The sequence below is a fragment of the Gavia stellata genome, unplaced genomic scaffold (genome assembly GCF_030936135.1).
Source record: "Gavia stellata isolate bGavSte3 unplaced genomic scaffold, bGavSte3.hap2 HAP2_SCAFFOLD_59, whole genome shotgun sequence".
Classification (NCBI taxonomy): domain Eukaryota; kingdom Metazoa; phylum Chordata; class Aves; order Gaviiformes; family Gaviidae; genus Gavia; species Gavia stellata.
Window position 1 is genome coordinate 423,555 of NW_026776859.1, and position 139,845 is coordinate 563,399.

Here is a 139,845-nt window from a genome sequence, read left to right on the forward strand (position 1 = left end):
CCTGGCTGTGCCAGGACACTGCTGTGTGTCCCCAACCTTCACACTCACACACTCTAGCTGCTCACGGTGTTTTCCTTTCCAGGACTCTTTCCTGGGCATGTTCTTGAGAACAACATTAGAAGAAGTCCTAAGCCTTCAGGCACTGCCTTGAGGAGATCCCCTTTCATGACAGAAATGCTGTGATGGGTGTCAGATCTGTCACCGAAGTGCCCATTGCCTGTCCCTGCCTGCAGCCACAGGACTGCCACGCAGCAGGACTCTGACCAAGCCCCAAGAGCACTCAGATGTTACACCAGTACAAGGGCTCAGAAGAAGAGAGTGGAAGTTGAAATCGAGCAGCTTGGGAAGGTGAAGCGCTGGTGCTGCCTGGCAGTGCTGCTGTGCTGGGACTCGTTTCCCCTCCACCTCTGCACACAGACACTGCCCTGCAGCTCCAGAGAAGCTCTTGGAGAAAGGATCTGGGACAAACAAGTCACGGCAGGGTCCTCTATTTTCTTTAAAAACACAGAGAGCACGGCTCCTCATTTACACATCTGTGGGTCACACAAAGCTGGAAAGATACATAATTAGAAATGGCACAAATAATGACATTCTTTCTGGATACTATTTGAAAAAGAAAAACAGAGGGAAAAATCCCAAACCCACAACCAAGACCAACCAAAACTACAGAGGATGGGCTGGGCCGGTAATGAGTGACATTACGAGTGATTGACAGTAGATGACAAGCAGTTTAATGCGTTTGAAAAGTATCCACTCATCAATTTCCACAGTGCATCCTTGAGCTCCTGGTTCCTCATGCTGTAGATGAGGGGGTTCATTGCTGGAGGCACCACTGAGTACAGCACTGCCACCACCAGATCCAGGGATGGGGAGGAAATGGAAGGGGGCTTCAGGTAGGCAAACATGGCAGTGCTGATAAACAGGGAGACCACAACCAGGTGAGGGAGGCACGTGGAAAAGGCTTTGTGCCGTCCCTGCTCAGAGGGGATCCTCAGCACAGCCCTGAAGATCTGCACATAGGACAGCACGATGGAAACAAAACACCCAAAAGCTAAACACGCACCAACCACAAGAAGCCCAACTTCCCTGAGGTAGGAGCGTGAGCAGGAGAGCTTGAGGATCTGGGGGATTTCACAGAAGAACTGGTCCACAGCATTGCCCTTGCAGAGTGGTAGTGAAAATGTGTTGGCCATGTGCAGGAGAGAATTGAGAAACCCACTGCCCCAGGCAGCTGCTGCCATGTGGACACAAGCTCTGCTGCCCAGGAGGGTCCCGTAGTGCAGGGGTTTGCAGATGGCAACGTAGCGGTCATAGGCCATGACAGACAGAAGGGCACACTCTGCTCCAAGTAAGAAGAAAAGGAGAAAGACCTGTGCAACACATTCTGGGTAGGAGATGGCCCTGGTGTCCCAGAGGGAATTGGCCATGGCTTTGGGGAGAGTGGTGGAGATGGAGCCCAGGTCGAGGAGGGAGAGGTTGAGGAGGAAGAAGTACATGGGGGTGTGGAGGTGGTGGTCACAGGCTACGGCGGTGATGATGAGGCCGTTGCCCAGGAGGGCAGCCAGGTAGATGCCCAGGAAGAGCCAGAAGTGCAAGAGCTGCAGCTCCCGCGTGTCTGCGAGTGCCAGGAGGAGGAACTGGGTGGTGGAGCTGCTGTTGGACATTTTCTTCCTCTGGGCAAGGGGCACTGTGCAATAAGGAATCGACAGTGACAAGTTAGGAGAAACTTCTCAGGACAATCCCATGCCATTCCTCATGGAAATCCCTGTCCCTGAGCTGAATGAGGGACAAGTCAGTTCATTCCCCAACCCTATCAACTGAATGACATACTGCCTCACAGTTTCAAATACAACTTGGCCACGTAGTTCCCTTGAAGACACCTCCATTGAAGGACCCCAGTCAGAGTTAGAAGAGAAGATGACTTGCACCATCATGCCAGCCCCGAGAGCAAGAGCACAACGAGCAGGTGCGGAAAAAAGGAAGGCTACTGCTGTGCTCCAAAAAAATGAAGCAGGGACAGAAAGGCAGACAGGCATGCAGGGCAGCCTTCTCCTTACCCGGCTGTGCTCTCCACCTCACAGACACATGCACACATGCATATTCATTGCAGGACCCACGTCTTTCTCTTCTGGAGGTCCAGCTGTGGAGGAGGTAACGCATGCCCTGGACTGGGGGCAGAGGCTCTTCTGGGCGGGAGAAGAGACCGGGGGTTGCTCTGGGGGAGGCACCTGCTCTGCAGGGGATGGCAGGGAGGTGCCCAAATCTTTCCTCCCATGGCGTTTCTGGTAGCAGCTCCCTCTCACTCCCTGCCCATGTCTCTGCTGCCTGGAGCTGTCCCTGCCACCCGAGCTGTTTCTCTGTGCCCTCTTCTCCTCCCAGTCGCTGCTCACAGAGCCCATCCCACCCGCTGTGAGCTCAGCTCTGCCCTGAGATACCTCCTGGCAGGGAGGCACTGCCCAAGGGCATCTCTGGGTGGGCAGGGGCTAAGAAGCAGCTCAGACAAGTGCTATCAAGAACTGGGGTCTCAGTCCCTTCTCCAGAGAAGAGAAATAAATTCCAATCTCCCACTGCCCACCCAGCCCACCAACAGTGGGAAACTGAAAGCACAGATACCTTCCCTTTCAAGTAAATGCTGCCTCAATGTTCTTCTTCAAAAGGACGCTCTGCAAATGCCCCGAGGCTTATCTGGAGCTGTGAGCAGCCCACGCAGCGCCCTATCTACAGCAGAAGCACCCTGCCCTGCCAGGGTTGCTCCTTCCACCCACAGCTTCTCCCCACAGCGCCGTGGGAGCTCCCCGGGCAGGCTGAGTGCTGACCCTGGCAGACAGCAGCGTCCCCGCCCCAGCACACAGCCCCCGGGACACAGGGACCCTGCTCTGAAGGAGAGCCCTGGGCACCCCTGGCTGCACACCCACCTTCACAGCCCTGCAGCCATCCCAGGGAGAAGGCAGCGAACGTGCCCTGTCCTTCTGATGGTGCAGCAGGGAAGCCCTGCTCTGGAGCACTCATCCAACTGCCTTTAAGCTCTCTCAGCCTCGCAGGTCTCCCCTCGGTGCCTGCAGGCAGTGCCCTCAGCCCTGCTCCTGGGCAGAGCTGTCTCTCTGCAGCGCTGCCCGCTTGCCATCAGCTCCCTCCCTCCATCCCAGGAGCCCAGCCCAGCTCAGCAGCAGAGGACCAGCCCAAGGCGGCACTTTCTCTGCCCCCTCTGGGCTCCCTCCAGGTGTCCCTGGGGCTCCAGGGGAACCTGCTGTGAAACAGGCTGAAGGGATCACTCATCTTCCCTCCCGCAGCTGGGAGAGAGACTTCTTTCCAGCTGTGACATTTCTCCCATCAGAGACAGAGTTAGGTCTAAAAGTGTCTCTCCTTCTCTTCCCCATCAGCTGTATTTCCTAGATCTCCACTGACTGTACTGGCAGTTGTCTCATGGACATCCCCCAGTGCTTAACCTGGTTCAGGGCAGCTGCTCAATGGCCACACACAGGCCTGGAGTGCTACACGAGATGCCAGGGCTCTCCAGCACAACGGCCTGTGGCTGGCAGGGACAGCACAGGACCTATGGGAAAGCCATTCCCGTTCAGAGGGGATGCGGGACAGACACCCCAGGCAGCGTTGCCGACAGGTTCGCTTCCTTTGTGCAAGCCCAGGTGGCATCTCCGGCAGATTCGGGCTCTGTTGGCCAGCGACTGAATCCCAGCCCTGCAGTGAGGCAAGGTCTGACCCAAGTTCATCCAGCCGATGCAGAGCAGTGCATGAACAGGAAGCCCATCGCACGGGCGGCTCCAATCATTTGGCTGCTCCCAAACTCTCTTGGTGCTTCTTTCAACAAGCCTTTGCTCAGCCCCTTGATGATACAGTCAAGGAAGAGGTGAATGATTGTCACCGTGTTCCTGGATCACAGCGTGTCCAAAGCCAAGGACATTTTCAGCAGCACCTTGTCTTCCTGGAGATCAGCTTCACCTCCACCACAGGCCCTCAGAACCTGCAATCAGGAGAAGGCAGAGGAGAAAGGCTTATTTAAGCAAGCCATGGAAGTCTCCAGATCCATGGCCCCAGGTCTTGTTGGGGACTGTAATGACCCCGACACTCACTGGGAGGGGAGCACAGCAGGATGCAGACTGTGCAGCTGGTGTCTGGGGTCTCTTGGGACCACTTCTTTGCACAGGTGCCAGGCCAACAAAGGTGATCTTTGCCTGAATCTGGTCCTTGCGAAAGAGGCAGTGCTGATGAGGGATGTGAAAACCAGTGTGAGCCTGGGCTGTAGTGACCGTGAAATAGTGGGGGAAGAGTTTAGCCTCTTCAAGGGATTTTTAGTTGTAAGCCCGTGGGCAGCAGAGCTCCGTACAGCTGGTCTTTCAGGAAAGCATCTTCAAAGCACAAGACATGTCCAGACAAATAAGCAGAAAAACAACCAGACATTTCAGGAGAGCAGCTTGGTTAAAGAAGGAACTCATTAAGAAGTTTCATAGAAAAACAGAAGCATTCCGGATGTGGATGCAAGGACTCAGGGACAAATTTAGAAATGGGGATGGCTTTAGGGAAGCCAAAGCTTCCCTGGTGTGGACCCTTGCAAGAGGTTCGAGGGCATCAAGTGGAGCTGTTAGCCCTTCCAGAAAGAGTTTTAGGAAAAAACAAAGACGATGTGTGGCCACTGCTGAAATTAGTAAGAGCAGGTGTAGACAGCTCTGAGATACTCTATATCCTCTTTGCCTTAGTCTTCCCCAGCAAGGTCTCCCAAGCCTTTGCGCCTTGAGGCAGGACTCTGGAGGAAAAGAACCAGCAGTGGATGTGGATCAAGTCAGGGGTCACTTGAGCAAGCGCAATCCTTTCTGGTCACTGGGGCTGGAGGGGCGGCATCCCAGGGAGCTGAGCGAGCTGGCCTTTGTCACAGGGAGAAAACTCTCCATCACCTCTGAAAGGTCATGGAGACTGGGGAACATCCTGATGACTGGCAGCACCTTTGTACATTGTACGCACCTTTCAAAAATGCCCAAGGGATGAGCAGGGGAACAGAAGGCTGTGCCCCCGAGGATGTCCACTCGCGTCCCCTTTCTGGGTGTCTGAAAGGAAGGTGACGGGATTTACCCAGGGGAGATTGTGCCTGGCCAGCCTCTTTGCTCTTTCTGAAGAAAGGAGAGGATTGCTGCACGGGGGAGAGCAGTGGTTGTCTTCTACCTGGAGGTCAGCAAAGCTTTCGCCATCATCCCTCACAATATTCAATGTTAGGATATTATGGTCTGCATGGGGGGATAGGTAGATGGGTAAAAACCAACTGGACAGGTGGGCTCAGAGGTACGTGGTCAATGCGTGGTTCTCTGCCTGCAGGCATCTAGCTAGCAGGGTCCTGCTGGGGTCTACCCGGCAACCTGCCCTGTTTAACGTCTTTTTGATGACCTGGAGGAGCTGAGAGAGGGATTATTCATAACATTTGTAGCAGAGACCACATTGAGGAGAACAGACACTACACTGGAGGGCAGGGTGGCCATCCCAAGGGGCATAGACAGGCTGGAGGGATGGACCAGTAGGAACCTCATGGGGCGACAGTGATGTGGGCAAGCAGGGGTGGTGGATAAAATCTTCAAAGGAAGAGTCTGTGTGCCGACTTTTACTTCTCCAGAGCCTTGTTCAACCTTCCTGCAGTATCTGCAGTTCAGGAACTTGGCACCAGAGGGCTCCTTAACATGCAAAACTCACTAACAAGCCAAGGCTCTGCGCAGAACTTTCCCTAATTCCTCAGTCCTTATGGGGTTCATTTGAGAGGTTTGCGGAGTGTAGTCAAAGTGAAAAGTTTTCGATACTCAATATCAGTAAGAAACAATTTCTTCTTTTTCCAATTATTCTTTTTCTGCTTATTCATTAAGTGATGTCAGCAAACTCCAATTCTTATTGACACAGAACACCTCCTGATAGAGTCCTAATACCTATGGAAGTCAAGACCCTGTACGTCAGACACCCTATGGGCAGCCTTTGTCCCTCCCTCCAACCCCACCAGTTCTCTCATCAGCCACCTGGGACTCGCAGCACCTTTCTTCAAATTGGAGCTTTCTCCACTGCAGTCAGTAGCTGCATGTTTCAGCCCATGGACACCAACTCCCACTTGCTTTATTTGGAGAATGAGCTGCACGCAGACACAGAACAATCGTTCTTTATTCCAAAACCCAAAACCAAAAGAAGGCTTGGTTTGATAAAAAATAAAACACACTCCTCTGCTGTACATTAAGTCCACCTGACCTCCTGTGGAGTCCACTTTCCACAGTGGATGCCCTTAGGCCAATAAAAACACATTGCTGTGTCAAGCACAGATCCCAGAAACCCCCAAAGCACTCCCTGCCCCACGCTCTGTTCGTCCATATTCACTCACAGCGAGTCTCACACTGAAGCCGTGAGCTCCCAGAAATCACAGAAGGAAGCAAAGGAACAAAGTGAATCAAATGCTCTCTTTTGAATAGACAAATCTGCACTGATGCCAACATATCGGGGTCACAGGAGTGTCTTCAAGTAGACTCTGCAGCATCTAGACCCACTCATTTCTCATTCTCCTCCAACGCTGGAGCCCTTGGGTGCACTTGTCCAGGCTTCCCTTTCTTCTCAAGGGAGAGAAATGAGCTGTCTCAGCTGAGATGCTTTGGCCTATCCTGCCTGTCCACCAGCTCCTGCTCCACAAAGGCTCCCATCAGCCCTGGGTCACATTTCCCAGTAGCATGTGGGGTCTTCAGTTACCCCCGGGAATCTTGGAGGCAGTGGCCACCTCTGTGTGGGCAACTGCATCAACCGCTGAAGGAAGGTGTTAGGCAGAAGTTGAAACATACGTGGGAAAGACCTTGGTGTAATAATTGGGTAAGAAGGCTTTGACACTTGTCTGTAAATTCTCATGATTTTTTTACAGGCCATGGCCATGGACCAGCAAGGTAATGACACTTTCTCTCCCTCTATGTAAACACAGATTTATACATCTTGTCCCTTTTGACTGGTAACATTTGGGTTTCCTCAAGTAGCTACTGATTTGGTTCCTATCCACTGATGGCTGTTTTCCTCTCGAGTCCTGCCTTGAGGCACCAAGGCCTGGGAGACCTTGCTGGTGATAAGAGCACATAAACTATCTCAGGTCTATTTAGACCGACTCTCACTAAATTTAGGGGTGATCCCATGTTATCTGTACTTCTTCCTTCACTGTCCCTGAAGTAGTAACAGCTCGTTATGGTGCCCTTGAATTCACTTTCCGGTTTCAACTGAGTTTTGCTATAGACCATTTCCGTGCTTGGAGGACGTTGTCCTTGAAGACCAGCTGTACGGAGCTCTGCTGCCCTTCAATGCTGCTGACCATGAGACCCCACTACAACTCCCCACAATAGGCCAAAGTCTGCCCCTCTAAGATCCGGCATCTGCAGTCTCTATTTTCCTTCCTCACTCTCCTCGGGAGCTGGGACCCCACTATTTCAGTGTCACGACAGAAAAGGCTTACGCTGACCTTCAGTTCACTGGCCAGCTCTTCCTTGCTGGCAAGTGTCAGATCCAGGTTGGCATTACCCTTGTTGGCCCATCTGGCAGCGGTGCTAAGACGTTCTCCCAAGACACTCCAGAAGCTGCCTGGACTGTCTGCATGCTGCTGCGTTCCTCTTCCAGAAAATGGCAGGGTCATTCAAGTCCCCAGTGAGGACCAGGCTTCTACATGCCGAGACGCTTCCTTGGGGTGCTTAGAAAAGACTATGCCAACTTCCCCACCGTGACTGTGGGTTCCTCGTCTCCCACCACGATGTCACCTTCACTGGCCCCTCCTCTGACCCTCACTCACAAGGGCTCACCCAACTTGTCCCTTGCCCCACAGAGGAGCTCCAGACATCCCAGCGACTTCTTCCCTCTGAGGGAACCCCACCCCAGGTCCTTCCAGCCTGTCTCTCCTGAACAGCCTCTGCCCATCCATTGCAGCACCCCAAGCTGTGTCACTTGTCCCCCCATGCCTTGGCCGTTACTCCACGGATGTCAAAAGCACAGGCTCCAGCTCGTCCTGGCTGTGCCCTGGCTGAGGGCATCAGTGCGCATTTGGGCTGTAGCCCCTCCGGTGTAGCCCCAGGCCAAGCTCTGACTTGTCTTAGGGAAAGCTGGTACCAAGTGTCCAAGACCCCGTCTGTGCAAAGGCTTTGCTTCAGAGCAGAGATGTGCGGGAGTGGACCCCAGATGGAAACATCGAGCTGAAATGGGATGCCAAGAGAGTGAGCAAACCCTGCTGTGCCAAGGCCAGAGAGAAACAGGGCTGGGCAGTGCAGCGCAGAAGGAAACGGGTTTTTTGTCAGTGGTGTCTGTGCTGCCCCTGAGGGCCTTTGCCAGAGGTGAAGCTGATCTCCAGGAATGCCAAGGTGCTGCTGACAGGCCCACTGGGAAAACTCTTCCTTGACTATATTATCCAGGGGGAGAGTAAGGGTTGGTGGAGAGAAAAAACAGCGGTTTGGAAGCGTAGGCACACGCGTGGCGACCCCGGGGTGATGAACTTCCTATTCCTGGACTGCCCTACATCGACTGGCTAGAGAAGGGACAGAGCTTGCCCCACGGCAGGGGTGGCAATCAGTCTCTTGCACAAAGGCACTGCATCTGTCTGCAATGCTGTCTGGGGAGTCTGACACACACTCGCTCTGAATGGGGATGGCTTTCCTGTGTGGGGCTATTCCTGTCACTGCCAACCGCACGCAGCTGTGTGTGAGAGCTGTGGCATGTCGCGTAACATTACAGGCTTGAAATTGGAATTAAATAGAGTAACTGCCCTGAATTATCCCTATGTGGGGATGTTCTTGAAATCACGCTCGTTATAGTCAACGGAGATCTAGTAAAGCTGGCTCAAAACCTGGCTGATGACAGGTGTGTCAAGGTCCCCTTGGATGGAAACTCCAACAGTGCAGCTTTTAAAGCATGTGTGCCAATGGTCGTCCTGAGTCATGCTGCTTCTAACAAGACCATAATTTCCCCAGTGGGGTCTGTTTTGCCCATGACAGCAATTGGTAAATTAATTGGTCAATAAATGGCCCTCCTCGGGGTCATGGATAGAGGTGTTACACTGCAGAGGGCCCAGGAGAGTCCCCTGTGCTGCCCCACCATGCCCCAGTACGTCCCACTGGCCTCCAGGTAGGGTATGACCCCTTCACCACTGTGCTCTCAGCCTCATTCTCCACCTGGTGCTTTGCCCATCTGTCTGATCGTCCAGACTGTAAAGGCCTCCCTTGGGTACAAGAATACCGAGGGAGACCATGGCAAAAGTCTTGCTGCAGCTGAGGTAAATGCCATCCACTGGTCTCCCCTCATGCACAAATGCAGTTACTTCATCAGGAAGGCAATCAGGTTGGCGAGGCATGATTTACCCTTGGCAAGTCCATGCTGACTGCTTTTGGACGCATTCCCTGCGTTGCACTTTTGGCCCCTTTCAAAGACAGGAGCAACGTTGCCTTTCCTCACTTACAAGAGACCTCTATTGATCCCATGACCCTTCCCAAGGGATATTCCAAAGAAATATTGATCTTCCCCTGTAACTTCATTACCGCTTTCCTGCCTGTGACATGGTGTCTTGAATTTCTCTAGTTTTTCATATATTTGCACCTGTCCAGGATACAGTGACCATTTCTAAAGTCAACTTTTCAGATGCAGACTGCCCAGACAAAGGCCTTTTCCATGATTCTCCAGTTTTCTCCTCCCCTTATTCTTTGTCCATTCAGATACCTCTCACCTATGCTGCTGCCTTGAGCTTCAGGGAGTTAAAAGCTTGCCTGTCTTTCAGTAGTCTAATTGTCTCTCTAGCCAACTCTTTAGTTACGTCCATCTCTGTCTTCTTGTACCTATCAAAAACATTTCTGATCAGATGATCCCTTGTAGAGAGGCAGCTTGTACTGAGCATATGGTTACAGAGTGTGTTTTACTGTTTATGAAAACTCGTCATGCTTTAATTTTCTTTCCTTACAAATAGGAAAGACTCTTCTGTGCCTGTGTGCAGCCAGTTCTCGAAGGAGAGCGGGTGGGAGATGGTGCCATGGAGCTGTAACCTCCAGCTGCAGACTTCAGCGGAGAAGTCTGATGCAAGGAACAGTGATGTAAGCCCCAGGAGGCCAAAGACAGAAATGGCGAGGTTGGGGAGGTGAGGAGCAAAGTTGTCCATGCAGTGTCAGACCCCAAGGGACTGCTTTTCCTGCCTGTCCAGACCTCCTGAGGAGACATCCTGGCTCAATAGCACTTGGAGAATGCTGCTATCACCCCTTCTCTAAACTGAAAAGCAATCAAAAATATCCTTGAAAATATTAGATGCACTTTGAAATCTCCCTCCTTAACTACACTATGGCACCTCTCTAATTAGCTGTACAAGTCTTGAAGACTTGAAGAAAATTACAAGAGACATGGCTCGTTAGGGCTTTCTGTGTTCTAATGAGCCCCACAGTGTATTTGGTGCTGAGTCCGTGAGCCTCAGATACTGAGAGAAGATTGAACAAAGTGCTCAAGAAGTCAGAAGCAAAACTCCAAGGGCCTTGAAGCATTAATGGGCCCCACTGAGGGCCATTCCTGACAAAGCCTCCCCAAGGACTTGTTAGAGCAGAGAATTGGAGGCCATGATTGCAGGTAGGCAAAGGCACTGGGCAGGTGGCTCTCATGCTGAGAAAACCCTTTGTTTCTTTCATGAAGCAGAAAGGCCAAACCCTGGGAAGGCAGATCTTGTCCCTCACGTGTGGCTCAGAGCTCTTCTTGGGGGCAGTGGGATGTGAGGGTGAGCAATGCCAAGTGTAAGAAAATTCTATGACACCTCCTGGCCTCCCCAGGCAGGGGAAACAAAGTCCAGAGCCTCAAAAGAAAGTTTCTGCTGGTAGGCCTTGGTGGAAGAGGCAACTGCCATGGCCAAGGGGACAAAGACCTCGGTCCTGTTGAGGCTTTTAGTCTCTCCAGAGCCCTTGGCCCGTGCCTGCACCTCTTTCCCTTCAGGCTGTAGACACCCATCTTGCTTTCCCACCTAGCTCTCACCCCAGCATTTCTAGACCTTCACGGATGTCTCTCCACCCTCAGTGGCTTTTCCTTGAAATACAAAGCCATGGGATGGTCCAGACTCCCTCTGGATGACCTCTTGCACCACAATGTAACCTTTGGATTAAGACTTCTTTTTCCTCACCTCCAGTATGAACGTTCCAAGCTGCACTTTGTGCAGGTTTCCTTCTCTTCCCACTACCAACAAAAGCTCCAGCCTCCAAGTTGCAGGCTACAACTGCAGTACCCTGAGCCTCTACTTCACCAGCCTAAAGAAGCCCAGGACCTTCAGCCTCTCCAAAAAACCCCCCACCCCATCCTGGCAGATTTCCTCCAGATCCTTTCCAGTTCCTCCCCATTCCTCCAGACGGGGGAACCCCACACCCAGGCACTCTAGTCCAGACGTGGTCACAGCAGTGCTGAGTCAAGGGGGATGAGGACTCTCTTGTCTGGGTGGCCACCCTCCTCCTAAGGCAGCCCCGTATGCAGTTGGCCTTATTAACTTTGAGCATGCACCATTGGCTCATATGGCACCCCTTGGAACACCCAGGCCCTTCACCTCAGGGTCACTCCTGAGCTGTTCAGGTCCCAGCCCGCCCTCATGGTTGGGGTTATTCTGGCCCCAACAAAGGACTCGCAACTTCTGCTTCTAAAACTTCATGAGTTTTCCACTGCCAAATCCGAGAGCTTCTCAAGGTCCCCCTGGAGTCAAGCTCTGTTTGGACAGCTGTCAATGTGTGCATACAGATGGCCCACCAGATTAGTGGTGCCTCCGACAAGATCTCAGCAGGAAGAATTGCAGGACACTAGAGACAATAGAAGACATACTAGTTTAATGGAATCGCTGGCAAAGGTCGAAACATCCCTGGTGACAAGCTCAGAAACACCAAAGGAAGGTACAAAGGAAGCCAAACTGGGGCCAGGGAGGAAAGGGTAAAGAGAGATGGTCTGTCTGCATGGGAGGGTACAAGGATGGTCAAGGGCAAGAGATTGTGAGGAGGAAAAGAGGGAAAAAGGAAAGAAAAAGTGAAGGAAATGAAATGGTCAGGGCTGTTTGGGGTACCTGCCAAGCAGCCCTGCACCTGAGTAATAATGCCTGGAGTGGGACAAGAACGTCACAGATCACCTGACCAAACTTCCTTCTGTCTGACTTCAGGGGTCACCAGGAACCCGAGTGCTTTGCCTCCCATCCTGAAGGCAAGATCTGTGGTGGATGGAAGCACAGAATCATTCATGCCGGAAGGGACCTCAGGAGGTCTCTAGGCCAACCTCCTGCTCTCAGCAGGGTCAGCTATGAGGTCAGAGCTGGTTTCTCAGGGGATGAGTCATTGTGGGCTTTAAAAGCTCCAGGGATGGAGATGACACAAGCTCTCTGCAAAATCTGCTCCGGTGCTTGACTGTCTTGATGGGGACAAAGTTTTTCCTGTCTGGTTTCAGCTGATGTCCATTGGCCCTCATCCTCCCATCATGCACAACAGTGAAGAACCTGGCTCCATTTTCTTGCTGGTATCCAAGAAGAAGTGGGAAGGCTGCTATTAGGTCTCGCCAATGCCTTCTCTTCTGCCATTGCATCTTGGCAGCAAAGGTGGACAACACCATCCTGGGCTTCATTAGGAAGAGCACTGCCAGAGGGCTGGTGGAGATCATCCTTCCTCTCCACTCAGCCCTGCCACAATTTGTCTTGCACTCTTCCCTCAGGGTTTTCCACCTTACCCCCTCACTCACACTGCAGCCAAAGCGACCATCCACATCTCCCACCAGTCCTGCCTTGTCTTCTTGTGAAAAACATATCCTGGAGAGCATTCTCAGCATGGTGGGCCAGGGATCACTTTCCACCTTCCCTGTAACTGAGGTCTTCTAGCAGAGGTCCATGGTCTTCAAAGGCCCCCGGTGATTACCAGGGCCTAAAATAGTGTCCCTTCCTCCAGCTGCCTGGAGGACACTCATCCTCTTCCCAGCCTTCCTCAGGCAGTGCAGTGATCCTGACCAAAAGACCACTGTACCTCAAGGAGTTGGGGATCCATCTAAGAGGAAGCCTGAGTAGACCCAGGCCTGGGCTGTGCTCCACGTACAGCTTGGCCTTCAGGCTCTCTTGTGCAGATCATACTCCCGGGTCGCAGAATAAACTGGATTGTGATGAGAAGTCTGCAGGAAGCTCCCACCTGATACCAGTGATTAGGCCAACTGCATGTCCTTACCTATATCTAGAACTGCCACAGCAAATTCACAGGTGAACTGCCTCTTTTGGGGGCAGTAGAAATGAGGACTTGACTTTTTTCCTTCTAAGGAAACACTGAAAGGGATCACAGGATGAAAATGGGATCACCTTTCTACAGATGGGATCTGCAAGACTTGCTGCACCAGCCGACGAGGCAGAAGCGACCTCACCATGACCTCCCAAGCCACATGCCTGCTGCTGGCCTTTCGGCTTCTCCCATAAACACAACCAAACCGTGTGCGTACTGCCGTCCCATCAGGTACTCAGGCGGAAAGGAGATGACAACCCATATCCAAGCCCTCCTCCTGTGTGGGCCTACCAGGTTCTTAGGGAAAGGGATTCCCACAATCAACTTGCCAGCCAGGTGCCTGCTGCTGGTCTGTCAGAGACTCTGGCAGATGTGAGCCTAGAAGCACATGTCCCAGCCACCAGTCAAGGGCTGACCTGTCAGCTACTTGAGAAAGAAGTGACCTCACAGGCCCTTTCCCAGACGTGTTCCTGCTGCTGGCCTGTCAACTCCAGAGACAGAAGTGACCTCACAGCCACCTTCACAGCCTCGTGCCTCCTGCTATCCCCTGAGATCCTGAGGCACAGCTGACCTCACCAGAGCATTCCCACCTAACTAACACTGCTGTGAGCAGAGGTGGGGCTGTCCCCAGTCGGGAAGTTGGCCAGCAGCCGGGACATGCTGGTGGAGCTGTAGCAAGTGTTGCAGTGTTCCACCCCCAGCAGAATGATGAGGGTGTTCCCAACCCCAATCCTAGGAGAGGTCATGAGAGAGAGGAGGAAGAGAGTTGTCTAAGAGTTGGGGACATTCCCCATTCCCAGTAAGGGAAATGCCATTGATGATGTCAGATTGTCCCACTGCCCTTTCTCCACAGAAGGTTTTAGGTCCTTCTGGTCCCCTCTCTCCTTGTAGCACACCTACAAGGAAGGACAGTTGTTTCTCTGCTGGTTGCTTGAAGATATTGTGAAGGAAGTTCAGAGAGATGAAACCTGGAGGTGTGTGTGCCTCTGAGGGCACTCAAACAGCCTAGATGTGCTCCGCCTTTTGGGAAAGGTGAGAAATGCCTTCTTCTAGAGGGCATTGTCACCCACGCTTGCAGAACCCCTTCTGAGTGCAGGTGTCCAGAGCTGAGCTGGCCTCATGCACTGCTCGCACACACAGAGGGGTGTTCGGAGACAGGAGTCCTTCCCTTGCACAGGCGCAGGCAGTGCATTGCAGCAGCCATGGTGTCTCCCTGGCCTCCTGCTGCCACTCCCAGAGCCTGGGAGACACCTCAGCCCTGCGGTGGGTCCCCTGGCTCTGCACTCGTGTGAGATGCCCCACGGCATGGGGAATGGACACGGGGACCTTGGTTCAAGGAAGCAGATCCCAGTGCTGCCTTCAGGTGGATTCCCAGGGGACGTTACTCTCAACGGGAAGTGACCTCGAGCTACTGGTTCTCCCACAGGCCTTCACGGCACCCCCAGGAATAGCTGATGGCACTTGTGCTCACTCGGGGTCATCTCACCACACGCACACCATGGGCACGCTTACATCTCACCTGTACAATGCAAACACGGACTTCTGACCTAGTCATTCAGTGTCCCTCCGTGGAGGGACCAAAAGCTTCTCTGAGCTGGGGTGAGAGGTCAGAGCTGGAAAATGTGGTTTTATTGGCTGGTCTGTGTCGATTGCCCAGGGGCAGCTTCCCCCGGGTCTCCAGCAAACACGGGCACAGAGCAGACCCTGCTCTGCTGGTCCTTCCGGGCTCTGCCAGGAGACCTGGCTGTGCCAGGACACTGCTGTGTGTCCCCAACCTTCACACTCACACACTCTAGCTGCTCACGGTGTTTTCCTTTCCAGGACTCTTTCCTGGGCATGTTCTTGAGAACAACATTAGAAGAAGTCCTAAGCCTTCAGGCACTGCCTTGAGGAGATCCCCTTTCATGACAGAAATGCTGTGATGGGTGTCAGATCTGTCACCGAAGTGCCCATTGCCTGTCCCTGCCTGCAGCCACAGGACTGCCACGCAGCAGGACTCTGACCAAGCCCCAAGAGCACTCAGATGTTACACCAGTACAAGGGCTCAGAAGAAGAGAGTGGAAGTTGAAATCGAGCAGCTTGGGAAGGTGAAGCGCTGGTGCTGCCTGGCAGTGCTGCTGTGCTGGGACTCGTTTCCCCTCCACCTCTGCACACAGACACTGCCCTGCAGCTCCAGAGAAGCTCTTGGAGAAAGGATCTGGGACAAACAAGTCACGGCAGGGTCCTCTATTTTCTTTAAAAACACAGAGAGCACGGCTCCTCATTTACACATCTGTGGGTCACACAAAGCTGGAAAGATACATAATTAGAAATGGCAGAAATAATGACATTCTTTCTGGACACTATTTGAAAAAGAAAAACAGAGGGAAAAAACCCAAACCCACAACCAAAACCAACCAAAACTACAGAGGATGGGCTGGGCCGGTAATGAGTGACATTACGAGTGATTGACAGAAGATGACAAGCAGTTTAATGCGTTTGAAAAGTATCCACTCATCAATTTCCACAGTGCATCCTTGAGCTCCTGGTTCCTCATGCTGTAGATGAGGGGGTTCATTGCTGGAGGTAACACTGAATACAGAACTGCAACCAACAGATCCAGGGATGGGGAGGAGATGGAGGGGGGCTTGAAGTAGGCAAACATGGCAGTGCTGAGAAACAGGGAGACCACGGCCAGGTGAGGGAGGCACGTGGAAAAGGCTTTGTGCCCTCCCTGCTCAGAGGGCATCCTCAGCACGGCCCTGAAGATCTGCACATAGGACAGCACGATGGAAACAAAACACACAAATGCTAAACAGGCACTAACCACAAGAAGCCCAACTTCCCTGAGGTAGGAGTGTGAGCAGGAGAGCTTGAGGATCTGGGGGATTTCACAGAAGAACTGGTCCACGGCATTGCCCTTGCAGAGTGGTAGTGAAAATGTGTTGGCCGTGTGCAGGAGAGAATTGAGAAACCCACTGCCCCAGGCAGCTGCTGCCATGTGGACACAAGCTCTGCTGCCCAGGAGGGTCCCGTAGTGCAGGGGTTTGCAGATGGCAACGTAGCGGTCATAGGCCATGACCGTGAGAAGAGAAAACTCTGCTGAGATCAAGAAGAAAAGGAAAAAAACTTGGGCAGCACATCCTGCATATGAGATGGCCCTGGTGTCCCAGAGGGAATTGGCCATGGCTTTGAGGACAGTGGTGGAGATGGAGCCCAGGTCGAGGAGGGAGAGGTTGAGGAGGAAGAAGTACATGGGGGTGTGGAGGCGGTGGTCACAGGCTACGGCGGTGATGATGAGGCCGTTGCCCAGGAGGGCAGCCAGGTAGATGCCCAGGAAGAGCCAGAAGTGCAAGAGCTGCAGCTCCCACGTGTCTGCGAGTGCCAGGAGGAGGAACTGGGTGATGGAGCTGCTGTTGGACATTTTCTTCCTCTGGGCAAGGGGCACTGTGCAATAAGGAATCGACAGTGACAAGTTAGGAGAAACTTCTCAGGACAATCCCATGCCATTCCTCATAGAAATCCCTGTCCCTGAGCTGAATGAGGGACAAGTCAGTTCATTCCCCAACCCTATCAACTGAATGACATACTGCCTCACAGTTTCAAATACAACTTGGCCACGTAGTTCCCTTGAAGACACCTCCATTGAAGGACCCCAGTCAGAGTTAGAACAGAAGCTGACTTGCACCATCATGCCAGCCCCGAGAGCAAGAGCACAACGAGCAGGTGCGGAAAAAAGGAAGGCTACTGCTGTGCTCCAAAAAAATGAAGCAGGGACAGAAAGGCAGACAGGCATGCAGGGCAGCCTTCTCCTTACCCGGCTGTGCTCTCCACCTCACAGACACATGCACACATGCATATTCATTGCAGGACCCACGTCTTTCTCTTCTGGAGGTCCAGCTGTGGAGGAGGTAACGCATGCCCTGGACTGGGGGCAGAGGCTCTTCTGGGTGGGAGAAGAGACCGGGGGTTGCTCTGGGGGAGGCACCTGCTCTGCAGGGGATGGCAGGGAGGTGCCCAAATCTTTCCTCCCATGGCGTTTCTGGTAGCAGCTCCCTCTCACTCCCTGCCCATGTCTCTGCTGCCTGGAGCTGTCCCTGCCACCCGAGCTGTTTCTCTGTGCCCTCTTCTCCTCCCAGTCGCTGCTCACAGAGCCCATCCCACCCGCTGTGAGCTCAGCTCTGCCCTGAGATACCTCCTGGCAGCGAGGCACTGCCCAAGGGCATCTCTGTGTGGGCAGGGGCTAAGAAGCAGCTCAGACAAGTGCTATCAGGAACTGGGGTCTCAGTCCCTTCTCCAGAGAAGAGAAATAAATTCCAATCTCCCACTGCCCACCCAGCCCACCAACAGTGGGAAACTGAAAGCACAGATACCTTCCCTTTCAAGTAAATGCTGCCTCAATGTTCTTCTTCAAAAGGACACTCTGCAAATGCCCCGAGGCTTATCTGGAGCTGTGAGCAGCCCATGCGGCGCCCTATCTACAGCAGAAGCACCCTGCCCTGCCAGGGTTGCTCCTTCCACCCACAGCTTCTCCCCACAGCGCCGTGGGGCGCTCCCCGGGCAGGCTGAGTGCTGACCATGGCAGACAGCAGCGTCCCTGCCCCAGCACACAGCCCCCAGGACACAGGGACCCTGCTCGGAAGGACAGCCCTGGGCACCCCTGGCTGCACACCCACCTTCACAGCCCTGCAGCCATCCCTGAGACAGTGGAGGTGTCATGCCCTGTCCCTCTGATGGTGCGGCACAGAACCACTGCTCTGGAGCCTGTCCCTCTCCACTGCACCAACCATGGGATATGCCAGCTCTAGGAGATCCCTCCGGAACACTCATGTGCGTTGTTCTGCACCCAGAGCCTTACCGTGTCAAGGGCTGTGAAGATTTCTACTCCAGTGAGCTCTGTAGGTCTTTCCACTCACATCTGCCTTTAACCTCTCTCTCACTTCCCTCCTCTCCCCTCGGTGCCTGCAGGCAGTGCCCCCAGCCCTGCTCCTGGGCAGAGCTGTCTCTCTGCAGCGCTGCCCGCTTGCCATCAGCTCCCTCCCTCCATCCCAGGAGCCCAGCCCAGCTCAGCAGCAGAGGACCAGCCCAAGGCGGCACTTTCTCTGCCCCCTCTGGGCTCCCTCCAGGTGTCCCTGGGGCTCCAGGGGAACCTGCCCTGAAACAGGCTGAAGGGATCACTCATCTTCCCTCCCGCAGCTGGGGAGAGGGACTTCTTTCCAGATGTGACATTTCTCCTATCAGAGATAGAGTTAGGTCTAAAAATAACCGTTTATATTTTATTGTCAGTCAGGACACCCAGACAATGACAGGCAGGGATCTTCTTTACTCCTGCTGAGGGATAGGATTCAGCTGAGTCAGTTGAGGCATCTCATCCTGTGTTTCTATTGCTAGCACTGCAAGGGGACTCAGCTCCCTCCCATGGCTGCCACAACCGCACAGGAGGTGGGATTCCTCTGCCTCAGTTCCGGTGTGCATTGAACAGGCACCTGCATGTGAGCTGCTTGTCTCAGCTCCTGTGCTAATTAATGAAGATGTAGGTCAGGAGTTGGCTCTTCCGATGAAATGCCTGGTGACATCTGAGGTGCCAGAGGTTGGCCAAGGCATGTGCAAGACGACTGCACTTGTCTCTATTTACTCTTTTCTTGGCAGCCTATGTTGCCATCTGTATCATAGGCAGAATTAAGTTTCTCTCTCTCTTTTCCAGCAGCTGGGTTGACTAGATCTCCATTCACTATAATGACGGTTTTCATCCCCACGTTGCCTAATCAAATTCCGGACAGTTACTGTATTTAACGTCCAAATAGAGGCCCGTAGTGTTATGTGAGATGCCAAGGCTCTCACACGTAACTGCATGTGGCTGGCAGGTACAGCACAGCAAAGCCATCCCCATTAAGAGTTCCTTTGTGCGAGAAACTGATTGCCACCCCTGCAGCGTGGCAAGGTCTGTTCCTTCTCCAGCCAGTAGCTGTAGGGCAGTCCAGGAACACAAGGCACATCACACCGGGTCTCCACTCATGTGCCTACACTCTCAAATTGCTCTTTTTTCTCTCCACCAACCTTTACTCACCCCCTGGATAACACAGCCAAGGAGCAGACCAACAGTTTTCCCAGTGGGCCTGTCAGCAGCACCTTGGCATTCCTGGAGATCAGCTTCACCTCTGGCAAAGGCCCTCAGGGGCAGCACAGACACCACTGACAAAAAACCCGTTTCCTTCTGCGCTGCACTGCCCAGCCCTGTTTCTCTCTGGCCTTGGCACAGCAGGGTTTGCTCACTCTCTTGGCATCCCATTTCAGCTCGATGTTTCCATCTGGGGTCCACTCCCGCACATCTCTGCTCTGAAGCAAAGCCTTTGCACAGACGGGGTCTTGGACACTTGGTACCAGCTTTCCCTAAGACAAGTCAGAGCTTGGCCTGGGGCTACACCGGAGGGGCTACAGCCCAAATGCGCACTGATGCCCTCAGCCAGGGCACAGCCAGGACGAGCTGGAGCCTGTGCTTTTGACATCCGTGGAGGAACGGCCAAGGCATGGGGGGACAAGTGACACAGCTTGGGGTGCTGCAATGGATGGGCAGAGGCTGTTCAGGAGAGACAGGCTGGAAGGACCTGGGGTGGGGTTCCCTCAGAGGGAAGAAGTCGCTGGGATGTCTGGAGCTCCTCTGTGGGGCAAGGGACAAGTTGGGTGAGCCCTTGTGAGTGAGGGTCAGAGGAGGGGCCAGTGAAGGTGACATCGTGGTGGGAGACGAGGAACCCACAGTCACGGTGGGGAAGTTGGCATAGTCTTTTCTAAGCACCCCAAGGAAGTCTCGGCATGTAGAAGCCTGGTCCTCACTGGGGACTTGAATGACCCTGCCATTTTCTGGAAGAGGAACGCAGCAGCATGCAGACAGTCCAGGCAGCTTCTGGAGTGTCTTGGGAGAACGTCTTAGCACCGCTGCCAGATGGGCCAACAAGGGTCATGCCAACCTGGATCTGACACTTGCCAGCAAGGAAGAGCTGGCCAGTGAACTGAAGGTCAGCGTAAGCCTTTTCTGTCGTGACACTGAAATAGTGGGGTCCCAGCTCCCGAGGAGAGTGAGGAAGGAAAATAGAGACTGCAGATGCCGGATCTTAGAGGAGCAGACTTTGGCCTATTGTGGGGAGTTGTAGTGGGGTCTCATGGTCAGCAGCATTGAAGGGCAGCAGAGCTCCGTACAGCTGGTCTTCAAGGACAACGTCCTCCAAGCACGGAAATGGTCTCTAGCAAAACTCAGTTGAAACCTGAAAGTGAATTCAAGGGCACCATAACGAGCTGTTACTACTTCAGGGACAGTGAAGGAAGGAGTAAAGATATGGCCATGGCCTGTAAAAAAATCATGAGAATTTACAGACAAGTGTCAAAGCCTTCTTACCCAATTATTACACCAAGGTCTTTCCCACATATGTTTCAACTTCTGCCTAAGACCTTCCTTCAGCGGTTGATGCAGTTGCCCACACAGAGGTGGCCACTACCTCCAAGATTCCCGGGGGTAGCTGAAGACCCCACATGCTACTGGGAAATGTGACCCAGGGCTGATGGGAGCCTTTGTGGAGCAGGAGCTGGTGGACAGGCAGGATAGGCCAAAGCATCTCAGCTGAGACAGCTCATTTCTCTCCCTTGAGAAGAAAGGGAAGCCTGGACAAGTGCACCCAAGGGCTCCAGCGTTGGAGGAGAATGAGAAATGAGTGGGTCTCGATGCTGCAGAGTCTACTTGAAGACACTCCTGTGACCCCGATATGTTGGCATCAGTGCAGATTCGGCTATTCCAAAGAGAGCATTTGATTCACTTTGTTCCTTTGCTTCCTCCTGTGATTTCTGGGAGCTCACGGCTTCAGTGTGAGACTCGCTGTGAGTGAATATGGACGAACAGAGCGTGGGGCAGGGAGTGCTTTGTGGGTTCTTGGGATCTGTGCTTGACACAGCAATGTGTTTTTATTGGCCTTGGGGCATCCACTGTGGAAAGTGGACTGCCTTGGCTTGTTAGTGAGTTTTGCATGTTAAGGAGCCCTCTGGTGCCAAGTTCACAGAATCACAGAATCACAGAATCACAGAATCACTAAGGTTGGAAAAGACCTGTAAGATCATCAAGTCCAAACTAAAAAAAAAAAAAAAAAACAAAACAAAACAAAAAAACCCCACACAAACAACCCACGCAAGCCAACCACCACACAACAACAACAGGGCACAACACACCAAAAACCAACCCACCCAACACCACACAGCACCATGCCCATCAAGCTACATCCCACAATGCCACATCCACACGCTCCTTGAACACCTCCAGAGAGGGTGACTCTACCACCTCCCTGGGCAGCCTGTTCCAATGTTTCACTACTCTCTCGGTAAAGAACTTTTTCCTAATATCCAGCCTGAACCTCCCCTGGCGCAACTTGAGGCCATTTCCTCTAGTCCTGTCACTAGTCACTTGGGAGAAGAGACCAACACCCACCTCTCTGCAACCCCCTTTCAGGAAACCATAGAGAGTGATAAGGTCTCCCCTCATCCTCCTCTTCTCCAGACTGAACAACCCCAGCTCCCTCAGCCGCTCCTCATAAGACTTGTGTTCCAGACCCCTCACCAGCTTCGTCACCCTTCTCTGGACACGCTCCAGCACCTCAATGTCCTTCTTGGAGTGAGGGGCCCAAAACTGAACACAGGATTCGAGGTGCGGCCTCACCAGCGCCGAGTACAGGGGCACGATCACCTCCCTGCTCCTGCTGGCCACACCATTTCTGATACAAGCGAGGATGCCGTTGGCCTTCTTGGCCACCTGGGCATACTGCTGGCTCCTCTTCAGCCGGCTGTCGATCAACACCCCCAGGTCCTTTTCTGCGGGGGAGCTTTCCAGCCACTCGTCCCCAAGCCTGTAGCGTTGCCTGGGGTTGTTGTGGCCAAAGTGTAGAACCCGGCACTTGGCCTTATTGAACCTCATACAATTGGCCACGGCCCATCGATCCAGCCTGTCCAGATCCCTCTGCAGAGCCTTCTGACCCTCGAGCAGATCAACACTCCCTCCCAACTTGGTGTCATCTGCAAACTTGCTGAGGGTGCACTCTATCCCCTCATCCACGTCATCGAGAAAGATATTAAACAAGACCGGTCCCAAAACTGAGCCCTGGGGGACTCCGCTTGTGACCGGCCGCCAGCTGGATTTCACCCCATTCACCACAACTCTCTGGGCTCAGCCATCCAGCCAGTTTTTAACCCAGCGAAGAGTGCACCTGTCTAAACCACGGGCCGCCAGCTTCTCCAGGAGAATACTGTGGGGAACAGTGTCAAAGGCTTGACACTGTTCCTGAACTGCAGATACTGCAGGAAGGTTGAACAAGGCTCTGGAGAAGTAAAAGTCAGCACACAGCCTCCAGGTTTCTGAGGGTGTTAGTGGGCCCCAGCGAGGGCCATCCCTGGAGAGGCCATGGAGGGAATGACCAGAAAAGGGACGATCCCTGGGGGCTGCTGAAGCAGGAACTCAGAGGAACTGGTTACAGGTGGAAAATCAAATGTGGAGGCAACTGTGAAAGGCCTTCATGCATTTCATCAAGGAACGAGTAGATGTGGCACTGCAGGACATAGTTTAGTGGGCATGTGGTGTTGGGTTGATGGTTGGACCTGCTGTTCTTACAGGTCTTTTCCAACCTTAGTGATTCTGTTATTCTGTGATCAAGCAGGATGTTCAAGCCCTGACCCCCTAGGAATGGGGATCTGTTCCATATGGAATGCTCAGGGCTGCTGCTGGGGGCAGTGAGATGTGGGGGCATGTGATGCCAAGTGCAGGACAGCAGGAGGACTCCTCTGAGGCTCTATGGAGTGAGTGGGTGGGTGAAGAGGCAAGAAAGCGCTGGAGCTGTAGGGACCTGGTGTTCTCTTGGGGACCTCGGTGGAAGAGACAGCAGCCATAGTCGAAAGGACAAGGATTTCAGTTCTGTTGGGAGGTGCCAGCCCCAGCAACGGGGCCATCCCCACCACAGGCTGTCCTACACTGCCCGATGCCTCTGCCTCTTCCTTTGAAGATTTTATCCACCACCCCTGCTTGCCCACATCACTGTCACCCCATGAGGTTCCTACTGGTCCATCCCTCCAGCCTGTCTATGTCCCTTGGGATGGCCACCCTGCCCTCCAGTGTAGTGTCTGTTCTCCTCAATGTGGTCTCTGCTACAAATGTTATGAATAATCCCTCTCTCAGCTCCTCCAGGTCATCAAAAAGATGTTAAACAGGGCAGGTTGCCGGGTAGACCCCAGCAGGACCCTGCTAGCTAGATGCCTGCAGGCAGAGAACCACGCATTGACCACGTACCTCTGAGCCCACCTGTCCAGCTCGTTTTTACCCATCTAGCTATCCTCCCATGCAGACCATAATATCCTAACATCAAATATTGTGGGGGATGATGGCGAAAGCCTTGCTGACCTCCAGGTAGAAGACAACCACTGCTCTCCCTCGTGCAGCAATCCTCTCCTTTCTTCAGAAAGAGCAAAGAGGCTGGCCAGGCACAATCTCCCTGGGTAAATCCCGTCACCTTCCTTTCAGACACCCAGAAAGGGGACGCGAGTGGACGTCCTCGGGGGCACAGCCTTCTGTTCCCCTGCTCATCCCTTGGGCATTTTTGAAAGGTGCGTACAATGTACAAAGGTGCTGCCAGTCATCAGGATGTTCCCCAGTCTCCATGACCTTTCAGAGGTGATGGAGAGTTTTCTCCCTGTGACAAAGGCCAGCTCGCTCAGCTCCCTGGGATGCCGCCCCTCCAGCCCCAGTGACCAGAAAGGATTGCGCTTGCTCAAGTGACCCCTGACTTGATCCACATCCACTGCTGGTTCTTTTCCTCCAGAGTCCTGCCTCAAGGCACAAAGGCTTGGGAGACCTTGCTGGGGAAGACTAAGGCAAAGAGGATATAGAGTATCTCAGATCTGTCTACACCTGCTCTTACGAAGTTCAGCAGTGGCCACACATCGTCTTTGGTTTTTTTTAAAACTCTTTCTGGAAGTACTAACAGCTCCACTTGATGCCCTCGAACCTCTTGCAAGGGTCCACACCAGGGAAGCTTTGGCTTCCCTAAAGCCATCCCCATTTCTAAATTTGTCCCTGAGTCCTTGCATCCACCTCCGGAATGCTTCTGTTTTTCTATGGAACTTCTTAATGAGTTCCTTCTTTAGCCAAGCTGCTCTCCTGAAATGGCTGGTTGTTTTCCTGCTTATTTGTCTGGACATGTCTTGTGCTTTGAAGATGCTTTCCTGAAAGACCAGCTGTACGGAGCTCTGCTGCCCATGGGCCTGGCACTAAAAGTCTCCTGAAGAGGCTAAACTCTTCCCCCACTATTTCATGGTCACTGCAGCCCAGGCTCACACTGGTTTTCACATCCCTCATCAGCACTGCCTCTTTCGCAAGGACCAGATTCAGGCAAAGATCACCTTTGTTGGCCTGGCACCTGTGCAAAGAAGTGGTCCCAAGAGACCCCAGACACCAGCTGCACAGTCTGCATCCTGCTGTGCTCCCCTCCCAGTGAGTGTCGGGGTCATTACAGTCCCCAACAAGACCTGGGGCCATGGATCTGGAGACTTCCATGGCTTGCTTAAATAAGCCTTTCTCCTCTGCCTTCTCCTGATTGCAGGTTCTGAGGGCCTGTGGTGGAGGTGAAGCTGATCTCCAGGAAGACGAGGTGCTGCTGAAAATGTCCTTGGCTTTGGACACGCTGTGATCCAGGAACACGGTGACAATCATTCACCTCTTCCTTGACTGTATCATCAAGGGGCTCAGCAAAGGCTTGTTGAAAGAAGCACCAAGAGAGTTTGGGAGCAGCCAAATGATTGGAGCCGCCCGTGCGATGGGCTTCCTGTTCATGCACTGCTCTGCATCGGCTGGATGAACTTGGGTCAGACCTTGCCTCACTGCAGGGCTGGGATTCAGTCGCTGGCCAACAGAGCCCGAATCTGCCGGAGATGCCACCTGGGCTTGCACAAAGGAAGCGAACCTGTCGGCAACGCTGCCTGGGGTGTCTGTCCCGCATCCCCTCTGAACGGGAATGGCTTTCCCATAGGTCCTGTACTGTCCCTGCCAGCCACAGGCCGTTGTGCTGGAGAGCCCTGGCATCTCGTGTAGCACTCCAGGCCTGTGTGTGGCCATTGAGCAGCTGCCCTGAACCAGGTTAAGCACTGGGGGATGTCCATGAGACAACTGCCATTGCAGTCAGTGGAGATCTAGGAAATACAGCTGATGGGGAAGAGAAGGAGAGGGACTTGGCTCCATCTGGGCAGCTGGCTACCTCTGTAGGTGCTGTGGACATAAGGGAAAGGGAAGGTTTTAGTTCTCCTAACTGTAAACATCTGCTGTCATTTCCCTCTACCAAAGGAATTCCCTCCAGGCTCCAAGACGATGCCCCCAGATGCTGCCTTGTCTCTCAGCATTGCTCCATTAGAGCTTGCACTCACCTGCACATAGCTTGGACAAGCTCTGGTATCATCTCAGATGTCACCAGATGTTCCCACCTGAACAACTCCCTCAATCTCCATTAATTAGTGTGAGAGCTGAGACAAACAGCTCACATGCAGGTGCCTATTCTATGTGCACAGGGGAACAGGGGCAAGAGAAATCCCATAACCTGGGGGATTGTGGCGTGCCTGGGAGCGAGCTAAGTCCTCTTCCAGCCTCAGGACATCAAACCCAGGATGGGATGTCTTGAATGACTCAGGTGAATCCCTTCCCTCAGCAGGGTTAGAGGAGATCCCTCCCTGTACGTTTCTGGGTGTCCTGTCTAATGATAGGACAAGGAAAGGGGATTCTCATGCCTAAGTGTGTCTCTGATGGGAGAAGTGACACTGCTGGAAAGAAGTCTCTCTCCCCAGCTGTGGGAGGGAAGATGAGTGATCCCTTCAGCCTGTTTCAGGGCAGGTTCCCCTGGAGCCCCAGGGACACCTGGAGGGAGCCCAGAGGGGGCAGAGAAAGTGCCGCCTTGGGCTGGTCCTCTGCTGCTGAGCTGGGCTGGGCTCCTGGGATGGAGGGAGGGAGCTGATGGCAAGCGGGCAGCGCTGCAGAGAGACAGCTCTGCCCAGGAGCAGCTCCTCTGCAAAGCGCAGCAGGGCTGAGGGCACTGCCTGAAGGCAGCGAGGGGAGAGGAGGGAGGCAGAGAGACTTTAAAGGCAGTGTGCAGTGGGAGGAGGATGAGGGCTCCTTCGAGCAGAAATCCTCACAGTCCTCTACATGGTAAGTCTCTGGCTGCAGGGCAATGAGCTTCGTGTTTCTGGAGGGATCTCCTTGAGCTGGTTCATCCCACGGTCTGTAGGCTCTGGCAGGAGGATTCTCACAGTTTCCCTAGTGTAGAGGAGGAGGACGTGCTCTTGAGCATGGCTTCCCAGCTGCACGCTCAGTGGGACAGGGAATGGTGGTTTCCTTGTCGTGGGGATGACTGTAGGGGTGCAAAGCTGCATGTGCAGCCAGGAGTGCCCAAGGCTGTCCTTCCGAGGAGGGTCCCTGCACCCCTGGGGATCACCCTGAGGCCATTTCCAAGGAGACTTTTCAAGAGGACGGTCAAAGTGGGGAATGACTTGAAAGGGAAGCAGTGTGCTTTGAGATCAGTCCTCTTGGTTGCCTGGCTGGGAAGTGGGCGGTGGGAATTTATTTTTCCACTCTTGAGGAGACCCAGAGATTCCCATTCTCTTTAGGACTTACCTGAGCTGCTCCTTAGCCCCTGTACAGACCGAGATGCCCCCGGAGCAGTTCCCTACTGCCAGGAGGTGCTTGCAGGGCAGAGCTGAGCACACAGTGAGTGGGATGGGGCTCTCTCTCTGTGAGCACTGAGAGGGAGGAGACTTGGGCACAGAGAAATAGTTCCTGCCAGAGACAGCTCCAGGCAGCAGAGACATTGTCAGAGAGGGAGAAGGTGGAGATCCTAGAAAGATAGTGGGAGGGGGATTCGGCACCTCCTTGCCATCCCCTGCAGTGCAAGCACCTTCCCTGGTCTCTTCTCCCACACAGCATTGCTCCCCACCCTCAGTGTCACAAGCACTTGGCCATCTGTTGCCTTCCCAGCAGCTTGAACAACAAAGAGGGGGGGTAAGAATGCAAGTTCAGCTGAGACACCAGCGCTGTGGGTCCTGTCATGCAGATTTTTCCATGCAGGAAAAGCAACCAAACCCTTCCCGATTTTTGCAGCTCTGAGTCACTACAGTGTGTGGGGCTGGAAAAGATCTGACCCTCCCTTCAGGACATCCCATATTTTGGACATTTGACTCTTTCCCTGGGGGTCCTGCAGGGCTGCAGGCTGCCCTCCAGAGGGTCACAACTCTCCCAGGGCATCACTGTGTTTTCCAAGTGCCCAACAGAGAAGACACTGCGAGGCTAAGGCCAAGGAAATGCTGCTGGAGGGCTGGATGTGGGCAGCTGCAATGAGCCCTCGGTGTCCCTGGCTGGGAGGGCAGAGCTGAGAGCCTCCTCTGCTACGATGAGATGGGATGCGGGGTTTGGAGATCCGCACTTGGAAACTGGACTCCTCAGCTCTCAGCATTGTCCTGGATCTTGTGGGGGGAACACCTGAGTGTTATTGTCCTCCAGCTCAAGGAGGTGCCAGCACAGGGCAGCTGAGAGCAGGGCTGATGGACACACCGTCAGTCCTCACTCTGCACTGAGGGACAGTCCCTTTGCCTGTCAGCACCCACAAAATTTCACCTGGAGTGCAGCAGGAATGCCAAGGACTCCAAAACTCCTCAGCAGTGGTGGGGCAGCTAGAACAAAATGCACAAACCAAAACCTCCTCAGCTCTGCTCTGCATTCGGGTGATTTGGGAGGGACAATGCTGAAAAGCTCTTTGATATCAAAAGTGGATTTAATCCGAAATCACCTTGTGTTCCTACTTACTTATTGGTGTAGGGCAGGACTGCATCCTGCAGAGCCCGCAGCAGAGCTCCCTTCTCCCAGGGGCACCCTCAGCCAGCACCAACCACAGCTCATGAAAGGAACCTGCAAAAGGTCTTCCTGAAAGGAGAGAGGAAATTTTGGAGGTTTCCACGAGAAACTGAATAGATTTTGTTCAGATGAATCTATCCTAACTTATGTATATTCCTTCTAGGACAGGATCCCATGCCCAGAGAAAGAAAATGTCCAACAGCAGTTCCATCATGGATTTCATTCTTCTGGCATTCGCAGACATGCGGGAGCTGCAGCTCTTGCACTTCTGGCTCTTCCTGGGCATCTACCTGGCTGCCCTCCTGGGCAACGGCCTCATCATCACCGCCGTAGCCTGTGACCACCACCTCCACACCCCCATGTACTTCTTCCTCCTCAACCTCTCCCTCCTTGACCTGGGCTCCATCTCCACCACTCTCCCCAAAGCCATGGCCAATTCCCTCTGGGACACCAGGGCCATCTCCTACCAAGGGTGTGTGGCCCAGCTCTTTTTCTTTTTCTTCTTTATTTCTGCTGAGTATTTTCTTCTCACCGTCATGGCCTATGACCGCTACGTTGCCATCTGCAAACCCCTGCACTACGGGACCCTCCTGGGCAGCAGAGCTTGTGTCCACATGGCAGCAGCTGTCTGGGGCAGTGGGTTTCTCTATGCTGTGCTGCACACGGCCAATACATTTTCACTACCCCTCTGCAAGGGCAATGCTGTGGACCAGTTCTTCTGTGAAATCCCCCAGATCCTCAAGCTCTCCTGCTCACACTCCTACCTCAGGGAAGTTGGGCTTCTTGTGGTTAGTGCCTGTTTAGCATTTGGGTGTTTTATTTCAATTGTGCTGTCGTATGTGCAGATCTTCATGGCCGTGCTGAGGATGCCCTCTGAGCAGGGACGACACAAAGCCTTTTCTACGTGCCTCCCTCACCTGGTTGTGATCTCCCTGTTTGTCAGCACTGGCATGTTTGCCTACCTGAAGCCCCCCAGAATTACTTTTCCCCTTCTAAATCTGGTGGTGGCATTGCTATATTCATTGGTGCCTCCAGCAGTGAACCCCCTCATCTACAGCATGAGGAACCAGGACCTCAAGGATGCCCTATGGAAACTGGTTGAATGGACGCTGTTTCATCAGCAATAACCAGCTTCCCCTTCTCTTCACGTTTCCCCGAGTTTATCTTAGGCCACAAAAGTGCATTTTTCTCTTCTAATAATCCTGCTTGTGGAATTTTCTCAGTTTATGCTACTTCACTAGAGGCTTGATGCTGTTGTGCCTGACCCTCGCACAACACTATGTCAAATGTCACCTGTCCAAGAGCAGCTCTTAATAAAAGGGCATCTCCCAGGTACAGAACGTGGAGGTTGGGCTCTTCCTCTAATGGTCCTGCCAATACAACATCTAAGGAACGGGTCTTTTAAAGAGTTTGTTCTTGTGTTCTCAAAGTTTTCTGGGTGAAGCTCACTGTGATATTGGGTTCCATTGGACCAAATGTTCTGGTTTTACAGGCTCTCTTCTTGGCGTCCAGTGGCAGTGGAGATGGTGCATGAGCTCCCCTTTATCTCCTCAGGCTGCTTCATGAATGTCAGGACTCATGGCATTTAGCAGACTCTCTGGAAATTAATTTGGAGGGGTCAGGAGAGGATGGGGACTCACCACATGCCATGGAGTGGGAGTGAATGGAGACACACAAGGGGCAACACCCTCAGAGGTGAAGTCCACTAAAAGCAAAATATTGAATTGAGGTATGCACTGGAGGGGTGATTAAGATGCCTTGGGCTGGTCCTCTGCTGCTGAGCTGGACTGGGCTCCTGGGATGGAGGGAGCTGATGGCAAGTGGTTAGTGCCTGTTTAGCATTTGGGTGTTTTGCTTCCATCGTGCTGTCCTATGTGCAGATCTTCAGGGCCGTGCTGAGGATCCCCTCTGAGCAGGGACGGCACAAAGCCTTTTCCACCTGCCTCCCTCACCTGGCTGTGGTCTCCCTGTTTATCAGCACCAGCATGTTTGCCTACCTCAAGCCCCCCTCCATCTCTTCCCTTTTCATGGATCTGGTGTTGGCAGTGCTGTACTCGGTGGTGCCTCCAGCAGTGAACCCCCTCATCTACAGCATGAGGAACCAGGAGCTCAAAGATGCGCTGAAGAAGCTGATTCAATCAGTAGTCTTTCAGCAGCAATAAGCTGCCCATCTCTCTTCACAAGTGATTTCCAATTCATGGCAGGAACCTCCTGTGTTTGGGCATTTTTTCTGCGACAATCGTATTTGCCCCGAAACGTCTGCATCCACTCCACTTCTTCAGAGGCACAAACCCAGCCTGTCTGACCCAGAGGCTTTTGCATGTGTCTGGCATGATGGCACAGCTGGCCTCCCGTGCTCCATCTCTGTAAGAAAAGGGGGGTTCCTCAGTGCCGGTGTCTGGAGGTTGGGTTCTTCTTCCAAAGCTGAGGTCAGGCAGAGGCTGAAGAAGTTGTCCCCATGAGGCCGTGCTGCTGTGCTGGGCTTCCCCACGGTCTCAGGGGTGGACAGCATGGGGTGATGTGTTAGGGAATGGGCCTGGAGAGAGCTGTCTCTGGTGGCCGCGCTAATCGGCCACTTCCAGCAGCGGCCACTCGCCACGGGTTTATGGGTGAGTTTTGCTGCACGGCCATTTCCCACCTCCTGCCGTGCTCAGTGCCTGCACTGGGGAATGGCCAGCCCTGCTCGACCTCTCTCCTTGTCCAGACCCCGTCAGACGCCGGAGCAGGGATGTCTGCAAAAGCCCACATGGGATGCAGACAGCACTGGGTAGGTTCCAGGGCCTGGAAGAGGCTGTCTCAGGTTGGAGGAAGAGAAGGGGGACAGGGCATAAAGGGATGGCAGGGGGATCATGCGCGAGAAACTGTTCCTCACACCAAATACAGCCTTTGCCATGCTGTGTCTGCACAGCGGGGCTGTGGGACCACGTATGGGGCAGAGGGGCTAGCCCGACACAGGGCAGGACGCTGCCGGGGGCCGTGAAGCAGCTGCCGGGGGGTCACCACTTGGAGTTGGTGGCTGCAAGGAAAGTCACGAGCAAAGGGCAGAGCTTCACTTGCTGTGTTAGAGACCAAGGCTGCAGAAGGAAAATGCAGGGCTGCTGCTGAACGAGGACAGTGCTCTCATAACCAGCAGACGCCGATGGGGCTGAGGAACTCAATGCCTTCTTTGCCCGAGTCTTTGCCGAAAAGGTGTCCCAGGCCCCTGTGCTCCATGAAGGGGTTCAAGGAGGAGGAGAGCACGTGTTGGCAGGAACCTCAGGAAATCCCAGAAGGACAAAGGCCAGTTTCTGCCCCTGCAGGAGACTCACCCTGGCAATGGCACAGGCTGGGGGCTGCCGGGCTGAGACCAGCCCTGTGGGAAAGGTCCTGGTGGGCAGGGAGCTGGACAGGAGGCAGCGTGTGCCCTGGCAGCGAGGGAGGCCACCAGCATCCTGGGCTGTACGACCAGGAGCGCGGCCAGGAGATCGAGGGAAGGGATTCTCTGGAATACTCCATCGGGATTTCAGACCCCCATTCAGGAAAGATATTGTCAAGCTGGAGCGGGTTTAGCAAAGGGCCCTCAGGACAGCCAGGGACTGGAGCACTTTGCCGGTGAGGAGAGGTGGAGGGAGCTGGGCTTGTCCAGCCTCGAGAAGGGAAGGCTGGAGGGAGCTCATCACAGCCTGCTGGTACCTGCGAGGAAGTCGTGGAGAAAACAGAGCCAGGCTCTCAGTGATGGTGCATGTGCATGTTGGGAGGGAAAAACCAATGAGCTTTCAGCCTGGATATAAGGAAAACCTTTTCACCATGAGGCTGAGCTCCTCACTCCCGGGCTCTTGCTTCCAAGCGAACACCCTCCAAGATGAAGTCCCAAGTGTGGATCTGAGGCTAATTTGGCCCGAGATACCCTCCTGACAGTGAGGTATAGATAAAGCCAAGCAAGATTCAATTACTTTGACCTCCAGTGCTGTCCAAAAAGGCCTTGTAGAGGCATGGAAGAGGCTGAAGATCTCATTGCCTCACTTCCCTACTCCTTTCCTCACTCTCAGCATGTTTGTGGATGACACATGACTGGGGGAGCCCTCCATTGAGTAGCCGGCGGGGAGGGGAACAAGACAATGCCCAGAAATAGCTCCCACATTTAATTACTCCATAAATCTTTACTTGGAGTTCTCTGGAAAGACAAAACAGGTAGAGGAAGGAGAAAGGGCAAGGAGGCTGAAGAAGAGATGGGAAATATGTCAATATAGACAGAGTAGGTTTTCAGAACAACATTGCTCCACTCAGAGCACTGGTAGGAAATGTCTTTTGATTAACAGCTCTGTATTAATATCTTGGCAGAGCGAGATTATTGTAGTGTACGCAGGTGGTCCTCCCAAATAAAAAAGTAAAAAGAAAAAAAAATTGCAAGAACTCAGCCCAAATATCTGACATTCTGAAAATGGAGATGGTTTTCAATTATTGACTAGAACAATTTTTAAGTAGGTTTCAACTCAAGACTAAGACCTACATTCAGGTCTGGATTCATTTGTCCACATACAGAGCTGTCCGAGCTGTCCTGGGGTTCCAGAAGTACCCAGAAGGTGATTGGAAATGTGATCCAGGGCTCCCTTCCGGCGCATGAGCTGGTCACCACGAAATCTCCAGGCCTCTCGCTTGAGACAACTTCTTTCTCTCCATTTTCTACAAAGGGAAGTCTGGACAAGGCGATTAGATGTAAACATCTGCATTGAGGTGCCTGGTGTTGGATAAGGGCAATCTTGTCCCTTTCCTCACCTAAAATAGAGTGACCATTCATGTACCCGGGAGGGAATGGGAAGGGAGTGTGTGTTGCTGATGTAGGGACTCCGAGCAGCATATGGGTACTTCGGTGACCCCAGGGCATCTGAGATAGCAACAACGGACAAATGTGGGCAAAGGAGTTAATCAAAGGAATTCGCTCCATCACCTTCCCAGGGACTGAAATGCAGCTGACCAGCCTGTAGTTCCCTGGATGATCCTTCTTGCCTTGCTTGAAAATGGGTGCAACCTTTGCCTTTTTCCCATCACCAGAGAACTCCCTGCTTGCCCTGGCATTTCAAAGATGATCAAGAGCAGCCTTGCAACGACAACGGCCAGCTCCCTCCGCACCCCTGGGCACGTCCCCTCTGGTCCCATGGACCTGTGTGTTCCCAACTGGCTTAAGTGCTCCCGGAGACACATCTTCCACTGCCATGGGTGCAACCTTGCTAGCACAGATGTTGGCAGGAGACTCGAGGACCGGGGAGGCCTTCGGGCAGATCTTATCAGACGAGGATGGGAAAAAAACAATGAGGTCCTCAGCCTTTTCCAGGTCTCGTCACTACATATCCTGCCCCACTGAGCCATGAGACTCTCTTTTCCTCAGCTGACTCCTTGGGCTGCCAGTGAACTTCCAGAAGGCCTTCTGGTTGCTATCCCTATTCCTTGCTAGTTCCAGCCCCAGCTGAGCTTTGGCTTTCCTGCCTCCATCCCTGTCCCCCAAGGCCATGGCTCTATCTGCCTCCCGGACAACCTGTTTCCTCTTCCAGCCCTGTGCAATGCCTTCTGGTGTTTGAATTCTTCAGCTAGAAGATTCCTGTTCATGCTCCTCAGCTGGAGCAGGGGGAAGAGAGTGAGGAGGAAGGAGCGGCAGAGACGATGTGTAATGAACTGACCGCAAGACCCTACGAAGCTCGGCGGGGAGGAGGTGGAGAAATCAGGAGTGAAGTTGAGCCTGGGGAGAAGGGAAGGGTGGGGGGAAGGTGTTTTAAAGCTTGGTTGTATTTCTCATTATCCTGCTCTGATTTGCCTGGTAATACATTAAATTAATTTCCCCAAGTCAAGTCTGTTTTGCCCATGACGGTAATTGGTGAGTGATCTCCCTGTGCCTATTTGACCCATGAGCCTTTTGTCCTATTTTTCTCCTCCTGTCCGGCTGAGGAGGGGGAGTTTTAGAGCGACTTGGTGGGCACCTGGCATCCAGCCATGGTCAACCCACCATATCCACCAGCCTCCAGCTAAGCCATGCACAACTCACAGAACATCAGACTGATATGTTTCTGGGCTTTCCTGTTGTTGTCCCTAAAGATCCAAGAGGGGTCCATGGACCTTGGATCTCGGATTTCCAAGATTCTTCCAAGCATGAGCTGAACAGCCTGAAATCTGCTCCCCTGTAGTCCAAGGCTGTGATTCTGCTGTTTGCCTTTTTTCTCTGCCATGGTCACTGCTGCCATGGCTGCCCGCAGCACTGACATCCTCACCCAGTCCTGTCTTGTTAGCGAGTATCAGAGTCCAGCCCTAGTCAGTCATCAACTGCCTGTGACAAAAAAGGGAGGGGTGAGGCAAGTGAAAGGGACCTGTCTGGGCGCTGGCTCTGAGGACACCTCTGTTAGGGCCACCCAACCTTCTGCAGCAGGCAGGAGGGCAGGCCACGCTCATGGACACCCTGCTCAGCCCTCTCTCCTCGGGAGCAGACGTGACACCAAGCAGCATGTCACCTCAGAACCACACCTGAGACTTCAACTTGGAGGGGGTTCACCTGGCAAGAGCAGCCCAGGAGTGAACTAATAGCCAGGCTGTGTGGGGGCTGATCAGGTGTCTGGAAGCCAAGACAATGAAGGAACCAAGTGACTTAAAAGTGCTGTGAGGATTAATTACAGTGAAGGAGGGTCAAGACTCCCTGTCAGCTGCAAGAGGAGCCTGTACGAGTGGGAGTGGAAAGACACCCAAACAGCAGTTGTCTAAAATAAGGGGAGACAAATTCCAGGTGGAGTCCATGGGACATGGGAATGCACCAGAAGGAGAAACTTCTTGCTGTCCGTGAGCACCAGGAATGTATTTAACAGTCAAAGCGGACATTCAGCTTCCCTGACGCCTGCCTTGCTGTGAGGTGTCCTTGAGCCTTCCCTTCTGCAGGCAGAACAAGCCCAGCTTCATCAGCCTTTCCTCACAGAGAAGGTGATCCAGACCCCTGACCATTTTCAGGGCCCTTCCCTAAATCTGCTTGTCATGGTTTAGTCCCAACCGGCAACTAATCACCACACAGCCGCTCGCTCACTCCCCTTCCTCAGCTGGACAGGAGAGAGAAAATATGATGAAAGGCTCGTAGGTCGAGACAAGGACATAGGGACATCACTCACCAATTACCATCACGGGCAAAACAGACAAATCAGAGTAGGATGATGAGAAATAAAACCAACTCTTAAAAACACCTTCCCCCCACCCCTCCCTTCTTCCCGGGCTCAACTTCACTCCCGATTTTCTCTACCTCTTCCCCCCGAGCGGCGCAGGGGGACGGGGAATGGGGGTTGCGGTCAGTTCATCACACGTCGTTTCTGCCGCTCCTTCCTCCTCACACTCTTCCCCTGCTCCAGCATGGAGTCCCTCCCACGGGAGACAGTTCTCCACGAACTTCTCCAACGTGGGTCCTTCCCACGGGCTGCAGTTCTTCACGAACTGCTCCAGCGTGGGTCCGTTCCACGGGGTGCAGTCCCTCAGGAACAGACTGCTCCAGCGTGGGTCCCCCGCGGGGTCACAAGTCCTGCCAGCAAACCTGCTCCAGCGTGGGCTCCTCTCTCCACGGGCCTACAGGTCCTGCCAGGAGCCTCCTCCAGCATGGGCTTCCCATGGGATCACAGCCTCCTTCGGGCATCCACCTGCTCCAGCGTGGGGTCCTCCATGGGCTGCAGGTGGATATCTGCTCCACCGTGGACCTCCATGGGCTGCAGGGGCACAGCCTGCCTCACCATGGTCTTCACCATGGACTTCAGGGGAATCTCCGCTCTGGTGCCTGGAGCACCTCCTCCCCCTCCTTCTTCACTGACCTTGGTGTCTGCAGAGTTGTTTCTCTCACATATTCTCACTCCTCTCTTCCCCAGCTGCCGTTTCCCAGTTTTCCCCCCTCTTCTTAAATATGTTATCACAGAGGCGCTACCACTATTGCTGATCAGCTCGGCCTTAGCCAGTGGCAGGTCCGTCTTGGAGCCGGCTGGCGTTGGCTCTATCAGACATAGGGGAAGCTTCTAGCAGCTTCTCACAGAAGCCACCCCTGTAGCGCCCCTTCCCCACCCCACTACCAAAACGTTACCGCGCAAACCCAATACACTGCTCCAGCTTGCCGGCACCTTTGCAGTACCGGGGCTCCCAAAACTGGACAAACACAGTGTTCTGGACGTGGTCTAACACGTGCTACATTGAGCGGGAGAGTCCCTTCACTCCATCTCCTGGCCATGGTCCCGGCCGTACAGCCCAGGATGGTGCTGGCCTCCCTCGCTGCCAGGGCACTCGCTGCCTCCTGTCCAGCTCCCTGCCCACCAAGACCTGTCCCACGGGGCTGCTCCCAGCCTGGCAGCCCCCAGCCTGTGCCATCACCACAGTGAGTCCCCTGCAGGGGCAGACACTGGCATCTGTCCTTGCGGGATTTTTTGAGGTTCTCCTCCACCTTGAACCCCTTCATGGAGCACAGAGGCCTGGGAGACCTTTTCAGCAAAGGCTCAGGCACTGAAGGCATTGAGTGCCCCAGCCTCATCTGCGTCTGCTGTTATGACCCCTCCCTCATCATTCAGCAGCATGTTCCTTGTTCAGCCTTTTACTGCAAACGCAGGGACTGAAGCCCTTCGTTTTGCTCTTGGTGTTGCCTGCAGCCCCCATCAGCTCCAGCTGAGCTTTGGCTTTCCTAAACACACAGCTGCATGCTCAGGTCACAGTTCTAAATTCCCCCTTCCTAGCCTGTCCTTGCTTCCACTTCCTGGTCGCTGTGTTGTGGCTCCCATCTGTGACTTGTCCCTGAGCCAGTGCAGCCCCATTGCCCAACACATGTCCCCACGTCCCCCCTCATCAGACACTGCAAGGGAAAGGGTGTGTTTGGGGTGGGGAAACGTCCCCCATCACAAATCCCCATGGCAGCCCTCATGTCCATCCCCACCAGTCCTCTTTCTTTTGCAGCTCGCCAGTGCCCAGCCCCAGCCAAGCCCCAGCCGTGTCTGACCCAGGGGTTCGCAGACAGCCCTGCTCTGGGGTCCGCCACGGTCTGGGCAATAAGAGAGCCTGGGGCAGGGCTGGCTCTTCCTTTGACACAGGCACCAAGACCAGCAGGAGGAAGGAGATGGTTGCAGAGCAAAAACACCGATAAATTGGGGGGAGTGGCCAGTTCTGGAAATGGCCGATGGGAGAGGCTGGGGAGCGACAAATGCTCTGGGGCACCTTCCTGCTCTGTCCATGCCACCAAGGGCACAGACTGACCTCCTTTCTCGGGCACCTGCGTGTCTCAGCTCCCCTCCAGGAGACCTAGGTCTGTACCTGACACGCTGGAGCGCGGCCTCGCCCTGCGTGGTCAAACATCTAAGCTAACATTGGTGCTGTCCTCTCCCAGGCACTTTGCAGCCCAGACCCTCCCCAGCTCTTTCCATCATCTCCCCTGCCTGCTCCCCAGCCCAGCCCTGCAGAGCAGCCCAGCCTGGGCTGGCCCCACAGCAGTACCTGCCGCAGGGTGCTGCAGAGCTCTGAGCATTAACCCCATGGCCCCAGCTCCTCTGAAGGGCACAGCAGCTCTGGGGGGCAGGGAGATGTCTCAGCCTCCCCATCAGCTCCAGGGCTGGAGGCTCACCGTGGCAGGAGAAAACGGAGGTCAGCGAAACTGCAGGTCTAGGGTCAAGGAGACCCCCACCACAGACTGACTGTGCCCTTTCCATGTCAGCCCCTATCCCCAGGCCAGCACAAGAGTCCTGGCGAGGCGACAGAGCAGCCTGCCCTGATCGGGTGCCTGCAGAAAGAGGTTGCTTTTTCATTGATTCCTCCCTGCAGGCACAGAAATGCTGCCTTGCTCTCCTCTGCAGTGACCCCTGCTCCCCAGAGAGCCTTTCCCCGGGTAAGCATGTCCGTGCTGGCCTGGCCTGGTTCCCTCCCCACGCTCCCTGCAGGGCCCCAAGCTGGCAATGCTGCCCTGCAGAGGGAGGGGGCTGTGGTGCCCTGGGGCCATGGAGTGCCCCTGAACTGGCCATGCTGGTCAGGGTGCTGAGCAGAGCCAGCTGGATGCAGATCACTGCTGCTGAGACCCTTTTCCATCTTCCCTTGATGGCTCAATAGTCAAAGTTGGGGCTCAGCGGGACCATGGGGCGTCTCCGGTGGCACAGAAGACAGGGAAGGGCTGCACTAGATCCAGCCCATGGCTTTCCATGGGGGTGTCCTGAAACACTCTCCACTCTTAAGTCCCTTCTGGCTCCTCACAGCCTCTCCTGGCATGGCAGGGGCCGTGTTAGCCCCTGGTCTCCCCAGGCTCACCCCTGAGCTCTCCTGGCAACTCCCGATTCCTCTCCAGGATGGCATCTGCCATCAGCCTCACTGCAGGCAGGACAGTTCCAGGTAGAGAAATCAAAGAACCATTGCTGTCTGCTTGGACAAGTGCCACCAGGAAGAGAACTCTTGGTCCAGCCGTCAGGCCCTAACAGATTCCCCTGGGACTCTGAGCTTGTCCCTCCAAAGCCATCAAGAACCCGAGAAGAGCAAAAGTCCTTTTGAGGGAGCAGCTCCTTGGGTGTATTCCAGCTTTGGAAGAGGTGTCCGGCCTTCCGGCCCTGCCCTGAGGAGCCCTTTTGGTGATGGTGGTGCTAGCAGGGAGGCCAGCTCTGACACAGAGGTTCATGTGGCCTGTTCCTGCCTGCAGCCACAGGGATGCCACTGTTGAGAAAATAGGACTGTCTCAAGTTGAAGGAGACCTTAGGGCTTACCCAAAGCTAAGGACACAGCAGGAGAGTGTGAGGAGAGACCAGCACTGAAAAGACCACATCCTGACGCGGTCCAAGGCCATGGCTCCAGAGCAGTGGCAGCCCTGACTCGAAGACGGCAGCGAGGGAGTGCCCGGCAAGGCAGCGAGAGGCAGCTCTGAGGGCCACAGAGCTGCTCCATGAAGCATCTGGACTTTGGGCTCCTTAACCCCTTCTGTAGGTTGGGGCTGGTCCCCGACCTCTGGAGAAGATTGGAAGAGATGGGAGCTCAGACAAACGATTTTCTGCTGGCTTCATTATTTATGCAAGGAGACTGGTTCCTTAGGGACATTAGGATACTTCCTCAGATAAACCATGCTGAATGTCAAGAACTGGGATGAATAATACTATTTACATGCAATTCATATTATCACAGATGTAAAAAGCAAATATAAAATAAAGAAAAGAACAAAAAATAGTCCTGACTTTTCCTGACATAGCCTGAGTGTCATGAGAAGATGATGGATTCCTTAATGATGTTGAAATGATAGTTTCTTCAGACCATGCTTGATCTCCTGGTTCCTCATGCTGTAGATGAGGGGGTTCACTGCTGGAGGCACCAACGAGTACAGGACCGACACGACCAGATCCAGGGATGGGGAGGAGATGGAAGGGGGCTTCAGGTAGGCAAATATGCCAGTGCTGACATATAGGGAGACCACGGCCAGGTGAGGGAGGCACGTGGAAAAGGCTTTGTGCTGTCCCTGCTCAGAGGGGATCCTCAGCACGGCCCTGAAGATCTGCACATAGGACAGCACGATGGAAACAAAACATCCAAGGACTAAACAGAGACTAACCACAAGAAGCCCAACTTCCCTGAGGTAGGAGTGTGAGCAGGAGAGCTTGAGGATCTGGGGGATTTCACAGAAGAACTGGTCCACAGCATTGCCCTTGCATAGTGGTAGTGAAAATGTATTGGCCGTGCGCAGCACAGCATAGAGAAACCCACTGCCCCAGACAGCTGCTGCCATGTGGACACAAGCTCTGCTGCCCAGGAGGGTCCCGTAGTGCAGGGGTTTGCAGATGGCAACGTAGCGGTCATAGGCCATGACGGTGAGAAGAAAATACTCAGCAGAAGCACAGAAAAAGAAAAAAAAGACCTGTGAAGCACATCCAGAGTAGGAGATGGCCCTGGTGTCCCAGAGGGAATTGGCCATGGCTTTGGGGAGAGTGGTGGAGATGGAGCCCAGGTCGAGGAGGGAGAGGTTGAGGAGGAAGAAGTACATGGGGGTGTGGAGGCGGTGGTCACAGGCTACGGCGGTGATGATGAGGCCGTTGCCCAGGAGGGCAGCCAGGTAGATGCCCAGGAAGAGCCAGAAGTGCAAGAGCTGCAGCTCCCGCGTGTCTGCGAGTGCCAGGAGGAGGAACTGGGTGATGGAGCTGCTGTTGGACATTTTCTTCCTCTGGGCAAGGGGCACTGTGCAATAAGGAATCGACAGTGACAAGTTAGGAGAAACTTCTCAGGACAATCCCATGCCATTCCTCATAGAAATCCCTGTCCCTGAGCTGAATGAGGGACAAGTCAGTTCATTCCCCAACCCTATCAACTGAATGACATACTGCCTCACAGTTTCAAATACAACTTGGCCACGTAGTTCCCTTGAAGACACCTCCATTGAAGGACCGCAGTCAGAGTTAGAACAGAAGCTGACTTGCACCATCATGCCAGCCCCGAGAGCAAGAGCACAACGAGCAGGTGCGGAAAAAAGGAAGGCTACTGCTGTGCTCCAAAAAAATGAAGCAGGGACAGAAAGGCAGAGAGGCATGCAGGGCAGCCTTCTCCTTACCCGGCTGTGCTCTCCACCTCACAGACACATGCACACATGCATATTCATTGCAGGACCCACGTCTTTCTCTTCTGGAGGTCCAGCTGTGGAGGAGGTAACGCATGCCCTGGACTGGGGGCAGAGGCTCTTCTGGGCGGGAGAAGAGACCGGGGGTTGCTCTGGGGGAGGCACCTGCTCTGCAGGGGATGGCAGGGAGGTGCCCAAATCTTTCCTCCCATGGCGTTTCTGGTAGCAGCTCCCTCTCACTCCCTGCCCATGTCTCTGCTGCCTGGAGCTGTCCCTGCCACCCGAGCTGTTTCTCTGTCCCCTCTTCTCCTCCCAGTCGCTGCTCACAGAGCCCATCCCACCCGCTGTGAGCTCAGCTCTGCCCTGAGATACCTCCTGGCAGGGAGGCACTGCCCAAGGGCATCTCTGGGTGGGCAGGGGCTAAGAAGCAGCTCAGACAAGTGCTATCAGGAACTGGGGTCTCAGTCCCTTCTCCAGAGAAGAGAAATAAATTCCAATCTCCCACTGCCCACCCAGCCCACCAACAGTGGGAAACTGAAAGCACAGATACCTTCCCTTTCAAGTAAATGCTGCCTCAATGTTCTTCTTCAAAAGGACGCTCTGCAAATGCCCCGAGGCTTATCTGGAGCTGTGAGCAGCCCACGCAGCGCCCTATCTACAGCAGAAGCACCCTGCCCTGCCAGGGTTGCTCCTTCCACCCACAGCTTCTCCCCACAGCGCTGTGGGGAGCTCCCCGGGCAGGCTGAGTGCTGACCCTGGCAGACAGCAGCGTCCCTGCCCCAGCACACAGCCCCCGGGACACAGGGACCCTGCTCTGAAGGACAGCCCTGGGCACCCCTGGCTGCACACCCACCTTCACAGCCCTGCAGCCATCCCTGGGAGAAGGCAGCGAACGTGCCCTGTCCTTCTGACGGTGCAGCAGGGAAGCCCTGCTCTGGAGCACTCATCCAACTGCCTTTAAGCTCTCTCAGCCTCGCAGGTCTCCCCTCGGTGCCTGCAGGCAGTACCCCCAGCCCCGCTCCTGGGCAGAGCTGTCTCTCTGCAGCGCTGCTCGCTTGCCATCAGCTCCCTCCCTCCATCCCAGGAGCCCAGCCCAGCTCAGCAGCAGAGGACCAGCCCAAGGCGGCACTTTCTCTGCCCCCTCTGGGCTCCCTCCAGGTGTCCCTGGGGCTCTGGGGGAACCTGCCCTGAAACAGGCTGAAGGGATCACTCATTTTCCCTCCCGCAGCTGGGGAGAGGGAATTCTTTCCAGCAGTGTCACTTCTCCCATCAGAGGTAGAGTTAGGTCTAAAAATAACCGTTTATATTTTATTGTCAGTCAGGACACCCAGACAATGACAGGCAGGGATCTTCTTTACTCCTGCTGAGGGATAGGATTCAGCTGAGTCAGTTGAGGCATCTCATCCTGTGTTTCTATTGCTAGCACTGCAAGGGGACTCAGCTCCCTCCCATGGCTGCCACAACCGCACAGGAGGTGGGATTCCTCCGCTTCAGTTCTGGTGTGCATTGAACAGGCACCTGCATGTGAGCTGCTTGTCTCAGCTCCTGTGCTAATTAATGAAGATGTAGGTCAGGAGTTGGCTCTTCAGATGAAATGCCTGGTGACATCTGAGGTGCCAGAGGTTGGCCAAGGCATGTGCAAGACGACTGCACTTGTCTCTATTTACTCTTTTCTTGGCAGCCTATGTTGCCATCTGTATCATAGGCAGAATTAAGTTTCTCTCTCTCTTTTCCAGCAGCTGGGTTGACTAGATCTCCATTCACTATAATGACGGTTTTCATCCCCACATTGCCTAATCAAATTCCGGACAGTTACTGTATTTAATGTCCAAATAGAGGCCCGTAGTGTGATGTGAGATGCCAAGGCTCTCACACGTAACTACATGTGGCTGGCAGGTACAGCACAGCAAAGCCATCCCCATTAAGAGTTCCTTTGTGCGAGAAACTGATTGCCACCCCTGCAGCGTGGCAAGGTCTGTTCCTTCTCCAGCCAGTAGCTGTAGGGCAGTCCAGGAACACAAGGCACATCACACCGGGTCTCCACTCATGTGCCTACACTCTCAAATTGCTCTTTTTTCTCTCCACCAACCTTTACTCACCCCCTGGATAACACAGCCAAGGAGCAGACCAACAGTTTTCCCAGTGGGCCTGTCAGCAGCACCTTGGCATTCCTGGAGATCAGCTTCACCTCTGGCAAAGGCCCTCAGGGGCAGCACAGACACCACTGACAAAAAACCCGTTTCCTTCTGCGCTGCACTGCCCAGCCCTGTTTCTCTCTGGCCTTGGCACAGCAGGGTTTGCTCACTCTCTTGGCATCCCATTTCAGCTTGATGTTTCCATCTGGGGTCCACTCCCGCACATCTCTGCTCTGAAGCAAAGCCTTTGCACAGACGGGCTCTTGGACACTTGGTACCAGCTTTCCCTAAGACAAGTCAGAGCTTGGCCTGGGGCTACACCGGAGGGGCTACAGCCCAAATGCGCACTGATGCCCTCAGCCAGGGCACAGCCAGGACGAGCTGGAGCCTGTGCTTTTGACATCCGTGGAGTAACGGCCAAGGCATGGGGGGACAAGTGACACAGCTTGGGGTGCTGCAATGGATGGGCAGAGGCTGTTCAGGAGAGACAGGCTGGAAGGACCTGGGGTGGGGTTCCCTCAGAGGGAAGAAGTCGCTGGGATGTCTGGAGCTCCTCTGTGGGGCAAGGGACAAGTTGGGTGAGCCCTTGTGAGTGAGGGTCAGAGGAGGGGCCAGTGAAGGTGACATCGTGGTGGGAGACGAGGAACCCACAGTCACGGTGGGGAAGTTGGCATAGACTTTTCTAAGCACCCCAAGGAAGTCTCGGCATGTAGAAGCCTGGTCCTCACTGGGGACTTGAATGACCCTGCCATTTTCTGGAAGAGGAACGCAGCAGCATGCAGACAGTCCAGGCAGCTTCTGGAGTGTCTTGGGAGAACGTCTTAGCAGCGCTGGCAGATGGGCCAACAAGGGTCATGCCAACCTGGATCTGACACTTGCCAGCAAGGAAGAGCTGGCCAGTGAACTGAAGGTCAGCGTAAGCCTTTTCTGTCGTGACACTGAAATAGTGGGGTCCCAGCTCCCGAGGAGAGTGAGGAAGGAAAATAGGGACTGCAGATGCCGGATCTTAGAGGGGCAGAATTGGCCTATTGTGGGGAGTTGTAGTGGGGTCTCATGGTCAGCAGCATTGAAGGGCAGCAGAGCTCCGTACAGCTGGTCTTCAAGGACAACGTCCTCCAAGCACAGAAATGGTCTATAGCAAAACTCAGTTGAAACATGAAAGTGAATTCAAGGGCACCATAACGAGCTGTTACTACTTCAGGGACAGTGAAGGAAGAAGCAAAGATAACATGGGATCCCCCCTAAATTTAGTGAGAGTCGGTCTAAATAGACCTGAGATAGTTTATGTGCTCTTATCACCAGCAAGGTCTCCCAGGCCTTGGTGCCTCAAGGCAGGACTCGAGAGGAAAACAGCCATCAGTGGATAGGAACCAAATCAGTAGCTACTTGAGGAAACCCAAATGTTACCAGTCAAAAGGGACAAGATGTATAAATCTGTGTTTACATAGAGGGAGAGAAAGTGTCATTACCTTGCTGGTCCATGGCCATGGCCTGTAAAAAAATCATGAGAATTTACAGACAAGTGTCAAAGCCTTCTTACCCAATTATTACACCAAGGTCTTTCCCACATATGTTTCAACTTCTGCCTAACACCTTCCTTCAGCAGTTGATGCAGTTGCCCACACAGAGGTGGCCACTGCCTCCAAGATTCCCGGGGGTAGCTGAAGACTCCACATGCTACTGGGAAATGTGACCCAGGGCTGATGGGAGCCTTTGTGGAGCAGGAGCTGGTGGACAGGCAGGATAGGCCAAAGCATCTCAGCTGAGACAGCTCATTTCTCTCCCTTGAGAAGAAAGGGAAGCCTGGACAAGTGCACCCAAGGGGTCCAGCGTTGGAGGAGAATGAGAAATGAGTGGGTCTCGATGCTGCAGAGTCTACTTGAAGACACTCCTGTGACCCCGATATGTTGGCATCAGTGCAGATTCGGCTATTCCAAAGAGAGCATTTGATTCACTTTGTTCCTTTGCTTCCTTCTGTGATTTCCGGGAGCTCACGGCTTCAGTGTGAGACTCGCTGTGAGTGAATATGGACGAACAGAGCATGGGGCAGGGAGTGCTTTGTGGGTTCTTGGGATCTGTGCTTGACACAGCAATGTGTTTTTATTGGCCTAAGGGCATCCACTGTGGAAAGTGGACTGCAGAGGAGGTCAGGTGGACTTAATGTACAGCAGAGGAGTGTGTTTTGTTTTTTATTGAACCAAGCCTTCTTTTGGTTTTGGGTTTTGGAATAAAGAACGATTGTTCTGTGTCTGCGTGCAGCTCATTCTCCAAATAAAGCAAGTGGGAGTTGGTGTCCATGGGCTGAAACATGCAGCTACTGACTGCAGTGGAGAAAGCTCCAATTTGAAGAAAGGTGCTGCGAGTCCCAGGTGGCTGATGAGAGAACTGGTGGGGTTGGAGGGAGGGACAAAGGCTGCCCATAGGGTGTCTGACGTACAGGGTCTTGACTTCCATAGGTATTAGGACTCTATCAGGAGGTGTTCTGTGTCAGTAAGAATTGGAGTTTGCTGACATCACTTAATGAATAAGCAGAAAAAGAATAATTGGAAAAAGAAGAAATTGTTTCTTACTGATATTGAGTATCGAAAACTTTTCACTTTGACTACACTCCGCAAACCTCTCAAATGAACCCCACAAGGACTGAGGAATTAGGGAAAGTTATGCGCAGAGCCTTGGCTTGTTAGTGAGTTTTGCATGTTAAGGAGCCCTCTGGTGCCAAGTTCCTGAACTGCAGATACTGCAGGAAGGTTGAACAAGGCTCTGGAGAAGTAAAAGTCAGCACACAGCCTCCAGGTTTCTGAGGGTGTTAGTGGGCCCCAGCGAGGGCCATCCCTGAAGAGGCCATGGAGGGAATGACCAGAAAAGGGACGATCCCTGGGGACTGCTGAAGCAGGAACTCAGAGGCACTGGTTACAGGTGGAAAATCAAATGTGGAGGCAACTGTGAAAGGCCTTCATGCATTTCATCAAGGAACGAGTAGATGTGGCACTGCGGGACATGGTTTAGTGGGCATGTGGTGTTGGGTTGATGGTTGGACCTGCTGTTCTTACAGGTCTTTTCCAACCTTAGTGATTCTGTTATTCTGCGATCAAGCAGGATGTTCAAGCCCTGACCCCCTAGGAATGGGGATCTGTTCCCTCCTGGCATGCTCAGGGCTGCTGCTGGGGGCAGTGAGATGTGGCGGCATACGGTGCCAAGTGCAGGACAGCAGGAGGACTCCTCTGAGGCTCTATGGAGTGAGTGGGTGGGTGCAGAGGCAAGAAAGCGCTGGAGCTGTAGGGACCTGGTGTCCTCTTGGGGACCTCGGTGGAAGAGACAGCGGCCATAGTCGAAAGGACAAGGATTTCAGTTCTGTTGGGAGGTGCCAGCCCCAGCAACGGGGCCATCCCCACCACAGGCTGTCCTACACTGCCCGATGCCTCTGCCTCTTCCTTTGAAGATTTTATCCACCACCCCTGCTTGCCCACATCACTGTCACCCCATGAGGTTCCTACTGGTCCATCCCTCCAGCCTGTCTGTGTCCCTTGGGATGGCCACCCTGCCCTCCAGTGTAGTGTCTGGTCTCCTCAATGTGGTCTCTGCTACAAATGTTATGAATAATCCCTCTCTCAGCTCCTCCAGGTCATCAAAAAGATGTTAAACAGGGCAGGTTGCCGGGTAGACCCCAGCAGGACCCTGCTAGCTAGATGCCTGCAGGCAGAGAACCACGCGATGACCACATACCTCTGAGCCCACCTGTCCAGTTGGTTTTTACGCATCTATCTATCCCCCCATGCAGACCATAATATCCTAACATTGAATATTGTGGGGGATGATGGCGAAAGCCTTGCTGACCTCCAGGTAGAAGACAACCACTGCTCTCCCCCGTGCAGCAATCCTCTCCTTTCTTCAGAAAGAGCAAAGAGGCTGGCCAGGCACAATCTCTCCTGGGTAAATCCCGTCACCTTCCTTTCAGACACCCAGAAAGGGGACGCGAGTGGACGTCCTCGGGGGCACAGCCTTCTGTTCCCCTGCTCATCCCTTGGGCATTTTTGAAAGGTGCGTACAATGTACAAAGGTGCTGCCAGTCATCAGGATGTTCCCCAGTCTCCATGACCTTTCAGAGGTGATGGAGAGTTTTCTCCCTGTGACAAAGGCCAGCTCGCTCAGCTCCCTGGGATGCCGCCCCTCCAGCCCCAGTGACCAGAAAGGATTGCACTTGCTCAGGTGACCCCTGACTTGATCCACATCCACTGCTGGTTCTTTTCCTCCAGAGTCCTGCCTCAAGGCGCAAAGGCTTGGGAGACCTTGCTGGGGAAGACTAAGACAAAGAGGATATAGAGTATCTCAGATCTGTCTACACCTGCTCTTTCTAAGTTCAGCAGTGGCCACACGTTCTCTTTGTTTTTTTCTAAAACTCTTTCTGGAAGTACTAACAGCTCCACGTGATGCCCTCGAACCTCTTGCAAGGGTCCACACCAGGGAAGCTTTGGCTTCCCTAAAGCCATCCCCATTTCTAAATTTGTCCCTGAGTCCTTGCATCCACCTCCGGAATGCTTCTGTTTTTCTATGGAACTTCTTAATGAGTTCCTTCTTTAGCCAAGCTGCTCTCCTGAAATGTCTGGTTGTTTTCCTGCTTATTTGTCTGGACATGTCTTGTGCTTTGAAGATGCTTTCCAGAAAGACCCGCTGTACGGAGCTCTGCTGCCCATGGGCTTACAACTAAAAATCCCTTGAAGAGGCTAAACTCTTCCCCCACTATTTCATGGTCACTACAGCCCAGGCTCACACTGGTTTTCACATCCCTCATCAGCACTGCCTCTTTCGCAAGGACCAGATTCAGGCAAAGATCACCTTTGTTGGCCTGGCACCTGTGCAAAGAAGTGGTCCCAAGAGACCCCAGACACCAGCTGCACAGTCTGCATCCTGCTGTGCTCCCCTCCCAGTGAGTGTCGGGGTCATTACAGTCCCCAACAAGACCTGGGGCCATGGATCTGGAGACTTCCATGGCTTGCTTAAATAAGCCTTTCTCCTCTGCCTTCTCCTGATTGCAGGTTCTGAGGGCCTGTGGTGGAGGTGAAGCTGATCTCCAGGAAGACAAGGTGCTGCTGAAAATGTCCTTGGCTTTGGACATGCGGTGATCCAGGAACACGGTGACAATCATTCACCTCTTCCTTGACTGTATCATCAAGGGGCTGAGCAAAGGCTTGTTGAAAGAAGCACCAAGAGAGTTTGGGAGCAGCCAAATGATTGGAGCCGCCCGTGCGATGGGCTTCCTGTTCATGCACTGCTCTGCATCGGCTGGATGAACTTGGGTCAGACCTTGCCTCACTGCAGGGCTGGGATTCAGTCGCTGGCCAACAGAGCCCGAATCTGCCGGAGATGCCACCTGGGCTTGCACAAAGGAAGCGAACCTGTCGGCAACGCTGCCTGGGGTGTCTGTCCCGCATCCCCTCTGAACGGGAATGGCTTTCCCATAGGTCCTGTGCTGTCCCTGCCAGCCACAGGCCGTTGTGCTGGAGAGCCCTGGCATCTCGTGTAGCACTCCAGGCCTGTGTGTGGCCATTGAGCAGCTGCCCTGAACCAGGTTAAGCACTGGGGGATGTCCATGAGACAACTGCCAGTACAGTCAGTGGAGATCTAGGAAATACAGCTGATGGGGAAGAGGAGAGGGACTTGGCTCCATCTGGGCAGCTGGCTACCTCTGTAGGTGCTGTGGACATAAGGGAAAGGGAAGGTTTTAGTTGTCCTAACTGTAAACATCTGCTGTCATTTCCCTCTACCAAAGGAATTCCCTCCAGGCTCCAAGAGGATGCCCCCAGATGCTGCCTTGTCTCTCAGCATTGCTCCATTAGAGCTTGCACTCACCTGCACATAGCTTGGACAAGCTCTGGTGTCACCTCGAATGCCACCAGGTGTTCCCACCTGAACAACTCCCTCAATCTCCATTAACTGACATGAGAGCTGAGACAAACAGCTCACATGCAGGTGCCTTCTATGTGCACATGTGAACAGAAGCAAGAGGAATCCCACCTCCTGGGGGTTTGTGGTGTGCCTGGAGGGAGCTGAGTCCTCTTCTAGGCCCAAAACTTCAAACCCAGGATGGGATGTCTTGAATGACCCAAGTGAATCCCTTCCCTCAGCAGGGTTAGAGGAGATCCCTCCCTGTAAGTTTCTGTGTGTCCTGTCTAGTCATGGGGCAAGGAAAAGGTATTCTGGTTCCTAACTGTGTCTCTGAATGTCGCATCTGGAAAGAAGTGTCTCTCCCCAGCTGCGGGAGGGAAGATGAGTGATCCCTTCAGCCTGTTTCAGGGCAGGTTCCCCCAGAGCCCCAGGGACACCTGGAGGGAGCCCAGAGGGGGCAGAGAAAGTGCCGCCTTGGGCTGGTCCTCTGCTGCTGAGCTGGGCTGGGCTCCTGGGATGGAGGGAGGGAGCTGATGGCAAGCGGGCAGCGCTGCAGAGAGACAGCTCTGCCCAGGAGTGGGGCTGGGGGCACTGCCTGCAGGCACCGAGGGGAGAGGAGGGAGGCAGAGAGAGATTAAAGGCAGTGTGCAGTGGGAGAGTGCTGAGACCTCACCGGCAGCAAATTCTTCACAGTCCTCTATATGGTAAGTCTCTGGGTGCGGGGCATTGAACCTGGTGTTCCTGGAGGGATCTCCTAGAGCTGGCACATCCCACGGCCTGTACGATCTGTCAGAAGGTATCTACAGTTTCCATAGCGTAGAGGAGAAGGACTTGCTCCAGAGCAGAAATTCCCAGCTGCACTGTCAGAGGCATAAGACATGACGGCTGCCTTCTCCCAGGGATGGCTGCAGGGCTGTGAAGGTGGGTGTGCAGCCAGGGGTGCCCAGGGCTGTCCTTCAGAGCAGGGTCCCTGTGTCCCGGGGGCTGTGTGCTGGGGCAGGGACGCTGCTGTCTGCCAGGGTCAGCACTCAGCCTGCCCGGGGAGCTCCCCACAGCGCTGTGGGGAGAAGCTGTGGGTGGAAGGAACAATCCCTGTCAGGGCAGGGTCCTTCTGCTGTCAAGAGGGTGTTGCGTGGGTCAGGGCTTCTCACAACTCCAGATCACCCCCAGGACATTTCCCAGGGGACTTTCAAAAGGAAGGTCAAGGCTGGAGTTACATTAAAGATAGAGCTTTCCACAGTCTGTGTACCTCAGTTACTCAGGAACATGAGCCCAGCCAGTGCCCTGCAAATAGGCAGGTTTCTGTAGGGCCAAGGTCAGTGCACAGCGGTTGGGATGGAGTCTGTGAGTGCTGACAGGGAAAAGACATGGGACAGGATAATCCTCCCAGGAGGAAAATGTCCAGGCAGCAGGGATATGATCAGGCAATGAGAGCAAACTAAAACCTGACATGTTGCAGGAGCGAGAATTCAGAAAACTCACATCTCCAGATGACCCCCAAGGCATTGCCCAGGAGACTTTTCAAGGGGACGTTCAAGGCTGGGGCTGCCCACATTGGTCTGTGCATTCCTGAGTTAATGCTTTCAGTTTTATGGTGTTTGGACAGGTGGGAATGGAGATGGATCTGTCAGGTGTGGACAAAGCTCTAAGATTCATACATTTCTGCTCTGCAAGATTCCTGCTCCAGCTCACCCAGCCGATGTTTCCAGAAAAGACTCTCCAAAGGGAAGTTCAAGGAAGTTGCTGCTTGAGACAAAAGCTGCCTTTCTGAACGCCTGGTTTCAGTTTTCTGCTATTTCAGAGGGAACGTGAAAATGAAGCAGGCAGAGGTTCCTAAGCCATCTCTGTAAGAGATGTATAGGTTGCAGGGAACCTCAGCATGTCCCTCCCTCCTCCCTCCTCCCTCATGTGTGGACAGACCATCACCTTTCCAGCCTTACTAGGTTTGTTCCCACGTGCCCTGTAGCTTTGTCAAATGCAGAGGTGCCCCTGGGCAGTGCCCTGCAGCTGTGTGGTTTCTGCAGGGCAGAGATGAGTGCACAGGGGCTGCGATGGGGTTTGTCAGCACTGGCGTGGAGGAGATGTGGGGACAGAGAAACAGCTACTGGCAGGGACAACTCCAGGCAGCAAAGACATGGGCAGGGAGGGAGGGAACCGCTGAGGGAAACCCTGTTGCAGGGGAGATATGGGCACCTCCTGGCCATCCCCTGCAGTGCAGATGCAGATACCTTCCCTGAGCAACAGCCCTCATCTCTCCTCTCCCACCCAGCACAGCCATCAGCTCTCATGGCCGTGGGGTAACAGTCATGAGCTGCCTCCTGGACATCCAGACCCCCAGAGGCAATGTGTATCGCTCCTGCCACGTGCCCATTTCCCACTGCCCATCAAAGGGCCAAGAGCGGCTGCTCTGCGATGTCTCTGCCTGGGAGACAGCTAGTCAAGGTGAAATCTTTTCTGCTTGCCTGTCGGTCTCTGCTCTGCCTTCACCTACCAATATGGTAATGGTATTTATCCTTTTCACTCCACCTAACCGTATGGCTCTTCTCCTTACTCTGGGGCTCTTGGGTATGTCAGTGTGGGGGGAGCGGGTAGGGTTCAGCTGAGGGTCCTGCAGAGGAGGCGCCTGCATGGGAAAAGGTGCCCAAGACCCCTTCAAACTTGTGGGGCTCTGGTCAGTGCAATCACTGGGGCTGAGAAATGATCTGGCTCTCCCTTCAGGACTCCTGATCTTTACAGCACTTCAGCATCTCCCCAAGCTGTCCTTATAGGCATGGTGCTTCTGTCCAGAAGGGCACAGCTCTCTCACAGGAACCATGAGAGATCCAAGAGCCATTTTGAGAAGCTGCAGAGATGCTAACATCATGAACAGCCTGCTGGGCACCTTCATATGAGTGCAGCTGGCATGGAACCCTGCTTGTCCTTGGCTAGCAGGAAGGGGTGAGGTGTTCCTCAGGTGTTGGCACCCGCATCATGAAGTCCTGGGTCTGATCATTGGAGTCAGGAGCCAGTTCCTGCCCCGCTAGGGCAGGTTCATTCTCCTGTTGACAAGATGCTGCATGGGCTGCTCTCAGCTCCAGCTCACCCTTGTCCTGAGGAGATCTTTCAAGATGACGGAGAAGGCAAGGGCTACACTAGCAGGAGGGAGCCTTCCAGAGGCTGTGATTTCAGGTTCCTAATTGCTGCAAAAAAGAGAAATACTTTTTTTTATTTGTAAAGGGGACAGAGACCGCAGGCAGCTCCAACTTTACCTTTTCAGCCTCATCAGGGTGGGTCTGACCAGCTCCTGAGCAGCTGCAACCACGGAGATGGCCTGGGACAGTGCCATTCCACCAGGAGGTGTCTGCAGGGCAGGGATGAGTGCTCGGCTTGTGGGATGGGGTCTGTGAGCACTGACAGGGAAGAGAGGTGAGGGCACAGGAACAGCTCCCAGGAACAGCTAAAGGCAGCAGAGATGTGGTCGGAGTGAGAGGAAACTGCTAAGAGCGGTGGTATGCCACTCTGTCCTCTCCAACGCAGATGCCTCCCGCTGTGCAAGCCCCCCTTGTCTCTCCTCTCCAGCCCTGCAAAGTTCTCTACCCTCACGGTGTGGGATCTAGTCCACGAGTCACTTGTTGGCAGCTAGACCCCGGCTATTGGAGAGGTGCTCTTCTCCTGCCACGAACCCATCTCCTGCCGCCTGACGAAGGGACGGAGAGCAGCCACCCTGTGTTGTCGCTGCCTGGGAGGTGGCGTGCACCGCTGGGGAAGGTAAATGCTTTCCTGAGGGCCTGGCTGTCTCTCTTTCCTTGCCTCCCTTAAGGAAAAGGATCATGGTATTGCCCCACGTTTCTCCATCCAACCATCCATCCATCCTCGTCCTTGTGTTATAGTTGTTCTTCAAAGGGCTTTCAGACACCAGTCCTGAGGCTCCTGCCATGGAGGTGTCTGTGTGGGAGCATGGTGTCCAAGCCCCCTTCTAGCCTATGAGGCTCCAAGCATGCACTGTGAGAGGGTGGGGATTAGGTGATTCTCCTTTCAGGACACTCCACATTTAGGACCCTTGACTTTCTCCCTGGGGTATTCTGCTGAGAGGCCAGCTATCCTCCAGAAGGTCCTCCAGAAGGACACAGCACTGCTACGTGATATTTCTTTGTATCTGAAAGTTACCTGGAAAAGCTGCAGAGGTGCAAAGGCCGTGGAGATGCTGCCAGGCAGCTGTACGTGGGGAGCCTGAAGAAGAGCCGTGGGTTCTTGCAAGAATGGCAGTGCTGAGACCACCCTCAGCTATCAGCACCCACATCATAGAGCCTCCTCAGTCTGGTCATTGGAGCCAGGAGGTGTGTCAGCCTCTCTCCATCACCCTCTGCAGGTGAGGGCTGAGAAAGAGGAAGGACCTTGGAGACCTGCATTGGAAACTTCACCCTTCCACCCCCTCAAAAGTCTGGTTTCCTTTTCAGGTGACTTGAGAGTCTGATCATCCCTCAGCTGAGAGGGATGTGCAAAGCAGCTGGGAACAAGCCAGAAGGACAGGTCAGGCTTCCAGACTCTGCAGTGAGGCACAGACAGTCCTTCAGTCTCTCAGGACTCACTGGTGTATTCACCAGTGTTTATTCTGAGAGCCATGGACTTTTACCCCTTCCAAAAACATGCTCCTGGTGTGATGGGAACATCTAAAAACATACGTAATTCCATCAGTATGACCCTTTGTTGCAGCCCATCTTCTGGAAAATGGGGCATGAAGCAACTGAGGAGCCTTTCTGCATGATGGGTGCACTTCACCTAGGGGAGGAGGTGTTCACAGTGATGGTGCTGTTTCCTCACCCTCCACCCCCCTTGCTCATATTACTATGCCTGGAGATGCAGTGCAGGTGACAGACTGAAGTGAGAACAGTCTCTTTTTCAGGGGTGGCCGACTCAGACATTTGGCTGTGCAAGAAGTTAAAGGTGAAGAACTTTTATCCCTTGCAGGGATCTTGTCTCTCAGGAGCAGATGGACACGGGTGCCAATGTAAAGACTCACTACAGGGCTTGGAGAGTATTCCCGTATGGTCACTGCTACAAATCCTCCTCTCTCAGCTCAGGGCATCCATCCCCAGGGACCATCCCAAAAACGTGTGGCTGCTTACAGCCTCCATGTACCCACTGCTGTAGAAGAGGGCCGACTCCTCAGAGCCCTGGGGTGAGAAGCACCAGCACCGGGCACTCACCCAGCACAGAGCAGAGCTCAAGCCAGGGAGCTTAAGGTGCATCACCCTGATCAGGACAGACTGAATGTGTGTGTGCAGGGGTCCATGAGAAATGGAGCGTGTGTTGCTCAAGCTCAAGTTATACTGACTTCTATGTATCTTTTCATATTCAGACAGTGCCCAATGCTGAGAGACAGCAAATGTCCAACGGCAGTTCCAACACCCAGTTCCTCCTCCTGAAATTTGCAGACACGCGGGAGCTGCAGCTCTTGCACTTCTGGCTCTTCCTGGGCATCTACCTGGCTGCCCTCCTAAGCAATGGCCTCATCGTAACAGCCATAGTCTGCGACCACCGCCTCCACATGCCCATGTACTTCTTCCTCCTCAACCTCTCCCTCCTTGATCTTGGCTTCATCTCCACCACTGTCCCCAAAGCCATGGCCAATTCCCTCTGGGACAACAATGCCATTTCATACCCAGGATGTGCTACCCAGATCTTTTTCTTTCTCTTCTTGATTGTAGGGGACTATTGTCTTCTCACCGTCATGGCCTATGACCGCTACGTTGCCATCTGCAAACCCCTGCACTACGGGACCCTCCTGGGCAGCAGAGCTTGTGTCCACATGGCAGCAGCTGTCTGGGGCAGTGGGTTTCTCAATGCTGTGCTGCACACGGCCAACACATTTTCACTACCACTCTGCAAGGGCAATGCTGTGGACCAGTTCTTCTGTGAAATCCCCCAGATCCTCAAGCTCTCCTGCTCACACTCCTACCTCAGGGAAGTTGGGCTAATTGGGATCACTGCTTTCTTTGCATTTGTCTGTTTTGTTTCCATTGTGCTGTCCTATGTGTAGATCTTCAGGGCTGTGCTGAGGATCCCCTCTGAGCAGGGACGGCACAAAGCCTTTTCCACGTGCCTCCCTCACCTGGCCGTGGTCTCCCTGTATGTCAGCACTGCCATGTTTGCCTACCTGAAGCCCCCCTCCATCTCCTCCCCATCCCTGGACCTGGTGGTGGCAGTGCTGTACTCAGTGGTGCCTCCAGCAGTGAACCCCCTCATCTACAGCATGAGGAACCAGGAGCTCAAAGATGCCCTGAAGAAAGTGATTTCATGGAAATTTTTCAATACTGATAAACTTCCAGTCGTTCTCCGCAAATGACTCCCATACAGGCCTATGCTTTGTTTTATTACCTTTATTGTTATTGCTATTTGGGGTTGTTTGTTCATAGACCAATATTTGGGTTTCCTGTACTTCCTGTGCTGCATGAACCTACTCTGTCTCACCTGGAGCCCGTATAAAAATGTGTCTGTGTAACACTGGGTCCAGGCTGCCTCCCTCATAGCATCTCTGTAATAAAAAGGGGTCTTGCCCATGCACTGCCTGGTGGTTGGGCTGTTTTTCCAAACCTTGTGTCAGGAAGAGGCCCGAGATGTTGCACCTCAAGAGGGCCCATTGCTCCATGGTTTCAAGACAAAAAAGCTCATTGCCATGTTGTGACCTGGTAGAGGATTGGATTTAGGACTCACCTCTTGGTGCCTAGTGACAGTGGAGATGGTGAATGGTCACTGAAGTACATACCCAGTTCTTTCCCACATGCGAAAGGGCAGAAGACATCTTCCAGGAGGGGACTCTCCAGCTTCCTGGATATCCCAGTGCTTCCCCATGGAAAGAGTGTGCCTGGGGTGTGACTGGAGCTCCACAAAGTGAGAGATTTTCCAGGTAGAATCATGCAAAAGTAAAGAGTGAATTCCAGGTATTCACAGGGAAAGGAGGACTCTGCAATTTCAGGAGAGGCAGTGGGAACCCAGCTGGCACAGGGAAGGGAGCCTGGAGAGATGCAGGAGCTGGCTGAGGAGCTGTCATGCTGTCCTGGAGCATGGGGCTGGTGGGGGCAGAGGAGGGGGAAAATGTATTCAGGGTTGGGCATCACCTACAATAGGAACACAGGAGAGCCAGAGAGTGAGTGGCCTCTGTTTCCTTGTGCCTTTAGGACCAGGTCAAGCCCTGGGACTGATGGGGATCCTGAACCCCCCTCTCTGCCCCCCAAGAGCTGCTGTGCCCTTCAGAAGGTCTGGGGCTGTGGGGTGAATGCCCAGAGCTCTGCAGCACCCTGCTACAGGCAGTGCCATGGGGCCAGCCCAGACTGTGCCATAGTACTGGGAAGAGGGGAGGAGATTTAGGGAATGCTGGGGTGGGGTTGGGGTGGGTTGGAATGTGGCCGGGAGAGAGAAAACGCCAGTGTAGAGCTCAGCTGTGTGAGTGTGCAGGGTGGGGGCACACAGCAGGGTGTTCACGGTGCAGAGCCAAGTGACATGGTGAAGGAAGCAAGGCACCAAAGGTGCAGAAGAGAGGGGCCCAGTCTGTGCCTTTTTCCCTGGACACCCCAGGGAATCTATCCCAGGGTAATTTTCCCTGGCTGTCCCACACACTGGCCATTTCCAACACTGGCCATACACCTCAGCCGTGAGAAAGGGACCTTTGCTGCATGGTCACCCTCATCCTCCTTCACAGCTCTGTGATACCAAACACCACTGCCATTATTAAGAAAAAAAAAAAACCAAACCCAGTGTCCTTCCCATACTCATTACACACAAGTCCCATAGCTCTTGCCACAGCTGGTCTCTCAGCCAAGCCCGTTCTCAGACAGCCCCAGCTAGATCAGGTGCTCATGGCCTTGTCCTGACAAGTACTGAACATCTCCATGGATTGACATCCCACCAACTAGCCTGGGTCCTTGCTCCAGTGTTTTGCTCTGAAGTATTTCTCTAAACCCAGCTCTCTCGGCCTCTCCTTGTCCAAAATGTGCTCCAGGCCCCAACCATCCTTCTGGCCTCTGCAGGACTCGCTCCAGTCTGTCACGGCCTTTCTTGTGCTGGGGAGCCCCAAACTGGAAGCAGCAGCCCTGATGTGGTGGTCCTGCAGTGGGCTAGCCATGGCCAGCAGCCAGACACCCACCCAGCTGTTCACTCACATGCCCAACTCAGAAGGACAACAGGAGAATATAAGATGGAATAGCTCATGGATCAAGATAACGAGAGGGAGATCAATTGCTAATTGCTGTCACGGGCAAAGAAGAGCTGACTTGGGGAAGATCAATTTAATTTATTGCCAATTAAAATAGATATTGATAGTGAGAAACTACAAAAAAATATTAAAGACCATTCTGCCACCCCACTCCTTTTTCCCAGCCTCAGCTTATTCCACCATTCCCAATTTTCTACCCACCCTGACTCTGAGAGGTATAGGGGAGGTGCTGAATGGGGGATTACAGTCAGTACAGAATGTCTCTGCCACCCCTTCTTCCTCACACTTTTTCCCTTCTCCTGCATAGGTCCTCTACTCAGCATCCCACCATATTTCTGGTCGAGGCTAGGTACTGTTACTTTCTTTCAGTCTCACTTTTCTCCTTCGTACTCACAGAATCACAGAAACGTTGAGGTTGGGAAGGACATCTGGAGGTCGTCGAGCCCAGCCCCCCAGCTGGGGCAGGGTCAGCTAGAGCAGGTTGCTCAGCAGCTGTCTAGGTGGGTTTGGAATATCTCCATGGGTGGAGACTCCCTCACCTCTCTGGGTAACATGTTCTCCTGTTTGACCACTCTCACAGACAAAAAGTGTTTTCTTGCTTTCAGATGAACATTTAGGTGTGCTTAGCAGTGTCCATCACCCCTTGTCTTGTCACTGGGAACTGCTGAGAAGAATTAGACTCCTTTGTCTTCATTCCCTCCCATCAGGTATTTATCCATATTGATAAGGTCCCCCTGAGCCTTTTCTTCTCCAGACTGAACAGTCCCACATCTCGCAGCCTTTCCTTCTATGAAAGACGCTCCAGTCCCTTAAACCAGCTTAACGGCCCTTTGCTGGACTTGCTTTAGTAGGTCCAGTTTCCTGTAATGGGGAGCCCAGCACTGGACACCGCACTCCAGATGTGGCCTCACCAGTGCTGACAGGAGGGGAAGGGTCACCTCCCTCCATCTGCCAGCAATGCTTTCCGTAATGCAGCCCAGGAGGCTCTTGGCCTTTGCCGCAGGGGTGCACTGATGGCTCGTGATCAGCTGCTTCTCCTCTGGCACCCCAAGGTGCTTCTCTGCAGAGCTGCTCTCCAGCCGGTCGGCCCCCAGCATGATGTCCACAGCGTGGCTGGATCACAGGCTGTCCTCCCCCTCGGACTTTCTCAGCAGCAGCAGCAGCAGCAGCTTCTCCTTCTTGGAGATGAGCTTCTCCTGTGCCACAGGGCCCGCGGTGCTGCAGAGTCACCTGGAGAGCAAAGCCCTCTCCTGCCGGGGCTGCACAGCCCAGGCCCGTTTCTCTCTGGCCTTGGGGACTGCAGCTTTTGCTCTCCTTGTGGGAACCTCCTTCATGAGTATGTTGCCACCTGCCCCCCACGCCAGCATGATCTGCTGGGAAGCAAAGGGGTCCAACCTCTGGGTACCAGGTTTCCATGTGACACGTCTTTCCTTGGCCCTCGTGCCCCATCTGAGGTTCTGCAGTCCAAACGGGCACCAAAGCCCACAGGCTGCGGCACAGACAGCAGGAGCCCCGTGTGCCATCCCAGAGCTGTGACGTGAGGGGAATAAGAGCTGAGGTGGGGAAGGACAGCTCCCGTGTTTTTTGTGGTGGATGGAGATAGAGCGTCTTGATGAGACACCAACAGGGAAGATGAGAAGTGGGGGATGCCCTGTGCGACGTCAGGGCAGTTCAGATATGTGGAGGTCCTCTATGGGACAGGCAACTGCTTAGGTGAGAGCTTGTGTGTGGGTCAGAGGAGAGGAGAGAAAGGATGACACTGGGGTAAGAGTTTGTTGTGGTTTGTGTCTGGCCAGCAACTAAACACCCAGAATCACTTGCTCACTCCCCCGCTAAAACCCCAAGGCAACAGGGGAGAGAATCAGAAGTGCATAAACAAGTAAGCTGATGGGTCAAGACAAAGACAGTTTAATCAGTGAAGCAAAAGCTGTGTGTGAAAGCAAAGCAATATGAGGAATTCATTCACTACTTCCCATTGGCAGGCAGATGTTTAGCCATTGCCAGAAAAGCATAATGTGTATCATTTATTTGGGAAGACAAATACCATGACCATGAATGTCTCCCCTTCCTCCATCTTTCCTTGAGGATTTTTTTCTGAGCATGACTTCATATGGAATGGAATATCCCTTTGGCCATCTGAGGTCAGCTGTCCCAGCTGTGCCCCTGCCAACTTCTTGCGTACCCCCAGCGTACTTGCTGTGGGGGCAGAGTGTGAGAACGAGAAAGCCTTCGTGCTCTGCAAGGACTGTTCAGCAACAGCCAAACACTGGTGTGTTATCAGTGCTGGTTGAGTAACAGATCCAAAGCACAGCACCCTACGTGCTGCTGTGAGGAGAATTAACTCCATCCCAGCCAGACCCAGGGCAGAGTTACAGGTCACCCAGTCAGGGTGAGCAACGAACAATGTCTTTGTTAACTGACCTGAGGAAACCCGTGGGTCACAGACCCTGGCTTTGATGGGGGAATCAGACTCCCCACTATGCAAAGGTTGGGTAATACAGCAAGATGCAAACAGCCCAGGAAGTTTCTCTCAGGTTTTGTGGACAAGCACAGCTGCCGTATCGGTCACCCAGTCTGAGTCTCACCTGGACCTGCTATTCCCAAAAGAGGAAAAGCTGGTCAGGGATGTGAAAACCAGTGTCAGCCTTTGCCATAGCGACCATGAAATTGTGGTCTCCCAGGTGCTGCTGGGAAGAGCTAATCTGAAGGCAGGTTTCCCACAGGTCTCGAGGCCAGTCCAGGGGTTCTCCCTGCCCCCAGCTCGGCCACAGGTCCCCCATCTGGCTCCTTCCAGCAGGATTTTGGAAAGCCGGTTACCAGCTGTGAGCAGCAGGCCTAGGGCAAAGGGGAGGAGGAGGGAGAGGAGGAGGAGGAGGAAGCAGCAGGAGACAACAGATGACGAGGAGGACTAGGCAGCATGACACAAAACCATGACAAGGAGTAAGATGAGGATAAGGAGGAAGAGGAGGAGGAGAATGAGGAAGAGGAGGAGGAGAATGAGGAAGAGGAGGAGCAGACAGCGAGAGACAAAAGCATGACACCCTGCAGATGGAGGGTGACACCTCTGCTGTGCTGCACAGATCCCTTGGCCACAGGACAACCTGAGCAGCTCGTTGTCACAGAGGAGCTGCAGGCAGGTCCCACTCGGTACTGGCCATTATGCCTCCTGTGTGGCCTTGCCTGTACCAAACAGTGCAGCAAAACGTTCTCATGAGAACACCGTTTCTGTCTGCCTGTAGAGATGATGAATAAAGTGGTTTCCTTGTAGGAAAATACAATAAGAGGTTGAAGGACCAAAATGGGAGAATCTCCTCTACGGACGGTCTCTGCATGGCGTGCTGCGTCTGAGTGGGAGGCCCATTCGATGCTACAGCACCCAGACATCCCACCACCTAAAGGGACATAACATCATCTAAAGTATTCTCTCCTATAGTCTTAGCCCTAATAGCATTTTAAAAGATACCTTACAGAGTCTGAGGGCCTTTCTTCCTGGGCTTATAAGGAATCAGCACCTCCTGCTGAAAAATGCTCTCTCAGCACACCTGGGTGCCGCCCCTCCGGTCCCATGGACTGGTAAGGGTGTAGTTTGCACAAGTAGCCCCCGGCTTGATCCCCAACCGCCGTCGGTTGTACTCCTGCAGAGTCCCGCCTCCAGACACCAAGGCCTGGGAGACCTTGCTGGTGGTCACTGATGCCATGTGGGGGAGGCCATGAGACAACTGCCATTACAGTCAACAGAGATCTGACAAATACTGCTGATGGAGAAGCGAAAGAGAAACTTAGCTCTCTCTATGGCACATGATTCCATTTGTTCAGATGAAGACCTCTGCAGCCTTCCCTGAACACAGTTAGTAGAGAAGAGTTTCCTTGGCCTAAAAGTGGGCATCTGCTGTAGGCCACAGGAATTCCCCACCAGCCTCCACGAAGATGCCCCCAGATGCTTTTCTGTCTCTATGAACGGTTCCATTTGAGCTTGCAGTTACCTGCATGTATCTGTGACCACCTCTGGCACATTAAAAGTCACCAGGTGTTTGTGTCTGAACAGCTCACTGCTGCCCTCCGTGCCCAGTAATTACCAAGGGAGCTGAGACAAGCAGCTCACCTGCAGGATCCTATTTTGTGCACACCCGAAGTGAGGCCAGAGGAATCCCACCTCCTGTGGGTTGTGGCAGGCAGGGGAGGGCGCTGAGTGCCCTTCCAGCCCCAGGACTACAGACCCAGGATGAGGTGCCTCGATTGACTCGGCTGAGTCCCTTCCCTCAGCAGGGATGCAGGAGATCCCTGCCTGTCCCTGTCTGGCTGTCCTGCCTAATGATACGCCAAGATAATGTAATTTTTAGACCTCACTCCGCCTCTGACAGGAGAAATGGCACTGCTGGAGGGAAGGAACATCAGTGATTGTTTGAACAACCTATGGAAATCAGCGGCTCACAGACCCTGGCTCTTGTGGCAGACTCTATCTCCCTGGTATTCACTGGTCAGGTAAGACAGCAGGACGCAAACAGCCCAGGAGGTTTCTCTCAGGGTTGGTGCACAACTCCTGAGCACAGCTGCCAAGTGAGCCACCCAGTCTTGTGCTCACCTGGACCCGGTACTCCCAAAAGAGGAAGGGCTGGTCAGGGGTGTGAAGCAGCCTTGGCTGTAGTGCAGTTGTGGTCTCCCAGATGCCCAGGGATGCGGGGAAGGAGAGTAGCGGAGCACAGACCCTGGACGTCAGGGAATGAGAACTTGCCCTGTTGAGGGCACTGGCAGGTGGGATCCCGTGGGGCAATGTCAGGGCCCTGAGAGCATCCATAGGTCTTCATGGCCCTGAGCAGACTCACCTGGGGCCTCCACCCACCCCTCTGTCCATGGGCCCAGGAGGCCATGGAAGCAAGGCCGGAGTTTCAGCCACGGCTTGATCTGAGCTGTAGGCGGAATTGTCTCCAAAGAGCGATAGGCACCGTCTTGCCTGTCAATAGACCTTGTTGATTAAGAATTGCAGGCTCACTTCCCAGCTTGATTCTTCATGGGGTGTACAATGGAATGACTCTGTGGCCCTCCAGGTGCCAGACCCCGGGTGATTCCCAGAGGCCTAGGGCCTTTCTGCTGCCTTTCTTCCCATCACTTGGTCAGGTTTTGGGAGGAGAGGAAGCAGAAGTAGGTGAGCTTTCTGGGTACCAATGATTGAAAAGGGGGAGCAGAGCCGTCACATGTGAAATGATCTAAAGGCAATGCTAGCTCAAAGCTGGCATCTTCAGCTCCTTCCTTTCAGGCCTTAAATCTTCCGCAGGAACCTGGAAGTCCTGAGATCCCTCCATCTCCCTCTCTTTTAGCAATTAAGTTGACAGTACCCACTTCAGAGGCTTTGTTTCAATTCTGCTTCCAGCCTAAAACACCCCATGGTCCTGAGATATGCCAGGAAACTTGCAGAAGAGTCACAGTCCTCTGGACAAGAAGGGGGATGTTCCCAGGAATCTCAGGAGGCATAGCGTACTGCTAGCTGTGTTCAGGGAGCTGGTCAAACGCCTCTTCTCCATTTCCGTAATGGTGGGCTAGACGCCTGGTTCATGTGTAAACCCTCTCTGTGGATGCTGCCGTTTCCTGAGCAACCTGGTCTGACCTCAGAGATTGCCCTGCTTTGTGCTCGGCATTGGACTTGAGACACCCGGAGCTCCCTTCCACCCTGAATTGTCCTATGAGCATATGATGTAGAGACCCTCACCTCCAGCTTCATCTCTTCCTCTAGGGCACGTGGGCAAGGCAGAGGCTCCTGGAAGGGCTGGTGGGAAAGAGATTGCTGGGGGTCTCTAGTCCAGCCTCCAGGCTGGCTGCGACTTTGTGGAGCAAAGAAGAGCTCCAAAGGTGGAGATCACAGCAACACTCCTCCTAGTGCATTTTATTTTTCCTGAGGCTCAGCCTCAAGCTCCCGAGAGGCAGTTTGTGGCTGTTGCCTCCGTCATATCATTGGCCACTGCAGAAGAGAGCTTGGCTCCATCATCTCTCAGGTAGCTGTAGGCTCCTACTAGGTTGCCCCATGCCTCCTTTAGCAGGCTAGAGAGCCCCAGCTCCCTCAGACTGCCCTCACAGCTCATGCTTTAGGCCCCTCACTCCTTCTTGGCAGACCTCCTCTGGACCCTCTCCAATTTCTCCTCTTTCCTTTTCAAACGTGAGGCCCTCTGGCTCCTACGGCATCTTCATGGAGCCCAGGCCCTTCTCCTCAGGGCACTCCTTAGCCAGGCAGCTCTCTTCCCATGCTGCTGCATGAAGTTGTTGTGCAGCTTGTGGGCTGAGAGAAAAACAGGTAACAGGCGAAACAAAAAAGAATAAACACACACGAAAACCAACAGACAACGCAGAGGCAATCGCTTACGACTTCCCGCAAGCAAACTGACGCCTAGCCAGTGTCCCAGCAACAGGCACCTTGAATGAGAATAAAATCCACCTCCTTCTTCCTCCGCCCCACCTTTTATTGCTGAGCATGACATCATCCGGTATGGAATATCCCTTTGGTCAGTCAGGGTCAGCTGTCCTGGCTGTGTCCCCCCGCCAATTTCTTGCCCTCCCCCAGCCTGCTCCCTGCGAGGGAGCAGAGTGAGAAACAGAGAAGCCCTTGATGCCGTGCAAACAATGCCCAGCAATAGCCAGAGCACTGCTGTGTTACAAACCCCGTTTGAGGCACCAATGCAGAACAGAGCACCACAGGGGCTGCTGCGAGGGAAGTTAGCCCCATCCCAGCCAGACCCAGCACACTGGAACTGGGGGCCGACAGACGGACACCGTAGTGTACCGATGGTCTAAGAAGTGATGAGCAGGGAGAGACAATCACTTCCCTCACGCTTTTGGCAAGGCTCCTCTTTATACACTCCAGGACACTGCTGCCTGCCTTTGCTACTAGGTCGCACTGGATCGTGTGGACCACTGATGGATGCTGTTTTCCCTTCTGTCCCCCAGCACCCCCAGGGTAGTTTCCGCAGAGCTGCTCTCTGGCCAGGCAGTCTCCTTCCCCTGCCACTGCAGAGTATTAGCCTGTCCCAGACACAAGACCAGGCCTTTGTCCTTCTTCTATTTCATTAACTTCCTGACAGGACGGTCCTTCTGCCTGTCACGTTTCCCCTGAATGGAATCCCAAGGCACAGGAATGGCTTTCCAGTATAGCGTCATCGACAAACGTGGCGATGCCTCCTCTGGGTCATGGGTACAGGTGCTAAACTGCACAGGGCTCAGGAGAGTCCCCTGTGCTGCCCCACAATGCCCCAGCATGTCCCAGTGGCCTCCAGGTAGGGTATGACCCCTTCACCACTGCGCGCTCTCAGCCTCATCAGCCAACTGGTGTTTTGCCCATCTGTTGGTCTCCCCGTCCAGAATGTCATGGCCTAACTTGGGTAGAAGAACGTTGAGGGAGACCATGCCAAGAGTTTTGCTGAAGCTGAGGGAAACGACATCCGCTTTTTATCTCCTCACGCACAACTGCAGGCTATCAGGTCGATGAGGCATAATTTACCCTTGGGAAGTCCGTGTTGACAGTTACCCTCTTTTAGGTGCCCAGAATTGTCACCCACGAGGACTCTAGTCGATGGCACACTCCTCACCAAAGTGAGCTTGTACAGCCCGTGGTTCCCGGGGTTGCCCTTTTGGATTCCTTCAAAGCTGGGTGCAACATTGGCTTGTTCTCTCTCACAAGAGACCTCTGCCAATCCCATGACCTTTCAAAAGTGTATTTCCAAAGAAATAGCAATCTTCCCCTCTAACGTCACTACCACTATTCTGCCTGTGATACCACATACTTAATTTCTCTACTCTTTCATGTATCTGCATCGGTCCAGGATACAATGACCATTTCTAAAGTCATCTCTTCAGATGCAGACTGGCTGGGCAAAGTCCAGTTCCATTATTCTCCAGTTTTCTCCTTCCTTTATTCTTTGTTCATTCAGATACCTCTCACCTCAGCTGCTGCTTTGAGCTTCAGGGAGTAAAAGCTTACGTGTCTTTCAACAGTCTAATTGTCTCCTTAGGCAACTCTTTAATTGTCTTTATATCTACCTTTTTGCACCTACCTACCTGAAATATTTCTCATAAGATTATCCCCTGAAGAAAGGCAACCTCATTAGGGACAGCTTGTACTCCGCATATGGTGGAGGAGTGTGTTTTATTGTTTATGAAACTTTACCGCGCTTTGCTTGTCTTTGCTTGCAAATAGGAAAAATTCTCCTGTGCCTGTGTGCCGCCAGTTCTCTAAGGAAAGCAGGCGGGAGATGGTGCAAAGGAGCTGTAGCTTCCAGCTGCAGACTTTGGTGCAGAAGTCTGATGTAAGGAAAGGTGATGCAAGTCCCAGGGGGAGAATGAGAGAAATGGTGGGGTTGGGGAGGTGAGGAGCAAGGTTGTCCATACTGTGACAGACCTCAGGGAACCACTTGTCCAGACCTCCTGAGGAGACACCCTAGATCACTACCACTTGGAGAATGCTGTTATAAACTCTTCTCTAAACTAAAAAGTAATGAAATATTGCCTTTAAAATAAAAAATAACCCTTTATTCATTTCATGAAGCAGAAAGGCCAAACCCTGACCCCCAGGCCCTGGGAAGGCTGATCCTGCTACCCTCAGAGTTTCATCTCACTGGTCTTGGTGGCACAGGCAACTGCTATAGCCAAGAGGACAAAGACCTCTGTCCTGTTGGACCTTTCAGCCTTGATAGAGCCCTTGGCCATCTCTACTGCAGGCTGTCCTACACTGTCCCATGCCCGCACCTCTTTCCCTTCAGGCTGTTGACACCCTTCTTGTTTTCCCACCTGGCTCTCACCCCAGCATTCGTATACCTTCACTGATGTCTCTCTACTCTTGCTGGCTGTTCCTTGAAACACAAAGCCATGGGCTGATCCAGACTCCCTCTGGGTGACCTTCTGAACCTCAAGGCTACCCTTTGAGTGAGACTTCTTTTTCCTCACCTCCAGTCTGAACGTTCCAAGCTGCACCTTGTGGAGGTTTCCTTCTCTTCTCACTACCAAGAAAAGTTCTATCATTTCTGAAACCACCCTTCAAGCTCTTGCAGGCTACTACTGTAGCACCCTGAGTCCCCACTTCAGCAGGCTAAAGAAGCCCAGCACCTTCAGGCTCTCTACACAGGCTCCAAACTCCATCCTGGCAGATCACCTCTGGAGCCTCTCCAGTTCCTCTTTGGCATCAGCAAACATACCCTATATGCTGGCACAACAGGGCTCCAGCCCAGAGGGACCCGGACACACTTGGGGATTTGGTCAAAAAAACCCCAAAACCCTCCCGAAGATCGACAAGGAGAAGCGACAAGCTCTGCACCAGGGACAGAATAACCCTGTGCAGCAGTGTGGGCTGCGACCTGACTGGGTGAGGAGTGGTCTGAGCAAAAGGGCCTGGGCATGACAATGGATGCCATACTGTTGCAAATACTCTGATGTCTAAATGAACAAGATTTGATGATATAGAAAGGTTAAGTTTGATTAATAAATAAAACAGTAAAATACAAATGCCTAAGTTAGGATTGTTAAGTTTGAACCAATAACCATAGGAACCTCCCCAGGGAGTCACTGTTCCCTATTAAGGAACTAATCGTAACGAGATGGAACAATGAAGAATCAAATAGAGAAGTTTTGTTTGAGTCCCGTGACAATGTGACCTGATATGCACCGGTGATGCTGCCTGGAAAATTCCTTACCTTTCGCATCTTGATTCGGATATCAAGAATGCCAATCAATAGATATTAATAGAAATAACCATGGATTATTTTAAGTATGGATATTGATAGAATGGTATAATCAAGAGAGCAATTAATGAGAAATTAAATTATGTATTTTGTGTGATGGTAACTAGGTATGATTTATCTGTGATTTAATTATAAACTAACTGTTGAACAATGTAGCATTGTGAATAGGTAGGATTTGGTGTCAAGAGAATGATAAGTTGTAGGCCTGGTCAGTAAACCGAGGAAAACTTAGGAAGATTCCAAGAATGGAATTTTGCAACTAAGCTGAGCCTGCGCAAAGATTGGGTTCAACTAGAGGACACCATGAGGAAGACTACGGACGACCACCAGAGGACCTTAGACCACCACCTCTGTACCTGGAGGCGCATGCGTCAGAAGCATTTGCATATATTAATGAGTTCTTGGAAATTGTATGACTCTGTTAATTGTTTCTTGGAAATACGATGAATATGTATACTTTGATTGAATGTAGCTTTTGTAGTGGAGAAACTAAGCACCCACACGTGGTGGAGTGATCCCCTGTGCGTCCAGCGCTGCAGTAAAGAAGTGCCTGCTCACCTACATACATTGTGTAGATGAGTTTTTGTATTACAGAATTGTAACATCGAGATCCTTTCCAAACCCAACTATTTTGGGATTCTGTGCTTCTGCACTGCCTGGCAGTGTTTCTGAGATATTTTCTGTAGTATCCCTGCACCACCTGGACTCCTGGTGTCCCTTGGAGCAGAGCCTCCTTCTGAGGAGGATCTCCCTCACGTTGCAACCCTGAGGACAGGGTGGACCAGTGATGATAAGTGGCAGCAATGCCTCAACATACAGCAGTGTCCCCTACCCCCGAGTCCATGTCCAGGCCCTTCTTCCTTGAGGCTTTGCATCAGAAGGGACATCTGGAGGTCTGCTCTGGGCAGGGAGAAGTTTACAGTTCGATCAGGCAGGTCAGTGCTTTCTCCAGCTGAGTTTTGAAAATCTCTATCGTGGTGATGTATGTGTATATATATGCTGAAATAAGTGTGTATATCTCTATATGTGTATGAGTATATAGATGTACATGGGGTTTTTTCTTTCTTAACCTGATAAGAAATCCCCCTTACTGCTTCTTGTCTTTATGGTTTCTTGTCTTTTCCTTCTCGTCATGATCCCCAGCCAGATCATCACCCTTACATCACAACCTACTGTCCAAGCACAGCCTTGCTGGCACCCTCTGGAACCATGCAGGCAGGCTGTGGTGGCCAGATCCGAGCAAAGACGTGCCTTTCAGAAGGATTGCGGTAGTGAATGTGAGCTGATGCTGGGACAGAGCCAGTGGCCATGGGGGACAGCAGACAAGACCTCCAGCAGCTTCCCTTCAACCAAGGCAGGGAGCAATGCACCCAGCGGTGCTCCCGAGAGAGGATGGTGACACAGGAAAGGACGCACCATGGGCTGCGGCAGAGGGAGCCGATACTGGCCCTCGTGTCATGGGCCTCCTGGCAAGTGGTGCCAGGGGCTGCAACCCCAAGGCACCCCCAAGCCTGCGAGCACTAGTGAGTCCGATCCTGACTGTGGGGAGCTGCTCTGGCTTCAGAGAGTCTGCTGGCAGAGCTGGAGCGGGTAGTGCTCACCCTGCACCGCCAGTGCGGTGAGTAGGGTGACAGCCCTGCCTGTCTGAGCCTATTTTGAGGGTAATTTTGGTGTCCTGGCAGTGTGGGAGCTTCCTGGAGCATCATGGCGCTTGTTCTCATCCCTGCACCAGCGCAGCTCTGCTGCCCCGCAGCCCAGCTGTGCAGGCATCAACAGGGCAGGGTGGGAAACCGTCCCCCTGGTATGGTCTGCCCAGTAGACCTCGGTGCCACATCCCTCTGCAGCCCTCCTGCTTTGGCAGCCCTCCCCAGCACTGGTCCCTCCCCAGACTTGGCCATATCCCATGCAGGGGTCCGTAGATGGCCCTGCTGTGGGGTCTGCCAGGGTCTGGGCCTGTGTGAGCCAGGCAAGGGCTGGATGTTCCCCCAGTGCAGGCGGAGCCGGTCACATTGAAATGATCAGCCCACAGCTGGACCACGGTGAATGGCCAGGGCTGGAAATGGACGGTACAAAGGGTCAGGCTTGGGGGTGACTTTTGGGCCAGCGTAGGGGGTGGAGGGAGACTGTCTCAAGGGCAGGTGCTGGCCACAGGGACCGAGGGACAACAGGAAACTCCCATGGTTGCGCTTCCTTCAGTGCAAGCCCTGACAAAGGGTCCCAGCCTCCCTTTCAATGCCACGCTTCAGGAGGGACGATGGCACGAAGGGGTGGGGCGTGAGGGACACCAATTCTTCCTCATCCACTTCCCAGGCCTCGTGGAGCACCAGGACAGAAAGGACTTCTGGCTCTGCACTGTGAACATGTTTTAGGCTAACCAGAGACTGGACGCTACCGCTGATGAGCGGAATGCCAGAATTTTTCTCCCCCAGGCAATTTCCAGGCCACAACAGCTGCCACCTCAACTTCCCCCACCTCTCCTCTGATGTGGCTGGACGGTTCCTGGCCCCCTCCCCATGTTTCCCGCAGGGTCCTGGGCTGGATGGGGATCACTACTGCTAATCCACCTCCCTGGGGGTCTCTGGATGTGGCAGGTGCTTGAAGGGACTATGGTGCTTTTTGGAGGACAGGAGATGTGTTCATTTGTGCCTGAAGGACACATGAAGCACTTTCCAGTCTTCCTTTTTCATACCTGCTTGGTGCCCACTGCCTCTCCGGGGATCGCAGAGCCCTCGTTTCCTCTAGAACCCTGGGTTCAGCACCTTCCCTTTGGGTGACTCCATTTTGGGCGATCTCTCACTTCGTGGGGCTAAAGTCACTGCCCACCCCAAGCACACGCTGCCCATGGAGATGCCCCAGGCAACTCCAGACTCCCGTCCGTAAGGACATCGCCTGCCATAGCTGGAAGCCCTGGGATAAGTCCCCCATGTGGGACAGCCCCACGTATGTACCTCAGTGACCATTCACCATCTCCACTGTAACTAGAAACGTAAATCCAAACCTTGGTCTCTAACAGGTCACCACATGACATTGAGCTCTTTGCTCCTGAATCCATGGAGCAACAGGCCCTTTTTGGGGTGAGGTTGCTCATGTCCATTCTTGGCAACAGCTTTGGAAGACAAGGCGAGGCTTCAGGAACTGCACTGGGGAGAACCCATTTATGAAAGAGCTGCTGTGAGTGAGTCAGCACTGACCCATCATTAGACATACCTGTATACATGCAACAGGCAAGGCAGAGAAGATTCATTCCACAGGAGAAGTGACCCGAATCTAAAACGTTGTGTAGGAACGTAGTAACCACAAATAAAAACAGCAATAATGATAGTGATAATTATAAGGATAAAGATGATGAAAATTATAAATATAATTATAAAGATGTTAATGATAATAAAACCCTTCACAAAGTATAGGCTTAGAATGCGTTCCCATGGGAGTCATTTGTGGATAGATGGGAAGTTTATGACTACTGAAAAAAGTCCTTGAAATCACTGTCCTCACAACACCCTTGAGCTCCTGGTTCCTCATGCTGTAGATGAGGGGGTTCACTGCTGGAGGCACCACCGAATACAGCACTGCCACCACCAGATCCAGAGACTGGGAGGAGATGGAGGGGGGCTTGAGGTAGGCAAACATGGCAGTGCTGAGAAACAGGGAGACCACAACCAGGTGAGGGAGGCACGTGGAAAAGGCTTTGTGCCGTCCCTGCTCAGAGGGGATCCTCAGCACGGCCCTGAAGATCTGCACATAGGAGAGCACGATGGAAGCAAAACACCCAAATGATAAACAGGCACTAACCACAAGAAGCCCAACTTCCCTGAGGTAGGAGCGTGAGCAGGAGAGCTTGAGGATATGGGGAATTTCACAGAAGAACTGGTCCACAGCATTGCCCTTGCAGAGGGGTAGTGAAAATGTGTTGGCCGTGTGCAGCACAGCATAGAGAAACCCACCGCCCCAGACAGCTGCTGCCATGTGGACACAAGCTCTGCTGCCCAGGAGGGTCCCGTAGTGCAGGGGTTTGCAGATGGCAACGTAGCGGTCATAGGCCATGACAGTGAGAAGAGAAAACTCTGCTGAGATCAAGAAGAAAAGGAAAAAAACTTGGACAGCACACCCTTGGTAGGAGATGGCCCTGGTGTCCCAGAGGGAATTGGCCATGGCTTTGGGGAGAGTGGTGGAGATGGAGCCCAGGTCGAGGAGGGAGAGGTTGAGGAGGAAGAAGTACATGGGGGTGTGGAGGTGGTGGTCACAGGCTACGGCGGTGATGATGAGGCCGTTGCCCAGGAGGGCAGCCAGGTAGATGCCCAGGAAGAGCCAGAAGTGCAAGAGCTGCAGCTCCCGCGTGTCTGCGAGTGCCAGGAGGAGGAACTGGGTGATGGAGCTGCTGTTGGACATTTTCTTCCTCTGGGCAAGGGGCACTGTGCAATAAGGAATCGACAGTGACAAGTTAGGAGAAACTTCTCAGGACAATCCCATGCCATTTCTCATAGAAATCCCTGTCCCTGAGCTGAATGAGGAACAAGCCAGTTCATTCCCCAACCCTATCAACTGAATGACATACGGCCTCACAGTTTCAAATACAACTTGGTCACGTAGTTCCCTTGAAGACACCTCCATTGAAGGACCCCAGTCAGAGTTAGAAGAGAAGCTGACTTGCACCATCATGCCAGCCCCGAGAGCAAGAGCACCACGAGCAGGTGCGGAAAAAAGGAAGGCTACTGCTGTGCTCCAAAAAAATGAAGCAGGGACAGAAAGGCAGAGAGGCATGCAGGGCAGCCTTCTCCTTACCCGGCTGTGCTCTCCACCTCACAGACACATGCACACATGCATATTCACTGCAGGACCCACGTCTTTCTCTTCTGGAGGTCCAGCTGTGGAGGAGGTAACGCATGCCCTGGACTGGGGGCAGAGGCTCTTCTGGGCGGGAGAAGAGACCGGGGGTTGCTCTGGGGGAGGCACCTGCTCTGCAGGGGATGGCAGGGAGGTGCCCAAATCTTTCCTCCCATGGCGTTTCTGGTAGCAGCTCCCTCTCACTCCCTGCCCATGTCTCTGCTGCCTGGAGCTGTCCCTGCCACCCGAGCTGTTTCTCTGTGCCCTCTTCTCCTCCCAGTCGCTGCTCACACAGCCCATCCCACCCGCTGTGAGCTCAGCTCTGCCCTGAGATACCTCCTGGCAGGGAGGCACTGCCCAAGGGCATCTCTGGGTGGGCAGGGGCTAAGAAGCAGCTCAGACAAGTGCTATCAGGAACTGGGGTCTCAGTCCCTTCTCCAGAGAAGAGAAATAAATTCCAATCTCCCACTGCCCACCCAGCCCACCAACAGTGGGAAAGTGAAAGCACAGATACCTTCCCTGTCAAGTAAATGCTGCCTCAATGTTCTTCTTCAAAAGGACGCTCTGCAAATGCCCCGAGGCTTATCTGGAGCTGTGAGCAGCCCATGCAGCGCCCTATCTACAGCAGAAGCACCCTGCCCTGCCAGGGTTGCTCCTTCCACCCACAGCTTCTCCCCACAGCGCTGTGGGGAGCTCCCCGGGCAGGCTGAGTGCTGACCATGGCAGACAGCAGAGTCCCTGCCCCAGCACACAGCCCCAGGACACAGGGACCCTGCTCTGAAGGAGAGCCCTGGGCACCCCTGGCTGCACACCCACCTTCACAGCCCTGCAGCCATCCCTGGGAGAAGGCAGCGAACGCGTCCTGTCCTTCTGACGGTGCAGCAGGGAAGCCCTGCTCTGGAGCACTCATCCAACTGCCTTTAAGCTCTCTCAGCCTCGCAGGTCTCCCCTCGGTGCCTGCAGGCAGTGCCCTCAGCCCCGCTCCTGGGCAGAGCTGTCTCTCTGCAGCGCTGCCCGCTTGCCATCAGCTCCCTCCCTCCATCCCAGGAGCCCAGCCCAGCTCAGCAGCAGAGGACCAGCCCAAGGCAGCACTTTCTCTGCCCCCTCTGGGCTCCCTCCAGGTGTCCCTGGGGCTCTGGGGGAACCTGCCCTGAAACAGGCTGAAGGGATCACTCATCTTCCCTCCCATAGCTGGGGAGAGAGACTTCTTTCCAGATGTGACATTTCTCCTATCAGAGATAGAGTTAGGTCTAAAAATAACCGTTTATATTTTATTGTCAGTCAGGACACCCAGACAATGACAGGCAGGGATCTTCTTTACTCCTGCTGAGGGATAGGATTCAGCTGAGTCAGTTGAGGCATCTCATCCTGTGTTTCTATTGCTAGCACTGCAAGGGGACTCAGCTCCCTCCCATGGCTGCCACAACCGCACAGGAGGTGGGATTCCTCCGCCTCAGTTCCGGTGTGCATTGAACAGGCACCTGCATGTGAGCTGCTTGTCTCAGCTCCTGTGCTAATTAATGAAGATGTAGGTCAGGAGTTGGCTCTTCCGATGAAATACCTGGTGACATCTGAGGTGCCAGAGGTTGGCCAAGGCATGTGCAAGACGACTGCACTTGTCTCTATTTACTCTTTTCTTGGCAGCCTATGTTGCCATCTGTATCATAGGCAGAATTAAGTTTCTCTCTCTCGTTTCCAGCAGCTGGGTTGACTAGATCTCCATTCACTATAATGACGGTTTTCATCCCCACGTTGCCTAATCAAATTCCGGACAGTTACTGTATTTAATGTCCAAATAGAGGCCCATAGTGTGATGTGAGATGCCAAGGCTCTCACACGTAACTACATGTGGCTGGCAGGTACAGCACAGCAAAGCCATCCCCATTAAGAGTTCCTTTGTGCGAGAAACTGATTGCCACCCCTGCAGCGTGGCAAGGTCTGTTCCTTCTCCAGCCAGTCGATGTAGGGCAGTCCAGGAACACAAGGCACATCACACCGGGTCTCCACTCATGTGCCTACACTCTCAAATTGCTCTTTTTTCTCTCCACCAACCTTTACTCACCCCCTGGATAACACAGCCAAGGAGCAGACCAACAGTTTTCCCAGTGGGCCTGTCAGCAGCACCTTGGCATTCCTGGAGATCAGCTTCACCTCTGGCAAAGGCCCTCAGGGGCAGCACAGACACCACTGACAAAAAACCCGTTTCCTTCTGTGCTGCACTCCCCAGCCCTGTTTCTCTCTGGCCTTGGCACAGCAGGGTTTGCTCACTCTCTTGGCATCCCATTTCAGCTCGATGTTTCCATCTGGGGTCCACTCCCGCACATCTCTGCTCTGAAGCAAAGCCTTTGCACAGACGGGGTCTTGGACACTTGGTACCAGCTTTCCCTAAGACAAGTCAGAGCTTGGCCTGGGGCTACACCGGAGGGGCTACAGCCCAAATGCGCACTGATGCCCTCAGCCAGGGCACAGCCAGGACGAGCTGGAGCCTGTGCTTTTGACATCCATGGAGTAACGGCCAAGGCATGGGGGGACAAGTGACACAGCTTGGGGTGCTGCAATGGATGGGCAGAGGCTGTTCAGGAGAGACAGGCTGGAAGGACCTGGGGTGGGGTTCCCTCAGAGGGAAGAAGTCGCTGGGATGTCTGGAGCGCCTCTGTGGGGCAAGGGACAAGTTGGGTGAGCCCTTGTGAGTGAGGGTCAGAGGAGGGGCCAGTGAAGGTGACATCGTGGTGGGAGACGAGGAACCCACAGTCACGGTGGGGAAGTTGGCATAGACTTTTCTAAGCACCCCAAGGAAGCGTCTCGGCATGTAGAAGCCTGGTCCTCACTGGGGACTTGAATGACCCTGCCATTTTCTGGAAGAGGAACGCAGCAGCATGCAGACAGTCCAGGCAGCTTCTGGAGTGTCTTGGGAGAACGTCTTAGCAGCGCTGCCAGATGGGCCAACAAGGGTCATGCCAACCTGGATCTGACACTTGCCAGCAAGGAAGAGCTGGCCAGTGAACTGAAGGTCAGCGTAAGCCTTTTCTGTCGTGACACTGAAATAGTGGGGTCCCAGCTCCCGAGGAGAGTGAGGAAGGAAAATAGGGACTGCAGATGCCGGATCTTAGAGGGGCAGACTTTGGCCTATTGTGGGGAGTTGTAGTGGGGTCTCATGGTCAGCAGCATTGAAGGGCAGCAGAGCTCCGTACAGCTGGTCTTCAAGGACAACGTCCTCCAAGCACGGAAATGGTCTATAGCAAAACTCAGTTGAAACCTGAAAGTGAATTCAAGGGCACCATAACGAGCTGTTACTACTTCAGGGACAGTGAAGGAAGAAGTACAGATAACATGGGATCACCCCTAAATTTAGTGAGAGTCGGTCTAAATAGACCTGAGATAGTTTATGTGCTCTTATCACCAGCAAGGTCTCCCAGGCCTTGGTGCCTCAAGGCAGGACTCGAGAGGAAAACAGCCATCAGTGGATAGGAACCAAATCAGTAGCTACTTGAGGAAACCCAAATGTTACCAGTCAAAAGGGACAAGATGTATAAATCTGTGTTTACATAGAGGGAGAGAAAGTGTCATTACCTTGCTGGTCCATGGCCATGGCCTGTAAAAAAATCATGAGAATTTACAGACAAGTGTCAAAGCCTTCTTACCCAATTATTACACCAAGGTCTTTCCCACATATGTTTTTATTGGCCTAAGGGCATCCACTGTGGAAAGTGGACTCCACAGGAGGTCAGGTGGACTTAATGTACAGCAGAGGCGTGTGTTTTATTTTTTATTGAACCAAGCCTTCTTTTGGTTTTGGGTTTTGGAATAAAGAACGATTGTTCTGTGTCTGCGTGCAGCTCATTCTCCAAATAAAGCAAGTGGGAGTTGGTGTCCATGGGCTGAAACATGCAGCTACTGACTGCAGTGGAGAAAGCTCCAATTTGAAGAAAGGTGCTGCGAGTCCCAGGTGGCTGATGAGAGAACTGGTGGGGTTGGAGGGAGGGACAAAGGCTGCCCATAGGGTGTCTGACGTACAGGGTCTTGACTTCCATAGGTATTAGGACTCTATCAGGAGGTGTTCTGTGTCAGTAAGAATTGGAGTTTGCTGACATCACTTAATGAATAAGCAGAAAAAGAAAAATTGGAAAGAGAAGAAATTGTTTCTTACTGATATTGAGTATCGAAATCTTTTCACTTTGACTACACTCCGCAAACCTCTCAAATGAACCCCATAAGGACTGAGGAATTAGGGAAAGTTATGCGCAGAGCCTTGGCTTGTTAGTGAGTTTTGCATGTTAAGGAGCCCTCTGGTGCCAAGTTCCTGAACTGCAGATACTGCAGGAAGGTTGAACAAGGCTCTGGAGAAGTAAAAGTCAGCACACAGCCTCCAGGTTTCTGAGGGTGTTAGTGGGCCCCAGCGAGGGCCATCGCTGAAGAGGCCATGGAGGGAATGACCAGAAAAGGGACGATCCCTGGGGGCTGCTGAAGCAGGAACTCAGAGGCACTGGTTACAGGTGGAAAATCAAATGTGGAGGCAACTGTGAAAGGCCTTCATGCATTTCATCAAGGAAGGAGTAGATGTGGCACTGCGGGACATGGTTTAGTGGGCATGTGGTGTTGGGTTGATGGTTGGACCTGCTGTTCTTACAGGTCTTTTCCAACCTTAGTGATTCTGTTATTCTGTGATCAAGCAGGATGTTCAAGCCCTGACCCCCTAGGAATGGGGATCTGTTCCATATGGAATGCTCAGGGCTGCTGCTGGGGGCAGTGAGATGTGGGGGCATGCGATGCCAAGTGCAGGACAGCAGGAGGACTCCTCTGAGGCTCTATGGAGTGAGTGGGTGGGTGAAGAGACAGGAAAGCACTGGAGCTGTAGGGACCTGGTGTCCTCTTGGGGACCTCGGTGGAAGAGACAGCAGCCATAGTCGAAAGTACAAGGATTTCAGTTCTGTTGGGAGGTGCCAGCCCCAGCAACGGGGCCATCCCCACCACAGGCTGTCCTACACTGCCCGATGCCTCTGCCTCTTCCTTAGAAGATTTTATCCACCACCCCTGCTTGCCCACATCACTGTCACCCCATGAGGTTCCTACTGGTCCATCCCTCCAGCCTGTCTATGCCCCTTGGGATGGCCACCCTGCCCTCCAGTGTAGTGTCTGTTCTCCTCAATGTGGTCTCTGCTACAAATGTTATGAATAATCCCTCTCTCAGCTCCTCCAGGTCATCAAAAAGACGTTAAACAGGGCAGGTTGCCGGGTAGACCCCAGCAGGACCCTGCTAGCTAGATGCCTGCAGGCAGAGAACCACGCATTGACCACGTAACCTTGAGCCCACCTGTCCAGCTCGTTTTTACCCATCTATCTATCCCCCCATGCAGACCATAATATCCTAACATCAAATATTGTGGGGGATGATGGCGAAAGCTTTGCTGACCTCCAGGTAGAAGACAACCACTGCTCTCCCCCGTGCAGCAATCCTCTCCTTTCTTCAGAAAGAGCAAAGAGGCTGGCCAGGCACAATCTCCCTGGGTAAATCCCGTCACCTTCCTTTCAGACACCCAGAAAGGGGACGCGAGTGGACGTCCTCGGGGGCACAGCCTTCTGTTCCCCTGCTCATCCCTTGGGCATTTTTGAAAGGTGCGTACAATGTTTGGGTGCTGCCAGTCATCAGGATGTTCCCCAGTCTCCATGACCTTTCAGAGGTGATGGAGAGTTTTCTCCCTGTGACAAAGGCCAGCTCGCTCAGCTCCCTGGGATGCCGCCCCTCCAGCCCCAGTGACCAGAAAGGATTGCGCTTGCTCAAGTGACCCCTGACTTGATCCACATCCACTGCTGGTTCTTTTCCTCCAGAGTCCTGCCTCAAGGCACAAAGGCTTGGGAGACCTTGCTGGGGAAGACTAAGACAAAGAGGATATAGAGTATCTCAGAGCTGTCTACACCTCCTCTTACTAAGTTCAGCAGTGGCCACACATTCTCTTTGTTTTTTTCTAAAACTCTTTCGTGAAGAATTATCAGCTGCTCCTGATGCCCTCGAACCTCTTCAAAGGTCCACACTACCCATCCCCATTTCTAAATTAATCCCTGACTCCTTGCATCCACCTTTGGAATGCTTCCTTTTTTCTCTGGAACTTCTTAATGAGTTCCTTCTTTAGCCAAGCTGCTCTCCTGAAATGGCTGGTTGTTTTCCTGCTTAGCGGTCTGGACATGCTTTGAAGATGCTTTCCTGAAAGACCAGCTGTACGGAGCTCTGCTTCCCATGGGCCTGGCACTAAAAGTCTCCTGAAGAGGCTAAAATGTTCCCCCACTATTTCATGGTCACTGCAGCCCAGGCTCACACTGGTTTTCACATCCCTCATCAGCACTGCCTCTTTCGCAAGGACCAGATTCAGGCAAAGATCACCTTTGTTGGCCTGGCACCTGTGCAAAGAAGTGGTCCCAAGAGACCCCAGACACCAGCTGCACAGTCTGCATCCTGCTGTGCTCCCCTCCCAGTGAGTGTCGGGGTCATTACAGTCCCCAACAAGACCTGGGGCCATGGATCTGGAGACTTCCATGGCTTGCTTAAATAAGCCTTTCTCCTCTGCCTTCTCCTGATTGCAGGTTCTGAGGGCCTGTGGTGGAGGTGAAGCTGATCTCCAGGAAGACAAGGTGCTGCTGAAAATGTCCTTGGCTTTGGACACGCTGTGATCCAGGAACACGGTGACAATCATTCCCCTCTTCCTTGACTGTATCATCAAGGGGCTGAGCAAAGGCTTGTTGAAAGAAGCACCAAGAGAGTTTGGGAGCAGCCAAATGATTGGAGCCGCCCGTGCGATGGGCTTCCTGTTCATGCATTGCTCTGCATCGGCTGGATGAACTTGGGTCAGACCTTGCCTCACTGCAGGGCTGGGATTCAGTCGCTGGCCAACAGAGCCCGAATCTGCCGGAGATGCCACCTGGGCTTGCACAAAGGAAGCGAACCTGTCGGCAACGCTGCCTGGGGTGTCTGTCCCGCATCCCCTCTGAACGGGAATGGCTTTCCCATAGGTCCTGTGCTGTCCCTGCCAGCCACAGGCCGTTGTGCTGGAGAGCCCTGGCATCTCGTGTAGCACTCCAGGCCTGTGTGTGGCCATTGAGCAGCTGCCCTGAACCAGGTTAAGCACTGGGGGATGTCCATGAGACAACTGCCATTACAGTCAGTGGAGATCTAGGAAATACAGCTGATGGAGAAAAGAAGGAGAGGGACTTGGCTCCATCTGGGCAGCTGACTACCTCTGTAGGTGCTGTGGACATAAGGGAAAGGGAAGGTTTTAGTTGTCCTAACTGTAAACATCTGCTGTCATTTCCCTCTACCAAAGGAATTCCCTCCAGGCTCCAAGAGGATGCCCCCAGATGCTGCCTTGTCTCTCAGCATTGCTCCATTAGAGCTTGCACTCACCTGCACATAGCTTGGAGAAGCTCTGGTGTCACCTCAAATGTCACCAGGTGTTCCCACCTGAACAACTCCCTTCATCTCCATTAACTGACATGAGACCTGAGACAAACAGCTCACATGCAGGTGCCTTCTATGTGCACATGTGAACAGAAGCAAGAGGAATCCCACCTCCTGGGGGTTTGTGGTGTGCCTGGAGGGAGCTGAGTCCTCTTCTAGGCCCAAAACTTCAAACCCAGGATGGGATGTCTTGAATGACCCAAGTGAATCCCTTCCCTCAGCAGGGTTAGAGGAGATCCCTCCCTGTAAGTTTCTGGGTGTCCTGTCTAACGATGGGACAAGGAACGGGGATTCTCATGCCTAAGTGTGTCTCTGATAGGAGAAATGTCACAGCTGCAAAGAAGTCCCTCTGCCCAGCTGCGGGAGGGAAGATGAGTGATCCCTTCAGCCTGTTTCACAGCAGGTTCCCCTGGAGCCCCAGGGACACCTGGAGGGAGCCCAGAGGGGGCAGAGAAAGTGCCGCCTTGGGCTGGTCCTCTGCTGCTGAGCTGGGCTGGGCTCCTGGGATGGAGGGAGGGAGCTGATGGCAAGCGGGCAGCGCTGCAGAGAGACAGCTCTGCCCAGGAGCAGCTCCTCTGCAAAGCGCAGCAGGGCTGAGGGCACTGCCTGCAGGCACCGAGGGGAGAGGAGGGAGGCAGAGAGACTTTAAAGGCAGTGTGCAGTGGGAGGAGGATGAGGGCTCCTTCGAGCAGAAATCCTCACAGTCCTCTACATGGTAAGTCTCTGGCTGCAGGGCAATGAGCTTCGTGTTTCTGGAGGGATCTCCTTGAGCTGGTTCATCCCACGGTCTGTAGGCTCTGGCAGGAGGATTCTCACAGTTTCCCTAGTGTAGAGGAGGAGGACGTGCTCTTGAGCAGGGCTTCCCAGCTGCACGCTCAGTGGGACAGGGAATGGTGGTTTCCTTGTCGTGGGGATGACTGTAGGGGTGCAAAGCTGCGTGTGCAGCCAGGAGTGCCCAAGGCTGTCCTTCCGAGGAGGGTCCCTGCACCCCTGGGGATCACCCTGAGGCCATTTCCAAGGAGACTTTTCAAGAGGACGGTCAAAGTGGGGAATGACTTGAAAGGGAAGCAGTGTGCTTTGAGATCAGTCCTCTTGGTTGCCTGGCTGGGAAGTGGGAGATGAAAATTTATTTTTCCACTCTTGAGGAGACTCAGAGATTCCCATTCTCTTTAGGACTTACCTGAGCTGCTCCTTAGCCCCTGTACAGACCGAGATGCCCCCGGAGCAGTTCCCTACTGCCAGGAGGTGTTTGCAGGGCAGAGCTGAGCACACAGTGAGTGGGATGGGGCTCTCTCTCTGTGAGCACTGAGAGGGAGGAGACTTGGGCACAGAGAAATAGTTCCTGCCAGAGACAGCTCCAGGCAGCAGAGACATTGTCAGAGAGGGAGAAGGTGGAGATCCTAGAAAGGTAGTGGGAGGGGGGATTCAGGTACCTCCTTGCCATCCCCTGCAGTGCAAGCACCTTCCCTGGTCTCTTCTCCCACACAACATTGCTCCCCACCCTCAGTGTCACAAGCACTTGGCCTTCTGTTGCCTTCCCAGCAGCTTGAACAACAAAGAGGGGGGGTAAGAATGCAAGTTCAGCTGAGACACCAGCGCTGTGGGTCCTGTCATGCAGATTTTTCCATGCAGGAAAAGCAACCAAACCCCCTCCCGATTTTTGCAGCTCTGAGTCACTACAGTGTGTGGGGCTGGAAAAGATCTGACCCTCCCTTCAGGACATCCCATATTTAGGACATTTGACTCTTTCCCTGGGGGTCCTGCAGGGCTGCAGGCTGCCCTCCAGAGGGTCACAACTCTCCCACAGCATCACTGTGTTTTCCAAGTGCCCAACAGAGAAGACACTGCGAGGCTAAGGCCAAGGAAATGCTGCTGGAGGGCTGGATGTGGGCAGCTGCAATGAGCCCTCGGTGTCCCTGGCTGGGAGGGCAGAGCTGAGAGCCTCCTCTGCTACGATGAGATGGGATGCGGGGTTTGGAGATCCGCACTTGGAAACTGGACTCCTCAGCTCTCAGCATTGTCCTGGATCTTGTGGGGGGAACACCTGAGTGTTATTGTCCTCCAGCTCAAGGAGGTGCCAGCACAGGGCAGCTGAGAGCAGGGCTGATGGACACACCGTCAGTCCTCACTCTGCACTGAGGGACAGTCCCTTTGCCTGTCAGCACCCACAAGATTTCACCTGGAGTGCAGCAGGAATGCCAAGGACTCCAAAACTCCTCAGCAGTGGTGGGGCAGCTAGAACAAAATGCACAAACCCAAACCTCCTCAGCTCTGCTCTGCATTCGGGTGATTTGGGAGGGACAATGCTGAAAAGCTCTTTGATATCAAAAGTGGATTTAATCCGAAATCACCTTGTGTTCCTACTTACTTATTGGTGTAGGGCAGGACTGCATCCTGCAGAGCCCGCAGCAGAGCTCCCTTCTCCCAGGGGCACCCTCAGCCAGCACCAACCACAGCTCATGAAAGGAACCTGCAAAAGGTCTTCCTGAAAGGAGAGAGGAAATTTTGGAGGTTTCCACGAGAAACTGAATAGATTTTGTTCAGATGAATCTATCCTAACTTATGTATATTCCTTCTAGGACAGGATCCCATGCCCAGAGAAAGAAAATGTCCAACAGCAGTTCCATCATGGATTTCATTCTTCTGGCATTCGCAGACATGCGGGAGCTGCAGCTCTTGCACTTCTGGCTCTTCCTGGGCATCTACCTGGCTGCCCTCCTGGGCAACGGCCTCATCATCACCGCCGTAGCCTGTGACCACCGCCTCCACACCCCCATGTACTTCTTCCTCCTCAACCTCTCCCTCCTCGACCTGGGCTCCATCTCCACCACTCTCCCCAAAGCCATGGCCAATTCCCTCTGGGACACCAGGGCCATCTCCTACCAAGGGTGTGTGGCCCAGCTCTTTTTCTTTTTCTTCTTTATTTCTGCTGAGTATTTTCTTCTCACCGTCATGGCCTACGACCGCTACGTTGCCATCTGCAAACCCCTGCACTACAGGACCCTCCTGGGCAGCAGAGCTTGTGTCCACATGGCAGCAGCTGTCTGGGGCGGTGGGTTTCTCAATTCTCTCCTGCACACGGCCAATACATTTTCATTACCACTCTGCAAGGGCAATGCTGTGGACCAGTTCTTCTGTGAAATCCCCCAGATCCTCAAGCTCTCCTGCTCACACTCCTACCTCAGGGAAGTTGGGCTTCTTGTGGTTGGTGCGTGTTTAGCTTTTGGGTGTTTTGCTTCCATCGTGCTGTCCTATGTGCAGATCTTCAGGGCCGTGATGAGGATCCCCTCTGAGCAGGGACGGCACAAAGCCTTTTCCACGTGCCTCCCTCACCTGGTTGTGGTCTCCCTGTTTCTCAGCACTGCCATGTTTGCCTACTTCAAGCCCCCCTCCATCTCCTCCCAGTCTCTGGATCTGGTGGTGGCAGTGCTGTACTCGGTGGTGCCTCCAGCAGTGAACCCCCTCATCTACAGCATGAGGAACCAGGAGCTCAAGGGTGTTGTGAGGACAGTGATTTCAAGGACTTTTTTCAGTAGTCATAAACTTCCCATCTATCCACAAATGACTCCCATGGGAACGCATTCTAAGCCTATACTTTGTGAAGGGTTTTATTATCATTAACATCATTATAATTATATTCATAATTTTCATCATCTTTATCCTTATAATTATCACTATCATTATTGCTGTTTTTATTTGTGGTTATTACGTTCCTACACAACGTTTTAGATTCGGGTCACTTCTCCTGTGGAATGAATCTTCTCTGCCTTGCCTGTTGCATGTATACAGGTATGTCTAATGCTGGGTCAGTGCTGACTCACTCACAGCAGCTCTTTCATAAATGGGTTTTCCCCAGTGCAGTTCCTGAAGCCTCGCCTTGTCTTCCAAAGCTGTTGCCAAGGATGGACATGAGCAACCTCACCCCAAAAAGGGCCTGTTGCTCCATGGATTCAGGAGCAAAGAGCTCAATGTCATGTGGTGACCTGTTAGAGACCAAGGTTTGGATTTACGTTTCTAGTTACAGTGGAGATGGTGAATGGTCACTGAGGTACATACGTGGGGCTGTCCCACATGGGGGACTTATCCCAGGGCTTCCAGCTATGGCAGGCGATGTCCTTAAGGACGGGAGTCTGGAGTTGCCTGGGGCATCTCCATGGGCAGCGTGTGCTTGGGGTGGGCAGTGACTTTAGCCCCACGAAGTGAGAGATCGCCCAAAATGGAGTCACCCAAAGGAAAGTGCTGAACCCAGGGTTCTAGAGGAATCGAGGGCTCTGCAATCCCCAGAGAGGCAGTGGGCACCAAGCAGGTATGAAAAAGGAAGACTGGAAAGTGCTTCATGTGTCCTTCAGGCACAAATGAACACATCTCCTGTCCTCCAAAAAGCACCATAGTCCCTTCAAGCACCTGCCACATCCAGAGACCCCCAGGGAGGCGGATTAGCAGTAGTGATCCCCATCCAGCCCAGGACCCTGCAGGAAACATGGGGAGGGGGCCAGGAACCGTCCAGCCACATCAGAGGAGAGGTGGGGGAAGTTGAGGTGGCAGCTGTTGTGGCCTGGAAATTGCCTGGGGGAGAAAAATTCTGGCATTCCGCTCATCAGCGGTAGCGTCCAGACTCTGGTTAGCCTAAAACATGTTCACAGTGCAGAGCCAGAAGTCCTTTCTGTCCTGGTGCTCCACGAGGCCTGGGAAGTGGATGAGGAAGAATTGGTGTCCCTCACGCCCCACCCCTTCGTGCCATCGTCCCTCCTGAAGCGTGGCATTGAAAGGGAGGCTGGGAACCTTTGTCAGGGCTTGCACTGAAGGAAGCGCAACCATGGGAGTTCCTGTTGTCCCTCGGTCCCTGTGGCCAGCACCTGCCCTTGAGACAGTCTCCCTCCACCCCCTACGCTGGCCCAAAAGTCACCCCCAAGCCTGACCCTTTGTACCGTCCATTTCCAGCCCTGGCCATTCACCGTGGTCCAGCTGTGGGCTGATCATTTCAATGTGACCGGCTCCGCCTGCACTGGGGGAACATCCAGCCCTTGCCTGGCTCACACAGGCCCAGACCCTGGCAGAGCCCACAGCAGGGCCGTCTACGGACCCCTGCATGGGATATGGCCAAGTCTGGGGAGGGACCAGTGCTGGGGAGGGCTGCCAAAGCAGGAGGGCTGCAGAGGGATGTGGCACCGAGGTCTACTGGGCAGACCATACCAGGGGGACGGTTTCCCACCCTGCCCTGTTGATGCCTGCACAGCTGGGCTGCGGGGCAGCAGAGCTGCGCTGGTGCAGGGATGAGAACAAGCGCCATGATGCTCCAGGAAGCTCCCACACTGCCAGGACACCAAAATTACCCTCAAAATAGGCTCAGACAGGCAGGGCTGTCACCCTACTCACCGCACTGGCGGTGCAGGGTGAGCACCACCCGCTCCAGCTCTGCCAGCAGACTCTCTGAAGCCAGAGCAGCTCCCCACAGTCAGGATCGGACTCACTAGTGCTCGCAGGCTTGGGGGTGCCTTGGGGTTGCAGCCCCTGGCACCACTTGCCAGGAGGCCCAAGACATGAGGGCCAGCATCGGCTCCCTCTGCCGCAGCCCATGGTGCCTCCTTTCCTGTGTCACCATCCTCTCTCGGGAGCACCGCTGGGTGCATTGCTCCCTGCCTTGGTTGAAGGGAAGCTGCTGGAGGTCTTGTCTGCTGTCCCCCATGGCCACTGGCTCTGTCCCAGCATCAGCTCACATTCACTACCGCAATCCTTCTGAAAGGCACGTCTTTGCTCGGATCTGGCCACCACAGCCTGCCTGCATGGTTCCAGAGGGTGCCAGCAAGGCTGTGCTTGGACAGTAGGTTGTGATGTAAGGGTGATGATCTGGCTGGGGATCATGAGGAGAAGGAAAAGACAAGAAACCATAAAGACAAGAAGCAGTAAGGGGGATTTCTTATCAGGTTAAGAAAGAAAAAACCCCATGTACATCTATATACTCATACACATATAGATATACACTTATTTCAGCATATATATACACATACATCACCATGATAGAGATTTTCAAAACTCAGCTGGAGAAAGCACTGACCTGCCTGATCGAACTGTAAACTTCTCCCTGCCCAGAGCAGACCTCCAGATGTCCCTTCTGATGCAAAGCCTCAAGGAAGAAGGGCCTGGACATGGACTTGGGGGTAGGGGACACTGCTGTATGTTGAGGCATTGCTGCCATTTATCATCACTGGTCCACCCTGTCCTCAGGGTTGCAACGTGAGGGAGATCCTCCTCAGAAGGAGGCTCTGCTCCAAGGGACACCAGGAGTCCAGCTGGTGCGGGGATACTACAGAAAAGATCTCAGAAACACTGCCAGGCAGTGCAGAAGCACAGAATCCCAAAATAGTTGGGTTTGGAAAGGATCTCGATGTTACAATTCTGTAATACAAAAACTCATCTACACAATGTATGTAGGTGAGCAGGCACTTCTTTACTGCAGCGCTGGACGCACAGGGGATCACTCCACCTAGTGTGGGTGCTTAGTTTCTCCACTACAAAAGCTACATTCAATCAAAGTATACATATTCATTGTATTTCCAAGAAACAATTAACAGAGTCATACAATTTCCAAGAACTCATTAATATATGCAAATGCTTCTGACGCATGCGCCTCCAGGTACAGAGGTGGTGGTCTAAGGTCCTCTGGTGGTCGTCCGTAGTCTTCCTCATGGTGTCCTCTAGTTGAACCCAATCTTTGCGCAGGCTCAGCTTAGTTGCAAAATTCCATTCTTGGAATCTTCCTAAGTTTTCCTCGGTTTACTGACCAGGCCTACAACTTATCATTCTCTTGACAAGCATATCCTGCCTATTCACAATGCTAGATTGTTCAACAGTTCGTTTATAATTAAATCACAGATAAATCATACCTAGTTACCATCACACAAAATACATAATTTAATTTCTCATTAATTGCTCTCTTGATTATACCATTCTATCAATATCCATACTTAAAATAATCCATGGTTATTTCTATTAATATCTATTGATTGGCATTCTTGATATCCGAATCAAGATGGGAAAGGTAAGGAATTTTCCAGGCAGCATCACCGGTGCATATCAGGTCACATTGTCACGGGACTCAAACAAAACTTCTCTGTTTGATTCTTCATTGTTCCATTTCGTTACGATTAGTTCCTTAATAGGGAACAGTGACTCCCTGGGGAGGTTCCTATGGTTATTGGTTCAAACTTAACAATCCTAACTTAGGCATTTGTATTTTACTGTTTTATTTATTAATCAAACTTAACCTTTCTATATCATCAAATCTTGTTTATTTAGACATCAGAGTATTTGCAACAGTATGGCATTCATTGTCATGCCCAGGCCCTTTTGCTCAGACCACTCCTCACCCAGTCAGGTCGCAGCCCACACTGCTGCACAGGGTTATTCTGTCCCTGGTGCAGAGCTTCTCCCTTCTCCTTGTCGATCTTCGGGAGGGTTTTGGGGTTTTTTTGACCAAATCCCCAAGTGTGTCCGGGTCCCTTTGGGCTGGAGCCCTGTTGTGCCAGCATATAGGGTATGTTTGCTGATGCCAAAGAGGAACTGGAGAGGCTCCAGAGGCGATCTGCCAGGACAGAGTTTGGAGCCTGTGTAGAGAGCCTGAAGGTGCTGGGCTTCTTTAGCCTGCTGAAGTGGGGACTCAGGGTGCTACAGTAGTAGCCTGCAAGAGCTTGAAGGGTGGTTTCAGAAATGATAGAACTTTTCTTGGTAGTGAGAAGAGAAGGAAACCTCCACAAGGTGCAGCTTGGAACGTTCAGACTGGAGGTGAGGAAAAAGAAGTCTCACTCAAAGGGTAGCCTTGTGGTTCAGAAGGTCACCCAGAGGGAGTCTGGATCAGCCCATGGCTTTGTGTTTCAAGGAACAGCCAGCAAGAGTAGAGAGACATCAGTGAAGGTATACAAATGCTGGGGTGAGAGCCAGGTGGGAAAACAAGAAGGGTGTCAACAGCCTGAAGGGAAAGAGGTGCGGGCATGGGACAGTGTAGGACAGCCTGCAGTAGAGATGGCCAAGGGCTCTATCAAGGCTGAAAGGTCCAACAGGACAGAGGTCTTTGTCCTCTTGGCTATAGCAGTTGCCTGTGCCACCAAGACCAGTGAGATGAAACTTTGAGGGTAGCAGGATCAGCCTTCCCAGGGCCTGGGGGTCAGGGTTTGGCCTTTCTGCTTCATGAAATGAATAAAGGGTTATTTTTTATTTTAAAGGCAATATTTCATTACTTTTTAGTTTAGAGAAGAGTTTATAACAGCATTCTCCAAGTGATAGTGATCTAGGGTGTCTCCTCAGGAGGTCTGGACAAGCAGTTCCTTGAGGTCTGTCACAGTATGGACAACCTTGCTCCTCACCTCCCCAACCCCACCATTTCTCTCATTCTCCCCCTGGGACTTGCATCACCTTTCCTTACATCAGACTTCTGCACCAAAGTCTGCAGCTGGAAGCTACAGCTCCTTTGCACCATCTCCCGCCTGCTTTCCTTAGAGAACTGGCGGCACACAGGCACAGGAGAATTTTTCCTATTTGCAAGCAAAGACAAGCAAAGCGCGGTAAAGTTTCATAAACAATAAAACACACTCCTCCACCATATGCGGAGTACAAGCTGTCCCGAATGAGGTTGCCTTTCTTCAGGGGATAATCTTATGAGAAATATTTCAGGTAGGTAGGTGCAAAAAGGTAGATATAAAGACAATTAAAGAGTTGCCTAAGGAGACAATTAGACTGTTGAAAGACACGTAAGCTTTTACTCCCTGAAGCTCAAAGCAGCAGCTGAGGTGAGAGGTATCTGAATGAACAAAGAATAAAGGAAGGAGAAAACTGGAGAATAATGGAACTGGACTTTGCCCAGCCAGTCTGCATCTGAAGAGATGACTTTAGAAATGGTCATTGTATCCTGGACCGATGCAGATACATGAAAGAGTAGAGAAATTAAGTATGTGGTATCACAGGCAGAATAGTGGTAGTGACGTTAGAGGGGAAGATTGCTATTTCTTTGGAAATACACTTTTGAAAGGTCATGGGATTGGCAGAGGTCTCTTGTGAGAGAGAACAAGCCAATGTTGCACCCAGCTTTGAAGGAATCCAAAAGGGCAACCCCGGGAACCACGGGCTGTACAAGCTCACTTTGGTGAGGAGTGTGCCATCGACTAGAGTCCTCGTGGGTGACAATTCTGGGCACCTAAAAGAGGGTAACTGTCAACACGGACTTCCCAAGGGTAAATTATGCCTCATCGACCTGATAGCCTGCAGTTGTGCGTGAGGAGATAAAAAGCGGATGTCGTTTCCCTCAGCTTCAGCAAAACTCTTGGCATGGTCTCCCTCAACGTTCTTCTACCCAAGTTAGGCCATGACATTCTGGACGGGGAGACCAACAGATGGGCAAAACACCAGTTGGCCGATGAGGCTGAGAGCGCGCAGTGGTGAAGGGGTCATACCCTACCTGGAGGCCACTGGGACATGCTGGGGCATTGTGGGGCAGCACAGGGGACTCTCCTGACCCTGTGCAGTTTAACATCCATGACCCGGAGGAGGCAACTCTCACCACATTTGTCGATGGCACTGAATGGGAGGACCATTCCTGTGGTCTAGGGATGCCATTCAGGGGAAACGTGACAGGCAGAAGGACTGTCCTGTCAGGAACTTCATGAGCTACAAGAAGGACAAAGGCCAGATCCTGCATCTTGGATAGACTAATGCCCTGCAGTTGCAGGGCCTTGCGGATTGCCTTCCTGGGGGGTAGCTCTGCAGAAAAGGCCCTGGTGGTGCTGGGAGACAGAAGGCAAAACACGATCCCACCATGCGACCTGGCAGCCAAGGCAGCCAGCAGTGTCCGGGAGCGTATAAAGAGGAGCCTTGCCAAAAGAGTGAGGGAAGTGATTGTCTCCCCATGCTCATCGCTCGCTAGACCACCTGTACACCACTGTGGTAATTTTTGGGCCTCCACTGGCGAAGGGAAGGAGGGAGTAAGCATCTGGGTGGCTGCTGGGCAATCGGCCAGAGACAACCCACCACAGCAAGCCAGAAGATGTGTATAACTGGGAGGGAGTTCAGTGGAGAGTCACCGAGATGCTCAGGGGCTGGCGCACTTGCCTGGGAGGAGAAACTGAGGGAAAGGGCCTTGTTCAACCTGCCGAAGGGAAGGGCTTGGGAACCTCATAGTGACCTGCCAGTCCCTATGGGGAGGTTTACTGATGAAGGAGGTTCCCACAAGGAGAGCAAAAGCTGCAGTCCCCAAGGCCAGAGAGAAACGGGCCTGGGCTGTGCAGCCCCGGCAGGAGAGGGCTTTGCTCTCCAGGTGACTCTGCAGCACCGCGGGCCCTGTGGCACAGGAGAAGCTCATCTCCAAGAAGGAGAAGCTGCTGCTGCTGCTGCTGCTGAGAAAGTCCGAGGGGGAGGACAGCCTGTGATCCAGCCACGCTGTGGACATCATGCTGGGGGCCGACCGGCTGGAGAGCAGCTCTGCAGAGAAGCACCTTGGGGTGCCAGAGGAGAAGCAGCCGATCACGAGCCATCAGTGCACCCCTGCGGCAAAGGCCAAGAGCCTCCTGGGCTGCATTACGGAAAGCATTGCTGGCAGATGGAGGGAGGTGACCCTCCCCCTCCTGTCAGCACTGGTGAGGCCACATCTGGAGTGCGGTGTCCAGTGCTGGGCTCCCCATTACAGGAAACTGGACCTACTAAAGCAATTCCAGCAAAGGGCCGTTAAGCTGGTTTAAGGGACTGGAGCGTCTTTCATAGAAGGAAAGGCTGTGAGATGTGGGACTGTTCAGTCTGGAGAAGAAAAGGCTTGGAGGGATCTTCTTAATGTATTAATTCCATCTGAGCCCAAGAAAACACTTTTTGGCTCTGAGGGCTGTCAATCACTAGAACAGGTTGCCCGGAGAAGTTGTGGAGTTTCCATCCATGGAGATATTCCAAACCCACCTAGATAAGGTGCTGAGCAACCTGCTCTAGCTGACCCTGCCTCAGCTGGGGGTTTGGACTAGATGATCTCCAGATGTCCCTTCTAATCTTAACATTTCTGTGATTCTGTGAGTATAAAGGAGAAAAGTAAGAGAGAAAGAAATGAACACCACATAGCCTTGACTGCAAATATGGTGGGATGCGATGGAGAAGACCCATGCTGGAGGAGGGGATAAGTGTGAGGTGGAAGGAGGGGCAGAGATGTTCTGTTCTGACTGTTAACCCCCTCTTCACCATCCCCCCTGTGCCTCTTGGGCTTGGGCCGGGTAGATGAATTAAGAACAATGGAGGAGTTTGAGCCTGGGAGGAATTGTGAGCATTTCTGGTTTATTTTCTTTCTTCCATTGTCCTTTTGAGTCAGGAGAATGACTGAGCCGCTGGGTACTGTTGTGGCTGCTGCTAGCAACAACCCACCACCGCAGGAGTGCATCAGGACTGCTGCATCCAGATTGAGGCTTCCCTGCACAAGAAAGACCCTGACAGACTGGAGCGAGTCCTGCAGAGGCCAGAAGGATGGCTGGGGCCTTGAGCACATTTTGGACAAGGAGAGGCCAAGAGAGCTGGCTTTTGAGAAATACTTCAGAGCAAAACACTGAAGGAAGGACCCAGGCTAGTTGGTGGGATCTCAATCCATGGAGATGTTCAGTATTTGTCAGGACAAGGCCATGAGCACCTGGCCTAGCTGGGGCTGTCTGAGAATGGGCTTGGCTGAGAGACCAGCTGTGGCAAGAGCTCTGAGACTTGTGTGTAACGAGTGTCAGTAGGAAACTGGTTCCCTTTTTATTAAGAATGGCAGTGGAGTTGGGTATCACTGAGCCCCAGAGGAGGACAGAGATGACCATGCAGATAAGGTCCCTCGACAGGGCTGGGGTGTATGACCAGACAAGGAAATGGCCAGTGTGTGGGATCGATCTGGTACAATTTTGCTGGGGCAGCTTCCCCAGGGTGTCCAGGGAACGTGGCACAGATGAGGCCCCTCTCTTCCGCACCTTTGGTGCCTTGCTTCCTTCACCATGACACCTGGCTCTGCACGGTGAGCACACTGCTGTGTGCCCCCACCCTGCACACTCACTCAGCTGAGCTCTACACTAGCGTTTTCCTCTCCCAGGCTCTTCCCAGCCCACCTCAGTCCCACCCCAACTCTCCCCACAACCCCTGCCCGCTCCCCAGTCATACCAAGCACAGCAGACCAGTCTGGGCTGACCCCACGGCAGTGCCCACCACAGTCGCTGCAGAGCTCTGGGCACTGACCCCACAGCCCCAAGACCCTCTGAAGGGCACAGCAGGTCCTGGGGGGCAGAGAGGGGTCTCAGCCTCCCCATCAGCCCCAGGGCTTGTGCTGCCCTCAAGAGAATGTGGAAACAGAGGCTAGGCACTCTCTGGCTCTCCTGAATTCATATTGTCGGTGATCCCCAACCCTGACCGAATTTGCCCCCTCCTCTGCTCCCACCAGCCCCACTCCCCAGGGCAGCACAACAGTCCTGGCCCTGGGGGTGCTCAGGCAGCTCCTGCACCTCTCCAGTCTTCCCTCCCTGTGCCTGCTGGCTCCCCACTGACTGCCATGGCACTGCAGAGTTCTTGTTCGTGGATACCTCAATTTAGTGCTCTGCTTTTAGGGGACTTCACCTCTGAGGGTGTTTCACCTTCTGTGTCTCCATTGACTCCTGACCCCAGGGCACATGGCTGGTGCCCGTCCTCTCCTGACCCCTCCAAATTAATTTCCAGAGAGTCTGCTAAATGCCATGAGTCCTGACATTCATGAAGCAGCCTGAGGAGATAAAGGGGAGCTCAGGCACCAACTCCACTGCCACTGGACACCAAGAAGAGCCTTTAAAACCAGAACATTTGGTCCAATGGAACCCAAATGTACGATGAGCTTTACCCCAAAAACATTGAGAACAGAAGGAGAAGAGACTCTCTAAAAGACCAATTCTTTGGACATTTTATTGGCAGTGACTTTGGAGGACAGCCCAGGCTCCAAGCACTGCTCTTGGGAGATGACCTTTTATTGAAGAGCTGCTCTTGGACAGGTCATATTTGACACAGTGTAGTGTGAGGGTGAGCCACAACAGGATCAAGCCTCAAAAGAACTAGCATAAACCGAGAAAATTCTACAGAAGTAGGGTTATCACAAAAGAAAAAAAGCAGACTCATGGCCTAAGATAAACACGGAAAAATGTGAAGAGAAGGGGAGGCAGGTTATTGTTGGTAAGCATCCATGTGGCCAGTTTCCATAGGGCATCCTTGAGCTCCTGGTTCCTCATGCTGTAGATGAGGGGGTTCACTGCTGGAGGCACCACCGAGTACAGCACTGCCACCACCAGGTTCAGACCAGGGAAGGAGATGGAGTGGCACTTCAGGTAGGCAAACATGCCAGTGCTGATATACATGGAGACCACGGCCAGGTGAGGGAGGCACGTGGAAAAGGCTTTGTGCCGTCGCTGCTCAGAGGGGATCCTCAGCACAGCCCTGAAGATCTGCACATAGGACAGCACGATGGAAGCAAAACACCCAATTGCTAAACAGGCACTAAACACAAGAAATCCAACTTCCCTGAATTCGGAGTGTGAGCAGGAGAGCTTGAGGATCTGGGGGATTTCGCAGAAGAACTGGTCCACAGCATTGCCCTTGCAGAGTGGTAATGAAAATGTATTGGCCGTGTGCAGGAGAGAATTGATAAACCCACTGCCCCAGGCAGCTGCTGCCATGTGGACACAAGCTCTGCTGCCCAGGAGGGTCCCGTAGTGCAGGGGTTTGCAGATGGCAACGTAGCGGTCATAGGCCATGACAGTGAGAAGAAAATACTCAGCAGAAATAAAGAAGAAAAAGAAAAAGAGCTGGGCCACACACCCTTGGTAGGAGATGGCCCTGGTGTCCCAGAGGGAATTGGCCATGGCTTTGGGGAGAGTGGTGGAGATGGAGCCCAGGTCGAGGAGGGAGAGGTTGAGGAGGAAGAAGTACATGGGGGTGTGGAGGCGGTGGTCACAGGCTACGGCGGTGATGATGAGGCCGTTGCCCAGGAGGGCAGCCAGGTAGATGCCCAGGAAGAGCCAGAAGTGCAAGAGCTGCAGCTCCCGCATGTCTGCGAATGCCAGAAGAATGAAATCCATGATGGAACTGCTGTTGGACATTTTCTTTCTCTGGGCATGGGATCCTGTCCTAGAAGGAATATACATAAGTTAGGATAGATTCATCTGAACAAAATCTATTCAGTTTCTCGTGGAAACCTCCAAAATTTCCTCTCTCCTTTCAGGAAGACCTTTTGCAGGTTCCTTTCATGAGCTGTGGTTGGTGCTGGCTGAGGGTGCCCCTGGGAGAAGGGAGCTCTGCTGCGGGCTCTGCAGGATGCAGTCCTGCCCTACACCAATAAGTAAGTAGGAACACAAGGTGATTTCCGATTAAATCCACTTTTGATATCAAAGAGCTTTTCAGCATTGTCCCTCCCAAATCACCCGAATGCAGAGCAGAGCTGAGGGGGTTTTGGTTTGTGCATTTTGTTCTAGCTGCCCCACCACTGCTGAGGAGTTTTGGAGTCCTTGGCATTCCTGCTGCACTCCAGGTGAAATCTTGTGGGTGCTGACAGGCAAAGGGACTGTCCCTCAGTGCAGAGTGAGGACTGACGGTGTGTCCATCAGCCCTGCTCTCAGCTGCCCTGTGCTGGCACCTCCTTGAGCTGGAGGACAATAACACTCAGGTGTTCCCCCCACAAGATCCAGGACAATGCTGAGAGCTGAGGAGTCCAGTTTCCAAGTGCGGATCTCCAAACCCCGCATCCCATCTCATCGTAGCAGAGGAGGCTCTCAGTTCTGCCCTCCCAGCCAGGGACACCGAGGGCTCATTGCAGCTGCCCACATCCAGCCCTCCAGCAGCATTTCCTTGGCCTTAGCCTCGCAGTGTCTTCTCTGTTGGGCACTTGGAAAACACAGTGATGCCCTGGGAGAGTTGTGACCCTCTGGAGGGCAGCCTGCAGCCCTGCAGGACCCCCAGGGAAAGAGTCAAATGTCCTAAATATGGGATGTCCTGAAGGGAGGGTCAGATCTTTTCCAGCCCCACACACTGTAGTGACTCAGAGCTGCAAAAATCGGGAGGGGGTTTGGTTGCTTTTCCTGCATGGAAAACTCTGCATGACAGGACCCACAGCGCTGGTGTCTCAGCTGAACTTGCATTCTTAACCCCCCTCTTTGTTGTTCAAGCTGCTGGGAAGGCAACAGAAGGCCAAGTGCTTGTGACACTGAGGGTGGGGAGCAATGCTGTGTGGGAGAAGAGACCAGGGAAGGTGCTTGCACTGCAGGGGATGGCAAGGAGGTACCTGAATCCCCCCTCCCACTACCTTTCTAGGATCTCCACCTTCTCCCTCTCTGACAATGTCTCTGCTGCCTGGAGCTGTCTCTGGCAGGAACTATTTCTCTGTGCCCAAGTCTCCTCCCTCTCAGTGCTCACAGAGAGAGAGCCCCGTCCCACTCACTGTGTGCTCAGCTCTGCCCTGCAAACACCTCCTGGCAGTAGGGAACTGCTCCGGGGGCATCTCGGTCTGTACAGGGGCTAAGGAGCAGCTCAGGTAAGTCCTAAAGAGAATGGGAATCTCTGGGTCTCCTCAAGAGTGGAAAAATAAATTCCCACCGCCCACTTCCCAGCCAGGCAACCAAGAGGACTGATCTCAAAGCACACTGCTTCCCTTTCAAGTCATTCCCCACTTTGACCGTCCTCTTGAAAAGTCTCCTTGGAAATGGCCTCAGGGTGATCCCCAGGGGTGCAGGGACCCTCCTCGGAAGGACAGCCTTAGGCACTCCTGGCTGCACACGCAGCTTTGCACCCCTACAGTCATCCCCACGACAAGGAAACCATCATTCCCTGTCCCACTGAGCGTGCAGCTGGGAAGCCATGCTCAAGAGCACGTCCTCCTCCTCTACACTAGGGAAACTGTGAGAATCCTCCTGCCAGAGCCTACAGACCGTGGGATGAACCAGCTCAAGGAGATCCCTCCAGAAACACGAAGCTCATTGCCCTGCAGCCAGAGACTTACCATATAGAGGACTGTGAGGATTTCTGCTCGAAGGAGCCATCATCCTCCTCCCACTGCACACTGCCTTTAAAGTCTCTCTGCCTCCCTCCTCTCCCCTCGGTGCCTGCAGGCAGTGCCCTCAGCCCTGCTGCGCTTTGCAGAGGAGCTGCTCCTGGGCAGAGCTGTCTCTCTGCAGCGCTGCCCGCTTGCCATCAGCTCCCTCCCTCCATCCCAGGAGCCCAGCCCAGCTCAGCAGCAGAGGACCAGCCCAAGGCGGCACTTTCTCTGCCCCCTCTGGGCTCCCTCCAGGTGTCCCTGGGGCTCCAGGGGAACCTGCTGTGAAACAGGCTGAAGGGATCACTCATCTTCCCTCCCGCAGCTGGGAGAGAGACTTCTTTCCAGCTGTGACATTTCTCCTATCAGAGACACACTTAGGCATGAGAATCCCCTTTCCTTGTCCCATCGTTAGACAGGACACCCAGAAACTTACAGGGAGGGATCTCCTCTAACCCTGCTGAGGGAAGGGATTCACTTGGGTCATTCAAGACATCCTATCCTGGGTTTGAAGTTATGGGCCTAGAAGAGGACTCAGCTCCCTCCAGGCACACCACAAACCCCCAGGAGGTGGGATTCCTCTTGCTTCTGTTCACATGTGCACATAGAAGGCACCTGCATGTGAGCTGTTTGTCTCAGCTCTCATGTCAGTTAATGGAGATTAAGGGAGTTGTTCAGGTGGGAACATCTGGTGACATCTGAGGTGACACCAGAGCTTCTCCAAGCTATGTGCAGGTGAGTGCAAGCTCTAATGGAGCAATGCTGAGAGACAAGGCAGCATCTGGGGGCATCGTCTTGGAGCCTGGAGGGAATTCCTTTGGTAGAGGGAAATGACAGCAGATGTTTACAGTTAGGAGAACTAAAACCTTCCCTTTTCCTTATGTCCACAGCACCTACAGAGGTAGTCAGCTGCCCAGATGGAGCCAAGTCCCTCTCCTCTTCTCCATCAGCTGTATTTCCTAGATCTCCACTGACTGTAATGGCAGTTGTCTCAAGGACATCCCCCAGTGCTTAACCGGGTTCAGGGCAGCTGCTCAATGGCCACACACAGGCCTGGAGTGCTACACGAGATGCCAGGGCTCTCCAGCACAACGGCCTGTGGCTGGCAGGGACAGCAATTCTTTGCACAGGTGCCAGGCCAACAAAGGTGATCTTTGCCTGAAACTGGTCCTTGCGAAAGAGGCAGTGCTGATGAGGGATGTGAAAACCAGTGTGAGCCTGGGCTGCAGTGACCGTGAAATAGTGGGGGAAGAGTTTAGCCTCTTCAAGGGATTTTGAGTTGTAAGCCCGTGGGCAGCAGAGCTCCGTACAGCTGGTCTTTCTGGAAAGCATCTTCAAAGCACAAGGCATTTCCAGACCACTAAGCAGGAAAACAACCAGCCATTTCAGGAGAGCAGCTTCGTTAAAGAAGGAACTCATTAAGAAGTTTCATAGAAAAACAGAAGCATTCCGGAGGTGGATGCAAGGACTCAGGGACAAATTTAGAAATGGGGATGGGTAGCGTGGACCTTTGAAGAGGTTCGAGGGCATCAGGAGCAGCTGATAATTCTTCAAGAAAGAGTTTTAGAAAAAAACAAAGAGAACGTGTGGCCACTGCTGAACTTAGTAAGAGCAGGTGTAGACAGATCTGAGATACTCTATATCCTCTTTGCCTTAGTCTTCCCCAGCAAGGTCTCCCAAGCCTTTGCGCCTTGAGGCAGGACTCTGGAGGAAAAGAACCAGCAGTGGATGTGGATCAAGTCAGGGGTCACTCGAGCAAGCGCAATCCTTTCTGGTCACTGGGGCTGGAGGGGCGGCATCCCAGGGAGCTGAGCGAGCTGGCCTTTGTCACAGGGAGAAAACTCTCCATCACCTCTGAAAGGTCATGGAGACTGGGGAACATCCTGATGACTGGCAGCACCTTTGTACATTGTACGCACCTTTCAAAAATGCCCAAGGGATGAGCAGGGGAACAGAAGGCTGTGCCCCCGAGGACGTCCACTCGCGTCCCCTTTCTGGGTGTCTGAAAGGAAGGTGACGGGATTTACCCAGGGAGATTGTGCCTGGCCAGCCTCTTTGCTCTTTCTGAAGAAAGGAGAGGATTGCTGCACGGGGGAGAGTAGTGGTTGTCTTCTACCTGGAGGTCAGCAAGGCTTTCGCCATCATCCCCCACAATATTTGATGTTAGGATATTATGGTCTGCATGGGGGGATAGCTAGATGGGTATAAACCGTCTGGACAGGTGGGCTCAGAGGTACGTGGTCAATGCGTGGTTCTCTGCCTGCAGGCATCTAGCTAGCAGGGTCCTGCTGGGGTCTACCCGGCAACCTGCCCTGTTTAACGTCTTTTTGATGACCTGGAGGAGCTGAGAGAGGGATTATTCATAACATTTGTAGCAGAGACCACATTGAGGAGAACAGACACTACACTGGAGGGCAGGGTGGCCATCCCAAGGGACACAGACAGGCTGGAGGGATGGACCAGTAGGAACCTCATGGGGTCACAGTGATGTGGGCAAGCAGGGGCGGTGGATAAAATCTTCAAAGGAAGAGGCAGAGGCATCGGGCAGTGTAGGACAGCCCGTGGTGGGGATGGCCCCGTTGCTGGGGCTGGCACCTCCCAACAGAACTGAAATCCTTGTCCTTTTGACTATGGCCGCTGTCTCTTCCACCGAGGTCCCCAAGAGAACACCAGGTCCCTACAGCTCCAGCGCTTTCCTGTCTCTTCACCCACCCACTCACTCCATAGAGCCTCAGAGGAGTCCTCCTGCTGTCCCGCATTTGGCATCACATGCCCCCACATCTCACTGCCCCCAGCAGCAGCCCTGAGCATGCCAGGAGGGAACAGATCCCCGTTCCTAGGGGGTCAGGGCTTGAACATCCTGCTTGATCACAGAATAACAGAATCACTAAGGTTGGAAAAGACCTGTAAGAACAGCAGGTCCAACCATCAACCCAACACCACATGCCCACTAAACCATGTCCCGCAGTGCCACATCTACTCCTTCCTTGATGAAATGCATGAAGGCCTTTCACAGTTGCCTCCACAATTGATTTTCCACCTGTAACCAGTGCCTCTGAGTTCCTGCTTCAGCAGCCCCCAGGGATCGTCCCTTTTCTGGTCATTCCCTCCATGGCCTCTCCAGGGATGGCCCTCGCTGGGGCCCACTAACACCCTCAGAAACCTGGAGGCTCTGTGCTGACTTTTACTTCTCCAGAGCCTTGTTCAACCTTCCTGCAGTATCTGCAGTTCAGGAACTTGGCACCAGAGGGCTCCTTAACATGCAAAACTCACTAACAAGCCAAGGCTCTGCGCATAACTTTCCCTAATTCCTCAGTCCTTGTGGGGTTCATTTGAGAGGTTTGCGGAGTGTAGTCAAAGTGAAAAGTTTTCGATACTCAATATCAGTAAGAAACAATTTCTTCTCTTTCCAATTTTTCTTTTTCTGCTTATTCATTAAGTGATGTCAGCAAATTCCAATTCTTATTGACACAGAACACCTCCTGATAGAGTCCTAATACCTATGGAAGTCAAGACCCTGTACGTCAGACACCCTATGGGCAGCCTTTGTCCCTCCCTCCAACCCCACCAGTTCTCTCATCAGCCACCTGGGACTCGCAGCACCTTTCTTCAAATTGGAGCTTTCTCCACTGCAGTCAGTAGCTGCATGTTTCAGCCCATGGACACCAATTCCCACTTGCTTTATTTGGAGAATGAGCTGCATGCAGACACAGAACAATCGTTCTTTATTCCAAAACCCAAAACCAAAAGAAGGCTTGGTTCAATAAAAAATAAAACACACTCCTCTGCTGTACATTAAGTCCACCTGACCTCCTCTGCAGTCCACTTTAGGCCAATAAAAACATATGTGGGCAAGACCTTGGTGTAATAATTGGGTAAGAAGGCTTTGACACTTGTCTGTAAATTCTCATGATTCTTTTACAGGCCATGGCCATGGACCAGCAAGGTAATGACACTTTCTCTCCCTCTATGTAAACACAGATTTATACATCTTGTCCCTTTTGACTGGTAACATTTGGGTTTCCTCAAGTAGCTACTGATTTGGTTCCTATCCACTGATGGCTGTTTTCCTCTCGAGTCCTGCCTTGAGGCACCAAGGCCTGGGAGACCTTGCTGGTGATAAGAGCACATAAACTATCTCAGGTCTATTTAGACCGACTCTCACTAAATTTAGGGGTGATCCCATGTTATCTGTACTTCTTCCTTCACTGTCCCTGAAGTAGTAACAGCTCGTTATGGTGCCCTTGAATTCACTTTCAGGTTTCAACTGAGTTTTGCTAGAGACCATTTCCGCGCTTGGAGGACGTTGTCCTTGAAGACCAGCTGTACGGAGCTCTGCTGCCCTTCAATGCTGCTGACCATGAGACCCCACTACAACTCCCCACAATAGGCCAAAGTCTGCTCCTCTAAGATCCGGCATCTGCAGTCTCTATTTTCCTTCCTCACTCTCCTCGGGAGCTGGGACCCCACTATTTCAGCGTCACGACAGAAAAGGCTTACGCTGACCTTCAGTTCACTGGCCAGCTCTTCCTTGCTGGCAAGTGTCAGATCCAGGTTGGCATGACCCTTGTTGGCCCATCTGCCAGCGGTGCTAAGACGTTCTCCCAAGACACTCCAGAAGCTGCCTGGACTGTCTGCATGCTGCTGCGTTCCTCTTCCAGAAAATGGCAGGGTCATTCAAGTCCCCAGTGAGGACCAGGCTTCTACATGCCGAGACGCTTCCTTGGGGTGCTTAGAAAAGTCTATGCCAACTTCCCCACCGTGACTGTGAGTTCCTCGTCTCCCACCACGATGTCACCTTCACTGGCCCCTCCTCTGACCCTCACTCACAAGGGCTCACCCAACTTCTCCCTTGCCCCACAGAGGCGCTCCAGACATCCCAGCGACTTCTTCCCTCTGAGGGAACCCCACCCCAGGTCCTTCCAGCCTGTCTCTCCTGAACAGCCTCTGCCCATCCATTGCAGCACCCCAAGCTGTGTCACTTGTCCCCCCATGCCTTGGCCGTTACTCCACGGATGTCAAAAGCACAGGCTCCAGCTCGTCCTGGCTGTGCCCTGGCTGAGGGCATCAGTGCGCATTTGGGCTGTAGCCCCTCCGGTGTAGCCCCAGGCCAAGCTCTGACTTGTCTTAGGGAAAGCTGGTACCAAGTGTCCAAGACCCCGTCTGTGCAAAGGCTTTGCTTCAGAGCAGAGATGTGCGGGAGTGGACCCCAGATGGGAACATCAAGCTGAAATGGGATGCCAAGAGAGTGAGCAAACCCTGCTGTGCCAAGGCCAGAGAGAAACAGGGCTGGGCAGTGCAACCCTGGCAAGAAACGGGTTTTTTGTCAGTGGTGTCTGTGCTGCCCCTGAGGGCCTTTGCCAGAGGTGAAGCTGATCTCCAGGAATGCCAAGGTGCTGCTGACAGGCCCACTGTGAAAACTCTTCCTTGACTATATTATCCAGGGGGAGAGTAAGGGTTGGTGGAGAGAAAAACCAGCAGTTTGGAAGTGTAGGCACACGCGTGGCGACCCCGGTGTGATGAACTTCCTATTCCTGGACTGCCCTACATCGACTGGCTAGAGAAGGGACAGAGCTTGCCACGCTGCAGGGGTGGCAATCAGTCTCTTGCACAAAGGCACTGCATCTGTCTGCAATGCTGTCTGGGGAGTCTGACACACACTCGCTCTGAATGGGGATGGCTTTCCTGTGTGGGGCTATTCCTGTCACTGCCAACCGCACGCAGCTGTGTGTGAGAGCTGTGGTATGTCGCGTAACATTACAGGCTTGAAATTGGAATTAAATAGAGTAACTGCCCTGAATTATCCCTATGTGGGGATGTTCTTGAAATCACGCTCGTTATAGTCAACGGAGATCTAGTAAAGCTGGCTCAAAACCTGGCTGATGACAGGTGTGTCAAGGTCCCCTTGGATGGAACCTCCATCATTGCAACTCTTAAAGCATGTGTGCCAATGGTCGTCCTGAGTCATGCTGCTTCTAACAAGACCATAATTTCCCCAGTGGGGTCTGTTTTGCCCATGACAGCAATTGGTAAATTAATTGGTCAATAAATGGCCCTCCTCGCGGTCATGGATAGAGGTGTTACACTGCAGAGGGCCCAGGAGAGTCCCCTGTGCTGCCCCACCATGCCCCAGTACGTCCCACTGGCCTCCAGGTAGGGTATGACCCCTTCACCCCTGTGCTCTCAGCCTCATTCTCCACCTGGTGTTTTGCCCATCTGTTTGTCTAATCGTCCAGACTGTAAAGGCCTCCCTTGGGTACAAGAATACCGAGGGAGACCATGGCAAAAGTCTTGCTGCAGCTGAGGTAAATGCCATCCACTGGTCTCCCCTCATGCACAAATGCAGTTACTTCATCAGGAAGGCAATCAGGTTGGCGAGGCATGATTTACCCTTGGCAAGTCCATGCTGACTGCTTTTGGACGCATTCCCTGCGTTGCACTTTTGGCCCCTTTCAAAGGTGGGGGCAACGTTGCCTTTCCTCACTCACAAGAGACCTCTACCAATACCATGACCCTTCCCAAGGGATATTCCAAAGAAATATTGATCTTCCCCTGTAACTTCATTACCGCTTTCCTGCCTGTGACATGGTGTCTTGAATTTCTCTAGTTTTTCATATATTTCCACCTGTCCAGGATACAGTGACCATTTCTAAAGTCAACTTTTCAGATGCAGACTGCCCAGACAAAGGCCTTTTCCATGATTCTCCAGTTTTCTCCTCCCCTTATTCTTTGTCCATTCAGATACCTCTCACCTATGCTGCTGCCTTGAGCTTCAGGGAGTTAAAAGCTTGCCTGTCTTTCAGTAGTCTAATTGTCTCTTTAGCCAACTCTTTAGTTACGTCCATCTCTGTCTTCTTGTACCTATCAAAAACATTTCTGATCAGATGATCCCTTGTAGAGAGGCAACTTGTACTGAGCATATGGTTACAGAGTGTGTTTTACTGTTTATGAAAACTCGTCATGCTTTAATTTTCTTTCCTTACAAATAGGAAAGACTCTTCTGTGCCTGTGTGCAGCCAGTTCTCGAAGGAGAGCGGGTGGGAGATGGTGCCATGGAGCTGTAACCTCCAGCTGCAGACTTCAGCGGAGAAGTCTGATGCAAGGAACAGTGATGTAAGCCCCAGGAGGCCAAAGACAGAAATGGCGAGGTTGGGGAGGTGAGGAGCAAAGTTGTCCATGCAGTGTCAGACCCCAAGGGACTGCTTTTCCTGCCTGTCCAGACCTCCTGAGGAGACATCCTGGCTCAATAGCACTTGGAGAATGCTGCTATCACCCCTTCTCTAAACTGAAAAGCAATCAAAAAGATCCTTGAAAATATTAGATGCACTTTGAAATCTCCCTCCTTAACTACACTATGACACCTCTCTAATTAGCTGTACAAGTCCTGAAGACTTGAAGAAAATTACAAGAAGAGACATGGCTCGTTAGGGCTTTCTGTATTCTAATGAGCCCCACGGTGTATTTGGTGCTGAGTCCGTGAACCTCAGATACTGAGAGAAGATTGAACAAAGTGCTCAAGAAGTCAGAAGCAAAACTCCAAGGGCCTTGAAGCATTAATGGGCCCCACTGAGGGCCATTCCTGACAAAGCCTCCCCAAGGACTTGTTAGAGCAGAGAATTGGAGGCCATGATTGCAGGTAGGCAAAGGCACTGGGCAGGTGGCTCTCATGCTGAGAAAACCCTTTGTTTCTTTCATGAAGCAGAAAGGCCAAACCCTGGGAAGGCAGATCTTGTCCCTCACGTGTGGCTCAGAGCTCTTCTTGGGGGCAGTGGGATGTGAGAGTGAGCAATGCCAAGTGTAAGAAAATTCTATGACACCTCCTGGCCTCCCCAGGCAGGGGAAACAAAGTCCAGAGCCTCAAAAGAAAGTTTCTGCTGGTAGGCCTCGGTGGAAGAGGCAACTGCCATGGCCAAGGGGACAAAGACCTCGGTCCTGTTGAGCCTTTTAGTCTCTCCAGAGCCCTTGGCCCGTGCCTGCACCTCTTTCCCTTCAGGCTGTAGACACCCATCTTGCTTTCCCACCTAGCTCTCACCCCAGCATTTCTATACCTTCATGGATGTCTCTCCACCCTCAGTGGCTTTTCCTTGAAATACAATGTCATGGGATGGTCCACACTCCCTCTGGATGACCTCTTGCACCACAATGTAACCCTTTGGTTAAGACTTCTTTTTCCTCACCTCCAGTATGAACCTTCCAAGCTGCACTTTGTGCAGGTTTCCTTCTCTTCCCACTACCAACAAAAGCTCCAGCCTCCAAGTTGCAGGCTACAACTGCAGAGCCCTGAGCCTCCACTTCACCACCCTAAAGAAGCCCAGGACCTTCAGCCTCTCCAAAAAACCCCCCACCCCATCCTGGCAGATTTCCTCTAGAACCTTTCCAGTTCCTCCCCATTCCTCCAGACAGGGGAACCCCACACCCAGGCACTCTAGTCCAGACGTGGCCACAGCAGTGCTGAGTCAAGGGGGATGAGGACTCTCTTGTCTGGGTGGCCACACTCCTCCTAAGGCAGCCCCGTATGCAGTTGGCCTTATTAACTTTGAGCATGCACCACTGGCTCATATGGCACCCCTTGGAACACCCAGGCCCTTCACCTCAGGGTCACTCCTGAGCTGTTCAGGTCCCAGCCCGCCCTCATGGTTGGGGTTATTCTGGCCCCAACAAAGGACTCGCAACTTCTGCTTCTAAAACTTCATGAGTTTTCTACTGCCAAATCCGAGAGCTTCTCAAGGTCCCCCTGGAGTCAAGCTCTGTTTGGACAGCTGTCAATGTGTGCATACAGATGGCCCACCAGATTAGTGGTGCCTCAGACAAGATCTCAGCAGGAAGAATTGCAGGACACTACAGACAATAGAAGACATACTAGTTTAATGGAATCGCTGGCAAAGGTCGAAATATCCCTGGTGACAAGCTCAGAAACACCAAAGGAAGGTACAAAGGAAGCCAAACTGGGGCCAGGGAGGAAAGGGTAAAGAGAGATGGGCTGTCTGCATGGGAGGGTACAAGGATGGTCAAGGGCAAGAGCTTGTGAGGAGGAAAAGAGGGAAAAAGGAAAGAAAAAGTGAAGGAAATGAAATGGTCAGGGCTGTTTGGGGTACCTGCCAAGCAGCCCTGCACCTGAATAATAATGCCTGGAGCGGGACAAGAAAGTCACAGATCACCTGACCAAACTTCCTTCTGTCTGACTTCAGCGGTCACCAGGAACCCGAGTGCTTTGCCTCCCATCCTGAAGGCAAGATCTGTGGTGGATGGAAGCACAGAATCATTCATGCCGGAAGGGACCTCAGGAGGTCTCTAGGCCAACCTCCTGCTCTCAGCAGGGTCAGCTATGAGGTCAGAGCTGGTTTCTCAGGGGATGAGTCATTGTGGGCTTTAAAAGCTCCAGGGATGGAGATGACACAAGCTCTCTGCGAAATCTGCTCCAGTGCTTGGCTGTCTTGATGGGGACAAAGTTTTTCCTGTCTGGTTTCAGCTGATGTCCATTGGCCCTCATCCTCCCATCATGCACAACAGTGAAGAACCTGGCTCCATTTTCTTGCTGGTATCCAAGAAGAAGTGGGAAGGCTGTTATTAGGTCTCCCCAATGCCTTAATACCTCCTGGCTTTGCACCTTGGGTGGACAAGGGCATCCTGGGCTTCATTAGGAAGAGCACTGCCAGAGGGTTGGTGGAGATCATCCTTCCTCTCCACTCAGCCCTGCCACAATTTGTCTTGCACTCTTCCCTCAGGGTTTTCCACCCTACCACCTCACTCACACTGCAGCCAAAGCTACCATCCACATCTCCCACCAGTCCTGCCTTGTCTTCTCGTGAAAAACATATCCTGGAGAGCGTTCTCAGCATGGTGGGCCAGGGATCACTTTCCACCTTCCCTGTAACTGAGGTCTTCTAGCAGAGGTCCATGGTCTTCAAAGGCCCCCGGTGATTACCAGGGCCTAAAATAGTGTCCCTTCCTCCAGCTGCCTGGAGGACACTCATCCTCTTCCCAGCCTTCCTCAGGCAGTGCAGTGATCCTGACCAAAAGACCATTGTTACCTGAAGGAGTTGGGGATCCATCTAAGAGGAAACCTGAGTAGACCCAGGCCTGGGCTGTGCTCCACGTACAGCTTGGCCTTCAGGCTCTCTTGTGCAGATCATACTCCTGGGTCGCAGAATAAATTGGATTGTGATGAGAAGTCTGCAGGAAGCTCCCACCTGATACCAGTGATTAGGCCAACTGCATGTCCTTACCTATATCTAGAACTGCCACAGCAAATTCACAGGTGAACTGCCTCTTTTGGGGGCAGTAGAAATGAGGACTTGACTTTTTTCCTTCTAAGGAAACACTGAAAGGGATCACAGGATGAAAATGGCATCACCCTCTCCAGACGGCATCTGCAAGACTTGCTGCACCAGCCGACGAGGCAGAAGCGACCTCACCATGACCTCCCAAGCCACATGCCTGCTGCTGGCCTTTCGGCTTCTCCCATAAACACAACCAAACCGTGTGCGTACTGCCGTCCCATCAGGTACTCAGGCGGAAAGGAGATGACAACCCATATCCAAGCCCTCCTCCTGTGTGGGCCTACCAGGTTCTTAGGGAAAGGGATTCCCACAATCAACTTGCCAGCCAGGTGCCTGCTGCTGGTCTGTCAGAGACTCTGGCAGATGTGAGCCTAGAAGCACATGTCCCAGCCACCAGTCAAGGGCTGACCTGTCAGCTACTTGAGAAAGAAGTGACCTCACAGGCCCTTTCCCAGACGTGTTCCTGCTGCTGGCCTGTCAACTCCAGAGACAGAAGTGACCTCACAGCCACCTTCACAGCCTCGTGCCTCCTGCTATCCCGTGAGATCCTGAGGCACAGCTGACCTCACCAGAGCATTCCCACCTAACTAACACTGCTGTGAGCAGAGATGGGGCTGTCCCCAGTCGGGAAGTTGGCCAGCAGCCGGGACATGCTGGTGGAGCTGTAGCAAGTGTTGCAGAGTTCCACCCCCAGCAGAATGATGAGGGTGTTCCCAACCCCAATCCTAGGACAGGTCATGAGAGAGAGGAGGAAGAGAGTTGTCTAAGAGTTGGGGACATTCCCCATTTGCAGTAAGGGAAATGCCATTGATGATGTCAGATTGTCCCACTGCCCTTTCTCCACAGAAGGTTTTAGGTCCTTCTGGTCCCCTCTCTCCTTGTAGCACACCTACAAGGAAGGACAGTTGTTTCTCTGCTGGTTGCTTGAAGATATTGTGAAGGAAGTTCAGAGAGATGAAACCTGGAGGTGTGTGTGCCTCTGAGTGCACTCAAACAGCCTAGATGTGCTCTGCCTTTTGGGAAAGGTGAGAAATGCCTTCTTCTAGAGGGCATTGTCACCCACGCTTGCAGAACCCCTTCTGAGTGCAGGTGTCCAGAGCTGAGCTGGCCTCATGCACTGCTCGCACACACAGAGGGGTGTTCGGAGACAGGAGTCCTTCCCTTGCACAGGCGCAGGCAGTGCATTGCAGCAGCCATGGTGTCTCCCTGGCCTCCTGCTGCCACTCCCAGAGCCTGGGAGACACCTCAGCCCTGCGGTGGGTCCCCTGGCTCTGCACTCGTGTGAGATGCCCCACGGCATGGGGAATGGACACGGGGACCTTGGTTCAAGGAAGCAGATCCCAGTGCTGCCTTCAGGTGGATTCCCAGGGGACGTTACTCTCAACGGGAAGTGACCTCGAGCTACTGGTTCTCCCACAGGCCTTCACGGCACCCCCAGGAATAGCTGATGGCACTTGTGCTCACTCGGGGTCATCTCACCACACGCACACCATGGGCACGCTTACATCTCACCTGTACAATGCAAACACGGACTTCTGACCTAGTCATTCAGCGTCCCTCCGTGGAGGGACCAAAAGCTGCTCTGAGCTGGGGTGAGAGGTCAGAGCTGGAAAATGTGGTTTTATTGGCTGGTCTGTGTCGATTGCCCAGGGGCAGCTTCCCCCGGGTCTCCAGCAAACACGGGCACAGAGCAGACCCTGCTCTGCTGGTCCTTCCGGGCTCTGCCAGGAGACCTGGCTGTGCCAGGACACTGCTGTGTGTCCCCAACCTTCACACTCACACACTGTAGCTGTTCACGGTGTTTTCCTTTCCAGGACTCTTTCCTGGGCATGTTCTTGAGAACAACATTAGAAGAAGTCCTAAGCCTTCAGGCACTGCCTTGAGGAGATCCCCTTTCATGACAGAAATGCTGTGATGGGTGTCAGATCTGTCACCAAAGTGCCCATTGCCTGTCCCTGCCTGCAGCCACAGGACTGCCACGCAGCAGGACTCTGACCAAGCCCCAAGAGCACTCAGATGTTACACCAGTACAAGGGCTCAGAAGAAGAGAGTGGAAGTTGAAATCGAGCAGCTTGGGAAGGTGAAGCGCTGGTGCTGCCTGGCAGTGCTGCTGTGCTGGGACTCGTTTCCCCTCCACCTCTGCACACAGACACTGCCCTGCAGCTCCAGAGAAGCTCTTGGAGAAAGGATCTGGGACAAACAAGTCACGGCAGGGTCCTCTATTTTCTTTAAAAACACAGAGAGCACGGCTCCTCATTTACACATCTGTGGGTCACACAAAGCTGGAAAGATACATAATTAGAAATGGCAGAAATAATGACATTCTTTCTGGACACTATTTGAAAAAGAAAAACAGAGGGAAAAAACCCAAACCCACAACCAAAACCAACCAAAACTACAGAGGATGGGCTGGGCCGGTAATGAGTGACATTACGAGTGATTGACAGAAGATGACAAGCAGTTTAATGCGTTTGAAAAGTATCCACTCATCAATTTCCACAGTGCATCCTTGAGCTCCTGGTTCCTCATGCTGTAGATGAGGGGGTTCATTGCTGGAGGTAACACTGAATACAGAACTGCAACCAACAGATCCAGGGATGGGGAGGAGATGGAGGGGGGCTTGAAGTAGGCAAACATGGCAGTGCTGAGAAACAGGGAGACCACGGCCAGGTGAGGGAGGCACGTGGAAAAGGCTTTGTGCCCTCCCTGCTCAGAGGGCATCCTCAGCACGGCCCTGAAGATCTGCACATAGGACAGCACGATGGAAACAAAACACACAAATGCTAAACAGGCACTAACCACAAGAAGCCCAACTTCCCTGAGGTAGGAGTGTGAGCAGGAGAGTTTGAGGATCTGGGGGATTTCACAGAAGAACTGGTCCACAGCATTGCCCTTGCAGAGTGGTAGTGAAAATGTGTTGGCCGTGTGCAGCACAGCATTGAGAAACCCACTGCCCCAGACAGCTGCTGCCATGTGGACACAAGCTCTGCTGCCCAGGAGGGTCCCGTAGTGCAGGGGTTTGCAGATGGCAACGTAGCGGTCATAGGCCATGACCGTGAGAAGAGAAAACTCTGCTGAGATCAAGAAGAAAAGGAAAAAAACTTGGGCAGCACATCCTGCATATGAGATGGCCCTGGTGTCCCAGAGGGAATTGGCCATGGCTTTGGGGAGAGTGGTGGAGATGGAGCCCAGGTCGAGGAGGGAGAGGTTGAGGAGGAAGAAGTACATGGGGGTGTGGAGGCGGTGGTCACAGGCTACGGCGGTGATGATGAGGCCGTTGCCCAGGAGGGCAGCCAGGTAGATGCCCAGGAAGAGCCAGAAGTGCAAGAGCTGCAGCTCCCGCGTGTCTGCGAGTGCCAGGAGGAGGAACTGGGTGATGGAGCTGCTGTTGGACATTTTCTTCCTCTGGGCAAGGGGCACTGTGCAATAAGGAATCGACAGTGACAAGTTAGGAGAAACTTCTCAGGACAATCCCATGCCATTCCTCATAGAAATCCCTGTCCCTGAGCTGAATGAGGGACAAGTCAGTTCATTCCCCAACCCTATCAACTGAATGACATACTGCCTCACAGTTTCAAATACAACTTGGTCACGTAGTTCCCTTGAAGACACCTCCATTGAAGGACCCCAGTCAGAGTTAGAACAGAAGCTGACTTGCACCATCATGCCAGCCCCGAGAGCAAGAGCACAACGAGCAGGTGCGGAAAAAAGGAAGGCTACTGCTGTGCTCCAAAAAAATGAAGCAGGGACAGAAAGGCAGACAGGCATGCAGGGCAGCCTTCTCCTTACCCGGCTGTGCTCTCCACCTCACAGACACATGCACACATGCATATTCATTGCAGGACCCACGTCTTTCTCTTCTGGAGGTCCAGCTGTGGAGGAGGTAACGCATGCCCTGGACTGGGGGCAGAGGCTCTTCTGGGCGGGAGAAGAGACCGGGGGTTGCTCTGGGGGAGGCACCTGCTCTGCAGGGGATGGCAGGGAGGTGCCCAAATCTTTCCTCCCATGGCGTTTCTGGTAGCAGCTCCCTCTCACTCCCTGCCCATGTCTCTGCTGCCTGGAGCTGTCCCTGCCACCCGAGCTGTTTCTCTGTGCCCTCTTCTCCTCCCAGTCGCTGCTCACAGAGCCCATCCCACCCGCTGTGAGCTCAGCTCTGCCCTGAGATACCTCCTGGCAGGGAGGCACTGCCCAAGGGCATCTCTGGGTGGGCAGGGGCTAGGAAGCAGCTCAGACAAGTGCTATCAGGAACTGGGGGCTCAGTCCCTTCTCCAGAGAAGAGAAATAAATTCCAATCTCCCACTGCCCACCCAGCCCACCAACAGTGGGAAACTGAAAGCACAGATACCTTCCCTTTCAAGTAAATGCTGCCTCAATGTTCTTCTTCAAAAGAACGCTCTGCAAATGCCCCGAGGCTTATCTGGAGCTGTGAGCAGCCCACGCAGCGCCCTATCTACAGCAGAAGCACCCTGCCCTGCCAGGGTTGCTCCTTCCACCCACAGCTTCTCCCCACAGCGCTGTGGGGAGCTCCCCGGGCAGGCTGAGTGCTGACCCTGGCAGACAGCAGCGTCCCTGCCCCAGCACACAGCCCCAGGACACAGGGACCCTGCTCTGAAGGACAGCCCTGGGCACCCCTGGCTGCACACCCACCTTCACAGCCCTGCAGCCATCCCTGGGAGAAGGCAGCGAACGCGTCCTGTCCTTCTGACGGTGCAGCAGGGAAGCCCTGCTCTGGAGCACTCATCCAACTGCCTTTCAGCTCTCTCAGCCTCGCAGGTCTCCCCTCGGTGCCTGCAGGCAGTGCCCTCAGCCCCGCTCCTGGGCAGAGCTGTCTCTCTGCAGCGCTGCCCGCTTGCCATCAGCTCCCTCCCTCCATCCCAGGAGCCCAGCCCAGCTCAGCAGCAGAGGACCAGCCCAAGGCGGCACTTTCTCTGCCCCCTCTGGGCTCCCTCCAGGTGTCCCTGGGGCTCTGGGGGAACCTGCTGTGAAACAGGCTGAAGAGATCACTCATCTTCCCTCCCGCAGCTGGGGAGAGAGACTTCTTTCCAGCTGTGTCACTTCTCCCATCAGAGGTAGAGTTAGGTCTAAAAATAACCGTTTATATTTTATTGTCGGTCAGGACACCCAGACAATGACAGGCAGGGATCTTCTTTACTCCTGCTGAGGGATAGGATTCAGCTGAGTCAGTTGAGGCATCTCATCCTGTGTTTCTATTGCTAGCACTGCAAGGGGACTCAGCTCCCTCCCATGGCTGCCACAACCGCACAGGAGGTGGGATTCCTCCGCCTCAGTTCCGGTGTGCATTGAACAGGCACCTGCATGTGAGCTGCTTGTCTCAGCTCCTGTGCTAATTAATGAAGATGTAGGTCAGGAGTTGGCTCTTCAGATGAAATACCTGGTGACATCTGAGGTGCCAGAGGTTGTCCAAGGCATGTGCAAGACGACTGCACTTGTCTCTATTTACTCTTTTCTTGGCAGCCTATGTTGCCATCTGTATCATAGGCAGAATTAAGTTTCTCTCTCTCTTTTCCAGCAGCTGGGTTGACTAGATCTCCATTCACTATAATGACAGTTTTCATCTCCACGTTGCCTAATCAAATTCCGGACAGTTACTGTATTTAACGTCCAAATAGAGGCCCGTAGTGTGATGTGAGATGCCAAGGCTCTCACACGTAACTACATGTGGCTGGCAGGTACAGCACAGCAAAGCCATCCCCATTAAGGGTTCCTTTGTGCAAGAAACTGATTGCCACCCCTGCAGCGTGGCAAGGTCTGTTCCTTCTCCAGCCAGTCGATGTAGGGCAGTCCAGGAACACAAGGCACATCACACCGGGTCTCCACTCATGTGCCTACACTCTCAAATTGCTCTTTTTTCTCTCCACCAACCCTTACTCACCCCCTGGATAACACAGCCAAGGAGCAGACCAACAGTTTTCACAGTGGGCCTGTCAGCAGCACCTTGGCATTCCTGGAGATCAGCTTCACCTCTGGCAAAGGCCCTCAGGGGTACCACAGACACCACTGACAAAAAACCCGTTTCCTTCTGCGCTGCACTCCCCAGCCCTGTTTCTCTCTGGCCTTGGCACAGCAGGGTTTGCTCACTCTCTTGGCATCCCATTTCAGCTCGATGTTTCCATCTGGGGTCCACTCCCGCACATCTCTGCTCTGAAGCAAAGCCTTTGCACAGACGGGGTCTTGGACACTTGGTACCAGCTTTCCCTAAGACAAGTCAGAGCTTGGCCTGGGGCTACACCGGAGGGGCTACAGCCCAAATGCGCACTGATGCCCTCAGCCAGGGCACAGCCAGGACGAGCTGGAGCCTGTGCTTTTGACATCCATGGAGGAACGGCCAAGGCATGGGGGGACAAGTGACACAGCTTGGGGTGCTGCAATGGATGGGCAGAGGCTGTTCAGGAGAGACAGGCTGGAAGGACCTGGGGTGGGGTTCCCTCAGAGGGAAGAAGTCGCTGGGATGTCTGGAGCTCCTCTGTGGGGCAAGGGACAAGTTGGGTGAGCCCTTGTGAGTGAGGGTCAGAGGAGGGGCCAGTGAAGGTGACATCGTGGTGGGAGACGAGGAACCCACAGTCACGGTGGGGAAGTTGGCATAGTCTTTTCTAAGCACCCCAAGGAAGTCTCGGCATGTAGAAGCCTGGTCCTCACTGGGGACTTGAATGACCCTGCCATTTTCTGGAAGAGGAACGCAGCAGCATGCAGACAGTCCAGGCAGCTTGTGGAGTGTCTTGGGAGAACGTCTTAGCAGCGCTGGCAGATGGGCCAACAAGGGTCATGCCAACCTGGATCTGACACTTGCCAGCAAGGAAGAGCTGTCCAGTGAACTGAAGGTCAGCGTAAGCCTTTTCTGTCGTGACACTGAAATAGTGGGGTCCCAGCTCCCGAGGAGAGTGAGGAAGGAAAATAGAGACTGCAGATGCCGGATCTTAGAGGAGCAGACTTTGGCCTATTGTGGGGAGTTGTAGTGGGGTCTCATGGTCAGCAGCATTGAAGGGCAGCAGAGCTCCGTACAGCTGGTCTTCAAGGACAACGTCCTCCAAGCACGGAAACGGTCTGTAGCAAAACTCAGTTGAAACCTGAAAGTGAGTTCAAGGGCACCATAACGAGCTGTTACTACTTCAGGGACAGTGAAGGAAGGAGTAAAGATATGGCCATGGCCTGTAAAAAAATCATGAGAATTTACAGACAAGTGTCAAAGCCTTCTTACCCAATTATTACACCAAGGTCTTTCCCACATATGTTTCAACTTCTGCCTAAGACCTTCCTTCAGCGGTTGATGCAGTTGCCCACACAGAGGTGGCCACTGCCTCCAAGATTCCCGGGGGTAGCTGAAGACCCCACATGCTACTGGGAAATGTGACCCAGGGCTGATGGGAGCCTTTGTGGAGCAGGAGCTGGTGGACAGGCAGGATAGGCCAAAGCATCTCAGCTGAGACAGCTCATTTCTCTCCCTTGAGAAGAAAGGGAAGCCTGGACAAGTGCACCCAAGGGCTCCAGCGTTGGAGGAGAATGAGAAATGAGTGGGTCTCGATGCTGCAGAGTCTACTTGAAGACACTCCTGTGACCCCGATATGTTGGCATCAGTGCAGATTCGGCTATTCCAAAGAGAGCATTTGATTCACTTTGTTCCTTTGCTTCCTCCTGTGATTTCTGGGAGCTCACGGCTTCAGTGTGAGACTCGCTGTGAGTGAATATGGACGAACAGAGCGTGGGGCAGGGAGTGCTTTGTGGGTTCTTGGGATCTGTGCTTGACACAGCAATGTGTTTTTATTGGCCTTGGGGCATCCACTGTGGAAAGTGGACTGCCTTGGCTTGTTAGTGAGTTTTGCATGTTAAGGAGCCCTCTGGTGCCAAGTTCACAGAATCACAGAATCACAGAATCACAGAATCACTAAGGTTGGAAAAGACCTGTAAGATCATCAAGTCCAAACTAAAAAAAAAAAACAAAACAAAACAAAACAAAACAAAAAAACCCCACACAAACAACCCACGCAAGCCAACCACCACACAACAACAACAGGGCACAACACACCAAAAACCAACCCACCCAACACCACACAGCACCATGCCCATCAAGCTACATCCCACAATGCCACATCCACACGCTCCTTGAACACCTCCAGAGAGGGTGACTCTACCACCTCCCTGGGCAGCCTGTTCCAATGTTTCACTACTCTCTCGGTAAAGAACTTTTTCCTAATATCCAGCCTGAACCTCCCCTGGCGCAACTTGAGGCCATTTCCTCTAGTCCTGTCACTAGTCACTTGGGAGAAGAGACCAACACCCACCTCTCTGCAACCCCTCTTCAGGTAGTTGTAGAGAGCGATAAGGTCTCCCCTCAGCCTCCTCTTCTCCAGGCTAAACAACCCCAGCTCCCTCAGCCGCTCCTCATAAGACTTGTGTTCCAGACCCCTCACCAGCTTCGTCGCCCTTCTCTGGACACGCTCCAGCACCTCAATGTCCTTCTTGGAGTGAGGGGACCAAAACTGAACACAGGATTCGAGGTGCGGCCTCACCAGCGCCGAGTACAGGGGCACGATCACCTCCCTGCTCCTGCTGGCCACACCATTTCTGATACAAGCGAGGATGCCGTTGGCCTTCTTGGCCACCTGGGCATACTGCTGGCTCCTCTTCAGCCGGCTGTCGATCAACACCCCCAGGTCCTTTTCTGCAGGGGAGCTTTCCAGCCACTCGTCCCCAAGCCTGTAGCGTTGCCTGGGGTTGTTGTGGCCAAAGTGTAGAACCCGGCACTTGGCCTTATTGAACCTCATACAATTGGCCACGGCCCATCGATCCAGCCTGTCCAGATCCCTCTGCAGAGCCTTCTGACCCTCGAGCAGATCAACACTCCCTCCCAACTTGGTGTCATCTGCAAACTTGCTGAGGGTGCACTCTATCCCCTCATCCACGTCATCGAGAAAGATATTAAACAAGACCGGTCCCAAAACTGAGCCCTGGGGGACTCCGCTTGTGACCGGCCGCCAGCTGGATTTCACCCCATTCACCACAACTCTCTGGGCTCAGCCATCCAGCCAGTTTTTAACCCAGCGAAGAGTGCACCTGTCTAAACCACGGGCCGCCAGCTTCTCCAGGAGAATACTGTGGGGAACAGTGTCAAAGGCTTGACACTGTTCCTGAACTGCAGATACTGCAGGAAGGTTGAACAAGGCTCTGGAGAAGTAAAAGTCAGCACACAGCCTCCAGGTTTCTGAGGGTGTTAGTGGGCCCCAGCGAGGGCCATCCCTGGAGAGGCCATGGAGGGAATGACCAGAAAAGGGACGATCCCTGGGGGCTGCTGAAGCAGGAACTCAGAGGAACTGGTTACAGGTGGAAAATCAAATGTGGAGGCAACTGTGAAAGGCCTTCATGCATTTCATCAAGGAACGAGTAGATGTGGCACTGCAGGACATAGTTTAGTGGGCATGTGGTGTTGGGTTGATGGTTGGACCTGCTGTTCTTACAGGTCTTTTCCAACCTTAGTGATTCTGTTATTGTGTGATCAAGCAGGATGTTCAAGCCCTGACCCCCTAGGAATGGGGATCTGTTCCATATGGAATGCTCAGGGCTGCTGCTGGGGGCAGTGAGATGTGGGGGCATGTGATGCCAAGTGCAGGACAGCAGGAGGACTCCTCTGAGGCTCTATGGAGTGAGTGGGTGGGTGAAGAGGCAAGAAAGCGCTGGAGCTGTAGGGACCTGGTGTTCTCTTGGGGACCTCGGTGGAAGAGACAGCAGCCATAGTCGAAAGGACAAGGATTTCAGTTCTGTTGGGAGGTGCCAGCCCCAGCAACGGGGCCATCCCCACCACAGGCTGTCCTACACTGCCCGATGCCTCTGCCTCTTCCTTAGAAGATTTTATCCACCACCCCTGCTTGCCCACATCACTGTCACCCCATGAGGTTCCTACTGGTCCATCCCTCCAGCCTGTCTATGTCCCTTGGGATGGCCACCCTGCCCTCCAGTGTAGTGTCTGTTCTCCTCAATGTGGTCTCTGCTACAAATGTTATGAATAATCCCTCTCTCAGCTCCTCCAGGTCATCAAAAAGACGTTAAACGGGGCCGGTTGCCGGGTAGACCCCAGCAGGACCCTGCTAGCTAGATGCCTGCAGGCAGAGAACCACGCATTGACCACGTACCTCTGAGCCCACCTGTCCAGCTCGTTTTTACCCATCTAGCTATCCTCCCATGCAGACCATAATATCCTAACATCAAATATTGTGGGGGATGATGGCGAAAGCCTTGCTGACCTCCAGGTAGAAGACAACCACTGCTCTCCCTCGTGCAGCAATCCTCTCCTTTCTTCAGAAAGAGCAAAGAGGCTGGCCAGGCACAATCTCCCTGGGTAAATCCCGTCACCTTCCTTTCAGACACCCAGAAAGGGGACGTGAGTGGACGTCCTCGGGGGCACAGCCTTCTGTTCCCCTGCTCATCCCTTGGGCATTTTTGAAAGGTGCGTACAATGTACAAAGGTGCTGCCAGTCATCAGGATGTTCCCCAGTCTCCATGACCTTTCAGAGGTGATGGAGAGTTTTCTCCCTGTGACAAAGGCCAGCTCGCTCAGCTCCCTGGGATGCCGCCCCTCCAGCCCCAGTGACCAGAAAGGATTGCGCTTGCTCAAGTGACCCCTGACTTGATCCACATCCACTGCTGGTTCTTTTCCTCCAGAGTCCTGCCTCAAGGCACAAAGGCTTGGGAGACCTTGCTGGGGAAGACTAAGGCAAAGAGGATATAGAGTATCTCAGATCTGTCTACACCTGCTCTTACGAAGTTCAGCAGTGGCCACACATCGTCTTTGGTTTTTTTTAAAACTCTTTCTGGAAGTACTAACAGCTCCACTTGATGCCCTCGAACCTCTTGCAAGGGTCCACACCAGGGAAGCTTTGGCTTCCCTAAAGCCATCCCCATTTCTAAATTTGTCCCTGAGTCCTTGCATCCACCTCCGGAATGCTTCTGTTTTTCTATGGAACTTCTTAATGAGTTCCTTCTTTAGCCAAGCTGCTCTCCTGAAATGGCTGGTTGTTTTCCTGCTTATTTGTCTGGACATGTCTTGTGCTTTGAAGATGCTTTCCTGAAAGACCAGCTGTACGGAGCTCTGCTGCCCATGGGCCTGGCACTAAAAGTCTCCTGAAGAGGCTAAACTCTTCCCCCACTATTTCATGGTCACTGCAGCCCAGGCTCACACTGGTTTTCACATCCCTCATCAGCACTGCCTCTTTCGCAAGGACCAGATTCAGGCAAAGATCACCTTTGTTGGCCTGGCACCTGTGCAAAGAAGTGGTCCCAAGAGACCCCAGACACCAGCTGCACAGTCTGCATCCTGCTGTGCTCCCCTCCCAGTGAGTGTCGGGGTCATTACAGTCCCCAACAAGACCTGGGGCCATGGATCTGGAGACTTCCATGGCTTGCTTAAATAAGCCTTTCTCCTCTGCCTTCTCCTGATTGCAGGTTCTGAGGGCCTGTGGTGGAGGTGAAGCTGATCTCCAGGAAGACAAGGTGCTGCTGAAAATGTCCTTGGCTTTGGACACGCTGTGATCCAGGAACACGGTGACAATCATTCACCTCTTCCTTGACTGTATCCTCAAGGGGCTGAGCAAAGGCTTGTTGAAAGAAGCACCAAGAGAGTTTGGGAGCAGCCAAATGATTGGAGCCGCCCGTGCGATGGGCTTCCTGTTCATGCACTGCTCTGCATCGGCTGGATGAACTTGGGTCAGACCTTGCCTCGCTGCAGGGCTGGGATTCAGTCGCTGGCCAACAGAGCCCGAATCTGCCGGAGATGCCACCTGGGCTTGCACAAAGGAAGCGAACCTGTCGGCAACGCTGCCTGGGGTGTCTGTCCCGCATCCCCTCTGAACGGGAATGGCTTTCCCATAGGTCCTGTGCTGTCCCTGCCAGCCACAGGCCGTTGTGCTGGAGAGCCCTGGCATCTCGTGTAGCACTCCAGGCCTGTGTGTGGCCATTGAGCAGCTGCCCTGAACCAGGTTAAGCACTGGGGGATGTCCATGAGACAACTGCCATTGCAGTCAGTGGAGATCTAGGAAATACAGCTGATGGGGAAGAGAAGGAGAGGGACTTGGCTCCATCTGGGCAGCTGGCTACCCCTGTAGGTGCTGTGGACATAAGGGAAAGGGAAGGTTTTAGTTCTCCTAACTGTAAACATCTGCTGTCATTTCCCTCTACCAAAGGAATTCCCTCCAGGCTCCAAGACGATGCCCCCAGATGCTGCCTTGTCTCTCAGCATTGCTCCATTAGAGCTTGCACTCACCTGCACATAGCTTGGACAAGCTCTGGTGTCACCTCAGATGTCACCAGATGTTCCCACCTGAACAACTCCCTCAATCTCCATTAATTAGTGTGAGAGCTGAGACAAACAGCTCACATGCAGGTGCCTATTCTATGTGCACAGGGGAACAGGGGCAAGAGAAATCCCATAACCTGGGGGATTGTGGCGTGCCTGGGAGCGAGCTAAGTCCTCTTCCAGCCTCAGGACATCAAACCCAGGATGGGATGTCTTGAATGACTCAGGTGAATCCCTTCCCTCAGCAGGGTTAGAGGAGATCCCTCCCTGTACGTTTCTGGGTGTCCTGTCTAATGATAGGACAAGGAACGGGGATTCTCATGCCTAAGTGTGTCTCTGATGGGAGAAGTGACACTGCTGGAAAGAAGTCTCTCTCCCCAGCTGTGGGAGGGAAGATGAGTGATCCCTTCAGCCTGTTTCAGGGCAGGTTCCCCTGGAGCCCCAGGGACACCTGGAGGGAGCCCAGAGGGGGCAGAGAAAGTGCCGCCTTGGGCTGGTCCTCTGCTGCTGAGCTGGGCTGGGCTCCTGGGATGGAGGGAGGGAGCTGATGGCAAGCGGGCAGCGCTGCAGAGAGACAGCTCTGCCCAGGAGCAGCTCCTCTGCAAAGCGCAGCAGGGCTGAGGGCACTGCCTGCAGGCACCGAGGGGAGAGGAGGGAGGCAGAGAGACTTTAAAGGCAGTGTGCAGTGGGAGGAGGATGAGGGCTCCTTCGAGCAGAAATCCTCACAGTCCTCTACATGGTAAGTCTCTGGCTGCAGGGCAATGAGCTTCGTGTTTCTGGAGGGATCTCCTTGAGCTGGTTCATCCCACGGTCTGTAGGCTCTGGCAGGAGGATTCTCACAGTTTCCCTAGTGTAGAGGAGGAGGACGTGCTCTTGAGCATGGCTTCCCAGCTGCACGCTCAGTGGGACAGGGAATGGTGGTTTCCTTGTCGTGGGGATGACTGTAGGGGTGCAAAGCTGCATGTGCAGCCAGGAGTGCCCAAGGCTGTCCTTCCGAGGAGGGTCCCTGCACCCCTGGGGATCACCCTGAGGCCATTTCCAAGGAGACTTTTCAAGAGGACGGTCAAAGTGGGGAATGACTTGAAAGGGAAGCAGTGTGCTTTGAGATCAGTCCTCTTGGTTGCCTGGCTGGGAAGTGGGCGGTGGGAATTTATTTTTCCACTCTTGAGGAGACCCAGAGATTCCCATTCTCTTTAGGACTTACCTGAGCTGCTCCTTAGCCCCTGTACAGACCGAGATGCCCCCGGAGCAGTTCCCTACTGCCAGGAGGTGCTTGCAGGGCAGAGCTGAGCACACAGTGAGTGGGATGGGGCTCTCTCTCTGTGAGCACTGAGAGGGAGGAGACTTGGGCACAGAGAAATAGTTCCTGCCAGAGACAGCTCCAGGCAGCAGAGACATTGTCAGAGAGGGAGAAGGTGGAGATCCTAGAAAGATAGTGGGAGGGGGATTCGGCACCTCCTTGCCATCCCCTGCAGTGCAAGCACCTTCCCTGGTCTCTTCTCCCACACAGCATTGCTCCCCACCCTCAGTGTCACAAGCACTTGGCCATCTGTTGCCTTCCCAGCAGCTTGAACAACAAAGAGGGGGGGTAAGAATGCAAGTTCAGCTGAGACACCAGCGCTGTGGGTCCTGTCATGCAGATTTTTCCATGCAGGAAAAGCAACCAAACCCCCTCCCGATTTTTGCAGCTCTGAGTCACTACAGTGTGTGGGGCTGGAAAAGATCTGACCCTCCCTTCAGGACATCCCATATTTTGGACATTTGACTCTTTCCCTGGGGGTCCTGCAGGGCTGCAGGCTGCCCTCCAGAGGGTCACAACTCTCCCACAGCATCACTGTGTTTTCCAAGTGCCCAACAGAGAAGACACTGCGAGGCTAAGGCCAAGGAAATGCTGCTGGAGGGCTGGATGTGGGCAGCTGCAATGAGCCCTCGGTGTCCCTGGCTGGGAGGGCAGAGCTGAGAGCCTCCTCTGCTACGATGAGATGGGATGCGGGGTTTGGAGATCCGCACTTGGAAACTGGACTCCTCAGCTCTCAGCATTGTCCTGGATCTTGTGGGGGGAACACCTGAGTGTTATTGTCCTCCAGCTCAAGGAGGTGCCAGCACAGGGCAGCTGAGAGCAGGGCTGATGGACACACCGTCAGTCCTCACTCTGCACTGAGGGACAGTCCCTTTGCCTGTCAGCACCCACAAGATTTCACTTGGAGTGCAGCAGGAATGCCAAGGACTCCAAAACTCCTCAGCAGTGGTGGGGCAGCTAGAACAAAATGCACAAACCAAAACCCCCTCAGCTCTGCTCTGCATTCGGGTGATTTGGGAGGGACAATGCTAAAAAGCTCTTTGATATCAAAAGTGGATTTAATCGGAAATCACCTTGTGTTCCTACTTATTTATTGGTGTAGGGCAGGACTGCATCCTGCAGAGCCCGCAGCAGAGCTCCCTTCTCCCAGGGGCACCCTCAGCCAGCACCAACCACAGCTCATGAAAGGAACCTGCAAAAGGTCTTCCTGAAAGGAGAGAGGAAATTTTGGAGGTTTCCACGAGAAACTGAATAGATTTTGTTCAGATGAATCTATCCTAACTTATGTATATTCCTTCTAGGACAGGATCCCATGCCCAGAGAAAGAAAATGTCCAACAGCAGTTCCATCATGGATTTCATTCTTCTGGCATTCGCAGACATGCGGGAGCTGCAGCTCTTGCACTTCTGGCTCTTCCTGGGCATCTACCTGGCTGCCCTCCTGGGCAACGGCCTCATCATCACCGCCGTAGCCTGTGACCACCGCCTCCACACCCCCATGTACTTCTTCCTCCTCAACCTCTCCCTCCTCGACCTGGGCTCCATCTCCACCACTCTCCCCAAAGCCATGGCCAATTCCCTCTGGGACACCAGGGCCATCTCCTACCAAGGGTGTGTGGCCCAGCTCTTTTTCTTTTTCTTCTTTATTTCTGCTGAGTATTTTCTTCTCACCGTCATGGCCTACGACCGCTACGTTGCCATCTGCAAACCCCTGCACTACGGGACCCTCCTGGGCAGCAGAGCTTGTGTCCACATGGCAGCAGCTGCCTGGGGCGGTGGGTTTCTCAATTCTCTCCTGCACACGGCCAATACATTTTCATTACCACTCTGCAAGGGCAATGCTGTGGACCAGTTCTTCTGTGAAATCCCCCAGATCCTCAAGCTCTCCTGCTCACACTCCTACCTCAGGGAAGTTGGGCTTCTTGTGGTTGGTGCGTGTTTAGCTTTTGGGTGTTTTGCTTCCATCGTGCTGTCCTATGTGCAGATCTTCAGGGCCGTGATGAGGATCCCCTCTGAGCAGGGACGGCACAAAGCCTTTTCCACGTGCCTCCCTCACCTGGTTGTGGTCTCCCTGTTTCTCAGCACTGCCATGTTTGCCTACTTCAAGCCCCCCTCCATCTCCTCCCAGTCTCTGGATCTGGTGGTGGCAGTGCTGTACTCGGTGGTGCCTCCAGCAGTGAACCCCCTCATCCACAGCATGAGGAACCAGGAGCTCAAGGGTGTTGTGAGGACAGTGATTTCAAGGACTTTTTTCAGTAGTCATAAACTTCCCATCTATCCACAAATGACTCCCATGGGAACGCATTCTAAGCCTATACTTTGTGAAGGGTTTTATTATCATTAACATCATTATAATTATATTCATAATTTTCATCATCTTTATCCTTATAATTATCACTATCATTATTGCTGTTTTTATTTGTGGTTATTACGTTCCTACAAAACGTTTTAGATTCGGGTCACTTCTCCTGTGGAATGAATCTTCTCTGCCTTGCCTGTTGCATGTATACAGGTATGTCTAATGCTGGGTCAGTGCTGACTCACTCACAGCAGCTCTTTCATAAATGGGTTTTCCCCAGTGCAGTTCCTGAAGCCTCGCCTTGTCTTCCAAAGCTGTTGCCAAGGATGGACATGAGCAACCTCACCCCAAAAAGGGCCTGTTGCTCCATGGATTCAGGAGCAAAGAGCTCAATGTCATGTGGTGACCTGTTAGAGACCAAGGTTTGGATTTACGTTTCTAGTTACAGTGGAGATGGTGAATGGTCACTGAGGTACATACGTGGGGCTGTCCCACATGGGGGACTTATCCCAGGGCTTCCAGCTATGGCAGGCGATGTCCTTAAGGACGGGAGTCTGGAGTTGCCTGGGGCATCTCCATGGGCAGCGTGTGCTTGGGGTGGGCAGTGACTTTAGCCCCACGAAGTGAGAGATCGCCCAAAATGGAGTCACCCAAAGGGAAAGTGCTGAACCCAGGGTTCTAGAGGAATCGAGGGCTCTGCAATCCCCGGAGAGGCAGTGGGCACCAAGCAGGTATGAAAAAGGAAGACTGGAAAGTGCTTCATGTGTCCTTCAGGCACAAATGAACACATCTCCTGTCCTCCAAAAAGCACCATAGTCCCTTCAAGCACCTGCCACATCCAGAGACCCCCAGGGAGGCGGATTAGCAGTAGTGATCCCCATCCAGCCCAGGACCCTGCAGCAAACATGGGGAGGGGGCCAGGAACCGTCCAGCCACATCAGAGGAGAGGTGGGGGAAGTTGAGGTGGCAGCTGTTGTGGCCTGGAAATTGCCTGGGGGAGAAAAATTCTGGCATTCCGCTCATCAGCGGTAGCGTCCAGACTCTGGTTAGCCTAAAACATGTTCACAGTGCAGAGCCAGAAGTCCTTTCTGTCCTGGTGCTCCACGAGGCCTGGGAAGTGGATGAGGAAGAATTGGTGTCCCTCACGCCCCACCCCTTCGTGCCATCATCCCTCCTGAAGCGTGGCATTGAAAGAGAGGCTGGGAACCTTTGTCAGGGCTTGCACTGAAGGAAGCGCAACCATGGGAGTTCCTGTTGTCCCTCGGTCCCTGTGGCCAGCACCTGCCCTTGAGACAGTCTCCCTCCACCCCCTACGCTGGCCCAAAAGTCACCCCCAAGCCTGACCCTTTGTACCGTCCATTTCCAGCCCTGGCCATTCACCGTGGTCCAGCTGTGGGCTGATCATTTCAATGTGACCGGCTCCGCCTGCACTGGGGGAACATCCAGCCCTTGCCTGGCTCACACAGGCCCAGACCCTGGCAGAGCCCACAGCAGGGCCGTCTACGGACCCCTGCATGGGATATGGCCAAGTCTGGGGAGGGACCAGTGCTGGGGAGGGCTGCCAAAGCAGGAGGGCTGCAGAGGGATGTGGCACCGAGGTCTACTGGGCAGACCATACCAGGGGGACGGCTTCCCACCCTGCCCTGTTGATGCCTGCACAGCTGGGCTGCGGGGCAGCAGAGCTGCGCTGGTGCAGGGATGAGAACAAGCGCCATGATGCTCCAGGAAGCTCCCACACTGCCAGGACACCAAAATTACCCTCAAAATAGGCTCAGACAGGCAGGGCTGTCACCCTACTCACCGCACTGGCGGTGCAGGGTGAGCACCACCCGCTCCAGCTCTGCCAGCAGACTCTCTGAAGCCAGAGCAGCTCCCCACAGTCAGGATCGGACTCACTAGTGCTCGCAGGCTTGGGGGTGCCTTGGGGTTGCAGCCCCTGGCACCACTTGCCAGGAGGCCCAAGACATGAGGGCCAGCATCGGCTCCCTCTGCCGCAGCCCATGGTGCCTCCTTTCCTGTGTCACCACCCTCTCTCGGGAGCACCGCTGGGTGCATTGCTCCCTGCCTTGGTTGAAGGGAAGCTGCTGGAGGTCTTGTCTGCTGTCCCCCATGGCCACTGGCTCTGTCCCAGCATCAGCTCACATTCACTACCGCAATCCTTCTGAAAGGCACGTCTTTGCTCGGATCTGGCCACCACAGCCTGCCTGCATGGTTCCAGAGGGTGCCAGCAAGGCTGTGCTTGGACAGTAGGTTGTGATGTAAGGGTGATGATCTGGCTGGGGATCATGAGGAGAAGGAAAAGACAAGAAACCATAAAGACAAGAAGCAGTAAGGGGGATTTCTTATCAGGTTAAGAAAGAAAAAACCCCATGTACATCTATATACTCATACACATATAGATATACACTTATTTCAGCATATATATACACATACATCACCACGATAGAGATTTTCAAAACTCAGCTGGAGAAAGCACTGACCTGCCTGATCGAACTGTAAACTTCTCCCTGCCCAGAGCAGACCTCCAGATGTCCCTTCTGACGCAAAGCCTCAAGGAAGAAGGGCCTGGACATGGACTCGGGGGTAGGGGACACTGCTGTATGTTGAGGCATTGCTGCCATTTATCATCACTGGTCCACCCTGTCCTCAGGGTTGCAACGTGAGGGAGATCCTCCTCAGAAGGAGGCTCTGCTCCAAGGGACACCAGGAGTCCAGGTGGTGCGGGGATACTACAGAAAATATCTCAGAAACACTGCCAGGCAGTGCAGAAGCACAGAATCCCAAAATAGTTGGGTTTGGAAAGGATCTCGATGTTACAATTCTGTAATACAAAAACTCATCTACACAATGTATGTATGTGAGCAGGCACTTCTTTACTGCAGCGCTGGACGCACAGGGGATCACTCCACCTAGTGTGGGTGCTTAGTTTCTCCACTACAAAAGCTACATTCAATCAAAGTATACATATTCATTGTATTTCCAAGAAACAATTAACAGAGTCATACAATTTCCAAGAACTCATTAATATATGCAAATGCTTCTGACGCATGCGCCTCCAGGTACAGAGGTGGTGGTCTAAGGTCCTCTGGTGGTCGTCCGTAGTCTTCCTCGTGGTGTCCTCTAGTTGAACCCAATCTTTGCGCAGGCTCAGCTTAGTTGCAAAATTCCATTCTTGGAATCTTCCTAAGTTTTCCTCGGTTTACTGACCAGGCCTACAACTTATCATTCTCTTGACACCAAATCCTACCTATTCACAATGCTAGATTGTTCAACAGTTAGTTTATAATTAAATCACAGATAAATCATACCTAGTTACCATCACACAAAATACATAATTTAATTTCTCATTAATTGCTCTCTTGATTATACCATTCTATCAATATCCATACTTAAAATAATCCATGGTTATTTCTATTAATATCTATTGATTGGCATTCTTGATATCCGAATCAAGATGGGAAAGGTAAGGAATTTTCCAGGCAGCATCACCGGTGCATATCAGGTCACATTGTCACGGGACTCAAACAAAACTTCTCTATTTGATTCTTCATTGTTCCATCTCGTTACGATTAGTTCCTTAATAGGGAACAGTGACTCCCTGGGGAGGTTCCTATGGTTATTGGTTCAAACTTAACAATCCTAACTTAGGCATTTGTATTTTACTGTTTTATTTATTAATCAAACTTAACCTTTCTATATCATCAAATCTTGTTCATTTAGACATCAGAGTATTTGCAACAGTATGGCATCCATTGTCATGCCCAGGCTGTTTTGTTTAGGAACACTCCTCACCCAGTCAGGTCGCAGCCCACACTGCTGCACAGGGTTATTCTGTCCCTGGTGCAGAGCTTCTCCCTTCTCCTTGTCGATCTTCGGGAGGGTTTTGGGGTTTTTTTGACCAAATCCCCAAGTGTGTCGGGGTCCCTCTGGGCTGGAGCCCTGTTGTGCCAGCATATAGGGTATGTTTGCTGATGGCAAAGAGGAACTGGAGAGGCTCCAGAGGCGATCTGCCAGGATGGAGTTTGGAGCCTGTGTAGAGAGCCTGAAGGTGCTGGGCTTCTTTAGCCTGCTGAAGTGGGGACTCAGGGTGCTACAGTAGTAGCCTGCAAGAGCTTGAAGGGTGGTTTCAGAAATGATAGAACTTTTCTTGGTAGTGAGAAGAGAAGGAAACCTCCACAAGGTGCAGCTTGGAACGTTCAGACTGGAGGTGAGGAAAAAGAAGTCTCACTCAAAGGGTAGCCTTGTGGTTCAGAAGGTCACCCAGAGGGAGTCTGGATCAGCCCATGGCTTTGTGTTTCAAGGAACAGCCAGCAAGGGTAGAGAGACATCAGTGAAGGTATACAAATGCTGGGATGAGAGCCAGGTGGGAAAACAAGAAGGGTGTCAACAGCCTGAAGGGAAAGAGGTGCGGGCATGGGACAGTGTAGGACAGCCTGCAGTAGAGATGGCCAAGGGCTCTATCAAGGCTGAAAGATCCAACAGGACGGAGGTCTTTGTCCTCTTGGCTATAGCAGTTGCCTGTGCCACCAAGACCAGTGAGATGAAACTCTGAGGGTAGCAGGATCAGCCTTCCCAGGGCCTGGGGGTCAGGGTTTGGCCTTTCTGCTTCATGAAATGAATAAAGGGTTATTTTTTATTTTAAAGGCAATATTTCATTACTTTTTAGTTTAGAGAAGAGTTTATAACAGCATTCTCCAAGTGATAGTGATCTAGGGTGTCTCCTCAGGAGGTCTGGACAAGTGGTTCCCTGAGGTCTGTCACAGTATGGACAACCTTGCTCCTCACCTCCCCAACCCCACCATTTCTCTCATTCTCCCCCTGGGACTTGCATCACCTTTCCTTACATCAGACTTCTGCACCAAAGTCTGCAGCTGGAAGCTACAGCTCCTTTGCACCATCTCCCGCCTGCTTTCCTTAGAGAACTGGCGGCACACAGGCACAGGAGAATTTTTCCTATTTGCAAGCAAAGACAAGCAAAGTGCGGTAAAGTTTCATAAACAATAAAACACACTCCTCCACCATATGCGGAGTACAAGCTGTCCCTAATGAGGTTGCCTTTCTTCAGGGGATAATCTTATGAGAAATATTTCAGGTAGGTAGGTGCAAAAAGGTAGATATAAAGACAATTAAAGAGTTGCCTAAGGAGACAATTAGACTGTTGAAAGACACGTAAGCTTTTACTCCCTGAAGCTCAAAGCAGCAGCTGAGGTGAGAGGTATCTGAATGAACAAAGAATAAAGGAAGGAGAAAACTGGAGAATAATGGAACTGGACTTTGCCCAGCCAGTCTGCATCTGAAGAGATGACTTTAGAAATGGTCATTGTATCCTGGACCGATGCAGATACATGAAAGAGTAGAGAAATTAAGTATGTGGTATCACAGGCAGAATAGTGGTAGTGACGTTAGAGGGGAAGATTGCTATTTCTTTGGAAATACACTTTTGAAAGGTCATGGGATTGGCAGAGGTCTCTTGTGAGAGAGAACAAGCCAATGTTGCACCCAGCTTTGAAGGAATCCAAAAGGGCAACCCCGGGAACCACGGGCTGTACAAGCTCACTTTGGTGAGGAGTGTGCCATCGACTAGAGTCCTCGTGGGTGACAATTCTGGGCACCTAAAAGAGGGTAACTGTCAACACGGACTTCCCAAGGGTAAATTATGCCTCATCGACCTGATAGCCTGCAGTTGTGCGTGAGGAGATAAAAAGCGGATGTCGTTTCCCTCAGCTTCAGCAAAACTCTTGGCATGGTCTCCCTCAACGTTCTTCTACCCAAGTTAGGCCATGACATTCTGGACGGGGAGACCAACAGATGGGCAAAACACCAGTTGGCTGATGAGGCTGAGAGCGCGCAGTGGTGAAGGGGTCATACCCTACCTGGAGGCCACTGGGACATGCTGGGGCATTGTGGGGCAGCACAGGGGACTCTCCTGACCCTGTGCAGTTTAACATCCATGACCCGGAGGAGGCAACTCTCACCACATTTGTCGATGGCACTGAATGGGAGGACCATTCCTGTGGTCTAGGGATGCCATTCAGGGGAAACGTGACAGGCAGAAGGACTGTCCTGTCAGGAACTTCATGAGCTACAAGAAGGACAAAGGCCAGATCCTGCATCTTGGATAGACTAATGCCCTGCAGTTGCAGGGCCTTGCGGATTGCCTTCCTGGGGGGTAGCTCTGCAGAAAAGGCCCTGGTGGTGCTGGGAGACAGAAGGCAAAACACGATCCCACCATGCGACCTGGCAGCCAAGGCAGCCAGCAGTGTCCGGGAGCGTATAAAGAGGAGCCTTGCCAAAAGAGTGAGGGAAGTGATTGTCTCCCCATGCTCATCGCTCGCTAGACCACCTGTACACCACTGTGGTAATTTTTGGGCCTCCACTGGCGAAGGGAAGGAGGGAGTAAGCATCTGGGTGGCTGCTGGGCAATCGGCCAGAGACAACCCACCACAGCAAGCCAGAAGATGTGTATAACTGGGAGGGAGTTCAGTGGAGAGTCACCGAGATGCTCAGGGGCTGGCGCACTTGCCTGGGAGGAGAAACTGAGGGAAAGGGCCTTGTTCAACCTGCCGAAGGGAAGGGCTTGGGAACCTCATAGTGACCTGCCAGTCCCTATGGGGAGGTTTACTGATGAAGGAGGTTCCCACAAGGAGAGCAAAAGCTGCAGTCCCCAAGGCCAGAGAGAAACGGGCCTGGGCTGTGCAGCCCCGGCAGGAGAGGGCTTTGCTCTCCAGGTGACTCTGCAGCACCGCGGGCCCTGTGGCACAGGAGAAGCTCATCTCCAAGAAGGAGAAGCTGCTGCTGCTGCTGCTGCTGAGAAAGTCCGAGGGGGAGGACAGCCTGTGATCCAGCCACGCTGTGGACATCATGCTGGGGGCCGACCGGCTGGAGAGCAGCTCTGCAGAGAAGCACCTTGGGGTGCCAGAGGAGAAGCAGCCGATCACGAGCCATCAGTGCACCCCTGCGGCAAAGGCCAAGAGCCTCCTGGGCTGCATTACGGAAAGCATTGCTGGCAGATGGAGGGAGGTGACCCTCCCCCTCCTGTCAGCACTGGTGAGGCCACATCTGGAGTGCGGTGTCCAGTGCTGGGCTCCCCATTACAGGAAACTGGACCTACTAAAGCAATTCCAGCAAAGGGCCGTTAAGCTGGTTTAAGGGACTGGAGCGTCTTTCATAGAAGGAAAGGCTGTGAGATGTGGGACTGTTCAGTCTGGAGAAGAAAAGGCTTGGAGGGATCTTCTTAATGTATTAATTCCATCTGAGCCCAAGAAAACACTTTTTGGCTCTGAGGGCTGTCAATCACTAGAACAGGTTGCCCGGAGAAGTTGTGGAGTTTCCATCCATGGAGATATTCCAAACCCACCTAGATAAGGTGCTGAGCAACCTGCTCTAGCTGACCCTGCCTCAGCTGGGGGTTTGGACTAGATGATCTCCAGATGTCCCTTCTAATCTTAACATTTCTGTGATTCTGTGAGTATAAAGGAGAAAAGTAAGAGAGAAAGAAATGAACACCACATAGCCTTGACTGCAAATATGGTGGGATGCGATGGAGAAGACCCATGCTGGAGGAGGGGATAAGTGTGAGGTGGAAGGAGGGGCAGAGATGTTCTGTTCTGACTGTTAACCCCCTCTTCACCATCCCCCCTGTGCCTCTTGGGCTTGGGCCGGGTAGATGAATTAAGAACAATGGAGGAGTTTGAGCCTGGGAGGAATTGTGAGCATTTCTGGTTTATTTTCTTTCTTCCATTGCCCTTTTGAGTCAGGAGAATGACTGAGCCGCTGGGTACTGTTGTGGCTGCTGCTAGCAACAACCCACCACCGCAGGAGTGCATCAGGACTGCTGCATCCAGATTGAGGCTTCCCTGCACAAGAAAGACCCTGACAGACTGGAGCGAGTCCTGCAGAGGCCAGAAGGATGGCTGGGGCCTTGAGCACATTTTGGACAAGGAGAGGCCAAGAGAGCTGGCTTTTGAGAAATACTTCAGAGCAAAACACTGAAGGAAGGACCCAGGCTAGTTGGTGGGATCTCAATCCATGGAGATGTTCAGTATTTGTCAGGACAAGGCCATGAGCACCTGGCCTAGCTGGGGCTGTCTGAGAATGGGCTTGGCTGAGAGACCAGCTGTGGCAAGAGCTCTGAGACTTGTGTGTAACGAGTGTCAGTAGGAAACTGGTTCCCTTTTTATTAAGAATGGCAGTGGAGTTGGGTATCACTGAGCCCCAGAGGAGGACAGAGATGACCATGCAGATAAGGTCCCTCGACAGGGCTGGGGTGTATGACCAGACAAGGAAATGGCCAGTGTGTGGGATCGATCTGGTACAATTTTGCTGGGGCAGCTTCCCCAGGGTGTCCAGGGAACGTGGCACAGATGAGGCCCCTCTCTTCCGCACCTTTGGTGCCTTGCTTCCTTCACCATGACACCTGGCTCTGCACGGTGAGCACACTGCTGTGTGCCCCCACCCTGCACACTCACTCAGCTGAGCTCTACACTAGCGTTTTCCTCTCCCAGGCTCTTCCCAGCCCACCTCAGTCCCACCCCAACTCTCCCCACAACCCCTGCCCGCTCCCCAGTCATACCAAGCACAGCAGACCAGTCTGGGCTGACCCCACGGCAGTGCCCACCACAGTCGCTGCAGAGCTCTGGGCACTGACCCCACAGCCCCAAGACCCTCTGAAGGGCACAGCAGGTCCTGGGGGGCAGAGAGGGGTCTCAGCCTCCCCATCAGCCCCAGGGCTTGTGCTGCCCTCAAGAGAATGTGGAAACAGAGGCTAGGCACTCTCTGGCTCTCCTGAATTCATATTGTCGGTGATCCCCAACCCTGACCGAATTTGCCCCCTCCTCTGCTCCCACCAGCCCCACTCCCCAGGGCAGCACAACAGTCCTGGCCCTGGGGGTGCTCAGGCAGCTCCTGCACCTCTCCAGTCTTCCCTCCCTGTGCCTGCTGGCTCCCCACTGACTGCCATGGCACTGCAGAGTTCTTGTTCGTGGATACCTCAATTTAGTGCTCTGCTTTTAGGGGACTTCACCTCTGAGGGTGTTTCACCTTCTGTGTCTCCATTGACTCCTGACCCCAGGGCACATGGCTGGTGCCCGTCCTCTCCTGACCCCTCCAAATTAATTTCCAGAGAGTCTGCTAAATGCCATGAGTCCTGACATTCATGAAGCAGCCTGAGGAGATAAAGGGGAGCTCAGGCACCAACTCCACTGCCACTGGACACCAAGAAGAGCCTTTAAAACCAGAACATTTGGTCCAATGGAACCCAAATGTACGATGAGCTTTACCCCAAAAACATTGAGAACAGAAGGAGAAGAGACTCTCTAAAAGACCAATTCTTTGGACATTTTATTGGCAGTGACTTTGGAGGACAGCCCAGGCTCCAAGCACTGCTCTTGGGAGATGACCTTTTATTGAAGAGCTGCTCTTGGACAGGTCATATTTGACACAGTGTAGTGTGAGGGTGAGCCACAACAGGATCAAGCCTCAAAAGAACTAGCATAAACCGAGAAAATTCTACAGAAGTAGGGTTATCACAAAAGAAAAAAAGCAGACTCATGGCCTAAGATAAACACGGAAAAATGTGAAGAGAAGGGGAGGCAGGTTATTGTTGGTAAGCATCCATGTGGCCAGTTTCCATAGGGCATCCTTGAGCTCCTGGTTCCTCATGCTGTAGATGAGGGGGTTCACTGCTGGAGGCACCACCGAGTACAGCACTGCCACCACCAGGTTCAGACCAGGGAAGGAGATGGAGTGGCACTTCAGGTAGGCAAACATGCCAGTGCTGATATACATGGAGACCACGGCCAGGTGAGGGAGGCACGTGGAAAAGGCTTTGTGCCGTCGCTGCTCAGAGGGGATCCTCAGCACAGCCCTGAAGATCTGCACATAGGACAGCACGATGGAAGCAAAACACCCAATTGCTAAACAGGCACTAAACACAAGAAATCCAACTTCCCTGAATTCGGAGTGTGAGCAGGAGAGCTTGAGGATCTGGGGGATTTCGCAGAAGAACTGGTCCACAGCATTGCCCTTGCAGAGTGGTAATGAAAATGTATTGGCCGTGTGCAGGAGAGAATTGATAAACCCACTGCCCCAGGCAGCTGCTGCCATGTGGACACAAGCTCTGCTGCCCAGGAGGGTCCCGTAGTGCAGGGGTTTGCAGATGGCAACGTAGCGGTCATAGGCCATGACAGTGAGAAGAAAATACTCAGCAGAAATAAAGAAGAAAAAGAAAAAGAGCTGGGCCACACACCCTTGGTAGGAGATGGCCCTGGTGTCCCAGAGGGAATTGGCCATGGCTTTGGGGAGAGTGGTGGAGATGGAGCCCAGGTCGAGGAGGGAGAGGTTGAGGAGGAAGAAGTACATGGGGGTGTGGAGGCGGTGGTCACAGGCTACGGCGGTGATGATGAGGCCGTTGCCCAGGAGGGCAGCCAGGTAGATGCCCAGGAAGAGCCAGAAGTGCAAGAGCTGCAGCTCCCGCATGTCTGCGAATGCCAGAAGAATGAAATCCATGATGGAACTGCTGTTGGACATTTTCTTTCTCTGGGCATGGGATCCTGTCCTAGAAGGAATATACATAAGTTAGGATAGATTCATCTGAACAAAATCTATTCAGTTTCTCGTGGAAACCTCCAAAATTTCCTCTCTCCTTTCAGGAAGACCTTTTGCAGGTTCCTTTCATGAGCTGTGGTTGGTGCTGGCTGAGGGTGCCCCTGGGAGAAGGGAGCTCTGCTGCGGGCTCTGCAGGATGCAGTCCTGCCCTACACCAATAAGTAAGTAGGAACACAAGGTGATTTCCGATTAAATCCACTTTTGATATCAAAGAGCTTTTCAGCATTGTCCCTCCCAAATCACCCGAATGCAGAGCAGAGCTGAGGGGGTTTTGGTTTGTGCATTTTGTTCTAGCTGCCCCACCACTGCTGAGGAGTTTTGGAGTCCTTGGCATTCCTGCTGCACTCCAGGTGAAATCTTGTGGGTGCTGACAGGCAAAGGGACTGTCCCTCAGTGCAGAGTGAGGACTGACGGTGTGTCCATCAGCCCTTCTCTCAGCTGCCCTGTGCTGGCACCTCCTTGAGCTGGAGGACAATAACACTCAGGTGTTCCCCCCACAAGATCCAGGACAATGCTGAGAGCTGAGGAGTCCAGTTTCCAAGTGCAGATCTCCAAACCCCGCATCCCATCTCATCGTAGCAGAGGAGGCTCTCAGCTCTGCCCTCCCAGCCAGGGACACCGAGGGCTCATTGCAGCTGCCCACATCCAGCCCTCCAGCAGCATTTCCTTGGCCTTAGCCTCGCAGTGTCTTCTCTGTTGGGCACTTGGAAAACACAGTGATGCTGTGGGAGAGTTGTGACCCTCTGGAGGGCAGCCTGCAGCCCTGCAGGACCCCCAGGGAAAGAGTCAAATGTCCTAAATTTGGGATGTCCTGAAGGGAGGGTCAGATCTTTTCCAGCCCCACACACTGTAGTGACTCAGAGCTGCAAAAATCGGGAGGGGGTTTGGTTGCTTTTCCTGCATGGAAAACTCTGCATGACAGGACCCACAGCGCTGGTGTCTCAGCTGAACTTGCATTCTTAACCCCCCTCTTTGTTGTTCAAGCTGCTGGGAAGGCAACAGATGGCCAAGTGCTTGTGACACTGAGGGTGGGGAGCAATGCTGTGTGGGAGAAGAGACCAGGGAAGGTGCTTGCACTGCAGGGGATGGCAAGGAGGTACCTGAATCCCCCCTCCCACTATCTTTCTAGGATCTCCACCTTCTCCCTCTCTGACAATGTCTCTGCTGCCTGGAGCTGTCTCTGGCAGGAACACTTTCTCTGTGCCCAAGTCTCCTCCCTCTCAGTGCTCACAGAGAGAGAGCCCCGTCCCACTCACTGTGTGCTCAGCTCTGCCCTGCAAACACCTCCTGGCAGTAGGGAACTGCTCCGGGGGCATCTCGGTCTGTACAGGGGCTAAGCAGCAGCTCAGGTAAGTCCTAAAGAGAATGGGAATCTCTGGGTCTCCTCAAGAGTGGAAAAATAAATTCCCACCGCCCACTTCCCAGCCAGGCAACCAAGAGGACTGATCTCAAAGCACACTGCTTCCCTTTCAAGTCATTCCCCACTTTGACCGTCCTCTTGAAAAGTCTCCTTGGAAATGGCCTCAGGGTGATCCCCAGGGGTGCAGGGACCCTCCTCGGAAGGACAGCCTTGGGCACTCCTGGCTGCACACGCAGCTTTGCACCCCTACAGTCATCCCCACGACAAGGAAACCATCATTCCCTGTCCCACTGAGCGTGCAGCTGGGAAGCCATGCTCAAGAGCACGTCCTCCTCCTCTACACTAGGGAAACTGTGAGAATCCTCCTGCCAGAGCCTACAGACCGTGGGATGAACCAGCTCAAGGAGATCCCTCCAGAAACACGAAGCTCATTGCCCTGCAGCCAGAGACTTACCATGTAGAGGACTGTGAGGATTTCTGCTCGAATGAGCCCTCATCCTCCTCCCACTGCACACTGCCTTTAACATCTCTCTGCCTCCCTCCTCTCCCCTCGGTGCCTGCAGGCAGTGCCCTCAGCCCTGCTGCGCTTTGCAGAGGAGCTGCTCCTGGGCAGAGCTGTCTCTCTGCAGCGCTGCTCGCTTGCCATCAGCTCCCTCCCTCCATCCCAGGAGCCCAGCCCAGCTCAGCAGCAGAGGACCAGCCCAAGGCGGCACTTTCTCTGCCCCCTCTGGGCTCCCTCCAGGTGTCCCTGGGGCTCCAGGGGAACCTGCTGTGAAACAGGCTGAAGGGATCACTCATCTTCCCTCCCGCAGCTGGGGAGAGAGACTTCTTTCCAGATGTGACATTTCTCCCATCAGAGACACAGTTAGGAACCAGAATCCCCTTTCCTTGTCCCATCGTTAGACAGGACACCCAGAAACTTACAGGGAGGGATCTCCTCTAACCCTGCTGAGGGAAGGGATTCACCTGAGTCATTCAAGACATCCCATCCTGGGTTTGAAGTCCTGAGGCTGGAAGAGGACTCAGCTCGCTCCCAGGCACACCACAATCCCCAAGGATGTGGGATTTCTCTTGCCCCTGTTCCCCTGTGCACATAGAATAGGCACCTGCATGTGAGCTGTTTGTCTCAGCTCTCACACTAATTAATGGAGATGGAGGGAGTTGTTCAGGTGGGAACATCTGGTGACATTTGAGGTGACACCAGAGCGTATCCAAGCTATGTGCAGGTGAGTGCAAGCTCTAATAGAGTAATGCTGAGAGACAAGGCAGCATCTGGGGGCATCGTCTTGGAGCCTGGAGGGGAATTCCATTGGTAGAGGGAAATGACAACAGATGTTTACAGTTAGGAGAACTAAAACCTTCCCTTTCCCTTATGTCCACAGCACCTACAGAGGTAGTCAGCTGCCCAGATGGAGCCAAGTCCCTCTCCTTATCTTCTCCATCAGCTGTATTTCCTAGATCTCCACGGACTGTAATGGCAGTTGGCTCATGGACATCCCCCAGTGCTTAACCTGGTTCAGGGCAGCTGCTCAATGGCCACACACAGGCCTGGAGTGCTACACGAGATGCCAGGGCTCTCCAGCACAACGGCCTGTGGCTGGCAGGGACAGCACAGGACCTATGGGAAAGCCATTCCCGTTCAGAGGGGATGCGGGACAGACACCCCAGGCAGCGTTGCCGACAGGTTCGCTTCCTTTGTGCAAGCCCAGGTGGCATCTCCGGCAGATTCGGGCTCTGTTGGCCAGCGACTGAATCCCAGCCCTGCAGTGAGGCAAGGTCTGACCCAAGTTCATCCAGCCGATGCAGAGCAGTGCATGAACAGGAAGCCCATCGCACGGGCGGCTCCAATCATTTGGCTGCTCCCAAACTCTCTTGGTGCTTCTTTCAACAAGCCTTTGCTCAGCCCCTTGATGATACAGTCAAGGAAGAGGTGAATGATTGTCACCGTGTTCCTGGATCACAGCCTGTCCAAAGCCAAGGACATTTTCAGCAGCACCTCGTCTTCCTGGAGATCAGCTTCACCTCCACCACAGGCCCTCAGAACCTGCAATCAGGAGAAGGCAGAGGAGAAAGGCTTATTTAAGCAAGCCATGGAAGTCTCCAGATCCATGGCCCCAGGTCTTGTTGGGGACTGTAATGACCCCGACACTCACTGGGAGGGGAGCACAGCAGCATGCAGACTGTGCAGCTGGTGTCTGGGGTCTCTTGGGACCACTTCTTTGCACAGGTGCCAGGCCAACAAAGGTGATCTTTGCCTGAATCTGGTCCTTGCGAAAGAGGCAGTGCTGATGAGGGATGTGAAAACCAGTGTGAGCCTGGGCTGCAGTGACCATGAAATAGTGGGGGAACATTTTACCCTCTTCAAGGGATTTTTAATTGTAAGCCCATGGCCAGGAGAGCTCCGTACAGCTGGTCTTTCAGGAAAGCATCTTCAAAGCACAAGGCATATCCAGACCGATATGCAGGAAAACAACCAGACATTTCAGGAGAGCAGCTTCATTAAAGAAGGAACTCATTAAGAAGTTCCATAGAAAAACAGAAGCATTCCGGATGTGGATGCAAGGACTCAGGGACAAATTTAGAAATGGGGATGGCTTTAGGGAAGCCAAAGCTTCCCTGGTGTGGACCCTTGCAAGAGGTTCGAGGGCATCACGTGGAGCTGTTAGTACTTCCAGAAAGAGTTTTAGAAAAAAACAAAGAGAACGTGTGGCCACTGCTGAACTTAGAAAGAGCAGGTGTAGACAGCTCTGAGATACTCTATATCCTCTTTGCCTTAGTCTTCCCCAGCAAGGTCTCCCAAGCCTTTGCGCCTTGAGGCAGGACTCTGGAGGAAAAGAACCAGCAGTGGATGTGGATCAAGTCAGGGGTCACTCGAGCAAGCGCAATCCTTTCTGGTCACTGGGGCTGGAGGGGCGGCATCCCAGGGAGCTGAGCGAGCTGGCCTTTGTCACAGGGAGAAAACTCTCCATCACCTCTGAAAGGTCATGGAGACTGGGGAACATCCTGATGACTGGCAGCACCTTTGTACATTGTACGCACCTTTCAAAAATGCCCAAGGGATGAGCAGGGGAACAGAAGGCTGTGCCCCCGAGGACGTCCACTCGCGTCCCCTTTCTGGGTGTCTGAAAGGAACGTGACGGGATTTACCCAGGGGAGATTGTGCCTGGCCAGCCTCTTTGCTCTTTCTGAAGAAAGGAGAGGATTGCTGCACGGGGGAGAGCAGTGGTTGTCTTCTACCTGGAGGTCAGCAAGGCTTTCGCCATCATCCTCCACAATATTTGATGTTAGGATATTATGGTCTGCATGGGGGGATAGATAGATGCGTAAAAACCAACTGGACAGGTGCGCTCAGAGGTACGTGGTCATCACATGGTTCTCTGCCTGCAGGCATCTGGCTAGCAGGGTCCTGCTGGGGTCTACCCGGCAACCTGCCCTGTTTAACGTCTTTTTGATGACCTGGAGGAGCTGCGAGAGGGATTATTCATAACATTTGTAGCAGAGACCACATTGAGGAGAACAGACACTACACTGGAGGGCAGGGTGGCCATCCCAAGGGACACAGACAGGCTGGAGGGATGGACCAGTAGGAACCTCATGGGGTGACAGTGATGTGGGCAAGCAGGGGTGGTGGATAAAATCTTCAAAGGAAGAGGCAGAGGCATCGGGCAGTGTAGGACAGCCTGTGGTGGGGATGGCCCCGTTGCTGGGGCTAGCACCTCCCAACAGAACTGAAATCCTTGTCCTTTCGACTATGGCCGCTGTCTCTTCCACCGAGGTCCCCAAGAGGACACCAGGTCCCTACAGCTCCAGCGCTTTCCTGTCTCTTCACCCACCCACTCACTCCATAGAGCCTCAGAGGAGTCCTCCTGCTGTCCTGCACTTGGCACCGTATGCCCCCACATCTCACTGCCCCCAGCAGCAGCCCTGAGCATTCCATATGGAACAGATCCCCATTCCTAGGGGGTCAGGGCTTGAACATCCCGCTTGATCACAGAATAACAGAATCACTAAGGTTGGAAAAGACCTGTAAGAACAGCAGGTCCAACCATCAACCCAACACCACATGCCCACTAAACCATGTCCCGCAGTGCCACATCTACTCGTTCCTTGATGAAATGCATGAAGGCCTTTCACAGTTGCCTCCACATTTGATTTTCCACCTGTAACCAGTGCCTCTGAGGTCCTGCTTCAGCAGCCCCCAGGGATCGTCCCTTTTCTGGTCATTCCCTCCATGGCCTCTTCAGCGATGGCCCTCGCTGGGGCCCACTAACACCCTCAGAAACCTGGAGGCTGTGTGCTGACTTTTACTTCTCCAGAGCCTTGTTCAACCTTCCTGCAGTATCTGCAGTTCAGGAACTTGGCACCAGAGGGCTCCTTAACATGCAAAACTCACTAACAAGCCAAGGCTCTGCGCATAACTTTCCCTAATTCCTCAGTCCTTATGGGGTTCATTTGAGAGGTTTGCGGAGTGTAGTCAAAGTGAAAAGTTTTCGATACTCAATATCAGTAAGAAACAATTTCTTCTTTTTCCAATTATTCTTTTTCTGCTTATTCATTAAGTGATGTCAGCAAACTCCAATTCTTATTGACACAGAACACCTCCTGATAGAGTCCTAATACCTATGGAAGTCAAGACCCTGTATGTCAGACACCCTATGGGCAGCCTTTGTCCCTCCCTCCAACCCCACCAGTTCTCTCATCAGCCACCTGGGACTCGCAGCACCTTTCTTCAAATTGGAGCTTTCTCCACTGCAGTCAGTAGCTGCATGTTTCAGCCCATGGACACCAACTCCCACTTGCTTTATTTGGAGAATGAGCTGCACGCAGATACAGAACAATCGTTCTTTATTCCAAAACCCAAAACCAAAAGAAGGCTTGGTTCAATAAAAAATAAAACACACTCCTCTGCTGTACATTAAGTCCACCTGACCTCCTCTGCAGTCCACTTTAGGCCAATAAAAACATATGTGGGCAAGACCTTGGTGTAATAATTGGGTAAGAAGGCTTTGACACTTGTCTGTAAATTCTCATGATTCTTTTACAGGCCATGGCCATGGACCAGCAAGGTAATGACACTTTCTCTCCCTCTATGTAAACACAGATTTATACATCTTGTCCCTTTTGACTGGTAACATTTGGGTTTCCTCAAGTAGCTACTGATTTGGTTCCTATCCACTGATGGCTGTTTTCCTCTCGAGTCCTGCCTTGAGGCACCAAGGCCTGGGAGACCTTGCTGGTGATAAGAGCACATAAACTATCTCAGGTCTATTTAGACCGACTCTCACTAAATTTAGGGGTGATCCCATGTTATCTGTACTTCTTCCTTCACTGTCCCTGAAGTAGTAACAGCTCGTTATGGTGCCCTTGAATTCACTTGCAGGTTTCAACTGAGTTTTGCTATAGACCATTTCTGTGCTTGGAGGACGTTGTCCTTGAAGACCAGCTGTACGGAGCTCTGCTGCCCTTCAATGCTGCTGACCATGAGACCCCACTACAACTCCCCACAATAGGCCAAAGTCTGCTCCTCTAAGATCCGGCATCTGCAGTCTCTATTTCCCTTCCTCACTCTCCTCGGGAGCTGGGACCCCACTATTTCAGTGTCACGACAGAAAAGGCTTACGCTGACCTTCAGTTCACTGGCCAGCTCTTCCTTGCTGGCAAGTGTCAGATCCAGGTTGGCATGACCCTTGTTGGCCCATCTGGCAGCAGTGCTAAGACGTTCTCCCAAGACACTCCAGAAGCTGCCTGGACTGTCTGCATGCTGCTGCGTTCCTCTTCCAGAAAATGGCAGGGTCATTCAAGTCCCCAGTGAGGACCAGGCTTCTACATGCCGAGACGCTTCCTTGGGGTGCTTAGAAAAGTCTATGCCAACTTCCCCACCGTGACTGTGGGTTCCTCGTCTCCCACCACGATGTCACCTTCACTGGCCCCTCCTCTGACCCTCACTCACAAGGGCTCACCCAACTTGTCCCTTGCCCCACAGAGGAGCTCCAGACATCCCAGCGACTTCTTCCCTCTGAGGGAACCCCACCCCAGGTCCTTCCAGCCTGTCTCTCCTGAACAGCCTCTGCCCATCCATTGCAGCACCCCAAGCTGTGTCACTTGTCCCCCCATGCCTTGGCCGTTCCTCCATGGATGTCAAAAGCACAGGCTCCAGCTCGTCCTGGCTGTGCCCTGGCTGAGGGCATCAGTGCGCATTTGGGCTGTAGCCCCTCCGGTGTAGCCCCAGGCCAAGCTCTGACTTGTCTTAGGGAAAGCTGGTACCAAGTGTCCAAGACCCCGTCTGTGCAAAGGCTTTGCTTCAGAGCAGAGATGTGCGGGAGTGGACCCCAGATGGAAACATCGAGCTGAAATGGGATGCCAAGAGAGTGAGCAAACCCTGCTGTGCCAAGGCCAGAGAGAAACAGGGCTGGGGAGTGCAGCGCAGAAGGAAACGGGTTTTTTGTCAGTGGTGTCTGTGCTGCCCCTGAGGGCTTTTGCCAGAGGTGAAGCTGATCTCCAGGAATGCCAAGGTGCTGCTGACAGGCCCACTGTGAAAACTGTTGGTCTGCTCCTTGGCTGTGTTATCCAGGGGGTGAGTAAAGGTTGGTGGAGAGAAAAAAGAGCAATTTGAGAGTGTAGGCACATGAGTGGAGACCCGGTGTGATGTGCCTTGTGTTCCTGGACTGCCCTACAGCTACTGGCTGGAGAAGGAACAGACCTTGCCACGCTGCAGGGGTGGCAATCAGTTTCTTGCACAAAGGAACTCTTAATGGGGATGGCTTTGCTGTGCTGTACCTGCCAGCCACATGTAGTTACGTGTGAGAGCCTTGGCATCTCACATAACACTA

The 139,845-nt window shown here is 53.2% G+C and overlaps 8 protein-coding genes and 3 pseudogenes across 8 annotated transcripts; 4 read left to right on the forward strand and 7 right to left on the reverse strand.

The window, feature by feature from the left end:
* Positions 1-698: 698 nt before the first annotated feature.
* On the reverse strand, positions 699-1,664 carry LOC132321351 (olfactory receptor 14J1-like). Its single transcript, XM_059834858.1, has one exon. It carries the CDS (start codon positions 1,662-1,664, stop codon positions 699-701), a length of 966 nt encoding a protein of 321 aa, XP_059690841.1.
* Positions 1,665-3,892: 2,228 nt separating this feature from the next.
* Positions 3,893-16,680, reverse strand: LOC132321352 (olfactory receptor 14J1-like; annotated as a pseudogene).
* Positions 16,681-28,307: 11,627 nt separating this feature from the next.
* LOC132321353 (olfactory receptor 14J1-like) lies at positions 28,308-30,278 on the forward strand. The gene is made up of 2 exons (XM_059834860.1): positions 28,308-28,908; positions 29,938-30,278. Exons 1-2 carry the CDS (start codon positions 28,308-28,310, stop codon positions 30,276-30,278), a joined length of 942 nt encoding a protein of 313 aa, XP_059690843.1.
* Positions 30,279-39,325: 9,047 nt separating this feature from the next.
* LOC132321354 (olfactory receptor 14A16-like) lies at positions 39,326-40,249 on the reverse strand. The gene has a single exon (XM_059834861.1). The coding sequence runs from the start codon at positions 40,247-40,249 to the stop codon at positions 39,326-39,328; it is 924 nt and encodes a 307-aa protein (XP_059690844.1).
* A 13,782-nt stretch (positions 40,250-54,031) lies between these two features.
* Positions 54,032-54,991, forward strand: LOC132321369 (olfactory receptor 14J1-like; annotated as a pseudogene).
* A 14,957-nt stretch (positions 54,992-69,948) lies between these two features.
* Positions 69,949-70,965, reverse strand: LOC132321355 (olfactory receptor 14J1-like). Its single transcript, XM_059834862.1, has one exon. It carries the CDS (start codon positions 70,960-70,962, stop codon positions 69,949-69,951), a length of 1,014 nt encoding a protein of 337 aa, XP_059690845.1. The 5' UTR covers positions 70,963-70,965.
* A 10,474-nt stretch (positions 70,966-81,439) lies between these two features.
* On the forward strand, positions 81,440-82,465 carry LOC132321356 (olfactory receptor 14J1-like). The gene has a single exon (XM_059834863.1). The coding sequence runs from the start codon at positions 81,452-81,454 to the stop codon at positions 82,463-82,465; it is 1,014 nt and encodes a 337-aa protein (XP_059690846.1). The 5' UTR covers positions 81,440-81,451.
* A 9,500-nt stretch (positions 82,466-91,965) lies between these two features.
* LOC132321357 (olfactory receptor 14J1-like) lies at positions 91,966-92,946 on the reverse strand. The gene has a single exon (XM_059834864.1). It carries the CDS (start codon positions 92,944-92,946, stop codon positions 91,966-91,968), a length of 981 nt encoding a protein of 326 aa, XP_059690847.1.
* Positions 92,947-107,546: 14,600 nt separating this feature from the next.
* Positions 107,547-108,595, reverse strand: LOC132321358 (olfactory receptor 14J1-like; annotated as a pseudogene).
* An 11,486-nt stretch (positions 108,596-120,081) lies between these two features.
* LOC132321360 (olfactory receptor 14J1-like) lies at positions 120,082-121,095 on the forward strand. The gene has a single exon (XM_059834865.1). It carries the CDS (start codon positions 120,082-120,084, stop codon positions 121,093-121,095), a length of 1,014 nt encoding a protein of 337 aa, XP_059690848.1.
* A 9,501-nt stretch (positions 121,096-130,596) lies between these two features.
* On the reverse strand, positions 130,597-131,577 carry LOC132321361 (olfactory receptor 14J1-like). The gene has a single exon (XM_059834866.1). It carries the CDS (start codon positions 131,575-131,577, stop codon positions 130,597-130,599), a length of 981 nt encoding a protein of 326 aa, XP_059690849.1.
* Between the last annotated feature and the right edge of the window lie 8,268 nt (positions 131,578-139,845).

Excerpts from the sequence above, each read along its gene's own strand:
- LOC132321361 (XM_059834866.1), bottom strand. The coding sequence starts at position 131,577 with ATGTCCAACAGCAGTTCCATCATGGATTTCATTCTTCTGGCATTCGCA.
- LOC132321355 (XM_059834862.1), bottom strand. The coding sequence starts at position 70,962 with ATGTCCAACAGCAGCTCCATCACCCAGTTCCTCCTCCTGGCACTCGCA.
- LOC132321354 (XM_059834861.1), bottom strand. The coding sequence starts at position 40,249 with ATGTCCAACAGCAGCTCCATCACCCAGTTCCTCCTCCTGGCACTCGCA.
- LOC132321351 (XM_059834858.1), bottom strand. The coding sequence starts at position 1,664 with ATGTCCAACAGCAGCTCCACCACCCAGTTCCTCCTCCTGGCACTCGCA.
- LOC132321356 (XM_059834863.1), top strand. The coding sequence starts at position 81,452 with ATGTCCAACAGCAGTTCCATCATGGATTTCATTCTTCTGGCATTCGCA.
- LOC132321360 (XM_059834865.1), top strand. The coding sequence starts at position 120,082 with ATGTCCAACAGCAGTTCCATCATGGATTTCATTCTTCTGGCATTCGCA.
- LOC132321353 (XM_059834860.1), top strand. The coding sequence starts at position 28,308 with ATGTCCAACAGCAGTTCCATCATGGATTTCATTCTTCTGGCATTCGCA. Across the intron at positions 28,909-29,937 it reads AGTTGGGCTTCTTGTGGTTA|TGGTTAGTGCCTGTTTAGCA; the intron begins GTGCCTGTTTAG and ends GCTGATGGCAAG.
- LOC132321357 (XM_059834864.1), bottom strand. The coding sequence starts at position 92,946 with ATGTCCAACAGCAGTTCCATCATGGATTTCATTCTTCTGGCATTCGCA.